The sequence below is a fragment of the Callospermophilus lateralis genome, chromosome 7 (genome assembly GCF_048772815.1).
Source record: "Callospermophilus lateralis isolate mCalLat2 chromosome 7, mCalLat2.hap1, whole genome shotgun sequence".
NCBI lineage: Eukaryota > Metazoa > Chordata > Mammalia > Rodentia > Sciuridae > Callospermophilus > Callospermophilus lateralis.
This window is the reverse complement of record NC_135311.1, coordinates 70,586,064-70,730,242: the sequence shown is the minus strand read 5'-3', so window position 1 is coordinate 70,730,242 and position 144,179 is coordinate 70,586,064. Positions and strand designations below refer to the sequence as shown.

The 144,179-nt window shown below is 39.1% G+C and overlaps 1 protein-coding gene and 4 pseudogenes across 1 annotated transcript; 4 read left to right on the top strand and 1 right to left on the bottom strand.

Moving 5' to 3' along the window:
* The first annotated feature begins 46,923 nt into the window (after nucleotides 1–46,923).
* On the top strand, nucleotides 46,924–58,007 carry LOC143404424 (COMM domain-containing protein 2 pseudogene; annotated as a pseudogene).
* A 6,669-nt stretch (nucleotides 58,008–64,676) lies between these two features.
* Nucleotides 64,677–67,327, bottom strand: LOC143404423 (PRELI domain containing protein 3B pseudogene; annotated as a pseudogene).
* Nucleotides 67,328–72,051: 4,724 nt separating this feature from the next.
* On the top strand, nucleotides 72,052–102,187 carry LOC143405211 (guanylate-binding protein 7-like). Its single transcript, XM_076863605.1, has 11 exons — nucleotides 72,052–72,146; nucleotides 82,567–82,762; nucleotides 84,135–84,262; nucleotides 86,041–86,150; nucleotides 86,337–86,533; nucleotides 88,173–88,418; nucleotides 90,425–90,705; nucleotides 92,033–92,245; nucleotides 93,866–93,968; nucleotides 94,298–94,491; nucleotides 101,655–102,187. Exons 2-11 carry the CDS (start codon nucleotides 82,573–82,575, stop codon nucleotides 101,880–101,882), a joined length of 1,890 nt encoding a protein of 629 aa, XP_076719720.1. The 5' UTR covers nucleotides 72,052–72,146; nucleotides 82,567–82,572; the 3' UTR covers nucleotides 101,883–102,187.
* A 14,481-nt stretch (nucleotides 102,188–116,668) lies between these two features.
* Nucleotides 116,669–123,436, top strand: LOC143404422 (guanylate-binding protein 5-like; annotated as a pseudogene).
* A 19,779-nt stretch (nucleotides 123,437–143,215) lies between these two features.
* LOC143404421 (COMM domain-containing protein 2 pseudogene) lies at nucleotides 143,216–143,932 on the top strand (annotated as a pseudogene).
* Nucleotides 143,933–144,179: the final 247 nt, after the last annotated feature.

Below are 144,179 nucleotides of genomic sequence, written 5' to 3'. Positions count from 1 at the left end.
CTCTATGGTGGTTTGAGAATAGCATTCATTAGCCCAATGTCTCCCTCTATGGCATTGTGGGCAAATACCCGGTATTCTACTCCTTTGATACCTAGTTTTGTTAAATCCTCCTCCTATGGGGCAATTCCTTTTAAAATATCCTGTTTGTTCACAATTGTAGCATGTTTTTGGCCTGGCATCTAAAACCTGTTGTACGGCAGCTGCCACGACTTGCCCTTGTTTGTTAATGTCTCTACATAATTTAATATATGTGTTAAAATCTTCATGTTTCCATGGTGTAATGACTTCTCTGCACTAACAATTCACTTGCTCATAAGCCAGTTGTTATTAATGGCATTGCTTGTTCTGTATTCCCCAAAACTCTGGTAGCTGTTTGAATAAGCCTATCTACAAATTCAGTGTAAGGTTCATTAGCTCCTTGTATTACCTTAGATAATTGACCTTGTAAACCTCCATGTCCTTGTAAAGTCTTCCATGCCCTAACCGCATCTACAGCAATTTGTATGTATACGCCAGGATCATATGCAGTTTGTTGCTGCTGATCCTCATAAGGTCCGTTTCCTAACAACATATCTAGATTCTCTGAGGATAACCAGCTGCTGCATTTCGCCTAGCCGACAACTTGCAAAATTCCTCATTGGCAACCTTCCATAACAGGTATTGTCCTCCATTTAGCACAGCTTTACACATATTAGCCCAATCTGCTGGCGTCATGTTCAAGTTGGTAATGGATTCGACCAAGCTTACAGTGAAGGGTGCTTGAGGACCATAGGTTGTTACAGCCTCTTTTAGCTGCTTCACTTTTTTGAAATTTAAAGCATGGTGAATTCGCTGCCCTCCTGCCTGCTCAAATACAGGGGATGTTAATACTTGAGATCCTTTCTCAGGATCCCAACTATCAACTGCGGGGGTTGGGGGCCTCCCAGCATATGGAGGTGGTGCTGTTGGTTGAACACTTACGCCCTCTGGTGATAGGAAGGTGTTAGTAGCAGTCTCCTGTAGAGGTGGCTCTGTTGGTTGGACACTTACATCCTCTGGTGATAGAAAGGTGTTAGTAGCAGTCTCCTGTTGTAACTTTTCCCCTGATGGCATTTTCTGCTCTAAACTGTCTTCCTCTGTCTGACTAGCTTGAGAGACCTTCTCTTTTACTTGAATCTTTTCCTCTGTCTGACTAGCTCGAGAGACCTTCTCTTTTACTTGAATCAATATGTCTTCTCCTTCCTCTACCATTGTCTGAAGGCTTTGGACTAAGCAAACAAAATACGAACGTCCACAATGGCAATGTGCCAACTGGCAGAGTCCCTGGGCTTTTCTTTTCTATTCCTTTTAAATCTTCACCATGATGGTTCCAACTCCTCCTTAAAAAGCCATGGGCTACATTTTTGTATTGTATCAACGTATGCCCTGACTGCTCTTGATTTTACTGGGATGCCTCCTTCCTCTAACAATTTACTTAACACTCTTTCGGTTTGTTTTTTACTAATTTCTGTTTTTTTACATATTTCTACTATAATACAACCCAACAAGATGATGCCAAACAAAACCAAGACAGAATGAAATAAAAATGGAACAACACAAAACCATTATAGCCTTTCTATCCTCCTGACATGTGCATCCATCCTTTCTCCCTATCTGTTCCTCAGACGCAAATAGTTTTTCCTCAGATGTGAGCGGTTTTTCTTCCGTCTCACTCATCTCCAGGGACAGGCAACTTAAAACAAAAGTGAAATAAAACAAAAGAAGAATCTTAAAATGGCTACCCATCCTCTTTCCCTGCCCTCAGGGGCAAACAGTTTACCTTATCACTTACCCTCAGTCGTTCCCTGTGCGGCCCACCAAATGCTGCAGTCTGGCTGAGCACAATTCAGGAGCCACTTGTCAAAAGAAACGAACTTTATTTTTAGAACACACACGCCAAACCACACAGCTCTTCAGGAAAACCTTCAGAGCCCAAGTGCCACCACCGGCTTCCCACAAGCCTCTCAACCTCCCCCACTCCTCCTGCTCTTGAGGCCGATTGGCTGGGTCACATGGGCAGAGCCAAAAAAAGTCCCCCAATGAGCAGCTCCATGGTCTGAAAGGGCGGGGAAACAACCCAATGAGCATCACTGCAGAGGAGCCAATCAGTTGGCAGCTAGAAGTTTGCTGGGGCTGCTGTGAGCCAATCATCAGCTGGCAGCTGGAAGTTTGCTGGGGCCCCTTCAGCTGTGGCTTTCAACATGCATTTCTAGGATTACTGTTTGATTTTTTTTTTAAATCCCTATCTCCTGGTATAGTTGATTTTTTGCTTCTTGAATCTGCTTACGTAATTCATTTTCAAAGTATTCTTTCATTGTTTGGACTTGCTGTCTAATGACTTCTTTAAGATTCCATTCCACCTGAGTCAGGTATGCCTTGAGTTCTTTCTCTGTCCATTTTTCTATGCTCTAGGTTCTCCTGTAAATTTAAGTTGTCCTGCATTGTTTGTAATCCTTTTTCCCTTGTTTTTTCATGGTGTTCACGTTACTTTCCAGCTTTGTTTAACTGCTGTGTTTCTGTTTTCTCCTATAAAATTGTTTTGGTTTTGTATACCTCTGTGGTCTCTCCTTTGTGGTGGGAGACTATGTCTAGAGATGTTGGGCTTTATTGTAATTTAAAGCTGATTCATTTGATTCATAAAAGGCTTATGGATTCTGTAGGCATATAGTGATCTGTTGTTTGGTCTTAGGACTTTATGTTTAGGTTGGGTGCTATGATGGTATGAAGGTTAGTATGTCTTGGCTACTTTGGAAGATTGCTCGACTGAAGGGGGATATTAACAGGCGAATGGATCGGGGTATTTGGTAATACCTAGGTACTTAGGAGACCTATAGACAGCCTCGGAACTTTCACCTATTTGCATTTAGAAAATTACATGTAATGAAAGTCATAAAGCTTGGGATGAAAGTTAGGGGGAAGGGGAAGGAAGGAGTCCTTAGAGAGAAAGAGGGAGAGAAAGATAGGTAGAATAAAGGCGAATGAAAAGAACGATAAAAATTGAAAAGGGGGAAAAAAAAGAAATGAAGTCTTAGAGTTCTATTTTCTTCTCTTTCAGTAGGCAGAGCTGTGCCCTCCGAGCTAAGCTTCTGCCCTCTATATGCTGGCAGCAATCCCTGTAAGGCGGCTCCTCTTCCACTACTGGGTGTGTCTCCAATCCTGTTAGTCCAGAGCTGTTTCTCTTCTCCAGCCTCTCCCCCCTTCCTCCTGCCAGCCAGCCAGGCCCCGCTTACACCCTCAGTTTAATTTGTCCGTACCCCTTTGGTGGCCACACCCCTGGGAACTGGCGGCTAAGGCCTTGGGTGTCGCCGCTGGTGGTAGGGGGAGTTGGGGGTCGGGAGTGAAAGAATTCCCCACACAAAGACACTTTGCCGGGAGAATTCCAATTTTATTGCAAAAGGCTGTGTGCTTATATAGATCTAAGGGGAGATGGCAGGGCTTAGATAAATGTCAGGCCACCCGTTTATTGGCAAGGTCTTCCAGATATCAGCTTCGGAGCCCAGGAATTAGTTCTTATTGGGGCAAAGGTTCCCCGCCAGCGAGATTTGAAACTGGTGCCGGCGGGAGAGTTCACACGGGCGGGAACTTTTCGCGCCACTGCAGAAAAGGGGACGGTAGGAAGAGGAGGTTGTTAGGCGCCATGTTGGGGTTTTTCTCTGGGGTGCGACTGCCGTTTATACTTTTCCCAACATTCCTCCCTTTTTGTTTTCTTAGGAATTGGGGCGTCGTTGGTCAGATCCGGCTGCTTCCTGCTGTGTGGGGGCGGCATGGGGCCTAGAAAGGGAAATGGAGGAATGTTCGGGGGGCAGGTCTGGGGATATCAGGGCAGCCAGAGATAAAACCCAGTGGCTATAGACAGCTACTTCGTAGAGATGAAGTCTATGAAAGTTCCCTGAAGCCACAAGTCATCGATGGCATCGAACCAGTCCTGGATGGAGGAGATTGTTGTTATCAGCCACTGGTCCTGTAACAGAGACTCTAGGAAATACTGGAAGTGTTGCCTTGAAATGGTGTCACCAGCACCTGAAGAAGATAAGAGCAAGTAAAAACAGGATGAAGATAAAAATTAAAGCAAAGGTCAATTTTTGGAAGAAGTTCCATGTCAGGGGACTGACAGAGAAGAGGCCAAGGGCCATGAGGAGGCTTAAAAGGACATAAAGACTCAAGAATCCAGGGTGGCAGATTAAGAGGTTCTCTGGACTCATTGTCTCCTGCTGTCTGATGTCCATTGCATTCCATCATGCCTGGTAGTGAGCTTCAGCACTGAGTGAGCTGTTCTCTTGAAGATGTTGGGGGTTCATTGGTCATCAGAGGCTGGTAGTGCCTAAGCAGAAGCTGGTTGAAAGTTTGATTAGAAATTTTCTGCAACTGGGTTTGAAGGAACTTCATTATGCAGGGCAAGAGAGCGCAAAAAAGGAGCATCCCAATAAGGGGCCCCAAGAGAGGTAGCAAGTACGTGGCGAGAGAGGATTGGAAGAACTCCGTTATGGGATTAGAGGAGGTGGGTGTGAACAATTGGGTTGATAATTCCTGCAATTTAACAACACTCTTTTCTATTAGCCCAGACTCATTAACGTAGTAGCAACTTTCCTCTCTGAGGAACAGGCATGTACCCCATTTTTCTGCAGTGAGAAGATCAATCGCCCATCGTTCTGTAAAGCCACTGGGCCAATGAAGTAACCTTCCGCTGCAAGGAGCCCAGAGACTCAGCAGTGGTATTGAGCGCTTCTTGCAGTTTTTGTTGAAGGTCATGGATGCCCATAGAGCATGACCTATAGCTCCACCAGAGAGTCTGAGACTCGCCACTGTGGTTGTTAAAGTGAGGCCTACCAGAACCAGCAGAAAGACTGTCCTACGGGTGCGGGAAGGTAGGGCCAACTGTCAGAATTCGGTGGGAGTATACAAAGATAGCTGAGGAACTACAGTAACCAAGAAACAGGTGCCAGATACATTGATCATTGAGGTACTTAAAGATCCGTTACACTAGAGGAAATGTCCAGGTTGCATAAATGCAGGGCTCGATGGGGTGCTATAGCTCAAGGAACAAATGGGTAAAGGATTTATTGTTGGCAGGTGGAAACAGATGAAAGGAAATGAAGTATTGGTGGAATAACTTTCCCATAGTGGGATACGTGTCACATGTAGGGGTTGTCCTTTCTTAGAGAAATTGTAGGTTTTTGCTAAAATATTTCCTGCCGCTAATGGGACTGCTGCTAGAAGTGGATGACTAAGTGAAGCACAGAGGAAGCACTGAGAAGTAGGCACAGAAAGAGGGGTGGAGTTTAATAATCGAAGAGTTTGGTGTAGCAAATTGAGCCATGTGGGAGGCGGGCCTGAGGGGGTTGAAGGTTCTGAATCCTCTTTGGATGGGCTATGGATAAGATCTCGAAGTTTTGATTCTGATTCCTTGATGTGTTCGACTACCTGGATGGTTGCCTTAGGTGGTGTTATCAGGGAGTGGCCAACAGTCATCCACCCTGTGGGTCTAGCTGAGATTGTTCAAGCATAGACAGCAAATTCAACATAGTCCCAACTTTTGGCCTTGGGGTCAGGTATATCTAAAGTATACCATCCATTGTTATCGGATGAAGAGCCCTTATGCCATTTTAGGTAACTAAAAGTCCATCCTTCAGGGTAGCCAAGTGAGTGGTAAGAATAGCTACTGCATTCATCATGGAGCCTGTATGACCAATAGGGGCATCCATTATATATCTCAGGCCACCAATGGCAATAGTCTTTGGTTTGATCAAAAAGGAAGCAAATGAAAGGCCAGTTCCAGCTACCAGGAATGAAGGTCCTTGGAGGTGACAATTTTAGGGAAATAGAGGTGCAGCTGTGGATGAAGCAAGTAGTTACACCCACTATGCGGACATTCTGCATGCCATGTTCTGAGTATTGTTCCTGAAGAGTGAATTGGTACATGGCAGGAGAGGAGGGTAAAGTCCTGACAGAGCACAGGAAACAAGCAGAGCACAAAAAACAATCAGAGAGAGAAGACTAGGGTGTTGGGAAAGCTCATTGTGCCTTCTTTAAAGGAATTGGGCTGCAGGGAACACCGTGTGAGCCGCAAATTAAAGGGGTGAGATGGGTGTGGAGAGCAGGAGTAAAGGGGAGGTTCAGGAGGTGACTCTTGGAGTTCCTCTGGGGTGGTCCTGTCGTCAGCAGGTGGGGCCTCCTGGTGATATGTCTTCAACCTAGAAATGTGAATCCAGGGAGTGAGATGGTTGTCTGGTATGGCGAGTTTGGTGTGCTGGGGGTACAGAGAATGACAGGATAGGGGCCTTCCCATTTTGGGGCAAGAGGCCCTTTCTCCTCTGGGGTATTATAAATAGACTAAACTCCCAGATGTTAAGAGAGGAGTGTTTGGAGAGGAGACTGGGTCCAGAAGAAGCCAGTCCTGATATTTCCAGAGTTCTGAGTGGAGATGAAACAAGAGAGGCAAAGACAAATCTCCTGTGAGAGATCCTTGTGAAATGACCAACCCAGGTGGTATAAGAGGTCTTCCATACTTTATCTCAAAGGAAGACAGTAAAGATGGTTTCTTATGGAGAGCTCTGATTTGAAGCAAAGCCAAGGGAAGGAGTTTGACCCAGTCTAAGTTTAATTCCATTGTCAATTTGGTAAGGACTTCCTTCAGAGTTCGATTTACCTTTCCACTTTCCCTGAAGCCTGGGGGTGATATGGACAGTGGAAATGCCACTTGAAGGAGAGGGCTTGAGAGACCTTTTGTGTGATCCTAGAAATAAACTCAGGGCCATTATCGGATTGTAAGGAAGTGGGCATACCAAACATGGGGATGATGTCTGTCAGTAAGATTGAAGCTACAGTGGAAGCCTTTTTATTGGAAGTGGGAAATGCCTTAACCCAACCAGAGAAAGTGTCTACAAAGACAAGGAGGTATTTAGTGTGCGCTGTACTGCAGGCATGTTAGTGAAATCTACCTGCCAGTCAGCAGCAGGAATATGTCCCCGGGCTTGGTGGGAGGAAAACGGTTTAGGCCTTAAAAGAGTATGAGGGTTGGTCCGCTGACAGATCTGACAATTAGAGGCTATATTCTGTAGCATGGCTTTGTCAGAGGGGGTGAGGGAGAAGAAGCTCTGTAAAAAGAGGGTCAAAGACTGAGAATTGGAATGGAATAGAGTATGGAGAAACTTGAAAAGATCCTTGTTCTTACTGGAAGAAGTAGGGGCTTCAGATGAGCTGTCTAAAGTGGCCATTATATGTCCCCCAGGGGGGTCATAATTGGAAGTGGTAGCAGCCATCCATGCTGCCTGGTCAGCTTTGGTGTTGCCCTCAGTGATAAGAGAGTCGTCCTTCTGATGGGACCTACAATGGACAACTCCCAAATGGGTGGGTAAGTGGGAGGCCTCTATCAGATTGATTATAAGAGCAGAAATAGTGATTGCATTACCTTTGGTGGTAAGTAGGCCTCGCTCCTTCCATATTGCAGCATGGGATAATGGAATATGGAAGACATATTTTGAGTCAGTATAAAGGGTGAGGGATTTGCCTTGTGCTAGAAGGCAGGCACAAGTGGCCACTACAAGTTTGGCCTGCTCGTTGGTAGTTCCTGAAGGCAGAGCTTTGGCCTCTATAATCTCAGTGGCTGAAACTACATATCCAGAGTAATGAGTGCCGTTTTGGCTAAAGGAGCTGCCGTCAGTGAACCAGATAAGGTCAGGCTTGGTGAGTGGTCCCTCAGAAATGGAAGAATGACAGGGGAGGAAATCATCCAAGGTTTCCAAGCAATTATGAGCTGGTGTGTCAGGTTTGGGGGTCATTGGGAGCAGGGAGGCAGGATTCAGTGCAGGGCAGGGGAGGAACGTAATTATTAGGGTTTTCCAGAAAGGAAGTGAGGAGCGACAGGACTCTGGATGGAGGAAGGGTTTGAAGGCCCTTATAAGCTAAAAGATCCTTCAAATGATGTGGGGAGTGGATAGTTAAAGGGGCCCCAAAAGTCATCTTAGAGGCTTCTTTGTGTAAAATTTGTCCAGCAGCCAGAGCTCTTAAGCAAGGGGCCCACCCACGGATGGTAGGGTATAGTTGCTTGGACAAATATGCCACAGGTACAAATGTAGGCCCATAGTTTTGACCTAAGACCCCAAGTGCTTGCCCCCCTTTTTCATGGACATATAGATGAAATGGTCTTGAAAGGTCGGGAAGGTGAAGGGCAGGTGCCTTTAAGAGGAGTTGCTGAAGCCTGCAGAATTGGTAGCATTGGGAAGAGGCAAGAGATTCACTAGGGGGTCCCTTTGCTAGGTCACACAGGGGTTTGGCTAGAGGAGTGTAATTTTGGATCCAGGCCCTAAAATAACCTGCTAGTCCTAGGAATGATAGTATTTCGGCTTTCGTATGAGGCACTGGAAGATTAGAGAGGAGTTGCCTCCTATCCAGTGTTATTTCCTTTTTCCCAGGTGCCAGGCGAAAACCAAGGTAGGTGACAGTAGACTGGGAAACCTGGGCCTTGTGGGGAGACACCCTATATCCCTTGTCCGATAGGAAATTAAGAAGCTGGGCAGTGTGGGATTGAGAAGAAGGTCATCGACATATTGAAGGAGAGTAGAGTCAGGACAGGTAGAGTGAAAGGATGTGAGGTCTTGGGCAAGAACTTGGCCAAAGAGATGAGGACTATCCCTGAATCCCTGTGGGAGGACGGTCCAGGTAAGATGACGAGAATGGCGGGTGCGAGGATCAGTCCATGTAAAAGCAAAGATGTCCTGAGATTCTGAGGACAAGGGAATAGAAAAGAAGGCATCTTTTAAATCTAGGACTGAGAAGTGGGTAGTAGTGTCAGGGATCTGAGAGAGGAGGGTGTAGGGGTTGGGCACTAGCGGGTGGATGGGGACCACAGAGGAGCTGACGAGGCGAAGGTCTTGAACCAGCCTGTAGGACCCTTTAGGTTTCTTAACTGCCAGAATGGGGGTGTTGAAAGGAGAGTGTGTAGGCCTAAGATACCCTTTTCGTATTAAATTCTGGATGTTGGATTCTAATCCGAGGAGGGCTGTGATTGTGAGTGGATATTGTGGTTGACTAATATATCTTGAAGGGTCCTATAAGACAATATGAATAGGACTGCCTTTAGCCATAGAGGGTGTAGTTGTGTCCCAAACCTCAGGGTTAACTGGTTTAGATAGTTGTGGAAGAATGCGTAAAGGAGGTGTATCTGCCCCTAGAAACATCATGAGGAAATGAGAGGTGGGAGAGATGTGGGGTGACATGTGAATGGTGACTTTCAATAGTGAGAGTATGTCCCTTCCCAGAAGGGGAATGGGGCAATGGCTCATAATTAGAAAGGAGTGTGTGAAGGACAAAAGGGATCCCTGCATATAACATGATAAGGGGGGGGGGTTCAAGGGAAAATCTGTTTACCTCCTACCCCAACAATAGGAGTTTTTAAGGGTGTGGTAGGACCCCAATATTCCCTCAAGACCAAAAAAGTGGTACCAGTATCCAAGAGGAAGGTAATGAAGTGTCCATCCACCAGGAAGGTGACCCTAGGCTCTTGCTTCTTGATGGTAATAGTCGGAAGGGAAGGCCCAGGGCGCCGTCAATCCTCCTCTGCCAAGCCCAGGAGAGGCTGGGGTTGCGGGGTGGCTGACCAACCCTCCCTCCGGGTTGTTGGGCAGTCTGCCCCCCAGTGCCCCCTTTGATGGCATTTTGGGCAGGGTGTGGAGGGTGTCCTCGGCGAAGGACAAGCCCTGGCCAAATGTCCCTCCTTACCACATTTGAAGCAAGCTCCAGGGGGTGTCTTATTAGGATGGTGTGGTGATGACCTTCTCTGAATGACCTGGGCCAACATTTGGAATTTGGCGTTTTCAGCCCTCTGCCTACAGCATTCGCTTTTGTCCTCTCTACCATGAAAAACCTTGAAAGTGGCCACGAGGATTTCAGTCTGAGGAGTAGCAGGGCCCTGTTCAAGCTTCTTAAGCTTGACTTTAATGTCAGGGTAGCTTTGGGCCAGGAAATATGTCATTAAGAGATGACGGCCATCAGGGGTTTCTGGGTCGAGGTTTGTGTACTGTTGGAGGGCCTTGGTTAGTCTATCCAGGAATTATTAAGGTGTTTCTTCCTTCTTTTGAATGACCTCCTGCACCTTTTGAAAATTAACGGCCTTGCGGGTGGCCTTGTTCAGGCCCGCCAAGAGGCAGGATGCAAAAAGTTCATGAGAGTGTAAGCCTCCAGGGGTGTTGTAATCCGATAGAGGATCCTGCTCTGGGACATCATGAGGGCCCGTGGGGTGGTTGGGATTGGTCCTATGATTTTCATCAGCATGGGCTTGGGGTAACTCCCAAACCCGTCGCCTTTCCTCGGGGAGAAGTATATTGGCCAAGATGTCATGATGAGTGAGGCTATATGCTTGCAGGACCCATTGAAACTCCCGAATGTAAGTGGTAGGGTCGGTGGTGAATGAGCCTGACTTCCTCTCTAGCTGAGTAATGTCTGACATGGAGAAGGGCATGTGGACTCTGATGACACCTTCAGGACCAGCTACCTCATGAAGGGGTGCGATTGTCATGGGGGTGGGAATAAGTTCCTTAGACCTGGTAACAGGAGGACTGAAAGAGGCAGTCAGCAGCGGACAGGAAGAAGAGGGAGGGGAAGGGGATGTCTCTGCGGAGGAGGAGATGGAGTGGGCAGAAGAGGGCAGAGGGGAGGGGGATGAAACGGAAGGCTGAGGATCCGTGGAATAAGGCAGAGGAAGAGGAGGGTATAGCGGGAGAGAAGAGGCGGATGGGGCTGGAGGATAAAGTGGGGGTTCATCTGCTGGGTCGAATGAGGAAGAATCTGCCAAGTCAGGAGTAGAAGTAGGGGAAGGGAGGGGTTTGCAAGCAAGGAGGACTTGAGAGGGAGAACAGGAGGAGCAGAGAGCAGGGTGCTGTGCGAGAAGGCTAAAACCTTCAACGCAGGGAATTTCCCTCCACTTTTTCAGGCGCCGGCAATAGTTAAAAAGGTCCCGGAGGATGTTTGGATCTAAGGAGCCTTCTGGAGGCCAATGATTGCCATTATCCAGTGGATATGTAGGCCAATCTTGGGTACAGAATTTGATCAGAAGTTTCGGCTTGATGTCTGGTGTGAGGGAGAGTGTGGCCAGATTTTTTATTAGACATTTGAGAAGTGAGGCTTCAGGTACAGATGAAGAGGCACCCATAGTCACAGGGAGAGATGGAAGAGAGAGAGAGAGAGAGAGAGAGAATAAGAGTAAGCAAGAGAGACAAAGGGAAAACCTGGGCTGGAATGGCTTCCTGGAAGCTCAGGGTGAACGGGGGTCAAGTGGGCATCCCCAAAATGACCGGCCGCCATGAGGGCACTACCTGGTCGTCACCAGTGAAGTGCGATCTGTGAGACCCAATAGGGTCGGAGCCACGGGCAACCTGACGTCAGGAAAGTTTTTGACTGCAGCGAAAAGAGTCAGCAATGAAAGAAGAAACAGAGCTCCAGCTCCAGCAGAACGTAGCTCCGAGCCGGAAGTTCAGCTTCGAGCAGAAAAGCAGCTCAGGCGGGACACAGCAGCTCCGGCAGGATGTAGCTCCCGCAGGACACAGCAGCTTTGGCGGGACGCAGCTCCTGTGGAGGAGAAAAAAACCCAGAGATCCTCTCGTGTAAACCCAGAATCCTCATGCCCCAAAAGGAAGCGGATCGCCAGAGGGTCCACTGCGACTGTTGAAGGTCTTAGTGGGGTGGGTTTCCTCCTCCCTACCAGGCGTCAGGAGTGTGCCAGATGATCACGATTACAGTCCCTGCATAAGCCCGAAGGGAGTTGGTGAGCTGGGAAGGGGAAACTTATCTAGACCAGATCAGTGGTGAGTGCAGGGAGCCAGCGTCTGAAAGAGCGGACCAGGGCGGAGTGTCTCAGCGGAGCCGGGGACGGAGCTCTTGTTAGAAAGAGCTCACTCGTATCTGAGTTAGGGCACCAAAAATGAAAGAATTCCTCACACAAAGACACTTCGCTGGGAGAATTCCAATTTTATTGCAAAAGGCTGTGTGCTTATATAGATCTAAGGGGAGATGGCAGGGCTTAGATAAATGGCAGGCCACCTGTTTATTGGCAAGTTCTTCCAGATATCAGCTTCAGAGCCCAGGAATTAGTTCTTATTGGGGCTAAGGTTCCCCGCCAGTGAGATTTGAAATTGGCGCCAGTGGGAGAGTTCACATGGGCGGGAACTTTTCGCGCCACTGCAGAAAAGGGGAAGGTAGGAAGAGGAGGTTGTTAGGCGCCATGTTGGGGTTTTTCTCTGGGGTGCAGCTGCCGTTTATACTTTTCCCAACAGGGAGTCCCCTCTGCTTCCCTCGGTCCCTACAGTCACGCCCAGGGAGCTCTGGGGCAAGATTTTTGAGGTTTCCCAGCTGTATGTATCTGGTGGGGGTGGGAGTCACACACCTGCTAAAGCCATTCCACTGGGAAGGGATCCTGTCTGTGAACTCTGGTGACGTCAGCTCTCTGCTATGGCGGGCCCCAGATTCCTTGCCAGAGTGTCTGATGGGAGGGGTGGGTCTGGCCTGTCTCTGGTCTGTCCCAGTCTCAGTTTCAGTCCTGGTCCGCTGTTTCATGAAGGCTTGGTTAGCAACTTCTTCATAGGTCTCTACGCCACACAGGGTATCCCACAGTGCTGAAATGCCTCCTGTCGCTGCTGGTCACTAGGCAGCGGTGGCTCGGACCTCCTCGCAGAGTGGCCGAGATTCACCCGTCCAGGGCAAGCTGTCACCTCAAATAATCCCAAATTCCCCAGCTAGGTCTCACTTCAGCGAAATTTTGCTGCGAGTTTCTCAGCAGGTGGAATCCGAACGTTCTGATGTGTCTCTCTGTCTGCATGGCTGAGGAGGTACTGAAAGCGCTGCCTCCCTGCCGGCCGCCATGTTGAGTCTTCTCCAGAATGTTTTTTTTAAAGGTATTTTTCCTTGCAAAAGTTACCCACCATAAAATCTAGGAGATAGGCTCCAAATGTGTTTTTCTTCTATATTAAAAAGAGTAATAACTAGACTCTTCCACCAAAATATATCTAATAAATAATAGCTTTAAAATATGATAAATACTAATAAAATAACAATGCTACAAATTTTAATTTAAAGACTAAAATAACAAGTTTTATATTCTTCATTTCTACAATTGTATCTTTTAAAAACTCATGAACAAAATAAAAAAAGAAAAATAAGAGCAAAAGACAGAAGGAGAGAGAGGGAGAGAGAGACAAAGAGAAAGAGAGAAAGACATTTGATCGATTTGCTGAGAGAGAATTTTTTTCCTCTGGAGTTTGACTTTTTAATCATTGGTCTCATTGTCTCAGGAAGTCCAGGCCACTGAATAGGTCAGCAGGTTCAATTCTACTAATGGTTAATTTCTTTTCAAGATTATAGGAATACCTGGGTTTTTTTTTTTTTTGTGTGTGTTGTTCTATATAGAGTTATGACAGAACTTACAGTTTTATATATTGTTTGCCTCTATTTTATGAAATCAGCTTCTGGCAACAAAAGTAGAGAGTATTTTTTTTTCTAGCTGTTCTTGCACCTAGATGGATTCTGGTGATTAAGTTTATACAGGAGATTTCATCAGAATTACTTTTATGTTACTTTGTAGGTCTTGTTCATAGAACTCTGAGACATTATTCAAGCCTTAGTTGCTCTTTTCCCGTCCTACTTATTCAGGATACCAGATGTAGCAGTTGTCAATCTTTGATCTTGCAGATGAATGCAGTGCCTTAGTGTGAGAGTAACAACAGGAAGGCAGGAATCTGAATCTCTGAATGACCATGTGAAGTAATGCTTTCACTCATGTCTAAGGATTGGGGTTAACGTATCTTTCAAGTTGTATCAACAGACCACCAAACGATTTGCATCTCCAGTGCCATCAATTTATTCTATCTCCCTCCCATCAGAGAGAAGGAACTCCAACACAGCTAAGTACGTCTTAGCCTTGAAAGTCTCTTCCTGAGTGTGCAACAAACCCATGACTGGGTCCCCAGTGATTTTTCTACTTCATCCTCAGTGAGCCTGTTTCACTGGCTATGTTGGATGGAGGCTTGTTTCCCAGGATTAGCCCCTACTACTCTGTATTTTCTGCTCTAAAATATATTTTCTTCAAGATCTTTTTCTAAACTCTGAGTAATTTTTCAAGATCCATTTGAAGAATAAAAAATGAAAGCTCTACTTAAAGAATGGAAATGTCACTTCTGTGAAGCCACCTATTATATTTACAAGTAAAACTAAGTGTTGCTTGGGTAGGAACCACATACACTGTATTTTTATCATCATTTTGATATCCATTGCTTTTTGCTATATTTTATTAGATTTTCCCCATCAATATACAAACTGATTGAAATAATAACCTTGTTTTTTTTCCATCTTTAAACATCCAATAGCAGTGAGCTCCACATTTGTATTATCTGTATGAGTAATTGTACTCCTAAATGTTGCAGGCAAAAGAAGTATGGTTCAATTAAAACAAAACAAAACAAAGATTATTTATGAAAACTGATAAAACTCATTTCACAAAATAATAGTATATTTTAACTGTGAAATTAGGAGGTGCTAGTAATAAGCTCATATAAACATAAAATTTTAAATATGTGATTGGTAGCACTTCAGGACACATCAAGGAAAAATGAGAAGATTCAAAATTATCATTTTGAAGTTTATCTTCTGATATTGTATTCAAAGTAACAATGTTGGATAATTGTTATTTTAGATGAAATTATAAAAATGGAACTGTGACTTCTAGCTATCAGTACTTAGTTTTTGTCATGTTATTGTCAAAAAATAAATTCTACACAAATATACTGCTGAAAATGAGAGGGACACTCTTGATGTCTTTTTGAAGAGCTCAGAGCATTCTAGGTAGAGAAATTAGCCAATGAAACATCCACATCTGTTTTAAGAACACAGTGTCTATTTATTTGCACCTAGAACCATGAAGGCAGCATGTATAGGCAAAGAGTAATCTGATTATATAATTTTGTCCTATGGTTTAACACACCAGACTTCCTCCCTTAAGCTAATACATTTTCAGTTGTTTAAATTATTACTCATACTAAAATTTAAATGTGAGAGGAAGTTACTTAATCCAAGATAAATACAACAAACAGATGATATTTGTGGCATTTGTCAGCTTTAGAAAATTGCTTATGGTTATGACTCTTTGCTAATTTTCAATAAATAGACCCCATTTTTCTTTCTTTTTTCTTTTTCTTTTTTTGTTGGAGATTGACCCCAGAGTCTAACACTGCAGCCCTCTACCACTGAACTCTCTTCTCCTATAGACATCACTAATCACTTTTATTTTGTGTTTTTGTCTTTTACTTAAAGCAAAGATCCAAAATATATACATTCTAGGTCTTCAAGACTTAGATCCAATCTAGTGATACATTGGAAGACTATGTTTCAAAGGAACAGTAATTATATCTGGAATGTGAAGTTGGAGGACATATATCCATCTATCTATGCACACACACTACACATATATAATTTTATTGCTAATGAAGAAATGCTGATACTCATGAGAATACTTAAAAAAACTGAGTGAGAGGGAGAGCAAGTGATGAGGGAGTAAAAATTTAAAACAAACAAAAAATTATTTTCCCTCCCAGAAAAGTACAGCTGAGAGAGAGAGGGTATTAAAATACTCAGTCTCGGGTCACTGTTTTGACTTTCCTGCCTGTTGTTCTACATCTATTGTGGGGCCAATGACACCTAAGCCACCTGGGGAGGAGGGATATGCCTTGGTTTTTGAAGCCAAAGTTCTTGTGTGGAGAAACAGGGCACAGTCTGCCTGGCCTCAGCCACTCACTGAGTTTCCAGCCAGGGGCGAAAATGTATAAAACAGTCAAATTCTTGAAAAGATCTTGTGTTTTGGATTGCAATTCTCTTTGTCTCAAATCAGCCATCCCTTAACTAGCTGGCTATAAATCAGATTTGTTTTCCAGTTTTTGAAAATCCTGGTTTTAGAAATAGCCAGACACAGAACTTGTGGGAAACAGGGTGCCTGAACACTTGCCCCCAGACTTTGTTGCCCTGGCCAAGTAAATCTTCTCCTAAGCTGGCCTTCCATTCATTAACAATATTGAAACCCCAAGTACACATTCAACACTTGGGGTGCAGAGCCCATATTGGAGGGTGGGTGAAGGCAGCTGAAGGACAGTGCAGGTGGCAGGAGGTTGCAGCCTATGTTACACTGAGCTGCACTAGGTTGTGATTCTTGGTTTTGTAAAGAGGTAACTGCATAGCGAAAGCACACGCCCTGCGTTTCCTTCCTGTGCTGCAGCTTCTCTGACATCCACCTTGGACTACCCCAAAGAATTTCTGCATAAACGATTCAGCAGTGCTTCACATCCTCATCTGCAGAAAGATGGGTTTTTTAAAACCAGGGACTGAAATCCAGCAGCCTAGCCTTATTTAATTAATTTATTAAATTAACTTATGAATTTGAATCTTCTCTCTTTTTCTTTTGTTTAGTTTGGTAAGGGCTTATGAATCTTGTTTATCTTTTCAAAGAATGAACTCTTAGTTTCATTGATCCTTTTATATTTTTTAAAAACTTTCAATTTCATTTATTGTAGCTCTGATCTTATGTTTTTCTTCCCCTTTACAGATTTTGGAATTGGTGTGTTCTTTTTCAAAGGCCTTAAGGTGCATCATTAAATTGTTTATTTCAGATTTTCTTACGTGGGCACTCATAGCTACAAACTTTTCTCTTAGAATTGCCGTCATATTGTTCCAGAGGTTCTGGTATGTTGTATCAGTATTCTCATTTGCTTCTGAGAACTTTCTAATTTCTCCCTTATTTCTTCTATCACACATTCATCATTCAAAAGTGTATCATTCAAGCCAGTTGCAGTGGTATACGCCTGTAATCCCAGTGGCTCAGAAGGCTAAGGCAGGAGGATTGCAAGTTAAAAGCCAGTCTCAGCAATTTAAGAAGGCTCTAAGCAGTTCAGTGAGACCCTATTTCAACATAAAATATTAAAAGGGCTGGGGATGTGACTCAGTGATAAGCATCATTGAGTTCAATACCAAACCCAGTCTCCCCCAACAACAATAAAAACAACAACAATAACAAAAACTAAGTGTATTATAAATAAAATACAAAAAAGGGCTAGGATGTGGCTCAGTGGTTGAGTGACCCTGAGTTTAATCCCTGGTACCCTTACTCCAAAAAAAATTTTTTTTAAATAAAAGCAATGGGTGATCTGTGCGTTTCCTCTCAAGAGGGCTATTCAGGAAACTTTGCTTCTCATTCTCTGGTTCCTTGTGCCATGTCTGTTGGTGGCACAGCTTTTCTAGAGAGCAGGATTGATGGTTACTATGAAACCCACAGACTTCTCATGAGTTGTTCCATGGGGCCAGTTGCACTCATCTCTGTCTTCAGGTTTCCAAAATGCTGGTGCAGTCCCATGAACATCTTCTTGGTTTTATTTTATCTGTTTTTAAACAAAAAGTGAGGATCTATTGAATTGTCACCTAAAGTAATTAGCAAATAACATTTTTCCCCTTAGTTCACAGTGTCACAGCAAACCATCTAAAAGGTATTCATGAGCAGAGTAATGTTAATATTAATAAACCTAATGATGATTTAAAAGCAAATTAAAAATTTAATCTTTCATTAATTCATGACATAGTTATAGAAAGCCTAGTTATTATGACTTCAATAAAAGGTCTCTTAGAATTTATCACATTTTATTTGGAAAGAAACTGAAGAGAAAAAGTTTCTAAATCTAAATTGCAGTTCAAATCTTCCAATTCCTCCTCCTTTTCTGGAGACAGAGTGAGGCTTAAAGACTTCCTTTCTCTCTTTTCTGCTTTCTTGTTATGGACTTCCCATCTCCTCCTGGCTGATGATTTATTTGAGTTTCTTAGGATGGAGGAGGAATAATCCAGGGGGTGGAAAACAACCTTCAAGAGCTGCACCTTGACTAGACAGCACATGGACAGGTACCCGGGTGAAGAGCTGCAAGTGCTGGGTCCAGGGCCTCCCGCAGCCTCAGGCACAAATGTTTGCCAAATTAAGCTCTGAAATAGGTCAGGATTTTTTAAGGGAGTTGGGAGTAGAGGAAAAACATCTCTGGTTTGTGAGGTCACATGAGGAGAAGATGGTTGCCTGGGCCGCTGCTCTGTCAGGTCACTGGCTCTGGAATAGAGCTCAGTATAGAAAAGGTCAGAGCCCAGTCAGAGGTTGCCCTGCCTCTCACCTCCCTGTAACTGTGCTTTGGCAGCCTGCACCTTCTGATGGACTCAGCGCCAGTATCTGCAGCTGCTCAGTCTGCCAGAAGAGCTGTGTGAAGACAGGCATGTCAGGAGGTGTCAGGAGTAGTAGGGATGAGAGCCTGGGCCTGGCTCCAGCACAGGAGTGAGTCTGAGCTGCACCAGGTTGTAGAGGATGCACACAGCATCCTCCTCACCCTCTCTCCTATACAATAAAAGGTGTGAAGGTCGTTACACCTCTCAGCACTGGGCTGGGGACACATGGGTGACTCGGTACCCGGTTTCAATTCTGGCTGATAGCGTGACTATAACAGTGCATGTCTGGAATGTTAGAGGGGCATTTATGATCATTAGAAATAATCAAGTCCAGACCAAGGCAAAAGGTCTAAGAGAATGTTCGATAATTTATAGCTAAATGACTTTGGGACCTCAAGATAGAATATCCAGGTGGTTCTTAAAGGACTCATAAATACTTAATTTAAAGGGGAAATATTAACATGGAGGTTTATGATCAGAGCATTGAAATTACATTGATCATCTCTACTCTGGCTCTAAAAATAAAAATGGAATAATAATCCAGCTACCTAAGCAAGAAGGCTGCAAGCCATGTCTTGCATGGTAAAGCAACATCTGCCATTGGCACAGCTCAGGGACCTTGATCCAGGAGACCTTCCTGGAAACGCCCCCAAGGACTCTCAATGGGCCCAGATTCTAGCCCCAACTCTGCCTGTCAGGGGTGAGTGTGTGCATCGTTTTTTTTTTTTTTTTTAATTTCTCAATTTTATTTTTTATTTATTTATTTATTTTTTAATATTTTTTTATTGGTTGTTCAAAACATTACAAAGCTCATGGCATATCATCTTCCATACATTTGATTCAAATGGGTTATCAGCTCCCATTTTTCCCCAAATACAAGTTGCAGAATCACATCGGTTACACATCCACATTTTTACATAATACCATATTAATGACTGTGTGCATTGTTTGCTGTTAGATTTTGTTTCTTTGAAGCAGAGAGGACACACATATCAGAGTGAGAGACGTTGATGTAGGCAGCTTCTCAGGAAGAGATCTGCCCATGAGCTGGAATGGGACCTTACAAAGTTCTGGTTGTCCTGGGGCTGACATGGAGAATGCAAAATAAGAAGTGATCTGAGGGTCTTTGGCACGGGTTTACAGGACAGAGGGGTGGACCACGATGAGAAACGGAGAAGTGTGAGGCCTTCCTAGGGAAGCAGAGTGCCCAGGCCTCTCCTTAGATACCTGTAGCTCCTGAGAGGGTCGAGGAATACCAAGCTGGTTCAGACACCTCCTAGAATGGAAATGACAGAAAAACTCACAATTTCTGCCCTACCTACCCTAGGATCTGTTGGAAAAATGCAGTAAGATCTTCTAGAAATAGATGAATTCTAGATAGGGCAGAGAGGTGAGAGGGAAAGGGAAGGGGCAAGGGATTAGCAAGGATGGTGGAATGTGATGGACATCATTATCCAAAGTACATGTATGAAGACATGAATTGGTGTCAACATGCTTTATATACAACCAGAGATATGAAAAATTATGCTGTATACGTATAATAAGAATTGTAATGCAATCCGCTGTCATTTATTTTTTTAAAAAGTCAAAATAAATTTTAAAAAAAATGAGAAGCTAAAAAAGAGATTAATAAAAATAAAATAAAAAAATAATAATTATAAGAATTTCTCTGAAAAAAAAAAAAGACTATCCTGGAGAATAAAAAGTGCAGTCCAAATGCAAGCCCCACAAAACATACATGAACGTTGATTAATTATGTCCTGAATGGACAAAGCCAACAAATGGGTGGTGGTGCAGAGGAGAGAAAAATCACTTCCCAGCAACTAAAAAGAATGAATCACTGCCTCTCCTAAGACATTCACTGGCCATATTGGGTGGATTGGTACATTAGTTAAGAATACAGCCTGGGGCTCTCACTTGACTTCACACTCAGCTTTCTTACTCTCTGTGCCTCAGGTTCCTCATCTACAAAATAAGGCGATTGTGATATTTCCTATTGAAGATTTTCTGTCATGATCTGAGGATGTAAAATGCTCCATAAAAGAAACACTGAAAGGAAAAACAGGGCTAGAAAAAGAACCTAGAGGTGGAGTTATTGTTTTAGACATGACTTCCAAGGTCAGGAGACTGAACAATGCCTCAGGAAAAGATCTACACAGGGAGCTCAAGAATTGAGCCCCAAGGCAAACTGACTTAGGAGGTTAGGAAAATAGCAAAGAAGTTGCCTTTTACCTAAGATTGCACAGCCAATTGGGTTGGAAAGAAGCAGGACAAGAGTCCTTGCCATTGTGCTGAGCATACTCCTTTGCAAAATGCTTGAGCCTCAGTGGGTGTGGGGCGCCATCAGCCTTCCCCCTCTTCACGTGCAGGAAGGCGGCCTTGCCCAGCTTCAGGCGCTGCCATGCAGACAGTGCCTCCATCCTCTTCTGGGTCTCTATGGCCCTGCACTTCTCCTCCAGTGGCATGTGCAGCTGCACCAGCTCAGATGCCAGGAGGCTGGCAGGATCCAAGCTGTGCCTTTGTGGGCTCTGCTCTTTGTTCTTCCACAGCGTCAGAGGGTCTGGGCAGCTTTCCGATGCATCTGGTGTGGTCTTCTGGGAGCTGCTGGTACTGGACTTGGTTTCACAGCTGTTGCGCCTCTGGAGCTTCCTCTCAGCAAAACTGAGAGGAAGCTTCACAGCTGACAGCCCTTGATCCACAACTGCCCTCATCTGCCGCTGGCCCTGGTTCCACCCCCATGAGCGCTGCCCAGTGGCTGGTCTCTGGGGGACTTGGCAGTGCATGGCGGGGAAGGGCTTCTGTGGCCAGGGTGGTCTTGGAGGTGGCTTGACAGGGCATCCAAGGGCAATGCGTGGGGGATGGAGGCAGCGAGCTCTGGCCCTCTCTTGCCATGCATTTGGCGGGAGTCTGAGTCCTGGACACTGGAGGAAGCACAGAGATGAGTGTGGGATGGAGGTGGTCGCTCTGGCGCTGCACTGGGCTGGGGACTGCAGAGATGGCTGCTGACCAATTGCCATCCAGGGTCAGAGCAGCCACAGCGTCATGAGGTGGTCCCAGAGGGGTGGCAGCTGCGGGGGGGCGGGGCCTGAATCAGAGTGCTTCACAGCTGACAGCCTGTGATCCACAACAGCCCTCATCTGCTGCTGGCCCTGGTTCTACCCCCATGAGCGCTGTGCAGTGGCTGGTATCTGGGGGACTTGGCAGTGCATGGCGGGGAGGGGCTTCTGTGGCAAGGGTGGTCTTGGAGGTGGCTTGATAGGGCAACCGAGGGCAATGCGTGGGGGATGGAGGCAGCGAGCTCTGGCCCTCTCTTGCCAAGCATTTGGCTTGAGTCTGAGTCCTGGACACTGGAGGAAGCACGGGGATGAGTGTGGGATGGAGGTGGTCGCTCTGGCGCTGCACTGGGCTGGGGACTGCAGAGATGGCTGCTGACCAATTGCCATCCAGGGTCAGAGCAGCCACAGCATCACGCAGTGGTCCGGAGGGGTGGGAGCTGCAGGCGGGGCGGGGCCTGAATCAGAGTGCTTCACAGCTGACAGCCTGTGATCCACAACCGCCCTCATCTGCTGCTGGCCCTGGTTCCACCCCCATGAGCGCTGCACAGTGCCTGGTCTCTGGGGGACTTGGCAGTGCATGGCGGGGAGGGGCTTCTGTGGCCAGGGTGGTCTTGGAGGTGGCTTGATAGGGCAACCAAGGGCAATGCGTGGGGGATGGAGGCAGCGAGCTCTGGCCCTCTCTTGCCAAGCATTTGGCGGGAGTCTGAGTCCTGGACACTGGAGGAAGCATGGGGATGAGTGTGGGATGGAGGTGGTCGCTCTGGCATCGCGCAGTGGTCCGGGAGGTGTGGCAGCTGTGGGCGGGGCGGGGCCTGAATCAGAGTGCTTCACAGCTGACAGCCTGTGATCCACAACCGCCATGTGGGATGGAGGTGGTCGCTCTGGCGCTTCACTGGGCAGGGGACTGCAGAGATGGCTGCTGACCAATTGCCATCCAGGGTCAGAGCAGCCACAGCATCGCGCAGTGGTCCTGGAGGTGTGACAGCTGCCGGCGGGGCGGGGCCTGAATCAGAGTGCTTCACAGCTGACAGCCTGTGATCCACAACCGCCCTCATCTGCTGCTGGCCCTGGTTCCACTCCCATGAGCGCTGCACAGTGCCTGGTCTCTGGGGGACTTGGCAGTGCATGGCGGGGAGGGGCTTCTGTGGCCAGGGTGGTCTTGGAGGTGGCTTGATAGGGCAACCAAGGGCAATGCGTGGGGGATGGAGGCAGCGAGCTCTGGCCCTCTCTTGCCAAGCATTTGGCGGGAGTCTGAGTCCTGGACACTGGAGGAAGCATGGGGATGAGTGTGGGATGGAGGTGGTCGCTCTGGCATCGCGCAGTGGTCCGGGAGGTGTGGCAGCTGTGGGCGGGGCGGGGCCTGAATCAGAGTGCTTCACAGCTGACAGCCTGTGATCCACAACCGCCATGTGGGATGGAGGTGGTCGCTCTGGCGCTTCACTGGGCAGGGGACTGCAGAGATGGCTGCTGACCAATTGCCATCCAGGGTCAGAGCAGCCACAGCATCGCGCAGTGGTCCTGGAGGTGTGACAGCTGCCGGCGGGGCGGGGCCTGAATCAGAGTGCTTCACAGCTGACAGCCTGTGATCCACAACCGCCCTCATCTGCTGCTGGCCCTGGTTCCACTCCCATGAGCGCTGCACAGTGCCTGGTCTCTGGGGGACTTGGCAGTGCATGGCGGGGAGGGGCTTCTGTGGCCAGGGTGGTCTTGGAGGTGGCTTGATAGGGCAACCAAGGGCAATGCTTGGGGGATGGAGGCAGCGAGCTATGGCCCTCTCTTGCCAAGCATTTGGCGGGAGTCTGAGTCCTGGACACTGGATGAAGCATGGGGATGAGTGTGGGATGGAGGTGGTCGCTCTGGCATCGCGCAGTGGTCCGGGAGGTGTGGCAGCTGTGGGCGGGGCGGGGCCTGAATCAGAGTGCTTCACAGCTGACAGCCTGTGATCCACAACCGCCATGTGGGATGGAGGTGGTCGCTCTGGCGCTTCACTGGGCAGGGGACTGCAGAGATGGCTGCTGACCAATTGCCATCCAGGGTCAGAGCAGCCACAGCATCCCACAGTGGTCCAAGAGGTGTGACAGCTGCCGGCGGGGCGGGGCCTGAATCAGAGTGCTTCACAGCTGACAGCCTGTGATCCACAACTGCTGTGTGGGATGGAGGTGGTCGCTCTGGCGCTGCACTGGGCAGGGGACTGCAGAGATGGCTGCTGACCAATTGCCATCCAGGGTCAGAGCAGCCACAGCATCCCACAGTGGTCTGGGAGGTGTGGCAGCTGCGGGTGGGGCGGGGCCTGAATCAGAGTGCTTCACAGCTGACAGCCTGTGATCCACAACCGCCTTGTGGGATGGAGGTGGTCGCTCTGGCGCTGCACTGGGCTGGGGACTGCAGAGATGGCTGCTGACCAATTGCCTTTCAGGGTCAGAGCGGCCACAGTGGCATGCGGTGGTCCTGGAGGGGAGGCAGCTGCAGGCGGGGCGGGGTCTTCCGCGAGGATGGAACATTGAGATGGGCGCCCACGAGAGGTAGACGTCAGGAGTGGGCACTATGGGAACCAGAACACTGTGGTCCTTGGTGATCAGTTAGCAGTTGGAGCAGGATAACGACGCTGAGGCAGCTGAGGACCACAGCGATACTCAGCATACTCACGGGTTAACTTGACTTTTCCTTCTTGCTTTTCCGGTCCTCACAATAGTCTTTCCCTCTGGGATCTTTTTGTAAGTGTGGGTACATTTCCTGAAATTTCATTCTGATGAGTACCTAGGTAAAGAAACTAACAAGTGCTGTTCCCTTTTTACTTTTTCTTTACACACTTCACCTCATCTAGGCCTTTGTTGATGACTACTTTGAGCAGGGAAGGGGGCCTGAATCAGAGTGCTTCACAGCTGACAGCCTGTGATCATCAACCGCCCTCATCTGCTGCTGGCCCTGGTTCCACCACCATGAGCGCTGCACAGTGCCTCGTCTCTAGGGGACTTGGCAGTGCATGGCGGGGAGGGGCTTCTGTGGCCAGGGTTTTCTTGGAGTTGTCTTGATAGGGCAACCAAGGGCAATGCGTGGGGGATGGAGGCAGCGAGCTCTGGCCCTCTCTTGCCAAGCATTTGGCGGGAGTCTGAGTCCTGGACACTGGAGGAAGCACGGGGATGAGTGTGGGATGGAGGTGGTCGCTCTGGCGCTGCACTGGGCTGGGGACTGCAGAGATGGCTGCTGACCAATTGCCATCCAGGGTCAGAGCAGCCACAGCATAGCGCGGTGGTCCCGGAGGTGTGGCAGCTGCGGACGGGGCGGGGCCTGAATCAGAGTGCTTCACAGCTGACAGCCTGTGATCCACAACCGCTGTGTGGGATGGAGGTGGTTGCTCTGGCGCTGCACTGGGCAGGGGACTGCAGAGATGGCTGCTGACCAATTGCCATCCAGAGTCAGAGCAGCCACAGCGTCCTGCAGTGGTCAGGGTGGTGCGGCAGCTGCGGGTGGGGCGGGGCCTGAATCAGAGTGCTTCACAGCTGACAGCCTGTGATCCACAACAGCCCTCATCTGCTGCTGGCCCTGGTTCCACTCCCATGAGCGCTGCACAGTGCCTGGTCTCTGGGGGACTTGGCAGTGCATGGCGGGGAGGGGCTTCTGTGGCCAGGGTGGTCTTGGAGGTGGCTTGATAGGGCAACCTAGGGCAATGCGTGGGGGATGGAGGCAGCGAGCTATGGCCCTCTCTTGCCATGCATTTGGCGGGAGTCTGAGTCCTGGACACTGGAGGAAGCACGGGGATGAGTGTGGGATGGAGGTGGTCGCTCTGGCGCTGCACTGGGCTGGGGACTGCAGAGATGGCTGCTGACCAATTGCCATCCAGGGTCAGAGCAGCCACAGCATCGCGCGGTGGTCCAGGATGTGTGGCAGCTGCAGGCAGGGCAGGACCTGAATCAGAGTGCTTCACAGCTGACAGCCAGTGGTCCACAACTGCCCTCATCTGCTGCTGGCCCTGGTTCCACCCCCATGAGCGCTGCACAGTGCCTGGTCTCTGGGGGACTTAGCAGTGCATGGCGGGGAGGGGCTTCTGTGGCCAGGGTTTTCTTGGAGGTGGCTTGATAGGGCAACCAAGGGCAATGCGTGCGGGATGGAGGCAGCGAGCTCTGGCCCTCTCTTGCCAAGCATTTGGCGGGAGTCTGAGTCCTGGACACTGGAGGAAGCATGGGGATGAGTGTGGGATGGAGGTGGTCGCTCTGGCATCGCGCGGTGGTCTGGGAGGTGAGGCAGCTGTGGGCGGGGCGGGGCCTGAATCAGAGTGCTTCACAGCTGACAGCCTGTGATCCACAACCGCCATGTGGGATGGAGGTGGTCGCTCTGGCGCTTCACTGGGCTGGGGACTGCAGAAATGGCTGCTGACCAATTGCCATCCAGGGTCAGAGCAGCCACAGCGTAGCACGGTGGTCCGGGAGGTGTGACAGCTGCGGGCGGGGCGGGGCCTGAATCAGAGTGCTTCACAGCTGACAGCCTGTGATCCACAACAGCCCTCATCTGCTGCTGGCCCTGGTTCCACTCCCATGAGCGCTGCACAGTGCCTGGTCTCTGGGGGACTTGGCAGTGCATGGCGGGGAGGGGCTTCTGTGGCCAGGGTGGTCTTGGAGGTGGCTTGATAGGGCAACCAAGGGCAATGCGTGGGGGATGGAGGCAGCGAGCTCTGGCCCTCTCTTGCCAAGCATTTGGCGGGAGTCTGAGTCCTGGACACTGGAGGAAGCACGGGGATGAGTGTGGGATGGAGGTGGTCGCTCTGGCGTCGCGCGGTGGTCCGGGAGGTGCGGCAGCTGTGGGCGGGGCAGGGCCTGAATCAGAGTGCTTCACAGCTGACAGCCTGTGATCCACAATGGCCATGTGGGATGGAGGTGGTCGCTCTGGCGCTGCACTGGCCTGGGGACTGCAGAGATGGCTGCTGACCAATTGCCTTTCAGGGTCAGAGCGGCCACAGTGGCACGCGGTGGTCCTGGAGGGTAGGCAGCTGCAGGCGGGGCGGGGTCTTCCGCGAGGATGGAACATTGAGATGGGCGCCCACGAGAGGTAGACGTCAGGAGTGGGCACTATGGGAACCGGAACACTGTGGTCCTTGGTGATCAGTTAGCAGTTGGAGCAGGATAACGACGCTGAGGCAGCTGAGGACCACAGCGATACTCAGCATACTCATGGGTTAACTTCACTTTTCCTTCTTGCTTTTCGGGTCTTCACAATCGTCTTTCCCACTGGGATCTTTTTGTAAGTGTGGGTACATTTCCTGAAATTTCATTCTGATGAGTACCTAGGTAAAGACACTAACAATTGCTGTTCCATTTTTACTTTTTCTTTACACACTTCACCTCATCTAGGCCTTTGTTGATGACTACTTTGAGCAGGGAAGGGGGCCTAAAGGTGCAGGGACACCCTCTTTGCCTTTCTTTCTGACTGTGTCTCTATCCTATCTCTCTTCTGTCCTTCCCTTATTACTGTCCCTTCTGTTTCCATTCACCTTTTTTCAACCATGACCTCAGCACAGAAAGTTAGGGTCTAAATTGGAATTGATAAGCTGGGAGATCCCAACTGCTACAAGGAGGGTATGTCCCTGTGAGTATGTGTCCAGGATTCCCCAAGACCCTGTCGGTGATAAAAATCTGGTGTTCCAGAGGTGGCCCCCCTTCTGAGGAAACCAGTGGACCAGGACTGTCCTTTTCTTTGAGTCAGACAGGTGCTGGTTTATTTCACTTTTTCACTACTGTCCCTGTCTTACAGACCAAGGAGAGGGTTCCACACTGAGTCCTTTGGATCTTTGACATCCACTGAGTTCTTTGGATCTTTTGGGGGAAGGGAGGAGTGTTAGGTGTTTTGTGAATATTCCAAGGCCATTTCTAAACAGCAGGCAGCTTTTTGTTCTAAATCAGTTTTGTTCTTTTCCTCTTTGGGTTCACTTCACCTCCTTATTGAGTTTGGGTGTAGGGGTCTCCCTCTTCATGGAAAAGAATTCAAAATTAGATGTGGAGGTGAGTATTTAGGATGAGTAAATAAATCACAGCACATTATACATATATACATGTGTGTCTTTGAAATTTAGATCCTTTTCCCTGCAGTGAGTTCTTTAATCAGTTTGCCAGAAATGCCTACATAGAAATGCTAACCTATTGTAAGACTTGTGAAAGTGAGGAATAGTGACACTTAAGCCTCATTAGGTTGACAATACCTATAGATCTGGTCTCATGCAGACTGAATTTGAAGAAAGCCCAATGGGCCCAGGTAGAAAAGTTTCAGCCCCCAAGTTGGCAGGATATTGAAGTTTGGCTGAGTTGAAGAATCACTATATTCAGTGAATGTAGGGTAACACCAGACCACTCCACCTCCCCAAAATAGAACAACCTCTCAATTATCATCCCCTTCACCTCCCAGCTGTAAAAGCCCTTGACCTAGGAATGTGGGCATTTACAACTGCTCTTTGTCCCAGGGAGTTAGTAGTACCATTGAACAAAGATGATTCCCAGAAGGGATTCTGGAAGGATTTTGATTCCTATGTATTTTAATTTATTCAGCTTCTGAAAATTAATCAGAATCTCACTTTATGCTAGACAGACTCCCTGTAGAACCTTTCCATTTAATGAGTGGCAGAATACAATAACCAAAAACTAGAGCCAAAGGAATGATTATTTTCAATGGAGGGAATGAAGTGGTATTTTTGTGTGAGCTTGAAAGTAAAGAGTAATTTTAATAAGCACAGAAGGGGGGGGTCTTCCTGCACAGAATTGCTCGTCATCTCTAATGTCTACCAGGATCTCACTGCTTTGACAGTGCAGCCATTTGCTCAGAGACACTGAGAAATCTGAAAGAGAGCTCTGTAGGTTGCCAGTATGTGCAGGTTCTCAAATCAAGCCAGAACCACTTGATCTGAGACAACAAGTCACAGACAATAGCTCTGCTTTGAAGATTTGAAGAGTAGTTGGTTTGCTGTTTCTTTTAAATTTCCCATTCATTTTCATCATGGTGATGAGACGCACACACAAAAATAATTCATATGTGTAAAGAATACAGGGGATTGATAAAGGTTGGGAGCATATTAATTGTCTTTATGATTACATGATAAGGAATTGAGCCACCTTGTTCATAGAGCAGATTTTCGGCAATAATGCCTCCCTTGATAAGAGTTTTATTTTTCTTGAAGAAAGTTTCAGGGTGTATTGCTGAGAAAGTTTTCAAATGTCACAGTCTTCCTTTTTATTTTATTTGTTGTGGTGTTACATATTGAACCAGGGCTTCAGGCACACTAGGCAAGCACTCTACCACTGAACTACACTCTAGCCCCATAGTCTTCCTTTGAAAGGAAGAGGTCAGAGCTAATTAACATGTTTATAGAAGTGTTAGGGAAGGGCAAGTTCAGTTTCAACTTCAGGGTGTATGCAGACAGAACCTTCCATAATTTTACTTATAATATATATTTTCTAATATTCATTGAGTACCACCATGATGTCACATTTGTGCTTAGCATGTTAGAATGAATGGCTGGCTTCCACAGGACATTCAGGGGACTTTAGGATTGGTTGAGCCTTGCTGGAGAGAAATGGGAAGGAGAGTGATGGAGCTTATGGGGATGATCTTGAGATAGCCCAGAGTAGATCTGAAGGTAGACTAAAAAAAACAAAAACAAGTTTTCATAATGGGAAATTTCAAGCAGGCGTCAAAGTAGGCCAAACAGTATACTCTGTGAATACAACCTCAGTTTCAAAAATTATCAACACCTGAACAGTCATTTATCTCTACTACCATTATATTTAATAATCCTTAAAAGCAATTATACACAATACATCAACATGGCTGTGTTCCCAAAACATCCTTTATTTATAAAAATAGACAGCTGCCCTTCATAACCCTGAATTCAAAGACGGATAGTGTTAGGTTGTATGTTTAGGTGTGTGGTTTCTGTTCATTTTAGAGTTGACTGAAATAAGGTTTGATGTTCATCCCTCGCATTATGGATATCTGTTATTTCAGCACCATTTATTGAAAGACCACGGAATTACTTTGGCATCTCTGACAGAAATCGGTTGACTGGGATCCAAGGTGGCAGAGTAGAGGAGCTCCTGCTTCAAGCTGCTCTGTGCCTGAATCAGAGAAAGCTATCAGGTGGCTTCTCCTGCTCGGGGTCTTGCCTTGAGGGAACACAACATCTCAGTTCATGTGACAGGACCCCATCCAGCGGATTTTCACAGAATCCACCAGAGCTGCGAACACCAAGCAGAACTCAGAGCCTCTGTGTTCAGGTGAGACTCCAGGCTTCAGTCCCAAAGCCCACAGTTTGAGCACAGGCGCGACTCTCAAGTGGGGGAGCAGAGACACCAACTAAGCACCTCGGTGGAGTGGCAGAACTCCAGGGGATGCTCTGCTCCCACGCAGGTCCCCAGACCACGTTCTAGGCACAGCACTAGGACATCCCAGCTCCCCCGACCTCACCAGACACCCCGACTGGGAAAAGGACTGACTTGACCTTTCTCACCATCTTTGGGGGGTGTGGTTACCAGCTGGATCTGTGACTGAACAGGTACCTGGGTTCCAAATCCACTCCCCCAGCTGTAATAACTCGGTATAGAAACTATCAGCACAAAATCAGCTCTCAGTTGAACAGGAGTGCAGTGCCACCAGGACACTGCCCACTTGGTGCAATCCTAAGTTGGAGGGTGTGAGGTCCCCCAGATGAGACCTGATAAGCAAGAGAGGTGAGGGGACTAAAACCTAGGAGCAACTCAGAGAGACCAAGATTAGGGAAGCCCAGACAAGAGAGGGAGAGCTTTAGTCTTCTCACACTGGTTACCTACACCACACTGAGGGCAGAGAACCAAGCTTGGAATAGACAACTCTACCTACTAAAAGAGAAGAAAAGGGAACTCTGAGAGTATTTTGTTGTTTGTTTGTTTGTTTTTTTTTTTGTTTTCTTCTCTTCCATATTATCCTCTTTCTTTCTCCTCTACCCCTCCTCCTCTGGTCCTCACAACCCCAACATATAACCAAGAACTTTGCATGAAATAGAACTGAGTCACCAGAATAATATAATATAAAGGAATTGCATAAGCCACCCCTCTTTTTCTTACTTCTCTCTCTCTCTTTTCTCTTTTTTACTTCCTTTTTATTTTTCTTCCTCCCTCTCTTTCTCTTTCAACCTCCTAATTTTTACTATTTTTACTTCTTGTAATTTTCTAAACACATATACGTGTTTGTTTTTATGCATTCTACTGTCCTCCCACATACTTGTCTCCCCTAAATTACCTCCTGTCTATTCCCCTGCTACTAACTCTCTTGATTAGAGTTCTCCTCCAAATTTCCTAAGTTTTATTAATCCATTGCCCTCACATCTTTTGCCCTTAACATAAAGTCAGATACCTGACCTCTAGTTCTCTGTCCACCACCAGAAGAAAGTGTACATCTTCTATGAAACTACTGATTATATTTTAAATTGTAATTGAATCTAGAATTACTAGACATTGAGACTAACTATGAATGTCTTAATAGCAGTAATTTACACATAGGTGATGTATTGTTTATTTTGGGAATGTCAACATTGTCTCTCCCCACAAAGAAGGGATCTTGGAATATACAAGAGCACTACAAATCTATAGGGTAAAAAGAATAACATACCAGTCCCACAGAGCAGGAACGAAAATACCAGCAACATGAAAAGACAAGGGAAGAAAATACCACAAACAATTGAAGACAATGCATCATTAGAAGAATAATTAGAAACAGCAGAAAAAGTGACAGAGAAAGATTTCAGGATTTACATTATTCAGATGTTTTGGAATCTCAAAAAAGACATTAGACAGCAAATACAGATAGTGAAAGATCACTTTGACAATGAGCTACATAAACAAATCAAAGAAACAAAAGATGACCTCTACAGGGAGGTTGAGGACTGAGGAGATATATACTTGAAATGAAAGAAATATGAACCAAATTAAAAACACAAATGAAATTAATTTATAAGGCAAAGCCCCAACTTTATAGTCTTTAACTAAACTGTAAGTACCAAAAATTTAAGTTGCTACCTATTGATGACAGAAATTTTTGAACGTTAAGATTTTAATAGGGCTGAGCATGGTGGTCCACAATTGTAATCTCAGTGACTCTGAAGGCTGAGGTAGAAGGATTGCAAGTTCAAGATCAGCCTCAGCAATTTAGTGAGACCCTGTCTCTGAAAGAGGAATTGGGGAGGTAGCTCAATGGTAAAACACTCCTCAGTTTAATCCCCAGTACCCCCCCCCCAAAATTAATGGACATGCAAATAAAATAAAATCCATTTCAAGGAAAAATATCTGGCTAATAACTTGACTCCTGATAGGATCAGCTAATTACCAAATAGCTAAGATAATGCTCTCTTGTTTTTGCAAGTAGAATACTGGAAGCTGTATCACATCAACATGGAGATGCACTTGGATGATTGTGTAACCTTGAGAAAGTCTCTTACTCTTGTTGGTAGTTTCCTATCTTAGAAACAGGTTTTTATCTGTGATTTTCGTACTACTACTTCAGCAATGGAATTCTTTTTTTTCAAGTAAAAAATCTTAGAACCCTTATATACATATGCATGCACACATTCTAGCCCACTATATTTCATATTTTCTTTTTTTCATTAATATAAATTTCCTTATATAAATTTTATGTACAATAATTACTAAACATTAGGTTAACCAATGAAAACACATAGTAATGCATTGGTAATACATATATTAAAATTTGGTAACAAATTTGTAAAAAAAAAAAACAAAACAAAAAAACAAAAAAACACAAATGAGAGCATCACCAGCAGAGAATACAACTTAGAAGATAGGACATCACGAAGACAAAGTATATGAGCTACATAAACAAATCCAAGAAACAAAAGATGACCTCTACAGGGAGATTGAGGACTGAGGATATATATATATATATATATATATATATATATATATATATATATATATATATATAACAGAATTACTTGAAATGAAAGAAATATGAACCAAATTAAAAACACAAATGAGAGCATCACCAGCAGAAATACAACTTAGAAGATAGGACATCACGAAGACAAAGTATATTATCTTGAAAAGAATGTAGACAGCACAGCAAAAATGATAAGAAACCATGAGCAGAAAACCCAAGAAATATGGCATAGCATAAAAAGTCCAAATTTAAGAGTCATTGGGATAGAGGAAGGCACAGAGTTCAAAACCAAAGGAATGTGCAAGCTATTCAATGAAATAATATCAGAAATACTTCCGGACATGAAGGATGAAATGGAAATCCAAATCCAAGAAGCCTGCAGGACACTGAATGTGCAAAATCACAACAGACCCATACCAAGACACATTATAATGAAAATTCTCAATATACAGAAATAGGAGAGAATTTTAAGAGCCACAAGAGAAGTGAATCAGATTACACATAGAAGTAAACCAATTAGGTTAACAGCAGATTTTTCAACATATTCCCTGAGAACTAGAAGATCCTGGAACAACATATTTCAAACTGGAAAGATAATGGGTTCCAACCAAAAATCTTGTATCAGGGAGAGAAATGAATTACAGTAGATGGGGTTCGGAAGAGAAGATGGGAGCTAAACTGTGGAGCCAACCTAGATGTCCTTCAGTGGATGAATGGACAAAAAAATGTGGCATTTATACACAATGTAATACTACTCAGCATGATAAAAGAACAAAATCATGGCATTTGCAGGTAAATGGATGGTGTTGGAGAAGATAATGCTAAATGAAGTCAGCCAATTCCTAAAAAACAATGCCAAATATTTTCTCTGCTATAAGTGGGGTGACTTATAGTTGAGTTGGGAGGAACAGCATGGGAGGATGAGATTAATTCTAGGGAGGGGTGGGAGGGAAAGAGAGGAGGAAGGGGATTAGCAAGGATGGTGGAATGTGTTGGACATCATTTTACAAAGTACATATATGAAGATTTGAAATGGGTGTCAACATACCTTATATACAAACAGAGATGAAAAATTGTGGCATATATGTGTATTAAGAATTGTAATGCAAAAAATAGAACATATATACTGGCATAAACTGAAGTGAACATACTTTATATCCAGAGATAAAAGAAATTGTGCTCTGTATGTGTAATAAGAATTGAAATGCAATCCAGTGTTGTCATGTATTTAAAAAAATTAAATGAATTTTAAAAAAAGAAATAGCTTCACTAAATACAAGAGAGTCTACTTTGGATTCTATTTTATTCTGTTGATTTGCATGTCTCTTCCTAGGCCAAAAGCACACTGGCTTGAATCCTGTAGCTCTACAGTGAGTTGTAAAGTCAAGCAGTCTAGATTCTCTAAAATTTCTTTGGCTCTCCAATATCTTTAACATTTTCATATAAACTTTAGAATCAACTTGTTAATTTCTGTATAAAAACATGCAGGGTTCTTCCAAAATCCTATGTACTCAGCAATAAAAGAGAATAAAATCATGGCATTTTCAGATAAATGCATGGTGTGGGAGAAGATAATGCTCTGTGAATCTAAGCAAGCCCAAAGAAACAAATGCCAAATGTTCTCTCTGATATAAGGAGGCTGACTCATAGTGGGGTAGGGAGGGGGAACAAGGGAGGACTCTGAAACAGAGGGATGCGAGGGGAAGGGAGAGAACATGGGGTTAGAAATGATGGTGGAATGAGAAGGTCATCATTATGCCAAATACATGTATGAAGACACGAATTGGTATGAATATACTTTGTATATGACCAGAGATGTGAACTATTGTGCTCTACATGTGTAATATGAATTGTAATACATTCCACTGTCATAAGTAAATAAAAAAGAAAAAAAAATGTGTGTTTTATAAGAGATCAATAAATGAGATGCTTTTTTATGTTAGAAATTCAAAATAATAGCTTTTTGTAATATATAAGTAATCTCAAAGTCTAAAAATTATTCCATGTACAATATCATGTGGTATATGTTTTTGTCATTTTACCCTTCTTACATACTAACATTTCTGTTGTAAGGACCCAGCTCCCTTGGAAGATTTCAGCAATCATTAATGGCAAAAGCAGCTGCCACCCATAAGTTCAAAAAATGGAGATATCCAGCAAGATGTAGATACTGTGAACACATTGTCATATTTCAAGGTCTTAAATGCCAAGAGGTAAGATCTTTTTGGAATCACAATTTTTTCTTTTGCTATATACTTTTTTGTTATGATTTTACTTATTTAGAGATGTGTGTGTCCACACACAAACACACATTTAAATATATATAAATTTGTTGTTTGTACTCCTGGGAACTAAATTTAGGGTCTTGCACATGCCATATTTTTAGAGAGAGAAAAGAGAAAGAGAGAGGAAGAGAGACACACACACACACACACACACAGAGAGAGAGAGAGAGAGAGAGAGAGAGAGAGAGAGAGGAGAGAGAGAGAAAGAGAGATTTTTAATATTTATTTTTCAGTTTTCGGTGGACACAATATCTTTTTTTAAATTTTATTTTTATGTAGTGCTGAGGATCCAACCCAGCACCCTGCGCACACCAGGGGAGCGCATTACCGCTTGAGCCACATCCCCAGCCCATACACTCTTTCTTAAAATTGTGCTTTGAAATGGGCTCTTGCAAGATTGGTCTGGCCTTTAACTTGTGAAATTCCTGTTTCAACCCCTCAAGTAGCTGGAATCATGGGCACATGCCATCACACCTAGCTTGCCAGTACATGTTTAATAAAGTCCCACAGTTTATTTTTGTAGTTTTCTTATTTGTTTTCCTGTTAAATGTAATTCACAAACCACAAATAGTATTTTTTCACTTATTTTTGTCGTTATTAGTCGGCCTGTATTTTGCTTAGTTGTGAATAATTTTAAGGTGAGTCAATCAGTTTTCAAATATCATTTTCTTATAGTGTCTTCTTATCTGCCATAAAAAATGCATGGCAAACTTAACCATCGTTTGCGGACATCGTAAACTTCGGGGGAAAATACACCTATTTGGAGCAGAATTGTCCTGTGTTGCCAAAAAGGAGCCAGATGGCATTCCTTTCATAATCAAAATGTGTACTTCAGAAATCGAAAGGACTGCCTTGAGTTTACAAGTATGTTGTTTACTCTTAAAACTCTAAAAACATAAATGCCTTTGTGATTTGATTTAATGAAAAAGAGATTTTAAGAAAATCAGCACTCTCCATTTGTAATAACTAAATTTATTCACATTTATTTGGAAAATGTTAATTTATTTGACTTCAACTTGTATTTTTTAAATACTAATAAAAATTGAAGTAGATACATCAACTCTGTCTAGATGTCTGCATTTAGCCCTTTGTACTAAAGTGAAATATTGCATTCTGTTTTTCTTTTCTCTTCAAGGGCATCTATAGAGTCAGTGGCAACAAGGCAAAAATCGCAATCCTGTGTCGAGCTCTGGAAAGTGGAAGGCATTTAGTAGATCTGTCCGAATTTTCTTCACACGATATATGTGAAGTGTTAAAATTTTACCTACAAAAGGTTAAAGTTTTATTCTAAACCTACCATCAAATGCAAAGAGCAAAAATATTTTATATTGAATATTTTTCATTGGTATAGACTATGTCATCACCCCCCTCATTATTCTAAGATTTTATAATGATGTACTTTGATGTGGATATATTTCCATCCAGTATTCTGGCCACTCCATGAGCTCCGTCAGTTGTGAGCACTTTAGTTCTTGGAACTTTTCTTGATTTTTATTGCCATTCTCCCACCCTTGTACTTGAAGCTCTTCTTTGGAGATGTGTGTGTGTACCATACACAAACACACATATAAATATTTATAAATTTGTTATTTGTACTCGTGGGGATTAAAAATTCAGGGTCTTGCACTTGCTTGGCAAGCATACTTGTTCTCCAGTTCCCTTACCTTTTCTTTATTGTTCTTTTTTTCTTCAAAAACTTTCTAAGACATTTCCTTGTCTTTTTCTTCTTGAATAAGTAAATTACTCCATTTGTGAGATCATGTTTTAATATTCAAGAAGTCTGATTTTCTATTCTTTTGATCACATTTTTTAAATGATTATATGATGCTCTTTTATTGTGGATGTTCATAGATTTTTCTCATTAAGGGTTCTTTTCTCTATTTGGCCTCTAACCTCTGTAGAAATACAATCTGACCCTCATATATAACATTAAATTTTCTATAGCAACATAAAAATTAAAAATAAAAAAGTGATTTTTAACATTTCATTTAACATTTTGAATATCTAGTTTTTCAAATTATGAGGTATTTTGTTTATTTATGTATTTGTATTGCAGCTCTTTTTCTTTGAAATCTGGTATCTATTTTTCATTTAGAACACATCTCAATTTAGATCAGTTGCATTTCCAGTACTCTTTCACCATATCTGACTAGTTGCCAGCATATTGACAGCATCATTTTAGAACTTCATTTTGTTCTTTTTCCATCCATTTTGATTTTTGTCTTTCATGGTGGCTAGTTACATGAGTTTGGACTTGAAATCACTTTGGAAGCACTTGAACACATCAAGGCTTTTTAAAAACTTTGAACTTTACTATAAAGTGGTCTAGGTGGACTGTTTGGTATATGCCTAACTACATGTCTCTAGTTCCCTGTTCTGGCACTGGTGTGATCCTCCTGGGAAGGCATTTTTTCTAATTGTAGATGAACACAATACTTTTAATTAATTTATTTATTTTTATGTGGTGCTGAGGATCCAACCTAGTGCCTCACACATGCCAGATGAGTGCCCTACCATGAGGCACAACCCCAGTCCCCCAGGAAAGGGTTTTTTCCTTGCCTAGAGATGCAGTACCAATACTGTGGAAGCCAGGGTTACTAAGACTGTAGGATCTGTGCTTTCAGTGTGCATATAGCCAACATATCCCCGTTTGAAAACAGTTACCTCTGTGGTCCTTATGTTTGGCATTGCCTCGATTCAGAGAGCCTCTGTATCCCATTGCCCAGAGAAAAATTTTCCAGTTTTAGAAAGGAGATTGCCCTAGTACATGGAGTGGAGACAGGATTCTATAGAGAGCTAAGCTTTCTCCGCTGGCCCACCTGCAACCTAAGCCAAGATCAGAGGACCTGGTAGTGATTGTCCACATCCCTTTAGGATTCTGAAAATCATGTTGAGTGACAAAGAGTCAGTTCTCTTGGAAATGCTGCATCAGGACTTATTCATCTGCTCTTCTACTTGTGAATTGTTGCTTTTTGTTTTCTCTATTTTCCTAGTCCTTATGAGCCTACTGTATTTTAGTGGAATTGCAGGAGGGAAAGAAATTAAGTATAAATTGCTGGGTCTACAATGTTAGCCCAGGAAAGCATTGATAACCCTTTAATCACATTCTACAGATTCCTCAACTGAGAAATGGAGGTTGATACCTTTGAATGACTGGAAGTCTCATAATGTGTCATCCTTAACCTTGTTTAGTCAGTCAGGGAAAGGAGATGAATTGGGTCCAATACAATAAACTTGCATTCTGTTGAGGAATTTTATATGTCTAAGACTTTCATTTGGCAAAGTGTGCTCAATTCTTGCAATAGTGTTAGAGAGTAGCCTTTATCTGACTCATTGACCTAAAGCTCCAAGAGGTGATGTGACTTGCTTCAGATCCCAGAGTGGTTGAAGATAGAAACTGATCACAGGGCAACACCTTAACTTCCCACAGATATTATAGGACATCAGGTAGCCAACGATTCACTGAATTTTTTATTGTAGGTCAGTAGAAACATTAAAATTCATTTTGGCAGTGGATATTTGTTGTAAGAACTTCTTTTGACCTATTCATGGCAAATCAGCCTGTTTGAAAGTTTCATGAGATGTTGACAGTCTGTTTTTGTAGGTCATATTATCTTGTGCTGATCTTCATTCTTGCCTAAGTAAAATCTGTGCCCTTTAGCACTTTGATATTTTTACCCCTTACTCATAAAATCCATGGGTTTCTGATTCATTTTATAGATTCTGTTCACTATTCTATGTTTGTTCCAATAAAACAGCTGAAGATTATATATTTGGGGGGCAGATGTGAATAGAAGAGTTTTAAAATCCCATAATGAAGCTTAAAGCTTAAACTTCATTTAAAGTTTAGAATTTCACTCATTATCCATTAATTTGTTATTAACATAAATATAATTTATAGTCAAGATTTTGATTTGCTTTCTAAGTCACTTCTCTACCAAACATATATATTATATTTAATGGGCAGGGATGAAGCTCAGTACTAGAGTGCTTGCATAGCATGCTTGAGGTCCTAGGTTCAATCCCCAATACTGAAAATGATATCAATAAATACAGATTGACTTTAGAAAATTTTGTTAATCTAAAGGGGACATGCTAAATTATTTGAGTAATTCTCACTTATAGTTGACTTTAACAAATAAAACAGGCAGAAGATTTTTTCAAAATATTTATTTTTTGGTTGTAGCGGGATGCAATACCTTTATTTTATGTAGTGCTGAGGATCAAACCCAGGCCCCTGCATGTGCTAGGCAAACACTCTACCTCTGAGCCACAACCTCAGCCCAAAGGTATTTTTAATATAATTTTGTTTCTTTAGCTACCAGAGCCATTGGTTTTATTCCAATGGTACCAGGAATTTATGCAGCTTGCAAATGTCATCCAACAAATTAACCAAGAACAGGACACCAAAAGGGACAACTCTGAAGACAATACATCTCCAAATATGTGTACAGATATCAACCAAATTTTTCTCAAAACCAAGGACCTTGTAAGAAAATTGCCACCGTTCAATTTTAACACTCTACATTACCTTATCATCCATCTTAAGAGGTAAGAATTTTTATACCATCTTAGCCATTTTTAATTCAACAGGGCAATAGTATTCAGTACATTTACATTGTTATGATTTTCAAAATGATTTTTAGGATGTTTTTATTATGTGTTGGGAGAGGGAGACATTGAATACATGTTCATGCAGCAAACATGGTTCCCTCAGATGCTTCCTGTGTGCCAGGCTCTGGCTGGGGAAACTAGGGTGGAAATATAGGGTTTCTGCTATTTGTGGGTTTATCCTCTTGGGGTACAGGTCTGTATATAACCACAGCTCACCATCATTCTTTTTCTAGTATCTTGTAGGCATGCAGAGGAAGTTTTGTGGGTAGGAATAGAGCAGAAGAGGCAAAAGGCCTTGTGTCTGATTTTAAGAACTGAGTGGTGATTTGGTATTGAATGTGCAGAAGAGCATATGAGGCAGAGAGAAATGACATGGAGACACAAGAAAGCATTTTGCATTTAGAAAATTTGATTTCATTAGGCTACAATATAGCAAGCAGTAGCAGGAACTGTGCTAGCCTTCCTAGAGACTTGATAAAAAATCTTACCTACCTGGCAGATTAGTTGACCAAGGTGTTTCTATGCCCACTTAAGACCTTGGAATCAGGAATTTCACATATTCAGATTTGCCTGCTAGACCTTTCTGACAGTAATTAAGATCTCCTTTTAAAATTTCTTTTTAAATTTATTTTTTGTGGCTGGAATTGTGGCTCAGCAGTAGAGATTGTGCAAGGCCCTGGGTTGGAACCTCAGTCCCACATACAAATAAATAAATAAAATAAAAATTTAAAAAAATTTATTAGTTCAAATCAGTTATACATGACAGCAGAATGCTTTTCAATCCATTGTACACAAATGGAGCACAAATTTTCATTTCTCTGTACATGATGTAGAGTCATACCACATGTGCCGTCATACATGTACTTAGGGTAATGATGTTTGTCTCATTCCACCATCTTTCCTACCCCATACCCCTCCTCTTCCTTCCCTCTCCTGAGCCCAATCAATGTTCCTCCATCCCCAGGAACCCAATTATGTATCAACATTTATTTATCAGAGAGAATTTTGGCCTTTGATTTTGGGGGATTGGCTTACTTCATGATATTCACCAACTCCATCCATTTACCTATAAATGCCATTATTTTATTCCCTTGTAATGCTGAGTAATAGTCCATTGTGTATATATACCACAGTTTTTTTTAACTATTCATATCTTGAAGGGCTTCAAATTATTCCATGAAATAGAAAATGAGGAAACCCTTCCAAACTCATTCTGTGAAGCTAGTATCATCCTGATACCCAAACCAGCCAGAGACACATCAAGGAAAGAAAATTTCAGACCCATATCTACACGATGAACATAGATGCAAAAATTCTTAATAAAATTCTGGCAAATCACATACAAAAACATATGAAAAAAAAAAAAAAAACAATGCACCATGATCAAGTTGTGTATTCCAGGGATGCAAGGTTGGTTCAACATACAGAAATCAATAAATGTAATTCATCACATCAATAAACCTAAAGAGAAGAAACCTATGATTATATCAATTGATGCAGAGAAAGCATTTGACAAAATACAGTACCTTTTCATGTTCAAACTATTAGAAAAACTAGGGGTAGTAGGAATATACCTCAACATAGTAAAAGCTCTCTATTTTAAACCTAAGGCTAACATCATTCTAAATGAACAAAAATTGGAAGCATTCCATCTAAAAATTGTTCAACATAATCCTTGCCACTCTAGCCAGAGCAATTAGGTGAAAGAAATTCAAGGGAATACAAATAGGAAAAGAAGAACTTAAATTACCATTTTTGCCAACGACATATTTTATACTTGGAGGATCCAAAAAACTCCACCAGAAAACTTCTAAAATAATAAATGAATTTGGCAAAGTAGCAGGATATAAAATTAATACCCATAAATCAAATGCATTTCTATACATCAGTGGTGAATCCTCTGAAAGACAAATAGCAAAGCTACTTTACCCATAGATGAATCTAGTATCATCCTGATAGCTAAACCAGGCAGAGACAGATTTCTTTGGATAGTCATAGAAATATCAACCTGAGAGTGTTTGAAGTAAAACCAGAACATTGATAGTGGCAATAGAACAGAGAGGTGTTCAGGAGAGAGAACCATCCAGGCTAGAAAACTAGCTGTGGGCAGCTGGGAGTGTGGCTAGTGATAGAACACTTGCCTAGCACATGTGAGACACTGGGTTTGATACTCAGCACTGCATAAAAATAAATAAATAAAATAAAGGTATTGTGTCCATCTCTAGGTAAAAATTATTTTTTTAAAAAAGAAAACTAACTGGGCAGTGAGAGAGAAATTGACAGTGCTGTTTCAGTTTCCAGTTCTTATACTGGAACGGGGAGTATATCCCACATACAATGATGGAGCAATTTTTAGAGGTGTTTTTCTTCCTTCTGCTACTGAGTTCAGTAGTTCCTTCTACTTACATGCATTTTATCCTAATATAGTACTCTGAAACTCAGTTTGGTGTGTGGTAAGTATCATAATGAAACAAAGGATTCTTTCCCTGGACCCACCAAACTTGACCCTTGACAAACGTTTTGTAGTCTTCTATAGCCCGAGTTTTCTCCAACCTTCTCAAGTCATAGTAAAATAACATTAAAGACATCTATTAGGCAAATCTCATACACTTTATGTGTTCTTCTTTTCAGGGTTGCAGACCATTCGGAAGAAAACCTGATGAACTCAAAAAACTTGGGGGTGGTATTTGGACCCTGTGTCATGAGGCCCAGGCCTTCAACCACTCCTGGTACCATCTCCTCCTCTCTTGTTGCATATACCAATCAGGCCCTGTTGGTAGAATTCCTCATTACCAATGCAGAGATGATCTTTGATGGATCCCTAGAGCCACAAAGTGTTTCATCTAGTACTGACGTTGTTGCACCTCGGGTGGATAAAAGCCCTCCTTGCAAACCCGTAATATCAACAGAACATTCCACAAAGTCACAATATTTTTCTATGAAGCAAGTGAGTTTTGACCATTACAGAATTGCATTAAATTTGTGATGTTTATGTTAACAAGTTAATAGTCTTTGAACTGTTTGTTTTGAGATGTGTTTTGCTTTTAGTTTAAAACTTTTCTTGTTTCAATAGGATATTCACACTGCAGATATTGAAATTAAAAATTATGAATTGGCTACATCATTTGAGGAATCAGAACGCAAGCAAAATGCATTGGAAAAATGGGATGCATGTCTCATTGGTGAGTGGTCATGTAACATATATCCTTGCATATTTCAAACCTTGCCAAGAAGTCGTGATTAAAAACCAAGGTGAGGGCTGGGCTTGTAGCTCAGTGGTAAAACGCTTGCCTCGGCATGTGTGTGGCCATGAGTTGGATCCTCAGTACCATATAAAACAAATAAATAAAGATAAAAATATTGTGTCCATCTACAATACTCATCCTTTAAAAAAAACAAGGGGTATTAAGTTGAGGTAAGTTCCAACTTCAAGGTTTTATTAGTTAACTTTTCTAGCCATTGAGAAAGTTTAGTGAATGTCATTTAAATGAATATCATGCTTTGTTTCTCTCTTGTAAAAAGATATCTTGAAATTCATAAATTATTTTTGTTCTCTCTCTGAGATTTGTTTTCACCTTCACTTCTTTGTCATCAATTAAAGTCAAAACAGAAAAAAGCTGGACTCCTGAAACTCAAAAAAAAAAAAAAAAAAATAGACTCCTAAAGTTTTTTGATGTCCCTTTACCTGTGGCCTAACTTTAGCACATTAAGCACACATGTCTTCCATTTTCTTGGCTCCAGTCTTTTTGTTCACTGTTTTTAATCATTTTATTTCAGTGTATCATTTCTGGTAAGGGGGTTGAAAACCTTCCATTCCTTACTGCTCTAGTAGAGCTTAATCTGAATTTTTCAATATATAGTCATAAATGTTAAATTTGATATATAAAATTAATGAAATATCAATAAGTGTAGCCTGAGAAAGTCTGAAAACAAAGAGTCCATTTCCTCTCTGCAAAGAAAAACACTGGACTCACTGATTCCATTTATCTGATTTGATCTTATCAGCACTTCTGTGCTATGAACCTTGGCCTCATTTAAGCCATAGTTAACAGTCTCAGGAAGGGAAATAATGCCAAGGGTCATGTCCTTAAATTATTGTTGATTCAGGATTTGAACCTCATCCTGTCTCATTCCTAAATGTAACCTTGTTTTGCTGTCCAATGACATTGGATTTCCAGATAGGTATAGTAATAACAATAAATAATTTTAAAATATTTGAAATTTTCATTACATACCAGGTAATTCTGAACCTTTTATTTAGAAGATCATTAACAACACATGCCAACATATCTCCACATAGGAGTTTGTCTTGACAGAAGAAGGCAGGTAGGGCTAGTGCATTAGGCTTGCCCAGGGCAGAACTGGAGCAGGAGCTGAGACAGCACCCAGGCAGCTAGAAGTGGTGCTAGAAGTTCTGCAGGACTGTAAATTTGTTTTGGTGGTTGCCATCCAACCACAATGGCTCAGCTCCCTTCTATCAATGTGGAGAAGGGCCCAGGACAGCAAATCACAGGAGCACTGCCTGAGAACCAGGGAAGAGAGGCCAGCAGCCTCAGGTGAGGAAGGAGGTCAGATGAGATGATGACCTGCGATCATCATCAAGTGATGCTGCTGTGCACCTGTCTTCAAACCACTGCCCAAGGATGTGGGAGAAGGACCAGGTGGCAGGGATGAGGACTGTGGGCTATGAACAGGGCTGTTGGAAAGCCATCAGACCAGTGGCAAGGCACACAATTGTCTGATGTTTCTCAGCAGGGAGAAGAGGATCATGGCCAGAGGGCTGCACCTTTCTAGTAACAGGAGCTTCTAAGGCACATGCAGCAAAGACAGAGTGGGAGATGCTAGGGTTGTAGGTGAGAAAACAGGGACCTTGGGACCAGACTAGAGGAGAAAGAGAAGAAGGTAAGTTTGGAGTCTCCAGAACCAGTAGCACAATGGCAATTCTGACAGCTCTTCAACCTTCCTTTGTGCAGAGGATGTTGCCATGTATTAGTGGATCAGCTGGGAGAGCATCCAAGTTCTCTCTGGTGTGTTGCCCTCAGTATGGACAGAATGTAGCTGGAGAGCAGATTAAGTGACAGGCAAAGTCCTTGGGATTCAGGACATGGAGTTTGTTGGTGTACAGAATAGTGTTACTGTTCTAGAGTTACCATTGTCTGCCTGTTGAAATCAGGAAAGTCTTAACACAGAAAATATTCATTCATGGGTAGTATATTAAAACAAGTAACTACAGGAAGTGTTTTTTTTTATTTTATGTGCTTTGTGACTATTTATACTATTAAGATAAATTTTAAAAAGTAATGCTTTAATTAAAAATGTGCCTTTAATATTGTATGGATTTTTAATTCCTCTGCATAGATGACTGAGAAAATAGTGTTGGAAAAATATGTAAGTCTCTGTTGTTTGAGAGAATGCCCATTCATAATAACCACACTTCCTTATTAACCAAGCTTCATGAAGTTAAAAAAAAATCTCTTCTTTTTCAGATCACAAAGAACTTGAATCATCATCACAAAAGATGGACAATATATGTAAAACCATGAAACCACTTAGTCTGAAATCTGATGTGACAACAAATGATATACAGAGGCCTATGCCAAGCACCAAGATCAGATGTTGCTGTTTGCCTGTAGATAGATTCCATCTTGCAAGCTCTCCTAATGAGAAAAACAGGAGAAATGTGGGAAATGTCAATTCAGACAAGTTTTGCCAGAATCTTACCTTTGAAGGACTTAATATAAAAGATACCTCTACTACTGTTGGCTCCCAAATTAATGGTTTTGATCAGCAGATTTCAGAAAAAACTCAGGAACAACAATGTGAACTAAAGAACTTAATTGGCATGAGTGCAGTGATTGTTCCAAGTGTACTCCAGGAAAAAGTGACAATGAGCATCAATGATAGTGGTGACCATTCCAATGGTGCCACACAGCCCAACACGCCAGCCAGTTCAGCAAGAGAGGCACCAGTGAGACTGTCTTCTCATTCTCACCGTCTTGCTCCTGCAAGAGCACCCAGAATACTGCAGCCCCATCTCGGGACAACATTTTACAAACCACCTATCCTGACCAGCAAAGTCAGGGGGACTGAGGAGAGACCAGCTTCACCTTCAGCAGCAGTGCCTCCTAGCACAGCTCTTACTCCCCTGAGTCATGTGGAGACATCTGTTCCAGAGGCAGACAGCACATCAGCTTATGCTTTGAAACCAGCTGCTGAGCCTAAAGAGAACTGTGAGGAGGTTGGCCTGCCTGACATGAATCCAATGTGCCAGGGACTCAGGCTAAAACAAATGGAAGAGGTACAAGACCTTGAATTTGAAATGCCACAGTTTGTGTAGGTTGTCAAAATTCAGTTTTTCTTTTTCTTGTTTCGTTTTATTATTGTGTTTATTTTATGAAAGAATGTTGTAACAGAACCACTTTTGTATAGGATTTTCAAAGTTTATATTTTGCCTTTTGGCCTTGTATTGTGTTTGCTAGTCATATAGAATGATAGTGTTTTAGTCATATAGAATGATAGTGCCTCACTGGTATTGTCTTTAAATTCTGTGTTTTTGAAGTTTTGCATAAAATAAGTATTATAATTTAAAATTTAAAATAATTTTCTCTATAAAATGATTCATGTAAATGCATCTTTAATGTATAATATTGTTCTCAACAAAGAGGGGCAGTAGGGAAAAATGAGCTTTATTTTGGAGCAAACCTGGTGCTGACTCATAAAATGCTTCTGAATGCAAGTGCCTGAAAAATCTTGATTGGGTATGAATATATTTTTTTCCCACATAATGTTCTAGTGCATCTTTGACCACTTGTGTTGTTCACTTAACTTTTTAAATATTTACATAGTGGCCTAAAAGCTTGTGAATCTGTGTTTACTAGAATTCTACTTGTCAATTTTTACATATGGTAATTAATACAATTGTAGAAAGAAAATGCACTTCAATACTAAAAAGTTTGAGACATTGGCAGAGACAACACAGACGAACAGAGTTGAGGCATCTTGAGTTTAAGAGACCTGTAACCTCACTGCTGTCAGCTTCAGCCTATTGCTGGATTGCCTGCGACTTCTGGCTGTCTGCTGACGAGAGCAAGTGGCCAACAGCTAGGGCAAGATAAAGCTCTCTCTGGTGGCTGTGGTTCTGCTGCTGCTCTGCGCAGCATGGCTGAGCAGGATGACAAGAAAAGGACATGGGTACCATGGTCGTCATCGACCTGGGGACCACTTACTCCTGCTTCAGGGCGTTCAAGAATGGCCAGTGGAGATCATCTCCAATGATCAGGGAAAGTGCATCAGGCCTTATTATGTGGCCTTCACCCCTGAAGAAGAACATCTGATCCTCGATACAGTCAAGAATCAGCTCAGAACACTGTGGTACCCACCAAGAAGTCTCAGATCTTTTCTACAGCTTCTGATAATCAACCTACTGTTGCAATCAAGGTCTATGAAGGTAAAGGACCCCTGAAAAAAGACAACCACCTTCTGGGTACATTTGATCTAACTGGAATTCCTCCTGTGGGGTCCCCCAGATTGAAGTCACTTTTGAGATAGATGTGAATGTTATTTTTGGGGGCGACAGCTGAAGACAAAGGTAAAGAGAACAAAAATAAGATTACAATTACCAATGACCAAAATTGCCTGACACCTGAAGAAATTGAAAAGATGGTTAATGATGTTGAGAAGTTTGCTGAGGAAGACAAAAGATGCAAGGAGTGCCTTGATGAATTGGAAATGACTTGGAAAGCTATGCCTACTCTCTAAAGTATCAGATTGGAGATAAAGAAAAGTTGGGAGGCAAACTTTCCTCTGAAAATAAGGAGACCATGGAAAAAGCTGTAGAGGAAAAGATTGAATGGCTGGAAAGCCACCAAGAAGCTGACATTGAAGACTTCAAAACTAAAAAGGAACTAGAAGAAATTGTTCAGCCAATTATCAGCAAATTCTATGGAAGTGTAGGCCCTCCCCCAACTGGTGAAGAGGCTACAGCAGAAAGAGACGAGTTGAAGACACTGATCTGCTAGTGCTGTAATATTGTAAATACTGGTCTCAGAACTTTCCTTAGGAGAAAACCAAGAGAACTTAAGTCTCAAATGTAATTGGAATCTTCACCTCAGAGTGGAGTTGAAAATGCTATAGCCCAAGTGGCTGTTTACTGCTTTCCATTAGCAGTTGCTCACATGTTTTGGGGAAGAGAGAGAGGAGGAATTGGCTATCTTAAAAAACTGGATATAAAAATGTGGGTCAGGATGTGTGTTCACCTCAGAAATGTTCTATTTAACGATTGGGTCATGCACATCTGGTGTAGGAACTTTTTTCTACCATAAGTGACACCAATAAATGTTATTTAAAAATAAAATACTAAAAGTTTGGAACTGTCATAAAATAAAAATTTGTACAGATAAAGCTAAGGGATAAATCACTATCAGAAGCATTAAAACCATCTAAAGCCAAATAACTAAACTATATAATTTAAATTATAATATATTTATATATTATATATTATGTATTATTTATTATATACTACATATCATAGATTTACATATATCTATTTGATATAAGTTGTTTATATATAATTATAATATAATCCATGTTTTATATATCATATTAATATTAATTATACTAATATAATAATTGTATTATTATCTTATTAATAATAGAAATTATATTATTATATAATTACATTACAATGATATGTAATATAATATAAATTAATATAAATCTAAATATATTATATGATATATAATAAATATGTTATATATAATAAAATAATATTTATACATTTAACTTATATATTTTTTTATTATATGTGTATATAATATATATGTATTTCATATTATATAAAATTTATATTAAATACATATGAATCATAAACATTTTGATATGTAATATATAATTTATATAATATATATACTTATATATTTATATATTAATATATATAATTTACATATAAATATATAAGTACGTTATGTAAATATATTATATAAATTATATATAATATATTATGAATATATAATATATTTATATATTAATATACATAAAATTTATATATATTATATATTTTTATTATATGTATATATGATAAAATAAATGTATTATATATAATATAAATTAGAATGTTATATAAATATATTGTATTTAATTTATATTATATATGTATTATATAATATGCAATATATTTATATAATATTATAATTTAAATTATATAGATAAATTATGTCTTATTTGACTTTAGATGATTTTAATACTTTTGATAGTTTTTAACCCCTTAACTTTATCTGTATAAATTTTTATTTTATGACATTTTTAACCCTTTTTGTATTTTTTACAATGGTCTTAAAAAATGCATGCTTCAGATATTTTTAATTTCAATGCATTTTCTCCTGACATTATGAGGGTTTGGTTAAAACCATTCCTTTGGATGTATGCCTGCAATCCCAGTAGCTTGGGAGGCTGAGACAGGTGGGATCTCAAGTAGAAAGTCAGCCTTAACAATGGCAAAACTCTTAGCAATCCTGTCTTTAAATAAAGTTCATAAAAAGAGTGGGGATGCGGCTCAATGATTGAGTGTCCCTTAGTTCAATTTCCAGTTACCCCCCCCCAATCCTTTTGTATGAAATGTTTTGACTTATAAATCACTTTACATACTTTTTCTACCTGGACTATCAACTAGTGAAAACGTATATGTCATTAGAATTGAGCAATAATTTATTTAAGTTCATTTTGAGTGTATAGTAAGTCACATTGTTTGCAATTTCAGAGATGTAGATGACTGAATGTGTTTCACTTATAAAATACCCAGTTTTTATAAACTAGTCCATTCCTGTTATTTTCTGGGTTTCATCATCTTGCCTAAAATATGATGTAAAAGGGACAAAAATAAAAGAGCATTCTTGGTATGTGTGAACTATATTGTGAGTCAATGTTTTTGTATGATCATATTATACTTGATAAAAATTATATGTACAGGTTTATACACACATTATTATATGTAAATTATTTCAAGTACAATAAGTTATTGTGGCTTCTCTGAAATTTTTGCCTCTTGGAGTATGGTACTTTAAGATTATTAACTATTGACTCAGTGGTCAACACATGGGCTCACCACTTAACTATAATATGAAATGTGTTTTAGGGCATGTAATCTTATAGTTCTCCATAACATTAAGGACTAAGGAGAAATGAACAAATGGACTTTTTAATGCTAAAGCCAGTTTTTAGCCTTCTTTATACAAAGTACAAGAATCATATTGGTTTGAAAACTTAAAAATAAAATCAGAGTTAACATTTATTGAGCTTTGTGTATTTAGACTTTACCAAGTTGAAATTTCACAGCAACCTCTAATGGGTAAGTAAGCATTTTATAATTCCTGTGTTACAGATGAGGAAACTGAGGCTTAGCTAAGTGACATGCTTTTAGTTTTCAGAGATGCAGCAAGCAGAATTGAATCTCAAATACAGGCTTGTGAAATTTTGATTAATGCTTCTTTTTTTGGGTACCAGAGAGCCACATCCACAACCCTATTTTGTTTTTTATTTAGAGTAGGGTCTCACTGAATTTCTTAGCACCTTGCTTTTGCTTTTGCTGAGGCTGGCTTTGAACTTGCAATTCTCCTGCCTCAGCCTCCCAGTGGGATTACAGGCATGAGCCACTGTGCCTGGCTGGTTAGTACTCTTAATGAATGTGATTACTAAATAATAGCAGGAAACACTGAACAATAGAAAATGCATCTTTCGATGTTTTTATTGTAAAATACACTTACAATTTGCCATTTAGACCATTTTGAAGTGTACAGTTAAGTAACACTAAGTATATTCACATTGTCCAAGGTGGAGTGTATTGCTGCGTCATCAGTTGACAGAAAGCAGAAGGGAGGAAAGGGATGTGAATGATGTGTGAAGCCTCTTACATAAGGGCATTCATTCTATTAAAAAATATAGAGCTCCATGACCTAATCACACGTTTTGACTTATAAATCACATTACATACTTTTTCTACCTGTACTATCAACCAGTGAAAACGTATATGTCATTAGAATTGAGAAATAATTTTTTTAAGTTGATTTTGAGAGCATAGTAAGTCTCATTTTCCCTTTTGCTGCTGTCACAATAGTGATTGTCACAACATATACATTTGGGAAGAACATATTCAGACCATAGCAACCATGTATAATACACTGTAAAGAGAAATCCTTCTGGGGAAAGAATGTTGGTTTAAATCATGTGGAAAGTCCTTTCTAACTCTGAACCTAAGACTGTAGGGTAAATAGACCTTGATTCTAGTGGGCTGTTTCCAAATATGTGTCCATACATGGCAGTGCCCTGTGCTGATGCAGCTTGCATCCTGAGGTTTCAGCTACCAGCCAGGGATCACTGCACTGTGGCCCTGGTTCCCATCTCCATCTTGCTACTAACATGAACTGATGTCACTATTGGATTGTAGGATTTAAGGACTGTTGTGTAGTTTAAAGCTTTAGGTTGTTGATATTTAATTACAATAATTAAACATTTAATGACAATTTACTATACACCATCACCATGCTAGATAACAGAGACAAGACAATCTTTAAAAACACTTTCTGGGCTGGAATAAAGCTCAGTTAAGTGCTTGCCTAACATGTGCAAGGCTCTGCGTTCAATTTCCAGTACTAAAAACAAACAAAAAACCTTTTTGTATTTGTGGAACTTACAACTAAATACTATCAGGAATTGGCAGCTAACTCTCAGTGGATTCTATTTTCACATTTGAAAAAGTCAGATTTGTTTAAGTACCATGTTTTCAAGAAAAAAAAAATAGCAGAATGTCCTGTAAATAAAGTCTGAGAATAGGACTAAACTTTTAAATTGAAGCTAAAATATGTAACTTGTACTATTTCAAAAACATTATTTCCCATTTGTAAAATTCTTATCTTCCCCTTGGAACTGCAGAGTGAACCCTGGGGAGCTTAACCGCTGAGTCACATTCAGAGATCTTATTTTTTGAGACAGGATCTCACTAATTTATTGAGACTGGCTTTGAGCTTATGATCCTCCTGCCTCACACTCCCAAGCCACTGGGATTAAAGGCATGGATGGACCTCCCATTACTAAAATTGTAATTATTATATTTGTGCACCCAGCTTTCTTTCAGGAGACTTCAATTGAAAATTCTCCTGAAGGCTGGGATGTGTTTAAGTGGTAAAGCACTTTCCTTGCATGCTGAGGCCCTGGGATTGAGCTCCAGTGCTAGAGAGAAGGAAGGAAGGAAGGAAGGAAGGAAGGAAGGAAGGAAGGAAAAAAGGAAGGAAGAAATGGGGGAAGGAGAGAAAGGAGAAAAAGGGAAAAGTGAGGGAGAGAGGGAGGAAAAAGGAATGGAAGGAAGGAAGGAACAAAGAAAGGAAGGCAGGCAAGGAAAAAGATCAGGAAAAGAAAATTATAATGAACACCAATTAAAAGGTCTTCTGCTAATCTACATATTAGTCATTCAATACAGGAACCAAAGCCCTTGTATGACTATTTGAATTAATTAAAATTCTACAAAATCAAATTTCACTATCTCAGTCCCACCACTTATTTCAAGAACTCAGTAACCACATGGGCTCATGGGCTGGTGGCTATTATACCTGACAGTGCAGTGCAGATACTGTACACTTCTGTCATGGCAGAAAGGTCTATTGGACAACACTGATAAAGAGGAAGCATCACATCAAGATACTGGTATTGTGGATGTGTTAAAGAATATTCAATAAAATTAAACACCATACATTTAAAAAAAAAAAAAACACTTAGCAAATTGTGACCTACAAGAGGAAATCCTGAAACTAAAAAAAAAAAAAGGACCTTCTTAACAAACCAGTCAAATTGGCAGCATCTCATGATGTTGGCAAAATAACATCATTTGGAAAATAGCCTCTTTGTTGTGTATATACAAAAAAGCATCGTAATGAGTTTAAAAGTCCCAAATCTTGTATACAAATCTGGGTTGATTATCAATTGAATGTTACAAATAGAAAACCAACCAGGAAAACTAGTTCATCTAATGCATAATAGCACAGCACTAAAATAACAGACTGGAAATTCTTCCATGAAACAAAGCCACTGTGTTAACATAGTGAAAGTTCTTTCTTGACTAACTGCTCAACAGGGGTCAAACTAGACTTTTGAAATTCATAAGGAATTTTCTAACTTTTTTTGACGTTGTCTGCCTTTAGTGAATATACATATGTGAATATGCTTTTTTAAACTATATTTCACTCAATTTTTTCTAGTATAATTTTGTTGTAAGAGTTCATAAACACTGATTTAAAAAACTACTTCTTGCTACTGCAGTTCTAGATACTAGTAGAGCTAAATTCCAATTGATACATTAAAATAGGGTCCTATATGATATCTTTGATCTTAAATCTGGTATCAGTAATCATAAAGTCTAAAAACCCCTGCACTGAAGTTTAGTAATTCCTATTTATTACATGCTAGGCATTATACAAAGTGCTTAATTCCATTTATTTTATTTACTTCTGTAATAACTGTGTGTTAGGAAGTAGGTAGTATTAATCCTATAGCCTAACAGGCTGATCTTAGTTTAATAATGTGCTCCAAATTGTGCTCCCAATGAGTCCTTCAGTCAGAATTTGAACCCAGCTAGCTTCCATTAATTTTACTATCCCAAGATCTAGAACTCCTAATGAGGAATATTAAGAAAAGATAAGTTAAAATTTTTAATTTTGACTACTTATTACATACCAAGTAATTCTAAGCCTCTTCCTTAGTAGATCATTAAGACCACATGCCAACATATCTCCACATAGGAATCAGTCTTCACAGAGGAAGGCAGGTAGGGCTAGTGCAATGGACTTGGGAAGAACTGGAGCAGGAGCTGAGCCAGCACCCAGGCAGCTGGCTGCAGAGCCTGCACTCTTCATGGTGCTAGAAGTTCTGCAGGACTGTAAATATGTTCTGGTGTTTACCATCCAACCACAATGGCTCAGCTCCTTTCTATCAATGTGGAGAAGGGCCCAGGACAGCAAATCACATGAGCAGTGCCTGGGAACCAGAAAAGAGAGGCCAGCAGCCTCAGGTGAAGAAGGAGGTCAGATGAGATGATGACCTGCAAATGATCCTGGTGTGCACCTGTCTGCAAACCACTGCCCAAGGATGTGGGAGAAGGAGCAGGTGGCAGGGATGAGGACCATGGGCTATGAACAGGGCCATTGGAAAGCCATCAGACCACTGGCAAGGCACACAGTTCCACTATCTAAGGATATATAGTACACAATAAGAAATGTTGATCTTAACCAGGTGATGGTGAAGTGTACTGAGAATTTATTAGGTGAGTTACTGTTCTAAGCACTTTTCATCTCAACAAACTCAAAGGAACTCCTAGTTGACCTACCTAAGAGTCGGCCCTTACTCATTCTATGATTGCAAGAAGAGTTTGTGGTGCTATTTAGTCCAGGGCCAGTGCAGATGGTGTGAACAGTTTGGTCACGTGGGAAAATCCTCAGGGAGTTTAAATTAAAGACACAGACACCATTTACCTTTAAACCAGCTCTGGGATGGCTCCTTGAACCCTCAGCCTCAAGCCCCCCAGGGAGGCAGTGAGGTTTAACTGAAGAGGAGAGAGAGAGAGAGAGAGAGAGAGAGAGAGTGAGTGAGAGAGAGAGAGAGAGAGAGAGAGAGAGAGAGAGAACACTAGGGATAGGGCTTTTATTGGGGAACGAAAAATTCTGGGGAAAATTTCATCCATTGAAGGTCAAGCGGGGGGTGGGGCAATGTGGCAATGTCAGGTGCGATGATTGGGTCTTTGATGCAGTGGTGAGACATGCCTCCACACCACACGGAAAAGCTCTCAAACCCAAGAAGGGTGGAGAGAGCTCTGCCACACTAAAAGTGTCTGAGCACCTCACACCTAGCCAGGGAGTAAACTCAGTTCAAGGATGGACTCCCACAGTGCTGCACTTTGAAGGGAAGGGAAACAAAAATATATAATGACTCCTCTCTAGGGAGCGGAGTGGCTCAGCAGCTCAGCAGCTTGGGGGTCACCCAGTTCCAGGAATGGGGGAGGGTCCAGAAAACTCACCCAGTTCCTGAACTGCAGGGTTCTGGGAGATCACTCCATTGTAGGGTCTAGGATTCCTATCCAGTTCCAGGACTGCAGAATCTTGGGAGGCCTGCCGCCCCCAGCAGCACAGGCATCCAAACTAAAGGTTACTCCAGTGAATTCCCTAGGATACCAAATAAAACACCCAGGACAGCTCCTCTGCCTCAAGCTCTCCAAATGGGAGAGCAAGGAATCTCACGAGGGGCTGGTGAGAGTGAGCATGTCCAAGAGTGGACTTTTACCAGGGAGACCCTCATTCTTTAGAAAATTCCATCCAAATAAGGTCAAGAGGGGCAGGGTTACAAGGACAAGTAAGGTAATTTGACCCCTGGGGTTATAGGAAGGCATGCCTAAGCATGAAGACACATTCTGCTACTTCCAGGATCAGGGCAGCCATGTAGGGCCACTTTGAATGTGGCCAGATCACTGCAAGTGACTGACAGAGCTGCAACCAATCAGGGAAGGAAAATGCAACAGCCCCCCACAGAGGCCTATCCAGTTCTAGGAGTGGAAGGTCTAGGAAGATCACACAGTTCCAGCATTGCAGGGTCCTCGGTCTTACCCAGGGTTGTAGGGTTTTCTGACCTGTAGGGTGAGGATGCAGCTCAGCCAATGCTGTTTTCTGAACCCATGGCACTACGTTCATCTCAGCCCTTGCAAGTCTGGCTGCTCTGCTAGGTCCCAAGAAGTGATGTGGAACTTCAGTCAGATGTAGGTTATGACTGCTGTGGGCACTCAGATGCCTCTTCCAGGAGGCAGCCTACAGTCCCAGTCCAGGCCCTGAGGGGCAGGATGCACCAGGGTCTGGGAGCACTGATGTGTGGCTTCACTGCAGGCTGGCCCCATGGGGTAGGCTATGACAGGGGCTGAGCTCAGGAGTGGCAGGCCACCAAGTGTGGGTGGTTTAGCAGTGCTAAGTCTCAGGGAAGGTGGGGTGCCATGGCTGTTTTTCCCCTGAGCAAGACACAATCCAGCAGTATTTCCAGTCCCCAGGTGTCATGGTCTAATAGCTGTGCTGGCCACAGGAGTGGGGTACACCGTCACCTCCTTCTCTTCTGGGAGCTCAGATGTGTGGACTCCAGGCAGTCCCCTCAGGAGAGCTGAGTGGCATGAGAATACAAGAGTCCTAGTAGTGAGTATGGAAGGTGTCCAAGGTTTGGGTGGGAGCTGCTGGGGTCCTCTTGCTTGATTAGTCCACACAGGGAGAAGGCTCCCTTGTTCTGAGCTGCTCCTGGCTGTTGATGGTGTGTCAGACACTAAGTCTGTCCTATATTCTGTGTGAACATCCCAGGATCCCATGCTCTATCTGGCTTCTGGTGATCCTTAGATGTGCTCTGGGGCTCTCTTCACTTACCCTCACCAAAATGCATTGCTTATTTTGGGAGTTGTCTTTGTGGGAGGAAGGATGGTAGGACTTCTAGTCAGACTTCTTGCTAGCATCTCTGCTCCCTAGAAATGTTTACTTTAAAATCAGAATAATCATACCCGTTATCACCATGTTTAATCAAATTTGTATTGGAGATCCTCATGAGTAAAATATAATGAGAATAAAAGAAAGTAGAAGAATGGAATACTAAAATATAGAAAGCTTAAACTTGCATTATTTTCAAATGATGACGATTTTTTAAATATATTTTTTGTTTTTTAAATTTTAGATGGACCCAATATCTTTATTTTATTTTTTTAATGTGGTGCTGAGGATCGAACCCAGTGCCTCCCGCATGCCAGGTGAGCGCACTACCACTTGAGCCACATCCCCAGTCCAAACTATTTATATTTTGAAAAAAAAAAAGGAATCTCCAGAAAGATTATTGGAAATACCTATAGAAATTGTCAAGCATTTTTTCTTATATTTATTGATTGATTGTATATCCTCTTCTGAGAAGTGTCTGTTCAGGTTCTTAGCCCATTTGTTGGTTGGGTTATTTATTTATTTATTTATTTATTTATTTATTTATTTATTTATTTATTTTTTTGGTGTTTAGCTTTTTGAGTTCTTTATGTACCCTACAGATTAGTGCACTATCTGATATGTGAGGTGTAAAGATTTGCTCCCAGGGAGTAGGCTTTCTGTTCACCTCACAGATTGTTTTTTTTTTTTTGCTGAAAAGAAACTTTTTAGTTTGATTCCATCCCATTTATTGATTCTTGGTTTTAATTCTTATACAGTAAGAGTCTTATTAAGGAAGTTGGGGCCTAATCCCACATGATGAAGATTAAGGCCTATATTTTCTTCTGTTAGATGCAGAGTCTCTCACAACTCTCTTTACAATACTGAGTAAGTGGCAATTATTTTAATTGGGTAGGCTTTTCATAGGGTCAGAATAGATGTCATGAAAAAGAGAGAGCTGTCCATCAGTAGGGGACAGGTCTCTGCTTCATGACTACTTAGTGTTGAGTGGGTTCTATAAGCAGTGTTCTGATACTTCCACATTAAAAAAAAATTTATGTCCAACATACATTCTTCCCAAGGAAAGCTCTATCACACAGATTACTATATTACCCTTCTATACAAGTAGATGTCTTATGATCATATTTTTTCTTATTACTCTGTAGTGGAAGGAAACATTCTCAACTAATCTAGCAAGAATCATTTATCAATAGAATAAAAACACAAGTTTATCAACACATTCTTAAGAATCCCAGAAACAGAACTGTCCATATGGACAACTTGGATTCATGATGGAGATGGCATCATAGAGAAGTAGGAAAAGAGAGTATTACTTAACAAATGGGACTGGAGAACTGACATTCCACAAATAAAATACACACTTGCATTCCTACATCATTCCATATGCATGGTCAACTCTAGATATATTAACCATGCTAATATTTTAAAAGGAAATTTAAAAATGATTAGTGGAAAATATTGTGGATAGCTTTTAAAACTTGGTCTTAAAAATACTTTCTAAGAACGCACGCACACATGAAAACACATGATCAGAAAGGATTGAGCAGAAAGGATTCTTCTCAAGATTGCAACATAAAAGATTAGCAATTTGAGCACATAAAATTAAAAACATCTGGGGCTGGGGAGCTCAGCGGTGGAGTGCTTGCCTACCATGTGCAAGGCGCTGGGTTTGATACTCAGCACCACATAAAAATAAATAAATAAAAAAAATTATTGTGTCCAACTATAACTAAAAAATACTTTTTAAAAAAATTAAAGACATCTGTATGTCCAAAGACGTCTTAAACAGGAAGACCAGGGTGCTGCTGGGTGAAAAAGGGTGCCCAGCGAAGATGCTGCTGGACTTTGTCAGAAGAGCATAAGGAGCACCTGGCCTTCCTGACGAAGTGGTGGTGGAGTTTGGGTGGATCGGGCTGGAGTTCCTGAGGCGAGGGACCATCTCCAAGGTCTATGAGGGTGCCGCCAGGAAGCTCAACGTGAGCAGCAACACTGTCCAGCATGCTGTGGAAGGGTTGACCTACCTGCTCACCGAGAGCTCCAAGCTCATGATTTCTGAAGTGGATTTCCAAGACTCTGTTTTTGTTCTGGGATTCTCTGAAGAACTGAACAAATTATTGCTTCAGCTTTACCTGGACAACAGAAAAGAGATCAGGACTAATCTGGGTGAATTGGCACCCAGCCTTCCCAGTTACCACAGCCTTGAGTGGCGACTACATGTACAGCTTGCAAGCAGAAGTCTCAGGCAACAGATAAAGCCAGCAGTGACTATAAAACTACACCTAAATCAGAATGGAGACCACAACAACAAAGTTCTGCAGACAGCCTCAGCCACCCTACTTCATTTAGTTCAGCAACTGTAACAATCCTTGGACTAGATGAAAACCAAGCACTGTAGGAGAGTAGTTCACAACTTCAAGTAGTACCAAGTGATAAGGTCCTAATGCCTTTGACTCATTCGTGAATGGATGACATTCAGGAATTACTTTTCAGAATTAATTTTTATTAATCAGTGTTGATAAATGCATCTAGATTCCAGAAATTCCTTTTCCTATTCCAGGATATTGAGGTCATGATCAGAAGCTAAAGTCAAGTTCCTTTTCTGGTGCTAAATGTGGTCAGCTTCTTGACAGATTGAAAAGTAATTTTGTATTTTAAATGTGTAAATAGGATTTAATCAACCAGAAATGAATCTATACTGTTCATATCTTCTGTATATATGAGCAATACCCTGTTTTTTGGTACATTTTTGCCTGCTCAACTAGTATTTTCCTCGTTGTTGATCAATTTTGAGAATAAACTTTACAGCTAATTCCTTTCCTATTCAGAGTATTTCTAAATAGTACAATATTTCTGACTTTTAAAAGCATCTCATGATGTTACTAGCTACAGAATAATGTAAAGTGAGTATGAGTTTTTTAAATTATATGCCCATATTGTCATAGGAAGTTCATACATTTATCTTTGAATGTAAAGATAAGTAGTTTTTAACCATATTGCTGAAGTTTGACTTATGGTTCATTGACTTAAGTAGTACTCAATGTTGTGTGATTGTTAGTAATATTTTCGCATGGATTATTTTTTCCCATATACCCAAAGCAACTAAGAGACACACTGTCCTTTACATTTATAAATAATGGATATAAAAATAATGCAATCAATGCTTGATTATCTGGGGAAAAAAAGATGTCTTAAACTAAAAATGTTTAGAAATTTAAGAATATATTTTCAATATAACTGATAGAGTTTCAATATAACTAACACACTTGAAAATTAAAAATATGTAAAGATAACCTACAAATTGGCAAGAAAAATATAATTAATCTAGTTAAAAATGACCAAAATATATGACCAGAAATTTTACAAAGGAATACAAATGACAATCAAACACAGAAAAGGAATGTAACATTATCAATGACAATAAATATAGACCTCATAATGAAATAGCTTCTGAAGGTTTTATTGCCAACAGCTAAGAGACCATGAGAAAGTGCCTGGACACCTCCAAGGAGACTAGACCAAGGGCATCTCACATGTGATTGACACTTGTGGCAACTGATGCTGCTTCTAGGAAGAGAGCTGGGTGTGATCCCTGGGCTGACCTCTCATATGCCCTGTGACCAGCAGCCACATTCCCAGCACATATAACAGGGACAGTCCCACACTGTCCACAGGGAGGCCTGTGCCTAAAGCTCGTAGCAATGAGGTTCAGAGCAGCAAAAACCTAGAGACGTCTCAAAAGTGCATAAGCAGGAGAGTGAGAAAGGCAACCAGGTATATCCACAGGCTGACTCCAGTCAAAACCAGTGAGCACAGTGGGTGAGTTTAAGGACCACCACTCTTTGATGGCTATTTTTATGTGTCCAGCTGGCAAGGTTATGGTCTCCAGTTGTTTGGTTAAGCATCAGTCTAGATGTGGAAAAATACTTCTTAGCTGTGATTGACATTGACTTTGAGTAACATAGGCCACCCTTTATAGTGTGGGTAGGCCTCATCTAATCAGTTGACAGCCTTAAGAGCAAGAACTGAGGTTCCTGAAGCAGAAAGGATTCTTCTCAAGGCTGCAACAAAGAAGACTCACCTGAGTTTCCAACCTGCTAACTTATGGAATTGACTTGAGATTGCAGCATTTACTTTTTCCTAAATTTCCAGCCTGCTGACAAGTGCCATGGATTTCAGATTGTCTGCTCCCATAATATGAAACAACACATCAAAACTAATCTCTCTCCCATTCTCTCTCTCCTTATCTCTTCCAAGACTACACAGCATGCAGATACATTCAACAGAATATTTTTGTTAAATTAAAGGATCACTAAAATGTTATACATTTATATGCATTTGTACACACACACACAAACACATACACATACACATATAATGTTAGGAATACTAACAGTTGCAATAAAACTTCAAAGAAAGTGAGAGAATAAGGACTCCTAAAGGTGAAAGGAGGCAGGGGAAAGCATATACTTCCATGAAAGTTGTTCCACTTGAATTTTTAAGGTAGGTATATGAGAAATAACTAAAAACTTAATAAAAGCAGGCCAGTATGGACAATGTAAGTGTGTTATCAATGTGAGTTATGGGAAATTGAATCTTTGGCATCTGAGATCTTTTGAAACATGATAAAATTAGCAATGGATGTTTCAATGATATGCATGGATTTCTGGTGGCAGTGGATGGAGGTGGAAGAGGAAAACAAAGGCCACATGCTGAGGAGAGGCACTTTCCCTGTGCTCATTTTTTAGTCCTCTGACCAGCAAACAGGACTGTGGAATCTTGGCTGGCCCTGGAGTCACCTGGGAAGTTCTTAGTGCCTGGATCTCACCCCCAGACGTCCACATTTATTGGCCTTAGAATGAGTTTAGGCAAGGACATATCTGAAGGCTCACCAAGGGGTTCTCGGTGCAGGTCTGGGACTCCCTGTGGGACAGGATGCTCTCAGGCTGCAGGTGTCTGAGCTCTGATTTAAAGTTAGTTTCAAGCAAGTGAAGAGCACAAACAGATCTCCTTTGTACAAAGAGTACAGGGCAGAGAGTAGAGGACAGATGAGCAAGACGACAGGCTGGCAGTCGCAAGGCAGTTGGACGCCCTTCTTTTTGGCTTTGGAAAAAGGTGAGGCATTTGGAAGCAAATGTGCTGACTATGGTATGTGGAGACCAAGAGGGGAAGCTGCTCAGTGGTGTCTGGTGGGACCCAGGATTTCAAGCCGGTGATTAGGTAGGTTGTGATAAGTAGTGATGGTGAGCAGACTGGAACCCCTGGCCCTTTGATGTGCCAGCTTTGCAGTGCCTGGGAACTCTTTGCTGCAGAAAAATATTTGTTAATCATTGGATGGCTTGAGAGAAGGTTAAAAGCAATGAGTGATTATGGGCATGGTGACATATTCCTGTAATCCCATCGGCTCAGGAGTTGAGGCAGAAGGATCCTGAGTTCAAAGCCAGCCTCAGCAAAAGTGATATGCTACGCAACTCAGTGAGAGCCTGTGTCTAAATACGTTCAATATCCATGCATTTATATAGTTTCCCAAGGTTTTTCAGTGTAGATTTTAATTTCATTCTACTATGATCAAAAAAAAAGATGCAAGGAATTATATAATTTTTTTGTATTTTATAAGTGTTTCTTTGTAGTATCAAATATGGTGTATTTTTGGAGAAATTTCCTTGAGCTACTGAGAAGAAAATGAATTCAGCTGTTGTTGGATGAAATACTCTATAGATGTCTGTTAAGTCCATTTGTTTTATAATTTTTTCAAATTCAAAGTGTCATTACTGAGCACATGTCTGGATGACCTATTTATTGGTGAGAAAGGTGTGTTGAAATCATTCTATATTTTTGTACTGGAGTCTATGTGAAGCTTCAATTTGAGTAGTGTCTCATTCATGTAATTGGCTGCATCCATATTTGGAGCATAAATATTTATTATTGTTATATCATCTTGTTGGATTGTTCTCTTTACCAGCACAAAGTGACCTTCCTTGCCTTTTCTGATTAACTATGGCTTGAATTCAGCTTTGCCAGATATGAGAGTAGCTACTACTCCTTGTTTTCATATTCCATGTGCATGATATATAAATTTCAACCCTTTCACTTTCAGCTTATGACTGTCTTTGCCAGTAAAGTGGATGTCTTGCAAAAAAACATAGTTGTGTCCTCTTTTTATATCCATTCTGCAAGCCTATGTCTTTTAGTGTGATAGTTAAGATTATTTATAGTCAATGAAATTATAGAGAGTTGTTTATTGACTCCTGCCTCTTTGATTTATTTCTAGTGTTTAATGTGATCCTGTTTCTCATGTACTTGGCTGTTTTTGAAATTATATTTGTTCACTTGTGAGCTCTGGAGTTTGCTTTCTATTTGAGTGGAGTATTTTCTTTCTTTTTTCCAGTTCATTTCCCTGTTTTTTTTTTAATTTTACCATCTTTCTTTTGTTCTATTTTGGATATATGTAACTGCAGAGTATATTTTAACATAGTATACATTCATGAAGTATAACTTATTCTTCACTAGGATTCCATCCTTGTGGTTATACACAATGTGGAATTTCACTGGTCGTATATTCATATATATAACATAGGAAAGCTATGTCCAGTTTATTCTACTGTCTTTCCTCTTCCCAGCCCACTCCCTCGCTTCATTCTTCTTTGTCTAATCCAATGAACTTCTATTCCTGACTCCCCCCCTCACCCCACTACCCCTGTCCCCGCCTTTGTATTATTCAACATCCACATATCAGAGAGAAAATTTAGCCTTTGGTTTTTTGGGGATTGTCTTATTTCACTGAGCATGAGAGTCTCCCGATCCACCCATTTATCTGCAAAAGTCATAAAGTAATTCTTTTTATGGCTGAGTAATATTTCATTGTATATAGATACCATATTTTCTTTATCCAATTATCTACTGAAGGGCATCTAGGTTGGTTCCACAGTTTAGCTAATGTGAATTGAGCTGGTATAAACTTTGATGTGGCTACATCACTGTTGTATGGAATTCTTCTTCTTCTTCTTCTCCTTCTCCTCCTCCTCCTCCTCCTCCTCCTCCTCCTCCTCCTCCTCCTTCTTCTTCTTCGTGCTGGAAATTGAACTCAGGACCTTGTGAATGCTAGACAAGTACTCTACCAACTGAACTATATCCCAGCCCCTATATGCTATTTTTAAGTACTTTGGGTATATACCAAGGAGTGGGATAATTGGGTCAAATGGTGGTTCCATTCCAAGTTTTCTGAGCAATCTCCATACTGCTTCCAGAGTGGTTGCAACAATTTGCAGTCCCACCAGCAATATATGAGTGTACCTTTTCTCCCACATCCCTGACAATATTTATTGTTACTTGTATTCTTGATAATTGCCATTCTGACTGAATTGAAAAGAAATCTCAATCTAGTTTTAATTTGCATTTCTCTAATTGCTAAAATGTTGAACATTTTTTCATATATTTGTTGACCTACTATATTTCTTCTTCTGTGAAGTGTCTGCCAGTTTCTTTGCCCACTTTTTGATTGGGTAATTTTTTTGTGTGTGTGTTAGGTTTTTTGAATTATTTATATATCCTGGAGATTAATGCTCTATCTGAGGGGCAGGGGGCCATTTTGTAGACTCTCTCTTCACATTCTTGATTGTTTCTTTTGCTATGAAGAGGCTTTTTAGTTTGATACCATACCATTTATTGATTCTTGATTTTACATCTTGGGTTTTAGGAGTCTTGTTGAACAAGTTGGTTTCTAAGCTGACATGATGGAGATTTGGGCCTACGTTTTTTTTTTTTTTCTAGTAAGCACAGGGTCTCTGGCCTAATGCCTGGTTCTTAATCCACTTTGAGTTGAGTTTTGTGTAGGGTGAGAGATTGGGGTTTTGTTTTATTCTGCTACATATAAATTTACAGTTTCTAAAGACACCATTAAAAGCCTACCAACAAAGAAAAACCCAGGGTCAGTCAAATTTTCAGCTGAGTCCTACCATCTTCCAAGAACTAATACAAATTCTCCTCAAATTCCAAGAACTAATACAAATTCTCCTCAAATTATTCTATGAAATAGAAAAGGAGGGAACTCTTCCAAACTCATTCTGTAATGTTAGCCTCACCCTTATACCCAAACCAAACTGACACATCAAGGAAAGAAAACTTCAGACTAATATCCTGATGAACATAAATGCAAAAATTCCCAATAAAATTCTGACATATCACATACAAAAACATATTAAAAAGACAGTGCACTATGATTAAGTGGGGTTCATCCCAGGGATGCAAGGTTGCTTCAATATATGGAAATCAATAAATGTAATTAAACACATTAATAGACTTAAAGACAGGAGTCACATGTTTATCTCAATAGATGCAGAAAAAGCACTTGACAAAATACAGCATTCATTCATGTTAAAAAAAGTAGAAAAACTTGGATAGTAGGATATATCTCAATATTGTAAAAGCTATACCTGTTAAAACCAAGGCCATCATTATTCTAAACTGAGAAAAATTGAAAGCATTCCCTCTGAAAACTGGAACAAGACTGAGATGACCTCTTATATCACTTCTTTTTTTTTTCAGGTAATGACTTTATTTTTTTAGTTAACATAACCAGCCCACGGTACAGCATGCTAAATCATAAAGTACAAGTCCAAGGAAGGTATTACCTTTACTAAGTTACAAAACTTTGGCAAATCAACATAGTACTGTATAATACAATAAAATATTATTTATGCTGGAGTCATATATTAGACTTAGTGATGGTTTTTACTCCAAAAACATCATTTAAATACCAAATCAAAACACTGTGGTTTTTAGCAGAGCACGTTATTTTATACAATTTAATGTCTTTTAAAACTACACAAATTCTCATTTTAGAGTCAGTTCCCCCATGCAGCCTGTGCTAGTCTGTATTAGCAAGGTGAGTGTGTGTGTATGAGGAGAGGCTCTGTTTGCTTGGCTCTGGGGTTGGTCCAAAGTCAGGTACAGTTCCAATGCCTGAAAAGTGTTAAAATTCTATTTTAAGGAGACTCAATGTCAATACCCATTTCTCAGGAGTACTTTAAAAAAAATTGTTAAATTTCACATAAATACTAGAACTCTAGAAATTAGTCATTTCAAGCCACAATAACCTGAGATGATCCCTTGGATTTTAAAAGTCCTGTATCTTTTAGTTTTGATCAAAAGTCACATAGCCTTACTCCAGATTATTAGAAAAAAAATTCTACCTAAAATACAGTTGTACTTTTTAAATAACAAATAAATACACTGTCTGCTTGGAGAGACCTGGGGATTTGATATTCTATACTGACTTTATCATTTTTCTACAAATGCTGCCGCTGCCATTGGTGTCCTTATGCTTCCTCTTTCTGAAGCTGTCAACTCTTCAATCTCAGCATTTAATTTGTGTATTACCCATTCCATTGCTTCTCGGCCTTTACTAGCATTAGAAGATATTGTGGTCGCCATCAGTCCTTCCAAGTAACTGCTAAGGCTAACTCCCTGCACAGAGATGATGGCTTCCTGAGTCAAAATAGTCTTTTCTGGGTCTTGAGGATGTGGTTTGTAGATAAGTCTCTCATCCACTGAAACCATATTTGTAAAGGAAATATTAGTCGATTTAAGTTCCATTGTTTTCTCTACAGGATCAACTACAGAATGTTCTTGCACATATGTTTTGGTTCTTGCTGAACCAATAAGAGACTTCACGATGGAAGGCAGTCCCCACTCTGTGCTAAGAAGTCTGTGGCTGTGCAGCTTTCCAGAGGGATCTATATGTCTGTCCAGCACATCAACTCCAACCACACTCGGGTTCATAGGGTTTGGGTATCTGCATTGCAGCTGTTGTAACAGTTTCCCATGGGTGGCTGAAAATAACAATGGGAAGTTCCTGAGAGGCTGGAGATCAAGGTACAGATCTGGTCGCCATGAACGTGTATCAGCTGGCACCTTGACTGAGCAGCTCAGACTATTTGGAGAAGAGGCAGAGCAGAGCTGCTTGCTGCTCCTCCTCCTGGAACATGGAGAGCATTTATTTGAGTATGCCTATCTTCTAGAAGGTAGGTCCCAGAACTTTCATCTAATCTTTAAGAGGTTCGAAGACGTGCTCCGAGGTCCAGATCTTCATGGTGCCAGCGGCCTGAGTCCTGTCCGGGAGACTCTAGGGGACAATGAGGCCACACTACCCAGCCCCACCCACCCCCAGTGGCCGCGCAGCGCGCAGGCGCCGTGGGGCCGGCGGGAGGACGTCCCAATGCAGGGCCCCGTGCCTTATCCCCTTTATATCACTTCTATTCAACAGAGTCCTTGAAATTCTAGGCAAAGTACTTATACAGAAGAAAGAAGTTAAAGGGGTATGATTAGGAAAAGAAAAGCTCAAACTGTCTCTATTAACTGATGACATGATTCTATATTTAGAACCCCTCCACACACCAAAAAAACAATCTCCACCAGAAAATGTCTAGAACTCATAAATGAATCCAGCAAAGTAGTAGGATATAAAATTAACACCCACAAAGCAATTGCATTCCTATACTAATGATGAATCAGTTTAAAAAGAAATTAGAAATGTTATTTCATTCACAATAACCCAAAATCAAACCAAACCAAAAAAAAAAAAAAAAAAAAAAAAAAACCCTTGGGTATCACTCTAACCAAAGAAGTGAAAGATCTGTACAATGAAATCTACAAAAGACCAAAGAAAGAAATTGAAGAAGAATTTAGAAGATGAATTTAGAAGATGTTCTTGGATAGGCAGAATTGATATTATCAAAATGGCATATTATCAACAGTGCTATACAGATTCAATGCAATTCTCTTTAAGGTTCTGATGACATTCATCACAGAAATAGAAAAAGCAGTCATGATATTCATTTGGAAAAATAAGTGGACTATCTCCTTATAAAAGTTCTGTAGTACTGAGTTAGTAGCCATGAATTCTTTTAGCTTCTTCTTATCTTGGAAAGTGTTTATTTTTCTTTAGTTTTTGAAGAATTGCTTTGTTTTATGTAACAGTCTAGGCTGACAGTTATTTTCTTCCAGGACTTAGAACACATCCTTCCAAATCTACCTGTTGAGTTTGCTGAGGAATCAGATGGCTTGATTCTAAAAGTGACCTGATGTTTTTATTTTGAAGTTGAAAAATTCTATTCTTGTTCAGTATATTTTATCATAATGTATTGTGGAAAAGTTATTTTCTTTCTTTGTTTCTTTCTTTCCTTCCTTCCTATCTTCCTTCCTTCCTTCCTTCCTTCCTTCCTTCCTTCCTTCTTTCTTTCTTTCTTTCTTTCCATATCATGGAATTTTACCCAGGGATGCTTAACTTCTGAGTCCATCTCCAGCTCTTTATGTTTATTTTTTAAATTTTGAGACAGGGTCTTGCTAAGTTACATAGGGACTTACTAAGTTGCTGAGGCTGTCTTTGAACTTGTGATCCTCTTTCCTCAGCCTCCCGAGCCACTGGGATTATACGTGTGTGCCACAAGTGAGAGCTTCTTTTTATGATCTTATATATTTGTGGTTCTCAAGTATCTGGCTGTTCATCTCATTTCCAAGATTTGGAACATTTTCTGTTAGTATCTTCCTGAAGAGGTTGACCTTTCTATTCACCTATATCTCACACCCCAATTCAATTCCAAATATTCTTAAATCTGATCTCATAATGTGCTTAAGAGTTCTTTTGAATTATTATCATGGTGACTTATTTTCCTTTCTTTAATACTGTCTGAATGTTCAATGCTGTCCACTTTACCTTCCAGCTTTGAGATGTTGTCTTCAGCATGATCTACTCTCACTCAGTTGTTTTTTGTTTTCTTAGAATTTATTGATCATTTTAATAATTATTCTTTTGAATTCTTTATCGGGTACTTCATCCACTTCAATACCTTTGTAGTCAGTTGCTGGTGAATTGTGACCTTTAGAAGTTATCATTTTACCTTGGTTTTTTTTTTCATGTTTCTTGTATACCTGTATTGTGTTTTATGCATCTTTTGTGATGAATTTCTTCTCTATTATTCTATGTGGACCTTTTTAGGTCACAGACTTTTCCTAATAAAATGTCCAAGAGTGATCTAGTTTGAGACCCTCTCATAGGTATGGTATCTACAACTTTTGTGTTACTTCTTTTCTGTTTTTGTTGTAAGAGTGGATGTCCATTCATACCTGAGGCCTAGTCATTAGTTTGTATTTTTGTTTTTTCTATCCTTTTAAATAAGATATAGCTGAATCTTGAGTGCTTTTAATTTGTGTGTAGAGCAAGATCCAATGATTTTTTTTTTTGGCTGAATTTAATTCAGAAGCAGAGTCTGTACCCTATGAACTTGTAGTGTTCCTTTAGATTCCTAGGACCTTACAGAAAAGGGGAAAACCAACAGTATGAACATCCAAAGCAAATAATAAACATCCAAAGCAAATAATAAACAGCATTAAAATAAATACCCAACATGTATGGTGACTTCTACAACACTAGCTACCACCAGAACAAGAATAATGAAGCCAGCAGTTGTCAACAGTAAAATAAATAAGAAACTGTGAACTAAATCTGGTATTAAAGTGAACAGCAGGCTTCAATTGCAACCACTTGAATGCTGGGGGCAGGAGTTATGTAATACTAATCATTCTGAAAAATGGTGAAAACACACTTCAAAACAAAATTGCACGTGGCTGGATACATTTCCAGGAGAGGATGAAAGCGTTTAATACTACTAGCAATAGCATAAGTCAGATCAACAGGAAAAGTCTGCTCACGAGAATAGGAAACTAGAAAGCATGAGACTTGCACCCCAATACCTACACATTAGTGGAAAATTTCTGCCTGTTATCTCTGAGGGACTGGACACTCATGTGCTTTGTATTCTTCAAGCTTCCCACTTACAGTAGCTACCCAGGAATGACATCACTATCGTTAGTTCTTAGCAAAACTATGAGGTTTACCATAGGAAATACATGCCATAATCATGCAAACCTCACTTCTACCAGAGTTCTTCTCTCAGTCCAGGCTAGTTCTGAAATACAGCTTTTCAATTTTTTATTATTATTATTCCTAGAGCTACGAAGTTGGGTTCCTCCTGACAAACTCATGCATGCATGGAAATCTGTTTCAGTTCTTTCCCTCCTCTTTCCCTTCCTGTCCTCACTTCCCTCTCCCATTCTCTTTTCTCTACTAGGCTTTCTTTTGCTCATCTATTAATTTGTATTTGTGTTATCTTTCTCTTCCCCTTTCCTTTATTTTACTCTGGCTTCCACATATGAGAGAAAAATTAAGACTTTCGAATTTCTGAGCTTGGTAAATTTCACTTAGCATAAAATTCTCCATTCCTATCCATTTACCAGCAAATGCTATTATTTCATTCATTTTCTTTTGGCTGAGTAGAACTCAGTTGCATATATATACCAGTATTCCTTAATATATACCAGTATTCCTTAATATATACCAGTATTCCTTAATCCATTCATCTATCAAGAGGCATCTGGATGAATTCCATAATTTAGCTATCATGAATTGTGCTGCTATAAACAGTGATGTGGCTGTGTTGCTGTAGTATGCAGATAAACCATACACTTTATATGAGGATCAAATTCTCACTGAGAAGGATAGCTACAGTGTAAGAGGGATCTGCATGTTGTCCACAGAGTCACAAGACGACAACATTGTGAACTCTCCTTATTTCCTCCTTCCACTGAGGTCCTAAAAGCATGCCTCTGCTTTCCTCAGGATTTTAAAGTAATGTTTAGTTGCCTTCTAGTTTTCCCACCCCAAAAGCACTGGCAAGGACTGGAGTGTTGCTACATTGAAAGAGAGCATGACTGGCATATGCGTGTTCTGTTTCCAGCATCACAAAAGGGAAAATCAAACAAACAACTCTCTCTCTCTCTCTCTCTCTCTCTTCACTGGCAACAGAAAGCCTGTGGATAACCAGTCGCCAAGAACCTGCTTCTGTCAATCAGAAGAATGCCCTGAATACTGCACATCTGGATGCTCTGTTAAGGGCAAAGAGCACCAAGAGTGCCCTATCACCTCTCCCCAACATACATGACCATCAGTGGAATATGAAACCAGCAATAAGGAAAAGTTGGTATGAAATTGTAGCTATTTCATGATACAATAATGAAGGACTCAGGAGTGAGGTAAATAACAATAAAAGCAAAGTAATTTTTCTCCCCTCAGTTAAGTTAGGGCATGAGTTATCATCTGGTTTGTGTGTGTGTGTGTGTGTGTGTGTGTGTGTTTGTGTGTGTGTGGGTGTGTGTATGAATACTTACATGTGTTTGTATGTATGTATCTATCTCAAATAGTTTTCCAAGCAAAATGATCTCCCCTGCATTTGAAGATTAATAAATAGTTGTTGAATTTTTGAAGGTACAACAGATCTATTTCAAATACCTTCTCAACAATTTTGTAGGAAGAAAAATGCACACCCAATCCTCTATATGGTATTTAGCTATTTCTAAAACCCCTTGTGCATGTTCTCAGACCATATCCACAGCTAAACTCGCTAGTGCCACCTTCTCATGTGTTGGGCTGAGTTTGAACAATCCAGAATAAACCAGTCCTTTGGGAAACTCTCCTGTTGTGGAGTAGAAGTTAGGGCTGGGAAATCATTAAAAATATAAAGCAATGTAGCTGACCTCTGTCCCAGAGAACTGGAAATAATGTGAGGAAACAGGTTAGTTGAGGAGACAGTTGCACGGTTGCTAAGAGCCATAGCCAAGTAGTATGATGCATGGCATTTTTGGTTGACAGGTGAAACCAGCAAGCCATTGAGATGATATGATTATGTTAAGATCTGCATTCTTATGGATATTAGACCCCTGCTAAGGGACTCCTAGAGAGTTCCCATTGGTTGGGGAAGTGCGGTAGGAGGAAATTCCGGAGGAGGGACTTCCTGTTGGGGTCGGGAGAACGCTGCGTGTGTCGGTCGGCAATTTTCCCAGGAGTGTACGGGGCATTGGTGGCAGTTTCAAAAATAAAGTTTGTTCCTGCTTGAGTGGCTCATGATTTTGTGTCCAGCCAGACTGTGGCACACGGTCTCCTTCTGGACTCCTCAGTCTCAGATTACATTCTGTCACAGAAGTATACATCCTTCAGAGGGAGGAACTAAGAACATATAACCAAGCTGCCTAATCCCAGTGAGAGCCCTCTGTGAAGCAAAGCCTCACTCAAGGGGGATTTAGGAAGGTTCTAAGGCAAGTTCTCTGCCTCAAAGTGAGATCAAGAGCTGCCTCCTTTCTGGAGAGAGGAAGTGGGCAGCAGCTCTAAACCCTGGAACATGGCACAACTACACAGGCTTGTAAGTCATGGTCATGAAAGTGAACAGGCACCTGCTTGCTTCTCATAAACAACCATGTCCTTTCAAGCTGATTGGTGTCATTGCTTCTATCATATCCTTTGCAAATTCTTCAAGCCTTTCTCGTTTTTTACAGAGAGCAATGATTCCTGTGCTAAATCATCTGCTATTAAGGTGATCACTTCAGATCAGGCCAATTCATCTGCTCATTGACCACCTCATCCCTGTAGTTTGAATCAGTTGTTAACAGCTATAGCACAGCACTTATTCTGTGCAATGGACTGACTGTTTACGTTGCTCCAAATGCACATGTTGAAACCTGATCCCCAGTGTGATGGTACTAGGAAGGGAGGCCATGGGAAGTGTTCAAAACATGAGTGTGGAGCAATCAAGAATGAGATTTAGTGCCCTCCTGAAGGCACTAATTCTGTACCCAAGACAACAGAGTTTTTTCCTTCCACCATATGAGGATGTAGCTAGGAGCCACCATCTGTGGACCTGAAGGTGAGCCCCATCAGACACTGCATCTGCCAATGAGTTGATCTTGAACTTCCTGGACTCTAGAACTATGAGAAAGAATTACCTATTGCACAAACAAACCAAGACACTCTATGGTATTTTGTTCTAGCCACCAGAAAGGAAGGACTAAGGTCCCTCGAAATAATTTAAAGTATATTTTCACATGGACAAAATAAGAATTTAGGCTTATCTTATTTGCTCACCAGGAAGACAAAACCCAAAAACATCTTTATTGTCTCCCACAACTATACCAAATGAGTCTAGATTCTTTCTATATGGAGGGAATGAATATAATTTATCTTTCCAGAGTACACTTTCCTATGGGATCCGAGACACTCTGTGTGTATAGAAGTTTATTTATGAATATTATTGTTGCAAGCAGTCTCTTCCAATTGGAAGGTTCTAGTTCAGAAATTGTGTCAAATCTTCCTCTCAGTGATTGCTTTCATGATTGTTGAGCAAATGCTTCGAATTCAGTACTTTCAGTTTCCTCTTCCTAGATTTTTGCATAGTTTGCTTTATTATTTAAACGTTTTCTCATTGGGCCACTGGAAGAATTGGAATTCAGTACTTTCAGTTTCCTATTCCTAGTTTTTTTGCATAGTTTGCTTTATTATTTAAATGTTTCCTCATTGGGTCACTGGAAGAAGTCTATAAAGTCCCAGGAAGTCAGCGCAGTAGGTTATAAAGCAAAGTAACAGGTGAAACAGAAGGGAAGGAGCTCATCAGCACTCATCACCTCCTGAAAGTAGCCTTCTTCCCAAAGTATCCTTCTCTAAAGGATCCTTGCTCCAGGTGAGACTGGGACACAGTTTACGAGGTGAATTCCTTCTTTCTGAAATGAGCATCTCCCAAGAGAGGCTGCTCCTGAGCCAGATGTGGGATAGGAGCTCACTTATAATCCTGGGGATATCAGGAGGCACCTGTCCATTAAGTGCCCACTGCTCTTCCTGTGTTGAATCTGGCTCCAGCAAAGGTGGAGCCCACAGAGGGAACTGGGAAGGTTTTAAGATTGTCATTTCTTTCTTGACACTTAAATTATCTAATAAAATTAAAATGAAATCTTGCTTTATTGATTATTTTCATAGCTCTAGGTAGATAAAATTTAACAACTTGGAATTTGCCTAAAGAGGCCATTGTCCCAAATTTGGGAACTTTTAAAATCTTGTGCAGACATTTTTTCTGGGCCAGTCACTGACTGGTTCTCATTTTGTGGTGTAGTGCCTTATGCTATATAATTGATTAGACTATCAGCTTCGTGGTAATCTCGGTGGGGAATTGTAAGAGGAAATGGGTTCTGATCAGAGAAAAATTAATGGCTTTTTTGTGGTGGGGCTGGGGGGAAGACTTGGGAAGCTAGACTGAGGCAGAACTGGCATCATATTGATTAAAATGGAACAAGTCAGAAGTAACCAACATTTTCAAGTTAAAGAATAAAAACTTGGGTGCTTATGCTAAATATTTGTTTGTATCTCAAAGAATTTACTCATTTCATTGGGAACTCTTTGAGTAACAGGGATTGTGATGCTGACAAAAAAATAAGTAAGTTAATTCATTAATAATGGAAAAAAAATTAATTTCTAATATATTTTAGATGTATTAAAATTTATAAATACATTCTAGATGTAATTTTTAATACATTCTCAATGTATTCCCATGAATGGGAATACAGTGGTAAGATGAAGTGACATTTTTTCCAACTAAATCTTTTTGAAAACTCTGATTTCCCCTCTCCTTTTTTGGTACTGGGGATTGAATCTGGGAAGTTTTACCAGTGAGCTACATCCCCAGTCCTTTTTGACTTTTATTTTGAGACAGCGTCTCACTATGCTTAAAGCTCTGACTTATAGAACCGTGGTGTTTCACGTAGTCCAAAAATAAACACATACTGAAAATTAATGAATACACCAACATATGAAGAAGGCCCAAATGAAACAGAAACAGTAATGAGTGAATCTGAGTGTGCTACAAATGAATTGAGCACACCTCAGAAAGTGAAAAAGTGGAAGAAATTGTCTAAGCAACTTTGGAATATAGTGTTCTGACCATGTGCGTAAGTCTAAAGACAAAAAAAGAACTGTCTGCTAAAAAATGCATTCTAGTTAGTAAATGTATGTTTTTTTGTAGAGTTCTGAATCATCAACTTTAAAATTACTTTCCATGTGTGCTAGATTGGAGCAAATAGGTAAATTTATTGTGTATAAAGATAAGCAGCCCTCTCATAGTCAGAAAAATGAGTTGAAAATGAAGAAGGGGAAAGGTTGAATGAATTCAGTTCTCTTTCTCTTGGAGAAGAAATCTAAATAAAAACACATTATCCCCACATGAGCTTAAGAACTTAGGCTTCTTTCACCATTCTGAGACAGGAATTTGGGAATAAAGGGTGAGATACCAAGTCTCAAATGAACTACTGAGATGCAAAAAGTGCCCAGGAAAAATCATAAGTCCTGAACACATGCCCTTGGCTCATGCCATTGAGCCATGCCCTTGTACCATGAGGGCAGAGAAAACTGGCACAAATGTATATAGATCACGCTGGTTTCAGCTCTAATCCAGTCTCTAGAACTGGGCCTCTAAAAATATTAGCACCCCACACCCACTAAAAATATTAGCACTCCCCTCTGGAGAGAGCCTTCACTCTCCCTTGAATGTGCATTCCTTCCTTTACCCCAAAGGCCTCTCTCTTGAGATTGTCCCCATTCTCCCTTGAATATTGATCTACACTGGCAGGGACTGAAATAAATAGATAAATTTTTTTCCCATTTAAAAATGTTTTAAATCCAACAAGATAGTAATTAAAATAATAAATGATAAATTAATAATAGATGTTAAAATATAATAAATACTAGCAAAATAACAATAATAAAAATTTAAAGGCAAAAGAATTAACTAGTCTTATATTTTATTTCTCTAGAATTAAATCTTTTTAAGCTTGTGAAAAAAATATAAAAGTAAAATAAGAGCAGAGCGAGGGGGAAAGAGAGAAAGAGAGTTAGAGAGAGAGAGAGAGAGAGAGAGAGAGAGAGAGAGAGACAGACACTTTGATCCATTTGTTGGGTGCCCATATCTCACTTTACATCACCAATCTTTGCATCTGAGGAAGTTAAGGCCACTTTATTAGGTCAGCAGTTTCAATTCCTTTCAGGATTTTAAAAATATCTTTTTCTGATACTGTTGTGCATACTTGACAGTTATGACAGAATATTCAGCTTTAAATATTGTATGGTTCTATTTTATAAGATGAGCCCAGGCAGAAATTGGATTTTTTCTAGCTGCTCTTGCAACTGAGTTGTCCTGGTGATTATATTTATACATGAGATTTCATCAGAATTACTTTTATGTTACTCTGTAGGTCTTATCTAGAGAACTCTGAGCCATTATTTAAGCAGTATCTCTTTTCTGTTCCTGTTTACTCAGGATACCAGATGTTGGTAGAAGTCAATCTTTGATCTTGCAGATGAATGCAGTGCTTTAGTATGTAGGAAACAAGGGGGAGGCAGGAATCTGAATCTCTGAATGACCATGTGAAGCAAAGCTTCCACTCATGTCTAAGGTGGAAGGGTTAAACATATCTTTCAAGTTGTATCAATAGCTCTTTAAGCAATCTGTGTCACCAATGCCATAACCTTATTCTCTGTTTCTTCCTCCTATCAGAAAGAAGGAACTCCAACACAGCTGAGTACCTAGTAGTCTTGAAAGTCTCTTCCTGTGTGTGCAACAAAGCCCAAGACTGGGGTCCCCAATGATTTTTCTACTTTATCCTCAGTAAGACTGTTCCACTGGCTGCATTGGACCCAGGCTGTTTCCCAGCCTTTAGCTCCTACCATGGTGTATCTCCTGTTCTAAAATATATTTTCTCCAAAATCGTTTTGCAGAACTCCAATTTTTAGATCCAATAGAAATGTCTCTTCTGTGAAGCCAGCTATAATGCTTACAAATAAAACTATTACTTGGGTAGAGACCACACCTTATTTGAATCAACATTTTAACATCCATTGCTTCTTGCTATATTTCACAATTTTTTTTCCTATCAAGACAGACTGGCTGAAGGAAGAAACTTGTTTTGTTCATCATTAAGTATTCAATAGCAATAGGCCCCACATTGCTATTGACTGAATGATTATATGTCATTTAAGTATTGAAGAAAAAAATAGCATTGCTCATTTAAAAATAAAAAAAAACAAGTAAAGATAATTGATGAAAATTGACCAACTAATTTCACAAACAATAGTAAATTTTAACTGGGAAGTTAGGAAGTGCTAGAAATGAGCCATAAAACCACAAGTATTCCAATAAAAACACTATCTATAGCGTTGCATAACATAGTGAAGAAAATGAGGGGTTTTGAAAAATTCACTTTGAAATTTATTCTTGTACTGTATTCAAGCAATAGTTGTGAATAACTGTTATTTTAGCAATTTATTTTGATGATGCTATACAAATGGACATCTAGCTGTTGGTACTTAGTTTCTGTCATGTTATTGTCAAAGATTCCATTCTATTCAAATATGAAAATGGGGTGGATACTCTTGATGACTTTTCTAGCAACATAAAACTTTCTAGGCAAAGAAAAATACCCAATGAAACTAAGTTGACAGCAATTCTAATAACCCAGTGCCTAGTTATATGCATTCAGAAGGCAGCATGTATAGCAAAAGATGTAATGTAATGTAATATATAATCTTATATATTTTGATTACATATGATTTTTTTCCTATAGTTTAACATAGTGGAATGATTTAAATTACTACATTGTTTTCTGAATGATTGCTCATACTGAAACTTAAATACGAGAGGAAGTGCCTTAATTAAAGATCAAAAACAATAAGTAGAGATGATATTTGCAGCATTTGTCAGCATTTTTTTTTCTGTACTGGAGATTGAGCTCAGGAGCACTTAATCACTGAGCCACATTCCCAACCCTTTTTATTTTTTGAGATAGGGTCTCACTAAGTTGCTTAGGACTTGCTTAATTGCTGAGGCTGACTTCAAACTTGTGATCTTTCTGTGTCAGTCTCCCAAGCCACTGGGATTACAGATGTGTACCACCACATCTGGTGCATTTGTTAGCTTTTAATTGTTCATGGTTCTGAATCTATTAATTTTCAATAGATAATCACTTTTGTGTGTTCAATAGATAATCACTTTTTGTGTGTGTGTGCTAAGAATTGAACCCAGAGCCTAACACTCTAGTCCTCTAACAATGAACCAACACCCACAGCCCCAGTAATCACTTTTGAATTAATATTTTGTCATGTTTACTTAAATAAAACACCCCAAATATATGAATTCCAGGTTCCCGTTGTCTAGATTTACTCTAGTGAAAAAATTGGTAGAATAAGCTTGGAAATAATAGGAATGAATTTGGAATGTAAAGTTGGAGACAACATACACATGTATGATTTTAGTCTTAATGAAAAGTACTGATAACACTAGATAATAATAACAAGAAGAGAGAGAGAGAGAGAGAGAGAGAGAGAGAGAGAGAGAGAGAGATGAGCAAGAGATGAGCAAGTAAAAATTTAAAATAAACATCAATCCTTACCCTACTAAAATAGTACCACTGAGGTAGGATGTTGAAATGCTCTAGTCTTTGGTCACTGTGGTGACATTCCTGCCTGCTGTTCTATATCTATTGTGGAGATCAAGGATCCCTAGGCCAACTGGGGAGAAGGGACACACCCAGGGTGTTGAAATCAAAGTCCAGGTGTGCAGCAACAGAGGATGGTTCACTTGGCTTCAGCCATTCACTCCAATTTCCATTTTGGTTAAAAATGCAATGAAAAGCCCCCCAAACAGTTGTATCCTTGAACAAAATCACATACTTTTGATTTTGATTCTCTTCACCCTGACCTTAACTAGAGACCAAAATCCAGCACTCTGGTAGACAGGTGGCTGTGGAGTAGCTTCCTCCTGTCCACTCCCATTCTCTAATGTTTCCTGACTGTACTCTGTTGACCACTGGGAAAACAGTGAGAAAGATGATCTTTAAGAGAAAATACTGATCTGAAGAGATTGTAATTATCTGTCTTTTAATCAACAGTTAAACTAATTATTATTAAGGTTTGGATTATATGTGTCCCCTAAAAGCTCATGTGTGAGATAATACAAGAAAGGTTAGAGGTAAATGATTAGGTTATGAGAGCTCTAACCTAATTGGGGCATTAATACAATTGAATGGATTAACTGAGTGGTATCTGTATGCAGGTAGGGTGTGGCTGAAGAAGTCAGGTCTCTTGGGATGTGCCTGTGGGTTTGTTGCTGGTGAGCAGAGGTTGCTCTTTGCTACCTGGTATCATGACCTGAGCTGCTTTCCTCCTCACACCTTTCTGCTATGATGTTCTGTTCCAGGTGTCTATGGACTGAGACCTTTTGAAAGTGTGAATGTCAAACAAACTTTTCCTCCTCTAAAGTTGTTTTTGTCAGGTCTTTTGGTCACAGTGGTGAAAAAGCTGATGAAAACAATTACTAAATGATTTAAACCTGTGGTTTCTCTCAATGTGTCATCCAAGCAACCAAACAGACACAAAAATTACTTTCACTTTCAAGTTCAGTTTTTCACTCTGTTTTCCTTTGTGAGAATGAAAAATAATCCTCAGTATGTTTTCATCTTCTATAAAATAACATCAGAAAATAGGATGGAGGAAAGAGAACAAGATGAGTGGACAACAATTGGTAGCCTTTTTGGATCACACTGCCCTGAACAGAGATAGAGCAGAAATGCTTATTCAAGGACTTTCTTTTACATATAATTTAGTCTTGAGCTTAAGTTCCTTAATTTCTGACTTAAAGTGGCATATGAGAAATGGGGAGGTGAGGGAGAAGATAGTCTGATGGCCTGGATTGCAGGGTGCAGTTGCTAGATTTAGTTGTTGTTAGTCTAAAAGCTAGTCTCACTGCTAGTTTGGAAGTAACAGTGAGATGGGAGGCTCCTCCCCTAAGATCAGGAACAAAACAAGGATGCTCTCTTTTTTCACTTCTTTCCAACATAGTACTGGAAAGAACTAGCTAGAGAAAATAAGCAAGAAAAAGAAAGAAAAGACATCCAAATTGGAAAGGAAAAATTAAACTTTTCTGTTCCTAAGTAATGAGATGTAGAAAACTCTGGTAATTTCATAAAAATTTCTGCAAAGTGGCAGCCTCTAAAATCAACACTCAAATATTAGATGCACTCCTATATATTAACAATGAATATTCTGCACAAGGAAATTTTAGAAATACAATTTCATTTACAATAGCTTAAAAAATTGAAATAAAAAACAGAACAAAATATTGCTGAAAGAAATAAAAGAAGACATAAGATAATAGGCAACCTAGAGAATGGGAAACAATATTTGTAAATCGTATATCTAATTAAGGATTAATATTCAAACTATACAGTGAACTTCTAAATCCAGCAGTGCAAAACTAACCTGAAGCAAAAATGGCAGTGGATTTGAATTAACATTTCTCCAAAGACAATATATAAATATACAATGAGAACATGAAAAGAGACCCAGGATAACAAATTATTATGAAAACATAAATCAATACTACCATGAGAAACCACCTTATACTCAGTAGGAAGGTTATTCACATAGAATATAAGGATTAGGGATGTAGCTCAATGATAGAGCACTTGCCTATCATGAGTGAGGTCCTGGGTACAATCCCCACCCCCCACCCCTCACCCCGTTAATGAAATAAGTAAGTTAATAATAAAAGTTAATAAAGGGAGACAAACACACATATACACAATAACCAGTGTTGAGAGGAATATGGAGAAACTGAAATGCTTCTGAGCTCTTGGTGGGAATGTGAAAGGATATAACTGCTGTGAATAATGATAATGATGGTTCCTTAGAAAATTAAAAAATGTAATTATCATATAATTTATCAATTCCACTTGTGACTATATTCCCACAAGTATTGAAAGCAGGGTCTCAAAGAGACATTTGTTCACCAATGTTCGGAGCAGAATTATTTGTAATGTGTAAAACACAGAAGCCACTAGTTATTCATAATTATGCATGAATCAATAAGCAAATCGTGGTATATGTATTTGATAGAATATTATTTAGTCTTTTAAATGAAGAATATTCTGACATATATTACAAATATGAATAAGGTCATTGTGCCAAGTGGCTTATTTGCCAGTCACAAAAAGATAGTTGGTGATTCCTTATTTGAACTATTTTGAAACTTCAAGTATTATAAAATCATAGAAACAGAAAATAGAATGTAGTAGCCTAGGGATGGGTAACAGAGATGTGGGATTATATTGTTTAATGGATACAGAGTATTAGTTGTGCAAAATGAAAACCATCTTGTAGATGGATAGTGGTTTTGGTGCAAAAACGGCATAAAGATATTTGAAACCACCGAGCTGTACATTTAACAAGGTTTTATGTTGTTAATTCTACCACAATTGAGAAAATGGAAAAAAGGAAAATTTTAGTTTTCCTCAAGGACCTTCCTGATCAAATAGGACCTCACAAAGATGGTGGTTTGCAAATACAGAGAAAAAAGAGTTTGTCCCTAGTATTTTATCACTATTATCATTGGAAAAGATTGTTTCTTATTTATACTGGTGGAAAAATTAAGTACCTACATCTATTCCCTTTAGGTCAAAGTAGTCAAAACTGAGGTTTTTCTTTTTCTTTTCCATAGATTTATTTTCTTTAGGGATATCAGGATTAATCTAAGGTAATCCAATGTGTATCAATGTGTATGTACCCCATGTGTGGTGACTTTTTTACACACATTGATTCTTTTTTGGGGGTGGGAATGGAGAATCAAATTCAGGGCACTCACTCAACCACTGAGGCACATCCCCTCCCTTTCTTATATTTTATTTAGAGGCAGGGTCTCACGGAATTGCTTAGTGCCTTGGTGTTGCTGAAGTTGGCTTTGAACTCATGATCCTCCTGCCTCAGCCTACCAAGCTACTGGGATTACAGGTGTGTGCCACCATGCCTGACCACACATTGATTCTTAAGTTTGGGAATCTGGGTTTTACAACCACTCTGAGTGATACTCTTATGTCTTACATTTTGAAAAAGACTTTCTGAGCAAGAGTGAAAAACATTATTCTGATAATGTGAAGCTACAATTTGTGGTTCTTTAATAATAGAGGCATGACAGGCCTGGTTTTTATAAATAAATTCTGCTATCAAATTCATATCATTTTGCAGTCCCCTTAATCTGCTCCTTGAAAAAAGGAAAGCAAATCCAGAATTCTAATGTGGCCAAAAGGAGTTCTTATTTTCCATATGCACAGAGCCTAAAGGTTCTAACAAAATAAACATAAACAAAAACAATGTTTTCAGCCTACTAATGTCTCATTCCAATGAAAATTTTTTTTACACTGTATGTCTCTTTAACTTACATTTACAGAATATTTTGAAATACATTATCTGGTAGATCAATCTTCATGGTAGATTTTACAGATTCATCTTTTTTAAAATTAATTAATTAATTAAATTTACAATAGAATGCATTTTGACATATTGTGCACAAATGGAGATTAATTTTATCAAAACCAACAATCTGTTGATTAAATAATGTTACAATAAAGGTTACATCATTCCGTTTAAATCTCAAAACAAACTTGAGGTAGGAAGAATTTTTTTTTTTAACCTGTAACCCTCATAAAATGACGAATGTGTTTTGTTTTCATTCCTTGACACCCAGCTAGCTTAAGCTCTTTGCTCAAGTTATATGGGTAGATGTGTTAGTCAGTTTTCCAGTACTATAACACAAATCTGCGATGATCAGCACACAAGAGAAAAGGTTTCTTTTGGCTCACAGTTTTGGAGTTTCCAGTCAATGTCAATTGGTTTCATTTATTTGGGTCTATGATGACACTAGCATAACACATCATAGCAAGAGTGTGTGGCAGAGCAATACTATCCTCCTTGTGGCCAAGAAGCAGTAGAGAAAAAAGAGGAAGTGGCTGAAATCTGCAGTTATTTTCAAAAGCACTCCCCCAGTGACTTGAAGACCTACCATGAGGCATCACATGTTCAAGGTTCTACCATCTACCCACAGTGCTACCTTGGGGACCAAGCTTTAACACATGGGCCTTTGAGGCACATTCAACATACAAACTGTAGCAGTAGTAAACTGTAGAGCTGAAAAATTTTGAAAGTCATAGATACATGCTGAATATTTAGCATTTAAAATATAAATATATTTGAGTGACTTCAACAGAATGTTCTTACATATTATTACAATAAAAAATTGGTTATATCATAGAAAGCCACTGATATACAAAGCTAAATAAATGCTTGCCAAGAGATTCATGCAATAATAGAACTTTTAATGCTTAATAAGCTCTAATTAAATCTTTGTTTTAAAAAAAATAATTCTGAATTATAGAGAAAGTTTAAGACTACTGAAAGTTCAGATATTCCTTCTCTTAGATTCATTCCTGGTGATATTTTGGACATCATTTATATACTTTTGTTTTACAAATGGAAGCATAGTTTTTCTATTTTCATTCCTATTCCAATTTTTAGTTGACAAATAGCAGAGAACAAGACCTCTCATGTGTGCAGGCCTGTTTCTGGTATGCAGGCCTGACTCTACAGGAATAAGTGGAGTTCATTCCATCACACTAATGGATCAGAGCATCATGCTGTTGGTAAATGAGTGTCAATGGAAAGCCCCTGTATGTTACTGATTAAGGAGCACAGGAAGCAATGTTGTTGAGAAAGATCATTCTGCCAGATGAGTGGTCACAAAGCATGGTGTAGGGAAGTGACATTCCTGGCTTCAAACGTTGGGACTCCCACTATTCACTAGATATGACGAAGCAAACTCCTCAGTCTTTTTGAACTTCATCTTGTACATATGCAAACTGAGTATAAATAGCATTAACTTTCAAAATTCCTGTAAACATCAATGAGCTCAGGTATGTAAAACATATGTGACAGCTTTGTATAGACTGTCAATGCATGATAAACATTGCTTGAATTTTATTTTTATTATGGAAGTAAAACCTTGGACTGGTATCTAACTACTTCATTACTTCAAATTTTTTTATTCATTACTTTTAACTTCAGATTTCTAGTAGAGGAAGCCCTATGCAAATGATATCCTACATTTTGTGCCATAGAAAAATATGGAAATCCTCTGAGCTTCCTCCTGTCATAACATGTTTGATTAAACTTCAGGGGTTGGGGGAACTAATTTGCGATCTTATTTCTACAGTGAGGCCCTTTTATTTTTGTAGATCACCATGACGTCTGGACCAATTATGTTGGTCCCAGTGTGTCTGGTAGAAAACAACAATGAGCAGCTAAGAGTGAACCAGAAAGCCTTGAAGATTCTTCGCAAGATTTCTCAGCCTGTGGTGGTTGTGGCTATTGTAGGGCCTTATCGCACAGGAAAGTCCTACTTGATGAACCGTCTTGCTGGAGAAAACCTTGGTGAGTGAGGTCCCTCGGCAGGGCTGTTTACTTCAATCCAGCTCTATCTCAGTTTGTCACTGCATCTTCAGGATAACAAGGAGGGAGATTCTGAATCTCCTCTCCAACAAATCTAATTCTTTCCAGCAAAATTGCAGCCTTGTCAATGTATCCAATGCTTTTATTTACATCTGTCATTTCAGCTTCCTGTAAAAGGGATATCCTTCATTTCTAGCAGCTTAGGACCTGAGCTCTTACAATGACCTTCACCCATCCATGGTTTTCCTTTTTCTGATATCTTATTCTTATTAACTTGATGCTCTCTCTGAATTATGTATCTCATCATGGCTGCCATATCACTGTTTTTTTTTAAAACTCTATCTCAAGCAAAATTATATTGTCTCAATTTCCTTTTTATACTTTCTTCCCACTTTTCAATCAACTCCTCTCTTTTCTTAAAACCCAACATTCCACTGAATTGCTCTTTCTCTTTCAATATATACCAATGACCCTGTCTTTTCTGATTCAAATTATGTTTCTTTTTATCCATCCCGGACCCTTGCTTAGCATCACTTCTCCTGTTTCACCAGCTTGCTCCTAAAAACTCTTTCCTTTCTTATTATCTCTATACCACACACTCTTGGTTTCTTTCTATCTCTGAGTCTCCATCTCCATCTTTTCAAGGTACTCACAGGGTTTAGCCTCCGAAGGGCAGGTATTTCAGCCTCATTCAGTCCTATTGTATCTCCTGGAGCTTTAACTTATCTATAGTACCTGGAAAATAATAGTTACTTAATAAGTAATTGTTGACTAAATTTCTTTGTTTATTCCTCAGATGATTAAAAGGACTTGATCTAATTACAATACCATCACTAGCTTAACTTCCTTTTGAAGTCAGGGTGGTTGGACAGCTAAGAATCAAAGCATCTTTGTGTGTAGTGTAACTTCTTTCATCCAGTGCACTGGTGGGCCACACCAACAGGAAGGCACATTTTCTTACAATGGGAAGAGGAATTAGAAATTATGAACAAACCAAACTTTAAAATGTGGGAGAAGCTTACAGAGAAAAATATGAGGTGTTTATGTGACACTAAGTTGGATATCCTCAAAGAACAGAGAAGCATCATCTTTTTTTTTCATTGCAATAAGTATTATCATTGTAAAATAAAACATAAATATACTATATGCAACAACATATCCACACCCACTAAAAACAAATATTCACACACACATATACATATGGATATACATGCTTATACTTTATAAATATATGAAACGTACATGTAAATATATAAAATCAGAGAAGTAGTATCTCGTATCACCGGCTCTTATGATCCTACAAGTGCGATTCTGTAGTTCAGGAGGTTCCTGAATATCTGCTCTTCTCTTGCAGGCTTTCCTCTGGGATCCACAGTACAATCTGAAACCAAGGGCATCTGGATGTGGTGTATGCCCCACCCCAAAAAGCCAAACCACAGTCTGGTTCTTTTGGACACTGAGGGCCTGGGAGATGTGCAAAAGGTGAGGCAGAATCTCAGACAGATCTTTTTTATTCTGGTATTTTTTCTTAGCTTTCCATGGTACTTTTTACTTCAACTTCTGTATTTCATTCCTGAAATCCCCAAATGCTACTCTATGGAATGAGACTTACTTCGATCTCTTTGAATTTATACCATATAATGTGATACGTTAGGTAAAATTGTATTCCTGAGAAGTGAATTGAAGAGTTTCATCTATTTTAGTAAGCCTTTATGGAGAAGCTGAGATATAGGGTCTTGGGCAAGTACTGTTGATGAGGTAAAGGTCCTGCTCTCTCAGAACCTTCAACTCTGTTGAGGAGATGGTGTGTATAAGTCAGCTAGAATACCATGTGATCACTGCTTGGGTGTGAGTGAACCAGGTGAATTTCCTAGAAAGCACACTAAGAGACACCAACAGGCAGGAGGTCTTTTAATTCAGGTTTTAGTTTGCCGAATCTTACATTAGAGTGCAATTAAGACACCATGTCTATTTCTGTATCTGTCTCTCCCTCTTTTCCTCCTTCCCTATTTAGAGATTAAATTGGAAACAAGATCTATATTTCTGTAGGGTTCATTTGCTCCCAAGTTTAAGCAGATATTCTGTTCTTACTTATAAAACAACATACCAAAGATACGGTCTTGGTGCCAAAACCTATTGTTGTTTCTCTAAGTCCAACTTGTTCTGATCTCAGTCAATTTACTTCTTAAATAATTAGAATTTGGGAAATGCAGTATATTCATAATATTTTTTTTCCAAATTCCCATATTCTGGATTTGAATTTCAGGATTTTCATTTCCTCAAGCAGGTAATAAAACATATCAGAGTTTTACTACAACTGACTGCTGGCTTCTTCAGTGATTCAGTCAACACAAAAGCAGCTTTGCCTCTTCAAGGCTCTCACCATCTCGCCACAGAGCTAGCTTTGAAGTCACATCTTCTGTATCTTCCCTTGGCTCTGAGACAGTCAGACCTAAGAACTCTATGCTTATTTAATTCTAATGTTGATTTGGCTTCTGCAAGTATTTCTATTTTGCATACCCCTTTGTTAAGTCCACATTTTACAAAAACTTCAGCACTCAGATGTAATTTCCAGTTATATTGTATGTCACATACAGTCATTTCCTACTTTCAGTAACTTTTGTTCTCATTGACACTTTCATTATTTTTATTCAATATAATAACTGTTCTTTTTACTTTAGATTCATTACTAATATGTAAACACTTTAATTATGTTATTATCCTTGTTTGTCGTTGTTTTTAAATTAATGTATTATTAGATAATCATGTAGATTGTAAAAATTGCTGTGCTTAAGTATGTTTTTCACCAAATAAACAAGGTGAGCAACATTTTTTAGTAGCTCACACATATATATGCTTTGTGGATTTGACTTAAGTGCTCAGTGGTGATTAGCACAGCATGTATTATGTGGTCCTCTTATTGTTAAGTGAGACTTGGTCTCTTACTACTAAGCAACTAGTTGCATACTGGACCCTGTTTTTTCAACCTGTATTTTCTTATTTCATCTCATTCAGAAAAAGAAGGATCATTTGAAGAAAGTATTGTTAGAATCCTTCCATAGATGAGGAAACAGGGGTCACAGAAGTTTCATTGCCAAAGCTGAGATTTAATTTTGTTTTCATGTTTTATTTTCTTTGTGTCAACACTGTGCTGTCTGTAATAACAAATGAAAAATAACTGAACAACAACAACAAGAACAAAACCTGAATGAACATTGAAGGAAAAGGTCATTCAGTGCTTGTTTTAACATGTTTTCCAGGGTGACCCTAAGAATGACACGTGGATCTTTGCCCTGGCTGTGCTTCTGAGCAGCATGTTGGTGTACAACAGCATGGGCACCATCAACAATGATGCCTTGGAGAAGATGCAGTATCCGTTCTAGTTTATTGAGAAATTGTGGAGGGAATGGAGACCAAGCTGAATCCTTCCCCCAGTGGCTGAGTTGCCTTTGGTAGGGCAGAGAGGACCCAGGGGAAGGGAGAGCATTCGTAATAATTTTTTAAGGGGAACAAGGAAATTGTGCTTGGCCACTCCTTTTCCTTAGCCAAGTCCTAGTTATGTGACAGAACTCACAGAACTAATCAGGGTGAAGTTTTCCCCGAGACTTGATGGAGTAGAAGATTCCACAGAATTTGTGAGTTTCTTTCCAGACTTTGTTTGGACTATTCGGGATTTCACTCCGGAGCTGAACCTACGTGGTCACCCCATCACGGAAGACGAGTACCTGGAGAATGCCTTGAGGATGATTCCAGGTATATGAGCATGATCTGGGTGGGGCGCTGACTAGTAAGGGCTGATATTTGATGAACATTGTCCATCATCTCTGGGGTTGCCTTGTACCTCACACTAGCTCAGGTCTACAGAAATGACTGGGTTCTGGGTTATTACTCTTTGATAAGTTCTAATGACTAGAGTTAACTCACCCAGTGAGAGTAGGGCATGAATGTGTACAAAGTGATTCCAAACCAATTTTCACTTAAAATAATTTGTACTTTAGCATTTAGCTTATGTCAGGCACTAAACCTTTCCAGATACCTGACATTGCTCTTTCTTATGCTTCTCCTTTTTTTGTGGAAAAACAATGAGAAAAACAATGTACTAGTTAATTGTTAGTCATAGAATTACAAGGCAGAACCTACTTTGTTCAGTTTTATTCATTCTCCTTTCAGACATTGTTTTAGTCAGCTTTTTCACTGCAGTGACTAAAGGTCCTGACCAGAATAACTATAAATGAGGAAAAGTTTATTTAAGGACTCACGGTTTCAGAGGTCTAAGTCTATAGAAGGTCAGCTTCATTCCTCAGGGCTTGCGGTGAAGCAGAACATCATGGCAGAAGAGTGTGGAAGAGGGACGCAGCTTACATGATGATCAGAAAGCAGAGAGAGAGACTCCACTCTCCAGATACAAATATATACCCCAAAGTCACACCCACAATGCCTACTTCCTCCAGCCACACACCACCTGCCTTCAGCCACATAACGCCTGCCTCAACTCCATTAGGTGATTAAGTCACTGATAGATTAAGGCTCTTATAAACCAAACTTTTCTCCTCTGAACCTTATTGCATTGTCTCACTCATGAATTTTTGGGGGACACCTCACATCCAAACCATAACAGACATGTATTAACTTTTCAGGGAGTGGCTAGTTATGTCTTCCATAAAAGCAACTTTACACTCCAAATAGACCTAAACAGTCCCTTCCAAACTTTTTCAATACTTCTGCTGCCTGCCAGAGCCTTCATTTGTGTTTCCCTACCATATCATTCTCTTCATATTAGCACCTATGATGATACTGTTCTCAGTTAATAAATTATTCTAATGTATTGCATTTAGGTGGGTGAGTGTCTGATAAAACCCATAAGTTTATTATGTAGAGACAAATTATATAGCTTCCATTTTGAGAGTTTATATTCTTTAGAGTTTATACCCAAACTACATAATCCTATTTGTTGTGTGAATAACAGTGATTACAGTTTTCCTTAACAATGTGTCATCTGTCTTATTTTAGTTATTGCTCCACTATCTTTATTTGTGGCTCCTCTTCATTCAGTCTTACAGCTGGACTTCCACTATCAGTACTATCAGACCAGAAATTGATATGTAACCATCTACCAATCAAATCACTCCTGAAAATCTTATAAGACAGGTGCTGATTTTGGTTCAGTGGATACCAACCCAAATTTTTTTTTTTCCTGGGCACATGCCTCCCACAATTCATTTACAGAGATGCATCACTGATATGAGTTTGATTTGCACTAAGCCATTGAATGAATATATAAAATTGGATCTTTAAGAAGATTCCAATGAATAATAATTCCAAGTCATGATATGCTTGAGATGCCTTGTCCCTAGTTTGTGCTCAGGGTGACTCTGTTTTTCCTCTTCCTCAGGTGATAATGATAAAGCGAAAAATACTAACACATCAAGGGATTGTATTAGACGTTTCTTTCCCAACCGGAAGTGTTTTGTTTTTGACCGACCAAAATATGAAAAGGAGCTCCTAGCTCATATTGAGGACGTGTTGGAAAATCAACTAAATCCTGAATTCCAGGAACAATCAAAAAATTTCCGTTCTCACATCTTAACCCACGCAAAGATCAAGACTCTCAGGGAAGGAGTCAAAGTCACTGGGAATCGTGAGTTTACTTTTCTTAAATGATACTTCTGTGTGGTCTAATATTTGTTGAATCATAGTACATGCTATTCAGTTTTTTATTTCTTTTTATACAGAAGAGTATAGACTATTTATCAATATTCATATACCACAAGAAAATGTGTAAGTGTTCATGTCACAGGATTTACAAAATCCTATTATTAATTTTATTTTCCAAAACTTCAAACATCACTGGTATGGACAGTTCCTACATATATGAAGGGACCCATCTTGGATGAAATAGAAGTGATAGGGTTAAAAACAGACTGCATTGTCTTTTCACGGGAGGTCCTGTGAAAAGGCAGACTATCTGGCAGTTTAAACCAGTCCAAAATAAATGTTAGCTTATGAGGCCCTGAAAATCTCTTGAATGCTTAATAATTAGAAATAAATGATTTTTGGATTCCCTACCTCCTTAGTCTATCTGTTTATCCTACTTTTCTCTTCAGTTAACAAAAAATAGTTTCTTTTTTTCCTGAACAACCATGATTATTTTATTTTATTTTTATCTTTCAAAAGAGAAAGAAGAATCACAATATTATGATATTTGTAAATGACCACAATTCCTTACTAATGGGATGTGGGCTTGAGGAACCTGCCTAGATCCTACCTCCTTTAGTCCCTTGTCCACACTGATTTTCATGGTTCAATTGCTTTCATCACCGTAACCATTTAAAACTCAGCTTTGTAAAGATCTCAGACCATATCTTTAAAACTTTTTAGAACATTATAGTTAGTATAGTAGTTGGGTTCCTCCCAACAAAATCACACATGCATGGAGTTCAATTTCAGTTCATGTCTGCCCTTCTTCTCTTCCCTCCTCTTTCCCCCCATTCTTCCTTTTCTCCACTGATCTTCCTATCACTCACCTATTTATTTATATTTGATTAATTCTTTCTATTTATATATAAAAGTGAGATTCCTTGTGGTATATTTATGAATGTACTTAACATGATTTAAAAAAAATTCATTCCACATTTCTCTGTTTCCCATCTCTTTCCTCTCCCTCTCAATTTCCTTCTTCTATTCCATGATCTTCTCTATATTTTTATGTATTTAATACTCCCTCTTTTATTTCTTTATTTTTTCCTAGCTTCCCCATATAAAAGAAAACATTTGACTCTTGATTTTATGAGACTGACTTATTTCAGTTAGCATGATGTTTTCCATTTCCATGAATTTACCAACAAATGATATAATTTTATTTATTTTTTGTGGCCAAATACAACTCCATTGTATATATGGAGTTGTATTTAGCCACAATAGGTATATATATATACTATAATTTCTTAACCCATTTATTAATTGAAGGATACCTGGTTTGATTCCATAATTTGGGTGTTGTGGATTTTGCTACTATAAATATTGAGGTGGCTGTATTGCTATAATATGCTGATTTTAGTACTCTTGGATTAACACCAAGAAGTGGGATAGCTGGATCATAATCATCTAAATCAGATTTTAGATGAAGGTTGGTATTCAATATTTTAAACTGTTAAGTCCCAGTGAGTAATAGAATGAAGAAAAGGTGTGAAATTGTATGTGCTGATAGAAAAAGTATGCAAGGCATGTGTTAGTTTATCTTTGTCCTTTGGACTATTATTTAAAAATACCTTAAACTGGGAGTATGAAACAACATACATTTTTTTCTCCAGGTTTTGTAGGCTGGGAACTCCAAGATCAGGGTGCCAACATGGTAGAGTTTTTGAGAACTCTTCCAGGTTGCAGACTGCTGAGTTCTTGCTGTTACCTCACATGGTAGAAGGGGCAATTTAGCTCTCTGGGGTCTCCTGTAACATACTAATTCTGAACTGTTCCCCCATTGTCTCTAATCACTTCACAGAAGGCACCACCTCCTACTTCCATCACCTTCATGGTGAGAATTAATCAGTCCATGGTGTTATGTGTGATTTTAAAAACACAGTCTCAGACTCTTGTATCCTATTGAGTGAGAACTTGACATGCATACCTATTCTCGGCCTTATTCAGGGTTGGGGAGTTTGGTGGAGACCTATGTGAATGCCATCAACAGCGGAATGGTGCCTTGTTTGGAGAATGCAGTGACCACTCTGGCCCAGCGTGATAACTCAGCAGCTGTGCAGAAGGCAGCCCACCACTACAGTGAGCAGATGGCCCAGCGGGTGCAGTTCCCCACAGACACACTCCAGGAGCTGCTGGAGGTGCACACAGCCTGTGAGAGGGAAGCCATCGAAGTCTTCATGGAGCTCTCCTTCAAGGATGACAAGCTGGAGTTCCAGAAGAAGCTGGTGGTAATTAACCTTAGCTTATACCTTTCCTGATCTTGTCCTGGAATAAGGTTGATAGTCTTTTTTTTTTGTGGTGCCAAGGATCAAATCCAGGACCTTAAACATGCTAGGCAATCACTCCACCACTGAGCCACATCCCAAACCCCTAGGCCTAACATTTTTATTCCAGGGTTTGTATCCTTCTTATCTCAGAAATAACCTAGATTTTTGTGGGTAACAAGACTCTGCAGGCTACAAGTGCTCTCTTTATCTAAAAGATGACACTTTGTTTTCTATTGCTGCAAAACAAATGGTCATGTACTCAACAGCCTAAAAGAGCATGCATTCATTAGCTCACAGTAAGGTTAGATCCCAGCATAGGATATGTGGGGGTTCTGCTCAGTGCCTCACAAGCTGAAAACAAGATATAAAATGGGCTTAGTTCTCATCTGGACACCTGGGAACCCTTTTCATCTTCAACATACCAGTGATGCATCCCATCTTTCCTTCCTTTCTAGTCTCTCTGTTTTCCCTTCTGCCACAGCTGGAAAAAACTGTTCTAATGTGCAGATGTGGTTAGGTTCAATAGGGTACTGTTTATTTATTATATTTATCCTGTGTAATGCCACATATTGTAATCATAGGATTACTAACCATCATATTCACAGACCCGGGGGCGAGGCAGGAAGTGGACACAGAGGAGAGAACTCTCAGGTGACAACTTAGTTTGGCTGATCAGATGCACCTTCACAGAAAGTTTTTCTTTCAGACTATTTAGGACAGATCTTAATTTGACAAAATTCTCGTATTTCATATTGAGGAAAATCCAGCTGGATTGTAATTTCCAAATAGAAACAAACAAACAAATGCACCTATTCTTATATCCTCACACACTGAAACTGTCATGGAAAGAACTTGCAAAGCAGTCAAAACTCTGCTCAGAATATACTTAACTTGTTTCTGGTGGGTAGATGTGCCATGCATATATTTTCATCTGTAGCAACCCGCATTCTCTGAGGGGAATTTTACTTCAACCAGAATTAAACATTAAACATTTTATTAGTGATTGTTAGGGTTTCAGTTGCTGTTAATCATACTATTACTAAATAAACTATAAAGTTTATGTCTTCCAACTCCATCATTTCACATATATTGAGACTGACATTGAGGTAAGAGACTTTTCAGAGTCACACAATGAATTGGCCAGACCTGGGACTGAAGCATGTCTCCTGACTCCTTCTATGTTCCAGTCCTCTCTGAGGCGGTCAGACTGCTTTTTCTGAGAGGATACCAGTTGGGCCTTCCTTCTAACAACTTCTTTGTATTTTACTTCCCTACATTTCCCTTCCAGGACACCATAGAGAGAGAGAAAAAAGCTCTCCTGCTGCAGAATGAAGAGGTATCTGTCAACTGCTGCCAGGCTCGGCTCAAGCAGCTTTCAGGGCCCCTGATGCGAAGCATCTCAAGAGGAGCGTTCTCTGTTCCTGGAGGCCATAGACTCTACTTAGAAGCAAAGAAGAAGGTAGAACTTCAGTACAATCTAGGGTCCAGGAAAGGAGTGAAGGTGAGGAGTAAGGGGAGGGGAGAGGGCCAGTATGTGGTCAGAGGGTCTGTGCTGCTCCTTCTAAAACTAAGCTCCCACCATTATTTGTGAAACAAAAGCAGAGAATGGCTATGTGTTGACATTTATATGATTTTATATCCCCTGTTAGTAAGATCCTCTTAAGTAAACCAGAAACAGTTCTTCCCAGAGAGGGTTTAGAACCAGGAATTCAGGTGAAACCAACTATTTCTTTTACTTATCAAAAAAGCGGTTTTAATTTTTTTCTGCTAAAACACAGAAGGTACAATATGAAAGAAATGACTTTGTTCTTGTGAGGCTTAACATATTTCAGTTGGACAAATAACAGTCAATGGTATATGAAGTGATAGGGTTATCATAAGTTAACGGTAACTGGTGTGTACTCATAGTAGCAGAGAATGATGATGGACGTGGTTGTAGGAAATATTGAACATTCTCTTCCTACATCAGGTACAGGTTTTGGTGATTTCCTTACATTACCTATTTAATTCTCAGAATACACAAAGTACATATTACTATCTTCCATATTAATACCCTTAAGAAAGGTAGTGCACAGAAGGCCTAATACGTGACCTAAGATCATAACAGTCTGTCAGTGACAGAGCTCATGGGCAGCCATTTTAAACTCAGAATTTATTTTTAAGGCGGGGGGATGGGGGGGATCCTCCTACTGCACCACTTCAGATTCTTCCAGCTATTCTACAAGGTTCCCTTTTTTTTCATATCCTCAGAAACATCTCTTGTCCTTTGACTAATTGATAATAGGCATCCTCACAGATGTGCTAAGATCTCATTGTGGTTTTCATTTGTGTTTCACTGGTATTAGTGATGTTGAGCACTTTTACAAATATCTGATTGACATTTGAATTTCTTCTTTGAAAAATGTTTATTCAGGTCCTTTGTCCATTTTGTAATCAGGTTATTTATTTTTTTTACTGTTGAGTTATGATTTTCTAATATGCTTTGTATATTACCTCTTATCAGATATATGGCTTACAAATATTGTGTACCTTAATGTTACTAAGATAGTAGGCCTTGTGCATTCTCATGACAATGGAAAATGTAACTGTGTGATGTGATCAATATGAAAACTGGCTTGATTGTAGGAACCATTCAACAACGCAGTCATATATCAAACATCATGTTATATAACTTCAAAGTATACAATTTTTATTTGTTAATCTCAACAAAGCTGAAAAGAAACTCAGAAGGCAGCCTAGAAACGCTTTCTAGTATCGGAGGTGGAAGACACAAGTCAAACAAACTGTAGATATGATGCTAGTTAAGGAAGGCTAGAACAGATCCAGAAAAAGGATGTGCACATACCACAAACAATGGAGAGGGTACGTGTTTGTAGAACTGCTCTTACATATGACTGGGGTGGCTGGTGGGCAGCACTCAAGGAAGAGGAGTCTGCTGTAGAGAGTTTTCATGTCTCACCAGAGCATGGACTTTTGTTGTGTCCTTAGAAAGTTAGGAATCCCTATGGGATCCTAACTAAGAATGATGCAAAATAAAGTCAGTCTATTGAATAATAACTTCCTTATCAGAAGACTAGATCTTTGATGCCTAAAATGTTTTTGTTCCTTCTTGGTTCCCCAGGCAAAGGAGGTCCTTCAGAGCTTCCTGCAGTCACAATTTGCCATAGAAAAATCCATCCTGCAGTCAGATAAAGCCCTCACTGCTCAAAAGAAGGCCATAGCAGGTACAGGGGAGGTCACAGCTCTCAGAGAGTAGGGAGGTTCCTGCATAGACTGACTGACTGGACAGGAAAACCTTCCTGAAACCAGAAAATTCTTCCTGCTGTGGAACACATGCTCTGCTAAATCTGAGGAGCAACAGGGGAGGCCAGCAAATCAGTTTTTCATCACATTTGGAAACATACTGTGGCTATCATGGCTAAAGGGAGGATTCAGATATCCCTCTTGCCTTTTCTGAAATAAGTTTGGCTTGTGAAGCTAGGATAGTAGAGCTCAGACCTAACTTTTTTTTGCTTGTTTGTTTGTTTTCCTCCCTAAAACGTTTGTGGAACAGTTGAACAGCTCAAGAGGGAGGCAGCTGAGAAGGAACAGGAGCTGCTAAGACAGCAACAGCAAGAGCAACAGGAAATGTTGGAAGCACAAAAGGGAAGCTTAAAAGAACACATTGCTCAGCTGGAGAAGAAGTTGGACAGGAAAATGGAGAACCTTCTGAGAAGGTTGGAAAGTAATCTGGACCATAAGCTAAAGGTGAGCCTGGACAGGGCCTGGTAGTGCCTGACAGACAGTGCCCTGGTTCCTCAGGAAGGGAAGTACCAACATGTTAAGCATGGACATGATTTCAAAGGGAAACTCAAAAGGTGCATGTTTCACTAACTCCTCATGTATACCTGCATCCTCCTGAAGTCTATAAACCTCTGAGACTCCAGCACCTTGTATATTGATAGAATTCAGAGTATACAGTGTTTCCCAGGGTGATGGATTAAGGTTTGTTGAGATTATAGGGTGGTCTTACTGTGTCCCAGTTGAATAGTGTTTTAGTCCATTGGTCTTTTTAGGACTCTTGGCACAACCATCAAAGAGATCAAAATTAGATCCATCTGAACTGCATGTATCACCTTTGACCTTATATAAAATGGAGGATCTTTGAAAGCTCTGAATTTGCTCCATTTATTTCCATAGCCTGATTCTTTCTACAACAAAAATAAATTAAAGTCTTTGTCCCGACCAGAAGCTTGATAACTAGTGTTCTCTACTAGGTATTTCCTATTATTTGTTAGAAGATGCTACTTCAGTGGAACTGATAATTCATTAGATCTCAATCTGTGTGCTAAGAGGAATTATTTTTTGGGGGGATTTTAAATTCATGAACAATGGCATATATTAATTGTACAAGTTAATGGAATTTACCATGATATTTCCATACATGCATATACTGTGCATTGATCAGGTCCATAGATCCTTCTTCTACCCTTTTCCTCTCTCCCTTCCTCTCTCCCAGCCCCAATCCTGGTCCCTAATATTCCCTCTTCTACTTTCTAGTCACTTTTGTTGTTGTTGTTATTGTTTCCACATATGAGATATTTGCCCAGGAGTGGGATAGCTGGATCACATGGTAAATTCTAAGTTTACTTTAGGGAAACCTCCAAACCATTTTCCATAGTAGCTGTACTAATTCACATTCCTGCCAACCACATGTAAGTGCTCCTATTTCTCCAAATCCGGAACTTGCCATTATTATTAATATTAATAATAATTATTATTTATTTTGACAATTGGCATTCTAATCAGAAGGAGATATAGTCTGAGAGTAGTTTTGATTTGAATTTCCCTGATAACTAAAGATATTAGTACTTTGTAACATATTTATTTGCCATTTGTATTTCTCCTGTTGAGAATTATCTGTTTAGGATATTTGCCCATTTCTAATTGTATTACTTAGGTTTTTTATTGTTGTTGTTAAGATTTTTAAAGTTATTAATCCTATGTCAGAAGAATAGGTGTCAAAGATTTTCATGTAAGGTGCCTCTTTAGTGTTCTTACTTTGCTGTGCAGAAATTTTTTAATTTGTTGTAATCTCATTTGTTAATTCTTGCTTTTGTTTCCTTTGTTTTTGTGATCCTATCTAAAACACCATTGCCTGTGCCAATATCTTAAAGTGCTTCTGCTGTTTTCGTCTTGTAGTTCCTGAATTTCAGGTTTTATACTTTAGTCTTTGATCCATTTGGGGTTCTTTAGTGTACAGGGTGAGAGATAGGGGTCATTTTCAGTCTCCTACGTGTGGATATTCAGTTTCCCAGTGCCATTTGTTGAAGAGTCTGTCCTTCCTCCGTTGTCTCAGTTTTGGGTACCCTCATTGAGAATCAGTGAGGGGAAGGTGTGTGGATTCATTTCTGGTCCTCTGTTCTATTAACTGGTCTACAAGTTTGTTTACATGCCAATATGGTGTGGTCTTTGTTGCTATGGCTCTGTAGTACCTCTTGAAATCAGGTATTGTGATGCCTCCAGCTTTGCTCTTTTTGCCCAATATTGCTTTGCCTATTCAGGGTCTTTGTGCTATCATATAAATTTAAATTTTTTTATCTGAAGAATGTCATTCATATTTTGATGACCACTGAATCTGTAGATCACTTTGCTTGTCAAAGCATATTAAGTCCTATTACACAAATGCTAAGGTTGCATCACCAGAATGAAGATAAAGCTACAAACACTTCTCTGATTTGGTCAATGGAGGTGATATGGCTAAATTAGTGAAAATAGCTAGTAACCTTTTGGCTGCTATAGAAGGAAGAAATTTTTATAATCCTCAAGTTAATAATACAGTTTGTTTATAGTTTGAGTCAGCAAGGCAGGATAGTATTGATGGTGTGAAGCTATAGGCAATGATTAAGGCTGTGGTTCCTGTAGAATTTCATGATGTTTGAATAAGAATAACTACAATTGTTATTAATACTATATGATTTATAGGTTATTAAGTAATTAATGACTTTTGATCTGATGTAAGAAATAAATTTTGTTATAATTAGACCTCATAAAGATGATATAAAAAATGGATAGGCTAGATGATCTGTTAGTGGATTTAGAACTGTAGTGATTCATATTATACCATAATCTCCTAGTATCCACAATACACCCAAAAGGACCACAGATCTGGTTATTGGAGTCTCTGTTATGCTTTTGATAGTCATAGGTGGAGGCCAGAGTGTGTTTTTATGTAAAAGCTTTTATACACATTAATCACAAAATGTTATTAGATCAGTTGTGTGGATGTGGTTTAGCTTTGCAAATTTAGTCAGCTTTTTGCTGCTATGACTAAAGAGCCTGACCAAAACAATTGTAGAGAAGGAAAGGCTTATTTGAGGGCTCACAGTTTCAGAGGTCTTAGTCCAAAGAAGGCCAATTCCATCCCTCAGGGCTTGAGGTGAGGCAAAATATCAGGGCAGAAGAGTGTGGCAGAGGGAAACATCTCATATGCTGATCAGGAAGCAGAGAGAGGTTTCCACTTTCCAGATACAAATATGTACCCCAAAGCCACACCCCAATTCCCACCTCCTCCAGCCACACCCTACCACTTCAGTTACTACTCAGTTAATCCCTATCAGGGGATTAAGACTCTTACAACCCAGTAATTTCTCCTCTGAACCTTCTTGCATTGTCTCACCTGTGAGCTTTTTGGGGACACCTCACATTCAAATCATAACACTTTGTGATGGTCAGCTAAAAACTTTAGTGATTCTACTGTATTTTGAGTGTAGATTAATGCTATAGGAAGTTGTGGAGAGCAACAGATATGTACAATAGAAAATAAAGTCTTGCATTTAATTGTTCTGTTTGATTTCTTCACTGGATAATATGATTAAAGTTGGGATTAATGTTGCTTTGAAGAGCATACAAAATATAGTGGCTGTGAATGTTACAATTGAAAATATTTCTAAGGAGATTAATATTGCAACATAAAGTTTTTGTAGAATTGATTATTTAGTTGATATTGACATGCTAGAATTATTAGGGATAGAATTCAGGTTGCTACTATTAATAGGGTGAGTGATAATGAGTAAGAAAAATAATTTGGTGAAAAAATTAAATTCTGCAGAATTAATTGAGAAGAAATAAACTCCTGGATATTTTTTGGGGGGTGAGTAGTGTGGATTGAATTCAGGGGCATTCAACCACTAAGCCACATCCCCAGCTCTTTTTTGTATTTTATTTAGAGACAGTGTCTCATTGAGTGGCTTAGCACCTCACCATTGCTGATATATATTTATCCAAAAATTAATAAATAAAACAAATGGGGTGGGGGAATGAGAAGAGAAGGTAGACAAACAACTATGAGATACCAAAGATAGAGAAAAGTATGACCAAAGTACAAGAAGAACCATAGCTCAAATACCTCCAATGAACATGACTATAGATTTAATTTAATTTCCTGGGAGGGGGGTTGTCAATATGCACTGGATACTACTCCTCTATTTTCTTTCAGTATTTTCTTTGCTATTTTGAATGGGATTGTTTTCCTGATTTCTTTCTCATCAAATTCATTATTGATGTATAGAAGAGTTACTGATTTTGCATATTGATTTTGTATCTTACTACCTTCCTGAATTAGTTTATTGGTTACAAAAGTTTTTTTGGTAGAGTCTTTAGGTTTTTGTATGTATAGAATCATATTATTGGTACATAGAGATGCCTTTTTCCTTTCCTGTTTGTACCTTTTATTTCTTCCTCTTGTCTAATTGCAATGGCTAAATTTTCTAGCACTGTATTGAGTGAGAGCACTGAGAGGGTATACCCTTGTCTTGTTCCTGATCTTAGAGGAAATACTTTCAGTTTTCTTCCATTCAGTATGATGTTGGCAATGGATTTGTTACATACGACCTTTATTATGTTGAGGTATGATCCTTCTATATCTCATTTATTCAGAGATGTTATCATGTAGGTGTATTGAATTTTATCAAAGACACTTTCTGCATCTGTTGAGATGATCATGTAATTTTAAAATTTTATTTATGTGATGCATTACATGTATTGATTAGATATGTTGAACCATTCTTGAATCCCTGAAATGAAAGTCAACTTAATCATCATGTATGAACATTTTATTGTGTTGTTGAATTCAGTTTGCAAGTATTTTATTGAAGATTTTGCATGTGTGTTTATCGGGGATAATGATGTATATTTTCTTCTCTTCTTGGTGTGTCCTTGTAGGGTTTGGTAGCAGTGTAATGGTGTTCTCAAAGGATGAGTCTGGAAGGCTCCCTCTTTTCACTACAGTGGAATAATTTTGTGAATCATTGTTGTTAGGTCTTTAAAAGTTTGGTAAAATTCAACAGTGAAACCATGCAGTCTTGAGTTGTTATTTTTGGAGAAGTCTTCTAAACTGAATCGGTTTTGTTACTTGTTATTTCTCTATTTAGGTTTTTGTATCTTCTTGTTTTTTGTTTGTTTGTTTTGTTTTGTTTTCACCAGAGATTGAACCCTCGGGCACTTAGCCACTGAGCCACATCCTCAGCCCTTGTTTTTATTTTAAAATTTGAGACAGGCTCTAACTTGCTTAGAACCTTGCTAAGTTGTTGAGGCTGAACTTGAACTTGGAATTCTCCTGCCTCAGCCTCCCAAGCCACTGAAATTATAGGCATGTGCCACATACCCACCTTTGGTTCAATTGTGGCAGATTGCATGTGACCAGAAAGTTCTTCTTTTCTTCTAGATTTTCCCAATTTATTATCTTATATCTATAGGTCTCACAAGAGTGAAGCTATTCTGGTAATTCAGCCAGGAGTTGTGTGGACATAGTGTATGCATTTCTATGTTTTCTATTACAGTGGGATTGATTATTTCTATCAAGTGATGGGGGTTTATATTGGCTCTGTTTTTTTTTTAATATGATTCTGATACAGATGCTCCAGTCATGGTACAGGGCAGGAAGCTCTTGTCCTCTGATTAAATACTGGTGCATGTCTAGGTGGTTCATGGGGAGAAGTGGGGGCCAGAATCACAGTTCTCCTCTAGTGGCATTCACATCTAGTCTTATCAACAATGCATGTTCTGACAAGTTGCAGGTGCAGCCAATGCAGAAATAATGCATAAGAATGATGTCAGCAAAAGTTCTGTAACTCTTCTCTTCACTATTGTGGAGTGTCTTCCCAGGAGTGGGAACTCAGAGCCTCCCTACCCGTACCCACTTGAAGTGTCTGTCAGGTTTCAAGTCTGTCAAAGCTGGAGCTGGATACAATTCCTCTCAACTGGCCTGAGAATGCAGCTCATCAACCAGGCAGCCATGCAATTTGTGTAAGGCCCTGAGCTTAATCCAAAAATAAAGTAAAATAATAAAAATCACAAAAATAAAGACAAGGAGAACAACAAGGAGAAAAGAGAAAATATTACTTAAATAAAAAATTAAATTTTAATAAAAAATAAAACTAACAAGTTAAAAATAAAACTAACAAGAAAAGTTAAATAAAAGATAAAAATAAATAATACCAAATGAAAAAAAAAAAACAAAAGAAAAGTTTGTGTTTTTTTTTTTTTGAAAAGAAGAAAACAAATCCTTCCACTTGAGATGCTTGGAAAAGTAAGAAAGGTGTGTTATTGCAGCCTATTTTAAGTCAGCTTCTCTGCTAATCTTAGAGTGTGCTTCCCAGGGGTGGGTTTTTTTCATTCCTCCCCACCATTCTTTCACTTGTGGTAGCCACCAAGGAGCCACAGGCAGTGAGACCCATGAAGCTAACTGAAAATCCTTTTAGCTAGATGCAGGCCAGAGCTAGATGCTGTGTAAGATGGGTTTTGCCAGGCCTAGATTCCCTTTGGCATGTCTCAGGCTGTGTGTCTTGAGGTAGGGCATATTTCCGAGCAAAGTATCTCAGGCAGGTAATTGGGAATGAAGGTGTCAGGGGCAGACTGGACACTAGAACAATACAGTTTTGTGATGGGAAGGGAACAGTGGGATCCACATAATCTGCCGTCGTAATCCTGGCATCTTCAGGCCTGGTAGCCATGAGAGACCACTTGCAACTACTCAGTCCCTTTTTTCAGAGGACAGGTTCCCTGGTCAGAGGATTGTAGAGGGTGACAGCCTCTGCTCCCCTTAGCTTCACAGCCTGCATTCCCACAGAATGGGACTCTTAGTGAGTTTGTGTCAGAGCCAGTCCCCTGAGCCAAGGCCCTCTCAAAAAACAGTCACCCACTGAAGCAATGCAGTGGAAAGTCCATGCAGTCCTAGAGATGGGAATATGCCCCTCCTGAGCAGGGAAAACTCAATGGGACCCTTCTCAAGTTGACTCTTGGCTTCAGCACCCTGAGGGTTTGTTGGGAGATGGAACAAACCTAAAGTGTAGACCTCAGGTCTCTTACTTATTTAAATTGTATGTCTGCAACATATTGACCTGTGCACCAGTGGAGCTGGCTGGGACTCTTTCCCCTTTATTCCCATTGAGAGAAGATCCCAATACCTGACCTCAGTGATGGGCAGTAGGTACTGGGGCATTCTGTTTCTCTTGCTATGCTGTTATCCCAAGATTCTGTGTTTTCACCAGGTCCCCATCTCTCTGCTGCTGAACTCTAGCGCTCTCCCAGGGCCACTCACCTCCACATGCAGTTCCACAACTATTGCTTTTTTTCTAGTCCACAGAGGAGAAGGCAAGCACTGGGTGCATCTATTCTGACATCATATGGCTCAGGACAGTCTCTGGGCTTGAACAAAACATCTCTCCAACATAGCCCGGTGGTGCTGAGGAAATCTCACAAATGTATGAACCATGGATTGTCCCATTATCCAAGTCCAAATGTCTAGAGACATCAAAAACATTCTAAGGTGGTAGAGAAATGAACACATGATTAACTGCTGAAGTTGTTCAACACAAAACTCTGTCTGTTAGCAATGGGATTTTCAAAAGTGGATTTCTTCTCTTTCACAGGTCCAAGAAAAACTTCTGACTGAAGGATTTCAAAAGGAAGCTGAGAAGCTAAGAAAAGAGATAGATCGAGTACGAGATGAACTAGATGACATCAACACCAAAAAATCCTCAATTGTCTCACAGATCCTTGATTTTGTTTCCTCTGTGATAAGGGTAGGAACTTCTGCTGAAACACTCTTGGATATAGTGAGGAATATATGTGATCTATTACTAAGGCACTTCTCCTAAGAAAATGATAAAATGAAATTTTAAATTTTAATTACACAACACTGTTGTTCAATATTTAAGTAAACAATATAAAGAAATGGGAAACAAATAAGGAGATAATGAAATTGTTAGTAGAAAAGTTTTGAGTAAAGCAAAGACAAATGCCAAGATGAAGAAAACATTTGCAGTTTGATTTTAGACATGATGATATTATAACTAAAGATGAGCTCTTGTGAGAAGAGACCAACAACTACATTTCTAAATCAGCAGAGATATGATAAAAATTTTTACTTTACTGATAATACAATTTGTGCAAAATGAAATTAGGAAGTTTGTGTTTCACTTCATTTATGGGTAAGAAAGGGTAATTTTTCCAGGACCCTGAGCTAACAAGGGTTTGGTGTAATCAGTGGCCTACATTAAAAATTAGAATACAGATATCTTATATACTTATTTACCCAAGATGAAATGGGCATTGTTAATGATATGCTGTAATGACAAAAGACTGAAAAACAAAACTTTGAAGTCCCTCAGTCACTGATGTTTTGATTTTAAATGTCTCCCAAAAGCTCATGTTTGAAATCATGATACCCAAACCAGTACAGTTTGAAGGTGGAGTTTTAGGCAATGATGAGAGAATTAATCCATTTGATGGGTTAATAATTTAAATGAACTCCTATTAACCGTAGGTAGGTTGTGCATGCCTGGAGGAAATAGGTCATTGAGGTTGTGTCCTTAGGGATTATATCTTATCCCTGGCTCCTTGAGTGTCCTCTGTCATTCTCTCTCTTTGTTTCCTGGCTACCATGAGCTGAGCAGCTTTCCTCTGCTATTTCCTTTCCATCATTTCCATCTCAGGCCTAGAGTAATAGAGTTGACTGACCACAGACCGGACCTCTAAAACTCTGACCAAAATAAACTTTCTCTCTCTCTCTAAGTTGTTCTTGTTAGATGTAGCCATAGTGCCATAGAGCTGACTGACACAATCAGGTATTGATAACGTAAACCTTGGGACATACTTTCAGAAGAATACTCTGCATTTTCACTGATATGAAAGGCAAAGCTTTATTGGTATTGATATGAGATCTTCTCCAAGATATATAATAAGTGAAAAACAAGATGCTGAAAGTGTATATACATATTATCACTGAATTAAGAATATAGTGTATGTGCACACATGTTATTGTCTACCTCTGGAAAAACACAAAAGAAACTAGTATCCATGGTCACAATAGATTGGGACTTAGATAGCTGAAGTAAGAAATAAGAAAACAACCAACTTTATATTGTATATTCTTCCACAACTTTAACACTTTAGGTGAATTTGTCACCTATTCAAACAAATAAATACAAATTAAAAGGCTCCCAGGACAGGATGAAAGCTTTTAATACTACTAGAAATAGTATAAGTAGGCCCAACAGGAATAATTTACTCACAAGAACAGGGAACTAGAAAGCCCAAGACCTGCATCTTGATTTTGTTTTCATTATGGCCTTTCAATTGTCCTTAAAAGTTTATTCACCAGTATATGTTCAGATACAACTCCCCTAAGATATTAAACTGGAATGGCCTTTAAATTTCCTCCCAGATTTATAAAGATGGTGAATTAAAAGGGAAAAATTTCTTCAGGTTAACTCAGTATTTCAGGAATTCTTTTCAGCTGTGTAATGCTTAAGACTTCCAGCCAGAATGAATTGTGTGTTAGTCTACAATTTTGCTAAATACCAGGTATTGGCTGATTAATCACATTCGTTTTAATCATTAATCACATATCCAATAGGGCACCAACTGATGAGGTCCTCACCCTGTTCCTCAGTCTCTAGTGCTCTCAAAATGAAGGACACAATTGTAGGAAGTAGTGCTGAAAAAACTCATTGAAGCAAAGGGACCTGTACCCTAGTGTGAAACTGCTGCCTATTTCTCTGATGAACTGGACACCCCATGAGCCCTGAGTTCTTAAAATTTCTCACTCGTAGTAACTACCCAAGAATGGCATAAAAGTAGGATGTTTAAAATAGTAAACAAAGTATTCATGCAAACCTCATTCCTGTCATAGTCCTTCTATCATGCTGAAATAAAACCACACATTTTATATGAGGATCAAATTCTGACAGAGGAATCTGCTTAGTGTCCACAGAGCCACAAGACTGCAACATTGCAAATACTCTTTATTTGTTCCTTCCCTCTAATGTCTTAAGAACACATCTGTGCTTTCTTTAGGATCTTAAAGTAATGGTCAGTCACCTTTCAGTTTCCCCAATAAAAACCACTGATAACAGAAGTTCTATCACTGAACCAGTCCCCAGGAACCTGCTGCTGTCAGTGAAGGGAATACGCTGAATAGTGCACACTGGGATAGTCTGGTGAGGGCAATGAGGGGGTAGGCTAGAGTTCTGGTGTTCCATCACGTCTTCTCAATACACATGACCAGCAAAGGAAAGTGTAACCTCAATAAGGAAATGTTGGCATGAAATTATATCTATTTATATATCATGAAGAAGTCAAAAGGGAGGTGATAAAACAATGAAAGCAGAGAAAAGTGATTCTCTGCCCAGTGTAAATTTAGTCATAAGTCATCACCTGTTGGGTTAATATTTATATACACCACGAATAAGTTTCCAGGGAAAAGATCTCTCACATTCTTGAAAATCAACACATATTTGTTGAAATTTTGAATGTATAATGGATTTATCTCAAGGACCTTCTCGACAACTTTTTTAGGAAGACCAGTGCACAGCCACTCCTCCTCCACATGGTATTTGGGCCACTTCTAAAACTCCTTGTTCCTGTTCTCAGATAGTGTCCACAGCCTGCCTTGCTAGGGCCACCTTCTCACCTATTGGTGCCAAGTCTGAACAACCCAGATTAAATCCGTGTCTTCAGGAAACTCCTCTTGTGGACTAGAAGTTAGGGCTGGGAACTTGGAAATACAAAGAAATGGAGAAGACCTGTGTCCTAGAGAACTGGAAATAACACAAAGAAGCAGGAAAGCTGAGGAGAGAGTTGCAGGGTCTCCTTCTGGCCTCCTCAGTCTCAGATTACATTCTGTCACACAAGCATATATTCCTCAGAGGGAGGAAGTAAGAGCATGTAACCAAGCTGCCAGCATCCCAGTGAGAGGCCTCTGGGAAGCAAAGTCTCACTAGGAAGGGGTCACAGGGAGGTACTCAGGGAGGTTTTCCAGCTTGGAATAAAAACCAGAAATAAGATCTCCTGTAGTGAGGGAAGCAGGCAGCATTTCCAGTCCCAGAAACATGGCCTGACTTTTGTGGGTTTCTAGGACTGCCATAGCTTACTATGTCATATTCATGAAGGAGAACAGGAGCCTATTTACTTCTCTTAAACAATCACATCCTTTAAGAACAAATCAACACCAAAAGCAGTAGAACACAGGAAATAATTAAAATCAGAGCTGAAATCAATGAAATCAAAACAAAAGAAACAATTTTAAAAAATTGACAAAACAAAAAGTTGGTTCTTTGAAAAAATAAATGAAATAGATAAACCCATGGCCATGCTAACAAAGAGAAGGAGAAAGAAAACTCAAATTACTAACATACAAGATGAAGAAGGAAATATCAAAATGGACGTGTCTAAAATACAGAAGACAATTAGAAGGTATCTTGAAAATTTATATTACAAAAAAATAGAAAATATCGAAGATGTCAACAAATTTCTAGGGACATGACTTACCCAAACTGAATGAGGAGGTCATACATGATTTAAACAGATCAATTTCAAGCAATAAATAGAAAACACCATTAACAGCCTACCAACCAAGAAAAGCCCAGGACCAGATGGATTCTCAGCAGAGTTCTACAAGACATTCAAAGAAGATTTAACACCAATACTCCTCTAAATATTCTATGAAATAGAAAAGGATGGAACCCTTCTAAACTCATTCTATGAGGCTAATATCACCCTGATACCCAAACCAGACAAAGACACATAAAGGAAAAAATCTTCAGACCAACATCCCTGATGAACATAGATGAAAAATTCTCAATAAAATTCTGGGAAATTGCATACAGAAACATATTAAAAAGATAGTGCACTACAATAAGTGGGCTTTATCCCAGGAATGCAAGATTGGTTCAACATATGGAAATCAATAAAAATAATTCATCAAATTAGTAGAGTTAAAAACAAGAATCATATGGTCATCTCAATAGGTGCAGAAAAAAAACATTTGACAAAATACAGCACACCTTCATGTTCAAAACTTGAAAAAATAGGGATAGTAGGAACATATCTCAACATTGTAAAAGCTATCTGTGCTAAACCCAATGCCAGCATCATTCTAAATGGAGAAATATTGAAAGCATTCCCTCTGAACAAAAATCAACTCAAAGTGGATCAAAGACTTAGCCACTAGAACAGAGACCCTGCACCTAACAGAAGAAAAAGTAGGCCCAAATCGTCACCATGTCAGCCTAGGATCTGACTTCCTTAACAGATTCCTAAAGCACAAGAAGTAAAATCAAGAACCAATTAATGGGATGGCTTCAAATTAAAAATCTTCTCATCAAAGGAAATAATCAATAATGTGAGGATACAGTCTACAGATTGTGAGAAAATCTTTAACACATATACTTCCAATAAAACATTAATCTCTAGGATATAAAAAGAACTCAAAAAACTTAACACCAAAACACACACACACACACACACACACACACACACACACACACAAATAACCCAATCAACAAAATCGCTAAGGAACTGAAAAGACACTTCACAATAGAAGAAATACAATCAATCAACAAACATATGAACAGATTATGCTAAGCAAAGCTAGCCAATCCTTAAAAAACAAATGCCAAATGTCTTCTTTGATATAAAGAGAGCAACTAAGAACATAACAGGAAGGATTAGCATGAGAAAAAGACTAACATTAAACAAAGACGAGAGGGGGGAGAGAAAGGGAGAGAGAAGGGAAAGCATATGGAAAAAGTAGGAGACCTTCAATGTTACACAATATTATAAGAGGTTGTGAGGGGAAAGGAGGAGGGAAAAAGGGAGAGAATTAAACAACAGCAGAGGAGGTAGAGAGGGAAGATGGGAGGGGAGGGGAGGGGAGGGGGGATAATAGGGGATAGGAATGGTAGCAGAACACAACAGTCACTAATATGCCATTATGTAAAAATGTGAGTGTGTAACCAATGTGATTCTGCAATTTGTATTTGGGGAAAAAATGGGAATTCATAAATCGAGTCAAATGTATGAAAGATGATATATCATGAGCTCTGTAATGTTTTGAACAATCAATAAAAAAACCCAAACATATGAAAAAGTGTTCAACTTGTCTAGCAATTAGAGAAATGCAAATCAAAATTACACTAAAATTTCATCTCATTCCTGTCAGAATAGCCATCATCAAGAATACAGGCAACACTAAATGTTGGTGAGGATGTGGGGAAAAAGCACACTCATACATTGCTGGTGGGACTGCAAATTGGTGCAACCACTATGGAAAGCAGTATAAAGATTCTCAGAAAACTTGGAATGGAACCACCCTTTGGCCCAACTATACCACTCCTTGGTTTATACACAAAGGCCTTAAAATCAGCATACTACAGTAATGTAGCCATATCAATGTTTATAGCAGCTCAATTAATATATAGATAGCTAAACTATGGAACCAACCTAGGTGTCTTTCAATAGATGAATGGATAAAGAAAATGTGATGTGATATATATATATTATATTTTTTTCCAATGGAATTTTATTCAGCTTTAAAGAAGAATGAAATTATTGCATTTATCAGTTAATGCATGGAGTTGAAGAATATCATGCTAGGTAAAATAAGCCAATTCCAAAAAAAACAAAGGCTGAATGTTTTGTCTAATATGTAGATGCTAATTCACAATAAGGTCGGGGGCACTAGTGTTAGATTAGATATAGAAAAGTGAAAGGAGGGGAGAGTAGGAGATGTGGGGATAGGAAAGATTGTAAAATGTCACAGACATTATTACTGTATGTATATATGTGACTGCATGACCAATATGATTCTACAACATGTACACACAGAAAAATGAGAAATTATATCTCATCTATGTATGCTATATTGAAATGCATAAATACATTCTACTGTCATGTATAACTAATTAAAACTAAAAAAAAGAAATCAATATTATAGCAAGATTATTGTCAGACATAAAACTGCAATGGAGAACTAGGTTTGCTCAGCTGTATCTACAATAGCATAGGCACCAAGGAAATGTGTAACCTTTTAGCTAATGGATAGCTATAACCTCTTCAAAAATAATCACACATTCTAAATAGATCTAGGGTGACTTTCAGTTTATAGTTTTTCAATGTATCTGATATCTGCTGGATTGTCCATTTTTCATTCCCCAGCACATATTTCTCTTTATTCTAACAGATTTATTTATGTGGATGCTATTTAAGTTTACAAATCATCTTAATATGTTGAATTTAGGTGGGTGAATACCTGGAAAAAAAAACATGAGTTTATTAAGTAGAAGGAAATTCTTTAAATAGTTTTTGGTCTTTGGAATTCATAGCAAAAAAATATACACAATTTTATCAAAAGTTTTCTTTAATGAATAAAGTATCATCCGATCCTTGTTAATTGTTGTTCTTATTATCCTTTTTTGTTGCTCCTCTTCATGCAGTGCTATATCAGCAGGCATAAACCAGAGATTGATATATGACCATTAACTAATTAAGTCATTTAGTAAACATCTGTTCTAGCAGTGTGTAACTGTGACCAAAAGACCTTCAATGTAGAGGGGGGGGAAAGTAGCTCTGAGCCTGAGATGAGGCAGAACATCATGGTGGAAGGACTCGGTGAAGGAAAACAGGATATGGCAAAGAGGAAGGAAAGAGAGAGAGAGAGAGAGAGAGAGAGAGAGAGAGAGAGAGAGAACGAACAAAATTCAAACCCCAAGTACATACCCCAGTGACCTACAACCTCCATCCATACCCTACATGCCTACAGTTACCACTTAGTTATCATACCATTGGTTTGGATTAATCCATTGATTAGGTTATACCTCTCATAATCTAATCATGTCACCTCTGAACATTCTCATGTTGTCTCACACGTGAGCTTTTGTGGGACACCTCATTCTAAACCATAACATCACTTAATAATTCATGAGCGATTCTTGTTTCTATGGATATCAGCTATAAATTTCTTTGCCTTGGAAAATGCTTCCTACTATTTTATTTCCAGAGATACATCATTGCTATGAGTTTGATTTGCACTGAGGCATTGAATGAATTTGTAAAAATAGATCTGTAAGAACAAATAACTCCAAAGAACAAGAATCACCAGTCAAAATTCTATAGCTGCCTTATCCCAAGACTGTGCTCACTGCAACTCCATTTTCTCTCTTTCTCAGGTGAAAGTCCCAAAGCTAAAAATTCCAACATATCTATGGAGAATACCAGGCATATATTTTTTTTCTTTTTTTTTAAGAGAGAGAGAGAGAGAGAGAGAGAGAGAGAGAGAGAGAGAGAGAGAGAGAATTTTAATATTTATTTATTTTTTTTAGTATCGGCGGACACAACATCTTTGTTTGTATGTGGTGCTGAGGATTGAACCTGGGCTGCACGCATGCCAGGCGAGCGCACTACCACTTGAGCCACATCCCCAGCCCCAGGCATATATTTTCAAATTGGATGTTTTATCTTTGACCAGACAAAATATGAAAAGGAGTTCCTATCCCATACTGAGGACATGTTGGAAAAGTAACTAAAATTCCTTAATTCTAGGAACAATAAAAAAATATTTCTGTTCTTAGATCTTCACCAACCCAAGGACCAAGACCCTCAGGGAAGGAGTCAAGGTCACTGGGAATGGTGAGTCTCCACTTCTCATCCTAACCAGTGGGTGGACAGAGACATTAGGGGGCACACAGGTGGCTCTGAGGTGTTCCACCTGCTGGGTGCTGTGCTCCCAATTGCCAGCATCTCTGTTTGGTCCAGAGGTGTCTGTGAGGCCAAATTCTTGCCAAAGCTTAATAAGTGCATAAGTTTAATGCCTTATTTACATAATTAAGAGGACCCATCCAACCATGTGGTTGACACATCTGTTGGGGAGAGGAAGCACTTTACATAAGGGTAGATTTGGTGGTCAGCTATTGTTAACGGTAGGAGTAGGGTAGCTAAGAAAGAGCAATTGTGGTTAAAGCTGTCAGAGGCAGTGACAGGATGTTCTACAGGTCTGACGTTTCCTTCTGACAAATCATGATATTCTCCTCCCTCTTCTCCTTCTCTGAGGCCCTTATGCTGTCTATCTATGGGTGTTCCTGCCTCATGGAGGCAGAGGCACTGCTGTGGGGTTGCCTCTTCCACCTTTCTCCTTCTGTCCTCAGACACCAATTTTGTGATTGTGCCCTGACAGGAATTGAAAAAATAAAAAAGATGTTTCTTAAGGTGCAATTTCCATCTTAAAAAATATTTATTACCTGTTGATTAAAAATAATAGGCTGATTAATTTAAAAAGAATAGAAGAAAGTGGGTGGTGGCTACAATAAAATGAGCAAATGTTGAAAGAAAGTGATTGTTCCTTGTATTAACAACATTCAATACTACATACATTTGATAAAGCTGGTTGTATATGGAATAATTAACTTTCATCTTTCTGATCAACTCTCAAGTATCACTACTAAATGGTCAAAGTTTATTTATCCTGAACTGTTTCTAAATAAATGATCCAAACAATTGAACAAAAAACCGCTACATAAATTACTTTTGAGTTCAGTTTTTTGCTCCATTTTCTTTGTGAGAATGAAACAATATGCCCTCAGTTTGTTTTAAATTTCTTCCCTGAAGTAGCAACAGAAAAGTGGAAAGAGGAAATGGAGCAGACTGGCAGCTTTATCTTGACCACACTGACCTGCACAGGAGCCGGGCAGGAAATGCTCACTTACACTTAATCCCTAGTTTCTGAGCAGAAAACCCTTAGTTTCTGATTCATTGAATCTGAGGGATGGGGAGGCAAGGGAGAAAGTAGGCTGATAGCCTGATCTGCAGAGTTCAGCTGCTGGCTTTAGTTGTTATTACTTTAAAGCTATCATCATTGTAACTGTGGCTTTTAACTCTGTATTTTATTGTCCACATTATTTAAGAGACAGTGTTGTTTCAAAAAATGATTAGTTCATGTTTTTAGGCACATAAGTTATGAAGGTATAATTTTGTGATATCAATAACTAAAAGGGGTGAGGAAGAACCTCTTGAAGATAAAATCTTTTGTATATTATTAAAATGAAGCTGGTATAAGTTTCTATTAGAGTTTTATGGATTTAAGATATTAAATATAAGCTGAGGGTGGCAGCACATGCCTATAATCCCAGCGGTTCAGGAGGCTGAGGCAGGAGGATCATGAGTTCAAAGCCAGCCTTGACAAAATTGAAGAGCTAAGTAACTCAGGTGAAACCTTGTCTCTAAATAAAATACAAAATAGGGTTAGGGATGTGGCATGGTGGTTGTATGCCCCTGAGTTCCATCCTTGGTACCAAGAAAAAAAAAGATATTAAACATAATCCCTATGGTAAATATTACATGTGAATACTGGTCCTACTATTAGGATTAGTATAGTCACCCTAATATCAACAAAATTCACTTTGAATCAAAAGAAGTAGAAGAGATACAAGAATAATACATACCAATAAATATTCTAATACAGAAAAAAGATATAAAATTATAAACATTTGTATCACTAATAATGGGTGTTCTCAGGTGTTGAAGTCAAAATGGACAAAACTAAAGTGAACATAGGCAGTTCTACAGTAACTGGAGAATTCAGTACCAAGGGATAAATAGACATATTCTCCATGGACTCGATCATGAATTTCTGATCCACTGACAACATCCTATGTTTCTGCTGGAGTATAAGAATGGTTCTTAGGGTAAAGTTAGGCAGCATTTCTCCGAAAGGTCTTAGTAATGTTCCAATACATCTAAATCTACAGCTGTCATCCAATAGATCGCTTGTAAACTTACTATTGAATCATACTGCAAACAATGAGTGAGATTTTTTTTTATTGGCAGACTTAACCAACCATGATTTATGTGAGCAGATAGTACATGATAGGAGGAAGGAAGAGTATGCTTGGTTCTCAAGGATTTATTGGGAGTCTGTTGTTATTTCTGTGGTTGGTTTAAATGTATTGGAAACAAGCACAGACTAACTGAAACAGAAACAGATTTTTTAGGATCCCTTGTAAGTACAAAGGAAGAACTGATGGCTAAGTATGAATAATCTAGAATGGGTAGAAGAGGGGAAGATCTTGAATATCAATTTTGATCATAAAATCCATGGCAATAATGAGGGCTATAGGTTAGACTTTCCTGTTGTGGGTACCTAAAAAAAAAATTATGAGAAGCCATCCATTTGAAGAAGTCTTGAAGAAAGGAGTGGATTTTCTGTGAGATATGAGGGGATCTTGGAAAATAGGAAATGGTTTTCACAGATGCTGTGGGTGCCCCACCCAGCTTCCCTTACCACTTACCCTTTCAGCACATTCCACTGGTGTCTTACAACAAATATTTCAGATCCCAGCAATGCCAGGGAGTCAAGCTGCCAGGATCATGCTGCAGATATTGAAGGAAGCAGGAGGAAAAAGCTCCCATCCTAAGGGCCAGATTCCCAGGCAGATTTTACCTGGTTTCCTGGAGTTAGCTAATGGGACTAACCTCGTGGTTCACACAAAAGGAACCACTGGCTCTTGCCCCATTCCTTGGCTTTATTCCCTTCCAGTTTTTATTCCTTATCTCCTACTCTGCTTTGTAGCATTACCTTCCAAGCAAATCCCTCAGTCTCAAATCCTTGACTCTGGAAGGAAACCTCAGGCAACACAGCCCAAGAACCCCTGTGTTTATTCTAAATTACAGATAAAACCAATGGTCCTATATGACTGTTGTCAGAATAAAAAGAGATCTAATTATGAAAAAGAAGTAATGATGCTGATGGCAATTATGACACAGCACAAACCAGAAGGACTCCAGGAAGTGCTCTGGTTTGAACCTTAAGGTCTGTTTATCAGTAGCTCTGTGGTTTTGAACGGGTTACTGAACTTCTGAGGGCTCTAGCTGTTTTAAAATGGAGGGAATTTTTACTGGGAGAGTTGACATAGGGTACTCCATCTAAACTAGTGAGCCCTGTGCATGGAGTATAGCAAATGTTTAGAAAATAACTTCCTTCTCTGCATTCATTGTGTACTAATGCCAGGACCTTTGTCTTTTCCTATCAATTGAAGTCTCAGTTTCAATTGAACCTACCATAAAAGCAATAAACTAACTACTACATGGGTGCACTTCACATTTCAGTTTACCAGACCTACCAAAGTATGTTCTTCCCAGTTGGAGATAAATATCATCTTATCTCAAGCTACTTCAAATAACACACCCTTGGAAAACTCACAAAAGAGCTCAAATTTCTCCTTCAGTTACACTATCTATCCAAACCTTCCACCAGAGGATGCTCAGAATATCCCTTTTGCTACTACTTAGTCACTAAATGTGTTCTGTGGTTTCAGTTATCTGTAGAGAAGTTTGGTAAACCCCTTCTGACTTTTGGCATGCTTACATTTTATATTCAAGTTATCTTCAGGGAGGTGGGAGCTGGGAAAGAATGGAAATCCCCAGGATTGGGGGAAGAGCTCATCAGAATTCATCACAGCTAAACTAAAGTTCAGCTGTTGGGACTAATCTTACCAAGTGCTCCTGGAAGCAGCTTTTCTACTGGCTCCAAAAGATCTTTGCTCCAGATTTTACAGGTAAGGTAAGGACATGGACAAGGGTGGGAAGAGATTTGCAAGGTTCTGGTAGATCTTAAAACATTTTATCCAGTATAGCGTGGCATTCTGCCTGACATGCTACATAATGGATCTAGTAAAGACTAAATTGTGGTGTAGCCACATAGACAGCAGAATTCATTAAGTGTCTGCTAAGTTTGTTTCCTGCTGAATCAGACACAATAGCAGTGGGGAGTAACTGAGGGTTCAAAATGTCTTAGTACTGTTTTTCTTCTTCTGCCACCTTATGTCCTATCATATAATTGTCACTAAGTGACATTTGTCTTTACTAACACCTGGTTTTGCTGTTTAAACTGTAGCCTGAATATTTTAAGAGGTTTTCATTATTTTCATGAGGGAGCAATAAATGAAAACGTCAACCAACATAAATATTTGCTGGCATTGTTAAGGACAAAAAATGAAAAAAGAAAATAAAAAGAAAAAATTGAAACCCAGAGTGAACAATGAAGCAGTTTCTTGAAAAGAGCAATATATTTTTATCATATTGGCTTGCCCCCTAAACCCCAATGCCATCCATTCCTGCAATCTCCTTAGTCCCTTTTGTGTTGGTTCCTATTTTTTCTACTCCAGTGTCTCTGCTGTTAGGATCACTTAATTCAACAGCTCCATATTGCTGTCCTCTGGGATGCATTCTTTCCAACTGTGGTAGAGGCCCGTGACTTTTATAAATGTACAAGATGCGAGAGTGGATCAAAACACATAGAAAACAAATGCACATTTGGGCTTATGGTGGATTAGATTTAATTTCCAAACTCAATATTGGTCTAGCAATTTTGTCACTCCTTGGAACTCCTTCCTCCTCTCAACTTCTTTCCATAGCACATGCTAATGAGTCTCATGTTTGTTTGATTTCCACATATCTCTTTGATCAGTGCCTTTTCCTTTCCCTCTAAACTTTGAACAAAACTACACAAAATAAATCAAAAGCAAACATAATAAAAACAGCAACAATAAAACATAAAACCCAAGCTAGACTAACATGGATTTAAAAAAGAATTGTTTTCTTCCAGAAAAATCTATCAACAACATTTCTTAGCATGTTCTTTTATTTCTTGGCATTTTTCTTCTTTGAATTTTTTCTCTCTCTCCTGCAAACCTCTTTTTTAAAAATAATAGCTGTACTGATATAAATACAGAGTCATTTACTTCCACTTTAGGAAATATTACTTCCACTTTAGGCTTAAAGAATTGAGTGAAATGCCAATGTGATAGCCAGTTACAGGGCTGAGAGATTGAAAATTAAATTTAACTCACTACAAATCCAAATGTGCATTTGTTTTCTATGTGCTTTTTAAAAATATTTTTTAGTTGTCAATGGACCTTTATTTTTTACTTATTTATGTGTGGTGCTGAGAATCAAACCCAGTGCCTCACACATGCTAGGCAAGTGCTCTACCACTGAGCCACACCCTAAGCCCTGATTTCTATGTGTTTTGGTCCACTCTTACATTGTTTTCATTTATAAAATTCTTGGGCTCTACTAGAGTGGGAGAGAATGCATCCCAGAGGCACACGCAGACTGAGATGTAAATTGCAGAGCAGCAGTTATGAGTGTGGCTTGAACACTATAAATACTCAAAGATGTGCTAGAGATTTGGTCTTCTAAAAGCACTAAAGATGTTATGCAGAGAACACCTGGGAACAATATATAAAGCACTATTATTAATACACATGCTAATGCTATTCACAAGAAAGTCCAAAACCTTAAAGCTGTTAGCTCCCACATTAGTAAATTCACTCGAAAGCATGAGAGTTTGTAAGCTCAGAATATCTGTATACAGATTTAGTTATATAACTTCTGTTTTTATAGCTAATTAGTGTAGATTATAATTGGGAGTTGCCACATTTTTCTAATCTAAATATTATTCTCGCATCTGCTACATGTAAATCAGGCAGCCAGAATTCTACTAATCTAAGGTGCCAATATTGCAATAGCAGTACATTAAAATGGAAAGACACCTGGCATCTGAGCTTCTAAATTCATCATAAAATTGCCCCTTTCTGCAGTACAAGCATTCCCTGACTTCCATGCCCTGGAGCTGTGCCATGTGTGAAGGCAATTTGTGACTTCCTACTATTGTTTCCAAGCAGCAGTTTCTGTTTTGTCTTTCATCTAGAGGATTGACAGGGCTTTGGCTATGAGAAAGGGAGAGAATGGATCTTTATGGTTGTCAACAACAACAACAAAGAAGTTCACAGCTTATATAGTCTGCTACAACAAGAGTCCAGAAGTATTCATTTAAGATGTCCATGAAAATAAAGTCAAACAGATAGTGAATTTTTAGTTTTGTAAAATGGCAGAAAACTCAAGAAGAATTTTAACAGCATGACAAGTCAGAAAAGCAAGAATTTGCTTAAAAATATTTTACCAGAGACTCCTCAGATTACAGGAGCTAAAGAACAGAAGTAGAAATTGGTTAAAATTAATAAAAGAAGTTTTGTCTTCCACTCATATAGCCAGTCATAAAATCATCATGCTTTGAACATTTGTTTCAATAAAGGGATTCATTAACTAAGTTAAAAGCACTTCAAAAGTACAGCTTTAAGAAATAAGCACCTGCAATTTATTTTTAATGCTAGATAATGGCTTAGAATTAATGCAATTCACTTTGGACCTGGACTTAATAAGAGAAATACAAAAATTTATATTTGGCAAATAATCAAGCTAGGGACATTAAAAAAAGGAATATAAGTAAACCAAAATCCAGGGGAAGGAGTTAGATACAAAGAGCCAGTAGGTAAGATTCAGGAAATAAATTTTTCTATGTCCACCAAATATTTAAGAATAAGCAAGGTAACTGATAGCAGGCCTAGGACTGACTGACTTTACCATGGTGCTCTTGATTATCTTTTTTTATATTTTTTTATATTTTGTTTTTTAATGTCTTCAGAAAGAGGCCATGCTGGGGAACAGTTATGTTTTCAGGTTCCGTAAGCAAAATGGCTTTCTCTGCTTAAAGACTAGAAATTGCTGCTCATCCCACCTCTTCCCTTGAAGACTAAGTAATATCCCAGACATGGCCTCAGAGACCTACATGCCCGGCCCTGTGTGCCTCATCGAGGACATGGAGGGGCAGCTAGTGGTCAAGCAGGAAGCCCTGCAGATCCTGTCGGCCATCACGCAGCCCATGGTGGTGGTGGCCATCATGGGCGTCTGCAGCACAGGCAAATCCTACCTGATGAACCAGCTGGCTGGGAAGAAAAAGGGTGAGTGCCACCAACAGAGCTCTGCTGAGCCTTCTGTCCACCACACTATGGGCGTCCAGCATGGGGATGGAGGGGGAAAAGATAGTGCCAAGGAGGGACAGTGAAAACCAGTGTTTGGGCCACATATGGGTCTTTTAATTGGAGAGATAAAAGGCAGGTTTCTGTCCCTGACATACAACTTTTTAAAAATGTCGATCTTAATGTCTTTCAGGGAGAAACACAATATATTCCCATCATAAAGAATGAGATCAATGAAATAATTTCCATATTTATTTATATATGACAGCGGAATGCATTACAATTCTTATTACACATACAGAGCACAATTTTTCATAGCTCTGGTTGTAGACAATGTACATTCACACCAATTCCTGTCTTCATACGTGTACTTTGGATAATAAGATGGTCCATATGCATAATTATAAACTTTAAAAAATTCACTTGCATATTATTATAAAAACCATAAAAATTTTCCACTTACAGAATTTGACTTTATTTCCCCATTTCTCTATTGTAATGAAGATCGTATTTTCTGCTGTTTCCTTATTATGCTTTCCTTAAACCCTAACTCAATCATCAAGAAAATACAAAAATACACAAATCCCCTTCTCTGTGACAACCCCTGCACTCCCCTCTGCAGGCTTCTCTGTGGGCTCCACGGTGCAGTCTCACACCAAGGGAATCTGGATGTGGTGTCTGCCTCATCCTGAGAAGCCAGGCCACACCTTAGTTCTGCTGGACACCGAAGGCCTGTGTGATGTAGAGAAGGTAAGGACAGAAGATTCTTTTATGATTAAACTCCTTATCACTGAACATGCTTTGTACAAGGAGTTTTTCATTTTGTTTTTATAAATTTGTACTTTTACTTGACTGGACTATATTGCCCCTCATTTTTTTGTTTCTATTTTCAATAGTGTTTGGAAGTCTGAAGTGAGAAAATATATTTATAATGCAGAATGAGTATTAGAACTACATTGATGTTTTTGCTTAGTAGTTCCCAGGTATATAAAAATGGTGCAAATAAACTCACTTTACAAGCTTATATGGTTAGTAGTGGGCACAGGATGAGATGAACTTCTGTTCAAATCAGGGCTCTGGCACTTTTCGCTTTCTGACCTTGACAAGAAGAGTGAGTCTCCCTAAATTTTTAATATTCTTTTTGGTCTTATCCAACTCATCATAGGAGAAGTAGACACATGGATCTTTTTTACTGCATAGGTCTTTTCTAGTTATATTCTAATAAGTATTTAGGAACAAGTTCACAGAAGAAAATGAATTAGATTTGTACAACTTGACCATTCCATAAAGATACCTATCATAACTAATTACAAGCTACTCAAGCAAAGTCACTAAACTCAGACTTGAGAAGAGATGTACATAGTTGACTCTCATGAGCTGGTTTTTGCAACTAACCAAACTTTCTCTTGAACGTCCACTGTTTGCTTTTTATGTTTTGATTTTGATTTTTACATTTGATTTACCTACCAAGATGCAAAGATAGTAATCAAAAATTTCAGCTTCAGTTTCCTTACAAAATGGAGATATTAATAATGAGTTCATCCCACAGCATTAAAATTAGAAAAGATCAGTAATGTGAACTCCCTTGTGGATAATAATTATTTAATAAAATAGATATATGTATTGTTCACATAGGCTGATTTTGTTTTAGTACCAGGAAAACCTTGATTTTAACTATTCTGGTTACCCCATTGACTATTAATTTTGCATTTTTCTATCAGTGACTATAAGTGGGACTCTGGAGTTAGAAATTTATGCTTTAGGGTAAAATTATCAATGAGAAAACTATGGAAGTTCATGTGTTTGATCACTTGTGTTTTCCCTGCTTAACACTTGTATATCAGAATCTTATTTTCAATGATAGTTCATTTGGAAATGCCATTTGACATGACATCTTCAACAAGTCCAAGATCAAGACACTTCCAGGAGGCATCAAGGTCAATGGACCTTGTGAGTATCTCTTTAAGGATTTCCCTTCTATTCAACATAATGTGTAACATGTAACAAGGTCCTTGGGTCAACATTGCATAAACAATTACCACTGTGCAAATCATATGCACCATGTTTACAAAAGCTATAATGAATCCAAAAAGTATTTCTAATATTTGTTTTAGTAATGCCTATAAGGTTACATGAAATAGGAACATGATGAAGTTAGATATTTTATCTTTCAGTCTTCCCCTGTTCATTTAGATTACTCCCGGTAGATTGACAGCATTTGTTCAACAAATAAATTCAATGCATGTGGTGTGTCACAATTTTGGTAGATATAGTGACACATACCTGTTCCCTGTGAAAATGGAACTTGGTTGCTACAAGTATTGAACTAAGGTCCAGTATTGAACTAGACCCTCTAAAGATATCCAATCAGACTTCTTGCTCTACCTTTACCTAACAACTTCAGGTTTCATAACTTTGTAAATGATTGTTGTATTATTGAGGGAAGTAGAACAAATGACAAAGAAGGAAAACCAGGAAGTTCCAACACAGAATAAGGGACAATTGATCTAAATTGTATAATTTGCTTCTTTTCAGAGAATGGTATGATAACTTAAATACTTTTTAAAAAATGAGAGAAGAGGAAATTTTGAAGAAAATGGAAACCCAAGGCAGAGGGAAATAAAAGGAGGATTAAAGAGGCAAAAAAAATCCAATCACATGAATGTGCATGATTTTATAAGATCATCTGCTTATTTCTCTATGGAGAAGGATTAAAATCATACAATCATATATCTTGGGGCTGCGGTTGTGGCTCAGCGGTAGAGAGCTTGCCTAGCATGTGTGTCGCCCTAGGTTCGATTCTCAGCACCACATACAAATAAGTAAAAAAAAAAAAAATTATCAACAACTAATAAAAATATTTTTTTTAAAATCATACGATCATATATCATATATCTAGACATTTTCCCTTTTTTCTTCTTTAGCCCCTATTTCTTTTCCCAAAGAAGGAAAAACCTGTCTTCTTAATCTCACGATTTCCTAAAGAAAGTTATCTACTGGTCAGAAAGTTGTTGAATGAATGTTATCAGAATTAATTGACATTAATTAGTCAATTAGTCAATTGTTTCATTTACTTTTAAAGCAAATAACACCAGTATCTCTTCCTCTGGGCAGGTTTAGAGAACCTGGTGCTGACCTATGTCAACGCTATCAACAGTGGAGATCTGCCCTGCATGGAGAACCCATTCCTGACCCTGGCCCAGAGAGAGAATGCAGCTGCAATAAAAAGGGTACTTGCCCACTATGACCAGCTGATGGGCCAGAAAGTGCAGCTGCCCACAGAGACCCTCCAGGAGCTGCTGGACCTGCACAGAGCCAGTGAGAGAGAGGCCATAGAAATCTTCAAAAAGAACTGTTTCAAGGATGAGGACCAAAGTTTCCAGAAGGAATTACAGGTAATTGTGTGTGTTTTATTCTAATTCATGTGCTTTATGGTGAACAGAAGGAAAAATATTATTGTGAATAACACAATAAGACTTTTTTAAGAAAAAAATTCCTATTAGACTAGAAAACAATGATATTTGCCTATGTGTACATATTGTCACTTTTCATTTGTAAACAAAATGTAAATACCTGGGCCCTTTAGAGTCTGAAGTTTTCCTCTATGCACACAGCTCAACTTTACCTTGTTACACCCAAGAGCTAAATTTGAATTGATTTTATTCCTTTAAAACATTGTATTTATAGGGGATAATATTGGCCAAAATATGTTATATTCTTTGCATGTTTAAATACATAAAAACAAATCCCATCATTATATACAACTACAATGCAGCAATAAAAATGTGAAAAGAAAAAAATAATTGTATTTACAAAGTCATGTTTTATCTTTTTATTAAGCAGAGAGAATTATCATTTGGATCTGCTAAAGTATGAGCTATCTACGATTAATAGAGCAATTTGACATCATTCCAGCTAATTATTCACTTCTACTTCTTAAAGGTAGAAAAATACTGAAACCAGAAATGCTAAAAAAAGTAGGCTGCATTTAAAATGAGGATTTGAGTTTAGAGGTCTGTGGACATAAGATCACATCTAAAGCAGAAATGCAAGAGAGGGGTTTCAGGAAATTTCACACCCAAAAGTAAATGCCATATTTTATAGACTATCATTCTTGTAACTATTTCAGGTTTGCTGGGAAGGGTATAGTCTTGCTTATATTCATTGAAGTTTCTTAAATAAATAATCTCTTTAAAAATAAATTTCAGAAAGACTGAGGTGTTGCTAATATCTCCATGGGTTCTTTCCCTTTGAAGACCCTACTAGATGCGAAGCAGAATGACATTTGTAAGCAGTGAGAAAGCCTCTTCGGATTGTTGCTCAGCTTTACTTCAGGATATTTTTGGTCCTCTGGAAGAAGCAGTGAAACAGGGGCTTTATTCTAAGCCAGGAGGCCATAATCTCTACCTTCAGAAGACAAAGGAGCTAATGACAAAGTATCATCAATAGCCCAGGAAAGGAATACAGGTATTTCCCAGGATTCTATCTATTAATTATGTGAAATGCTGAGGTGCCTGTTTAAAAAAGCCATTGAGGACAGGACATGCACACAGGAACAGAGGTGCAGTTTATGTCTCTGCCTCAGAGTTACTCTGTAACTGAATGAGCATGCCTGGGAATTATGTACCTGGTGTTGGTATTTTAGCACAGGATGTGGGTGTGCTAATGATAGCTGCGGAATTAACCTGAACCATCACCATAATCACCAGAAGTCTATTGCAAACATGAGTACTGACTGCAACAAAGGGACCATTTTTGGCTCTACAGAACAGAATTCCAATTATTATTACTTATTTAAGAAAAACTATAATTGGTTTATATATCTAAAATCAGAAGTTTTTAATATGAATACTTTCCAGAGTTCAAACAGTGTCCTCAGTGGTCCTCCTTTCTTTTTCCTTTCCAACCTCTGCTTCATTATTCCGCTTCATTTTCCTGATTATTGGCTTCATTTTCAACTAGACTTGCCCCACATGACTACCAGGAAGATACAACTGATACAATTCCTCTTAGTGCCTCAATCCTCTGGGAACAGAATATGTGTTTCCCAGCCTCCTTACCAGTATTTAAAACACTCAAGTTGCAGTATTTTTCCTTCTGTGAATGAGTTCTTTTCATCAAGTGGCCTTGAGTGCTCTGATTGGCCCAGCCAGGTTCTTTTTTTTCTTTTCTTTTCTTTTTTTTTTCTTTTTTTTTTTTTAGAGAGAGAGAGAGAGAGAGAGAGAGAGAGAAGTTTAATATTTATTTTTTTTTTAGTTATTGGCGGACACAACATCTTTGTTTGTATGTGGTGCTGAGGATCGAACCCGGGCCACACGCATGCCAGGCAAGCGCGCTACCGCTTGAGCCACATCCCCAGCCCCCCAGCCAGGTTCTGAACCCCACCTATGGAGAGGCTTGATGCACCTCTCCATCAGGTGCAGGCAGAGCGCCTTCTAAGAGGAAAAGATGATTGATAGAACAAGAAATATAATTGTATCACATCGCTAAACACAATTTCTAGATCTTACTGTGTGTTTTTGGGGTTCCTAGGCTGAGGAAGCTCTACAAATGTATTTAAAGTCCAAAGAGTCTGTGCGTAACGCTGTTCTACAGACAGACCATGCTCTCACAGCCAAGGAAAAGGAGATGGAAGGTGAGAAGAGAACAGAAGTAATGCAAGAAAGACAAGAAATGTTCAGAAATTTGAAATTCATGTGTCCTGGCCTAGCTGAGATCATTCACCTAGAGCAAGACAAAGAGGCTTCTTGTCCCCACAGGTGGTATCTAAGTATGGCAGGATTAGTTGCAGTATGGTTATCTGGAAGGAAAAACAATGGCAGGAATTTTCTGTGTGGGTTGGAACAATAAGGATTGAGAACTGAGAACCGGAGGCCCAAAGGAGGGACAGAGCTGTCCTAGAAGGTTTATCCTTTTCCTTGTTCTCCTCAGAGGCACGTGTGAAAGCAGGGCTGAAGCAGAAAGTGTGGAGGTGATTCGTAGGCAGATGCAACAAATGATGGAGGAGAAGGAGAGACTCCATCAGCAGCAAATAAGTCAAATGGAAATAGAAATAGCAAACATTTTGGCACAGCAACACAGGAATGTGGCACGTCAGCTCCAGGTATTGAATCAGTTGTTTCAGCCTAGGGTTGTGTTTCTGTCCTTTCTCTATAAGAATGAGAGCATGAAACAGTGAGGGGAGATGAAGAGTACTAGGGTGGTTCAGGGCAGGAACTGTGGAATCAGACTGCTGGATGTGCATCCAAGCTCCACTGTTACCAAATACATGGTGTAAGCAAGTTATCTATGTCGTCTGTGCCTGTTTTCCTGTTGCATAGAATAGAAATGGGGGTTAGACATATTTGTGAGGTTATTGTGATAAGCAAGTGCTTTAATATTTGGATTTAGAATGGTGAGTGGAATAGAATAAGAATATAAATTATTAAATCTATAGCAATGCATTTCCGTCCCACATTGATTAGCCTTTTCTGTTAATTTGTTAATGGCTCTGGAAAATCCTTTGCCCTGATTATACCTGTTACATCAATTTCATCTTGCATTTTGTCTTTGCTGTTGTCCTTGCCTCGGTCATCTCTGGTTCTTATGGCCTTGAACTTGCAGTGCTTGTTTCACCAAGTCCTGTAGTTTATCATCACTCAATAAGCAGGAGTTCTCCTCTCCCAAGCACTGTACAAAGCCCTCTGTATGCATTCTCTCATCTATTTACTGTGAAGCAGAACTGTGGTGTCCCCAGTTTTATATGAGGTTAGCGATGCCCCAAGGGGATAACTAAATGTGAGTATCTCACACCCTTGTGAAGCTTTGAAGCTGCCTTTCCCATTAGTGGTATCCTCAGTGTTGATGCTCCCTAGATTCTTTGGCAAATTCCTGTGGGAACACCTCATAAGATAGACAACATCCCAACATTTTCTCTGGCTTACCATGGAACCTGTGGGTACCAGTTTTTCAGTAACTACCCCAGGGTATTTTGGGGATTGTAGCTCTTTTCTGAAAGGCATTATGGGCAAACTCTGGTGTTTGATCCCCTCATTCTTTTCTTGTACTTCTCCCTCCAAAGTTTGGTGACCTGGACCATTTCCCTCATCTAAGGCTCAGACACCTTGCCTGACTGCACATCACCTAGATATTCTGTTTTTGTGTCAGTTTTTTCTCTTACAAACACCGTTAATTTTTCCTAAAAATGGAAAAGAGGATTCGGAAAGAGGATTGAAGTCAAGTTGTGACTAAGATTAATCAAGGAAACTGGGTAGCATAGGTGAAAGGGGAGCCTTGGGATGGAATTCTACAGACCCCAACATTTCAGGGACTGGATGTTTCTGGAACTAGAGAAAGAGGAATGTGACTAACTATAGAAGTAGAATGGACCTACCTAAATGGAAAAGAAAAACATGGAAATGCCTATTGTTTCTGTGCATTAAAGGTAGTAAGGACAAGTCAGTGGTGTAGCAATCAGAATGAAGCTGACCTTGCTTTTTGCTGTTTTATTGTTTTTATTTATTACTTCTCAGGCAAGTGGTGACATGATCCCTCAAGCTCAAATTACCAGGTTTCATGATCAGATCCAGCATCTCCACCGTGCTAGTGATTCATGTATCATTCTCTAACATACTGAAAACATTAGAGCTTCCTCTTCCTATTTCTTTTCACTGAAGATGAGAAACTAGAAAATGTGGGACAATGAACATTTAAACAATCCCAAAGCCTTTTGCCTAATCTTTCAGTTTATCTCTAGGTATGACAAGTTACCTAGGTGTTGTTAAACACAGTCAAATGGACATCTCTAGAGGATGAAAGGAAATACTACTGTAAAATTGTGTCATGTGCTTTAGGGCTAAAGAGAAAGCCTTTTCCTTCGCATTCATCCTCACCTGAGTTAGTTCATACTCAGAGAATTATATAATAGAAAACATTGGTCTTAATATTTGTGTATTATTTGAAATCCTTTAGACCTCATAAATAATAGGCATAAGTAATGTGTAATGTGCCAAAATTCTGATGATGCTCATTTAGTTTTATACTTTCTATATGTGAAAGTTAAATCATCATAACCTTTGCAGTCTTTTGTGAGAGCCTGTTGATTATTTAAAAATATTGATTAAATGAATGTATCTGTTAGTATGTAGTTTTAACTATAAAATATTTTTAAGCCATAAATCTATTATGGTTTTAACTCTTTTTAAAAATGTTTCACAGTATTTAAAATTCTATGGGGAAATCTTCTAAATTTTCATCAGGAGATTAGGAATTTCTTTAAAAACTAGAATTAAAATATACTTTGCTATGCCTTTCTATTTGTTTTGTTTAACTCCAATAAAAGTTTTAAAAATTGTCGGAATACTCCACAAAGTTACATTTCTTTATCCCTTATTACCACTTAATTATATAAAGAATTTCCAGTGGGGAGATATTAGAAGTGCATCATTTATTTTTTAGTTGCTCAAAATGTGTTTTACTTATATACAGAAGAAAAACACATTAGTGTTAATATCTGTACTTTTTCTTCTGTTCTTTGAGAATTTTATTTCTCTAAACTTCTTGTATCAGCAAAAGTCTGTTCAGCTATATTTCTGGACTTGACCTCAACTCCACAAGGTACCAGCACACTGGCTGAGCATTTATTTAGCAATACTCTATAGATACCTTTGTGAGCTATGCAGACCACAAAACAGAAAACAACATATATTTTACACCTGAGGAAATGGCATAGTCGGAAAGAACAACTTTCTATATCATTACTATTTATCTTCAACACACTTTTAAACCTGGGTCATGGCATAATTAATCTACTTATCCAAAGTTCCTACCATTTATATTGTTAGTCTAGACCACACTACAAATAATCTGACATCTAGCTCACTAACTCTTCTCTAGTATCTCCCCACCAAATAAGGGGTCTTCCCCTTACAAAATTCTAGAGGTGCAAGTTGCTTCCACCAGTGGTCCACAAACTTTCCTTCCCACCAGCTTCCTTGGCTCCCATGTGTCCCCACATACTCTGTCATCTAGAACAGAACTGTGTTATTGGATACAAAATGACAAGAAAAGGCACTGAAAGATGAACAGGGACAGTTTTTTAGAACTACTAAGAACTAGACTATGTTTTCTGACCCCACTGATCTTATTATTATGAAATTAAATGACTAAATTATTTAGGTATAATGAGAAGTGAGGAAATAGATTCTCTCCTGGAGTCTCCATATGAATCACAAACCTGCTAATGCCTGAGATTAGCCTCGCAGACTTCTGATTTCCAGAATTGTAGAGTATAAGCTTATATTTTTTAAAATATTATTTTAGTTGTAGATGGATATGATACCTTTATTTATTTATTTTTATGTGGTACTAAGGATCTAACCCAGTGCATCACCCATGCGAGGTGAGGGCCCGACCATTAAGCCACAACCCCGGCCCTTGCTCTTATTGTTTCTTTCTTTCTTTTTGTTGTAACATATTTATTTTTATTTTTTGTAGTTTTAGATGGATACAGTACTTTTATTTTATTTATGTATATTAATGTGATGCTAAGGATCGAACTCAAGGTCTCACAAGTGCTAGGCAAGTGCTCTACCACTGAGCTACAACACCAGCCCTTTCTAGCATATTTTAAGAGATAATTTTACTGAGCATCCTTAGTAAATGTTTATTTCAAACATTTCTCAAGTTCTATGTTGTCATATAATAGAAGCTTCTATACCACATGTGTCATTTTCTCTGAGCATTTTAATTTATTATTACTGAAATGTTTTTTAGAAACTCAGATCTTACTCTTATTGTTTTGAGTCACTTAGTTGGTGGTCATTTGTTACAACAGCAATAGTAAACATGTACAACTTCTTTATTCCTTAGCATGGTAAGTAGTTAGTAATAGCAGCTAATATTTTTTCAGGATTCACCATGTGCCAGTTGTGGTCCTTGTAATAACACATCTATTGCTCACAAAATCTTATGAACATGAAGTATTGCTTTATTGTAATTATCATTACTTAAAACATTTTTATGTTTATTAGTGGGACTATTATTAAAGTTATTAAATTTAAGGCACTGAAGATAATTAAGTCATCTCAAGGCAATACCACAGGAGCCTTTTGAGTCTGGACCCCACATTAATAACCATTTTGGTATTGTCTTTCTTGTCCTGCTTAATAAAACAATAGTAAGTAATATGTTAAAATTTAGAGAGAATTACTGAAAGAATGAAAACCAAAAGCACAGTGTGAAAACAACATAAAAGTACTCAACACAAAAAAGAAGATACATTGTTAAAAATAAAGGTTAAAAATGTGGTAATGACTCTTGAATGTATAGATCACCAATGGAACAGAATAGAAAGTCCAAAATAAACTCTATAGAAAGCATGGAGAGTAAAGGTGGACTTTTAAATAGAAAGAGACAACTGCATGGCAAACTTAGAAAGAGACCAAATCAGAACCAGATCTCACATTCTACACTGAAACAACAACAACAAAAAAGTTTAAAGTGTAACCATATAAACTGTATTTAAGAAAACCAAGGTTGTATTCTTTATGAACCTATAGAAGAGGGCCTTTCTATGAGTCAAAAGTATCTTGAACCTTCTCTTGATCCTATATCTTAATCAGTTATAACACAATGCCTTCATCCTTTTCAAAGCAAGATTCTGATGAACTATATTCCCTTCTCTGTTTTTCAAAATTATGAAATATGACACATTTAGAGGAGTACATTAAATATAAAGCATATAAATTATAAAAAATCACACCCCAGAAACATAAATTGAGCATTGCTAAAACCCCAAAGGAGTGTATTTCAATCTCTGACTACCCTACTAGAGACAACCAGTATCACAACTTTTGAATTCCTCATGGATTATATCATATACAAATGATGTCTGAAATAACATAACTTAGTTTGACCTTCTTTCTAGATAAATCAGATTTTATTGCATGTCTTCTTTTGTACTTTGCTTTATTTGCAAAAAGATATCAATAAGATTCTTCTATTTCATTGTGTGGTTGAAAATGTATATATTGTATATAATAAAATCACTTTGTTTATTATACTATTGATAAATATATAAATTCTCAGGTTTATCTTTTCTGAAATATTATTCAGTTGATTTTGAAATATGTATGTGTGTGTGTGTGTATGTGTGTGTGTGTGTGTATACATGCACAATTCCCTTGTGTAACACCCCTAGGAATGGACTTCCTAGGTTAGAGGAAGTGAATCTTGTCCTTCTACATCAGGTTTGCCATGACTTCAGAGTCTTTGTTGCATAGTATGATGGTTTCCACACCAAAATTGCTCACATTTTGAAGTACAGGGGCTGTACTGTATATGGTAATGTGTTGTATCTTATTGAGACATTAATTTGCATTTCTCTCAAATGAATTAGGTGCAACACTTCTTCATGTTTTTCCACTAGTTCTTTTTCATGTTTTGTGATGTCTTTTTCTATCATAGTCTGTCTTTTTCTTGATTTTTAGGCGTTCCTTAAATACAAAGGATATGAGTTTCCTGTGTGTTATATGATTTGTCAATGTCATTTCTCATTCTGTGATTAGCTTTAACACCTTTTATGGAATTTTTGTGAAAAGAATTTTTGACTGTAGTCAACAACATTTTACTTTATGGTAGGAGGGATATATGTGTGATTGCCTGTGTGTATCTTCACATCTATCGGCATGGTGCTCCTTATCTATTTATTTTTCTAAATGTGTGTCATTTGACCTTTCATATGTATCTGTATAAATTTCTGCAAAAACTTAAGATCTATGTAGTGTGAATTATGGGTTCAAAGTATTTTTCTGAAAAAGGATGATCTATTTTCCCAAAACAATTTAAACAGAAGATAGTCTTTGTCTCCAAACTCATGAAAGAATTGTAAGTTTGATAACAATATATGACTGTTTATTTTGCAACTCTCCCAATTCTTTGGGCCTGTTGACCCACTCAAGCACAAATATAATTATGTATTACAAACTAAAGAATTATAAGAATTATGTCTTATTTCTACTGTGCTCAGTCTTTCTACAATGTTCATCAAAAATTTCTTGGCTGTACTTAAACATTTGCATTTATATATAAATTTTTGGATCATTCTGTACCTCCCTGAAAAAAAAATCATATTTTTTTCTTGGATTACATTGAATCCATTAATATTTGTTTTCATTGTTTTTATAATTTGTAAAACTCTGTATTTACAATTAATAGACAAGTAAAACAAAGGCTAGTAGAATAGAGGAAGAGAGGGGAGGGGAAGTGTGAGGGGAGATGGAGATCATGAACTGAAAGGGATTTTCATTCATGTTTGAGTTTATCAGGATGAACCCAGAAACTATGTGTAACCATTAAGCTCTAATAAAAAATAAAATAAACTCTGTATTTACATTTATTTACAAACATTTTCACTAGGTAAAGAATTTGGAATTGCCATTTTCTATTCAATATCTTAGAGATGATTTTCTATTTTATCTCACTTGTAGAGTTTCCATAAATAACTGCTCCTATTTTTATTTTTAATTCCTCATATGTAACATTTTCTCTAGTTGCCTCCAAAATGCTTACTTTATATTAGATTTTATTATGTTGTCTATGATGTGCATGAGTGTGTTTTCCTTGCAGTTATTCTGCTCCGGTTCTCTGAACTTGTGGACCTGTGGTTTGTTGTCTTTGAGTAGTTTCAGAAAGCTCTCAGCCATGTTCTCTTCCCTTTCCATTTTGTCTTTTGGAATCTCAATCATATTTACAGTAAACTCTTTGACATTGCTTTTGGGGATGCCCCAAGCTACTGGGAACTCAGCTGTCATTGATTGTACTCCTGAATCTCTTTGTGCTGCTGTTTAGTTAATTTCTATTGACCTTTTTCAAGGGCTCTGATTCTTCTCTCTGTTATGTTCATGTGTAGTATTTTGTTGAGCCCACTGAAGAATTCTTCATCACTAATATTGTGATTTGTGGTTTACAGAGTTTCCACCTGTCTGTTAACAATTTCCACTTTCCTGCTGCAAATCCACATCTGTTCATGTATATTGATCACCTTTCTGCTAGAATCCTTAAACATCATACATATATAATTCATCATAATATATAATTCTATATATGTTGCTTGCTTTAGCTCTTTAAAATCAATAGTTTTAACTTCATTTTCCCATGTGTCTCACAATTTTTTAAATCGTTCATTGCTGAAGAAATAGTTGAGAATTGTATGATAATATTTGTAATGGAAATAGAAATACCTCTTTTGTATTAAGATGTTTGGGGCAAGCATGGGTTCAGTGTCATCATACTTCAGTTGGATTTGAGTTTGGTTTTTATGGATAGCTACCTTGAAAGTACCACAAGCCTGAACTTTCATCAGTGACATTCTGCAAGGACACTGATCTTTATGTAAGGTCTAGTGTGCTAGAAAGTATGTCTCAATATTGCTGTGACATTTCAGTTTTAGCAGACTCTGCATAGCTATCTCACATGGATATCAAAAAAGTGATACTATTCCTGTCTGAGCATATTCTCCAGACACCAAATTGAGTACATGTAAAAACAACAACAAACAAACAAAGAAAACTACAAATTAAAGCAAAACTGTTTCTAAAGAAGATACTACATTTATTTCGGGGGTTCAACTAATGGGACAGAGAAGAACTTTATTTCAGTTAAATAAAGTCTCATTAAACTATCAGTTTAGGAAACTATTTCAACAAGCTTTCCTTAATCAATATTTTAACTTTTATGAGACTTATTGAATATCATTTTAAGAGATGTTCTTTCTTGCAACAGCTTGAAATCATGGAGCGAGAAGAATGATGCCAAATTTGCTTTTTTCTTCCGTTATCAAATAATGATCATAAATCTTCCTTAAGGTCAGAAAGAACAAATAAACCTGAGTATCTTCTTTTCTAGAGTCATGTTTTCATACCTGCATGAACAAAATGAAAACAAACAAAATATATAAGAGAGAGAGAAAGAGAGACAGACAAAAAGACACTGACATTTTAGATCCCATTAATAGAGAGAGGACTGTTGCTATTTAGGCTTGCAACAATGTGCATGTCTACTAGGTATGTCCCTCTCTGTCTCAGTAACTATAAGGCCACTGTACTTAGCCCAGCTTTGATTCATCTCCAGAAATTGCCAAGTTTAATTTCAGGATTAAAAAATTCTCTATCAGATAAGGATGCAAATATCTCAGAGTTATACTAAACGTTTGCCTTTAAATATTCTGTGACTATATTTTACATGAGGAGTTCATGGCAACCTAGATAGAGGTTATATTTTTTTCTAACTACACTGCAAGCTGGTATGGCCAAAGAGAGTAAATATAGATTATTTGTACATCTGTGTCACAGAATTTGAGTCTGCACTCCACAAATTCCTCTTTCCCCTCTTTCTGTCTGAATCTTGCAGATGAGTAAAATGGCTTCTTGGGAACAGAATCAAGGGATGTCAGGAGCCAGCCTCCCTGGATGGTCCTGTGGTGCAGGGCTTACCCTCAAGCCAAAGGGGAAGGGACATAACATATTTTCCAAGCTGTAGCAACAGCCTCTTGATGAGCTCTCTCTTTCTCCATTATCTCCTCTTTATGCTTTCTTTGCTCCTGCTATCAGAGTGACAGTAGTGAAAAATAAAGGCTGAAGCATGCCTCTGAAAGACAGTCCATAGTCCAGGTGGCCACTGATCTTTCAGCCTCATCTTCAGTAAGCCCACCACCTGCAGTGACACAGGTTAACCTGAACCATTTACTTTTTGTCATTATATACTCTCTCTCATTCCATTTCTTTGCTCTAAAATAAATGTTCTACAATATCTTATATATTATATCTTATATAATATATTATAATATAATCCATGTTTTATATATCATATTAATATTAATTATACTAATATAATAATTGTATTATTATCTTATTAATAATAGAAATTATATTATTATATAATTACATTACAATGATATGCAATATAATATAAATTAATATAAATCTAAATATATTATATGATATATAATAAATATGTTATATATAATAAAATAATATTTATACATTTAATTTATATATTATTTTATTATATGTGTATATAATATATATGTATTTCATATATTATATATAATTTATATTAAATTCATATGAATCATAAACATTTTGATATGTAATATATAATTTATATAATATATATACTTATATATTTATATATTAATATATACAATTTATATATAAATATATAAGTACATTATGTAAATATATTATATAAATTATATATAATATATTATGAATATATAATATATTTATATATTAATATACATAAAATTTATATATATTATATATTTTTATTATATGTATATATGATAAAATAAATGTATTATATATAATATAATATAAATTAGAATGTTATATAAATATATTGTATTTAATTTATATTATATATGTATTATATAATATGCAATATATTTATATAATATTATAATTTAAATTATATAGTTAAATTATGTCTTATTTGACTTTAGATGATTTTAATACATTTGATAGTTTTTAACCCCTTAACTTTTTCTGTGTAAATTTTTATTTTATGACATTTTTAACCTTTTTTATATTTTTTATAATGGTCTTAAAAAAGGCGTGCTTCAGATATTTTTAATTTCAATGCATTTTCTCTTGACATTATGAGGGTTTGGTTAAAACCATTCCTTTGGATGTATGCCTGTAATCCCAGTAACTTGGGAGGCTGAGACAGGTGGGATCTCAAGTAGAAAGTCAGCCTTAGCAATGGCAAAACTCTTAGCAACGCTGTCTTTAAATAAAATTCATAATAAGACTGGGGATGCGGCTCAATGGTTGAGTGTCCCTTAGTTCAATTTCCAGTACCCCCAAAAAATATCCTTTTGTATGAAATGTTTTGACTTATAAATCACTTTACATACTTTTTCTACCTGGAATATCAACCAGTGAAAACGTATATGTCATTAGAATTGAGCAATAATTTATTTAAGTTCATTTTGAGAGTATAGTAAGTCACATTGTTTGCAATTTGAGAGATGTAGATGACTGAATGTGTTTCACTTATAAAATACCCAGTTTTTATAAAATAGTCCATTCCTGTTATTTTCTGGGTTTCATCATCTTGCCTAAAATATGATGTAAAAGGGACAAAAATAAAATAGCATTCTTGGTATGTGTGAACTATATTGTGAGTCAATGTTGTTGTATGATCATATATACTTGATAAAAATTATATGTACAGATTTATACACACATTATTATATGTAAATTATTTCAAGTACAATAAGTTATTGTGGCTTCTCTGAAATTTTTGCCTCTTGGAGTATGATACTTTAAGATTATTAACTATTGACTCAGTGGTCAACACATGGGCTCACCACTTGACTATAATATGAAATGGGTTTTAGGGCATGTTGTCTTATAGTTCTTCATAACATTAAGGACTAAGGAGAAATGAACAAAAGGCCTTTTTAATGCTAAAGCCATTTTTTAGCCTTCTTTATACAAAGTACAAGAATCATATTGGTTTGAAAACTTAAAAATAAAATCAGAGCTAACATTTATTGAGCTTTGTGTATTTAGACTTTACCAAGTTGAAATTTCACAGCAACCTCTAATGGGTAAGTAAGCATTTTATAATTCCTGTGTTACAGATGAGGAAACTGAGGCTTAGCTAAGTGACATGCTTTTAGTTTTCAGAGATGCAGCAAGCAGAATTGAATCTCAAATACAGGGTTGTGAAATTTTGATTAGTGCTTCTTTTTTGGGGTACCAGAGAGCCACATCCACAACCCTATTTTGTTTTTTATTTAGAGTAGGGTCTCACTGAATTTCTTAGCACCTTGCTTTTGCTTTTGCTGAGGCTGGCTTTGAACTTGCAATTCTCCTGCCTCAGCCTCCCAGTGGGATTACAGGCATGAGCCACTGTGCCTGGCTGGTAAGTGCTCTTAATGAATGTGATTACTAAATAATAGCAGGAAACACTGAACAGAATAGAAAATGCATCTTTCGATGTTTTTATTGTAAAATACACTTACAATTTGCCATTTAGACCATTTTGAAGTGTACAGTTAAGTAACACTATGTATATTCACATTGTCCAAGGTGGCGTGTATTGCTGCATCATCAGTTGACAGAAAGCAGAAGGGGGGAAAGGGATGTGAATGATGTGTGAAGCCTCTTATATAAGGGCATTCATTCTGTTAAAAAATATAGAGCTCCATGACCTAATCACACGTTTTGACTTATAAATCACATTACATACTTTTTCTACCTGTACTATCAACCAGTGAAAACGTATATGTCATTAGAATTGAGACATAATTTATTTAAGTTGATTTTGAGAGCATAGTAAGTCTCATTTTCCCTTTTGCTGCTGTCACAATAGTGATTGTCACAACATATACATTTGGGAAGAACATATTCAGACCATAGCAACCATGTTTAATACACTGTAAAGACAAATCCTTCTGGGGAAAGAATGTTGGTTTAAATCATGTGGAAAGTCCTTTCTAACTCTGAACCTAAGACTGTAGGGTAAATAGACCTTGATTCTAGTGGGCTGTTTCCAAATATGTGTCCATACATGGCAGTGCCCTGTGCTGATGCAGTTTGCATCCTGAGGTTTCAGCTACCAGCCAGGGATCACTGCACTGTGGCCCTGGTTCCCATCTCCATCTTGCTACTAACATGAACTGATGTCACTATTGGATTGTAGGATTTAAGGACTGTTGTGTAGTTTAAAGCTTTAGGTTGTTGATATTTAATGACAATAATTAAACAAACATTGAATGACAATTTACTATACACCATCACCATGCTAGATAACAGAGACAAGACAATCTTTAAAAACACTTTCTGGGCTGGAATAAAGCTCAGTTAAGTGCTTGCCTAACATGTGCAAGGCTCTGCATTCAATTTCCAGTACTAACAACAACAAAAAACCTTTCTGTATTTGTGGAACTTACAACTAAATACTATCAGGAATTGGCAGCTAACTCTCAGTGGACTCTATTTTCACATTTGAAAAAGTCAGATTTGTTTAAGTACCATGTTTTCAAGAAAAAAATAGCAGAATGTCCTGTAAATAAAGTCTGAGAATAGGACTAAACTTTTAAATTGAAGCTAAAATTATGTAACTTGTACTATTTCTAAAAGATTATTTCCCATTTGTAAAATTCTTATCTTCCCCTTGGAACTGGAGATTGAACCCTGGGGAGCTTAACCGCTGAGTCACAATCAGAGATCTTATTTTTTTGAGACAGGATCTCACCAATTTATTGAGACTGGCTTTGAGCTTATGATCCTCCTGCCTCACACTCCCAAGCCACTGGGATTAAAGGCATGGACCTCCCATTTCTAAAATTGTAATAATTATATTTGTGCACCCAGCTTTCTTTCAGGAGACTTTAATTGAAAACTCTCCTGAAGGCTGGGATGTGTTTCAGTGGTAAAGCACTTTTCTTGCATGCTGAGGCCCTGGGATTGAGCCCCAGTGCTAGAGAGAAGGAAGAAAAGAAGGAAGGAAGGAAGGAAGGGAGGAAGGAAGGAAGGAAGGAAGGAAGGAAGGAAAAAAGGAAGGAATGAATGGGGGAAGGAGAGAAAGGGAGAAAGAGAAAGGGAAAAGTGAGGGAGGGAGGGAGGAAAAAGGAATGGAAGGAAGGAAGGAACAAAGAATGAAGGCAGGCAAGAAAAAAGATCAGGAAAAGAAAATTATAATGAACACCAATTAAAAGGTCTTCTGCTAACCTACATATTAGTCATTCAATAGAGGAACCAAAGCCCTTGTATGACTATTTAAATTAATTAAATTCTACAAAATCAAATTTCAGTATCTCAGTCCCACTACTTATTTCAAGAACTCAGTAACCACATGGGCTCATGGGCTGGTGGCTATTATACCTGACAGTGCAGTGCAGATACTGTACATTTCTGTCATGGCAGAAAGGTCTATTGGACAACACTGATAAAGAGGAAGCATCACATCAAGATACTGGTATTGTGGATGTGTTAAAGAATATTCAATAAAATTAAACACCATACATGTTAAAAAAAAACACTTAGCAAATTGTGACCTACAAGAGGAAATCCTGAAACTAAAAAAAAAAAAAAAAAAGGACCTTCTTAACAAACCAGTCAAATTGGCAGCATCTCATTCATGATGTTGGCAAAATAACATCATTTGGAAAATAGCCTCTTTGCTGTGTATATACAAAAAAGCATCATAATGAGTTTAAAAGTCCCAAATCTTGTATACAAATCTGGGTTGATTATCAATTGAATGTTACAAATAGAAAACCAACCAGGAAAACAGGTTCATCTAATGCATAATAGCACAGCACTAAAATAACAGACTGAAAATTCTTCCATGAAACAAAACCACTGAGGGGTGTGTTAACACAGTGAAAGTTCTTTCTTGACTAACTGCTCAACAGGAGTGAAACTAGACTTTTGAAATTAATAAGGAATTTTCTAACTTTTTTTGACTGTTGTCTGCCTTTAGTGAATATACATATGTAAATATGCTTTTTTTTTAACTATATTTCACTCAATTTTTTCTACTATAATTTTGTTGTAAGAGTTCATACACACTGATTTAAAAAACTACTTCTTGCTACTGCAGCTCTAGATACTAGTAGAGCTTTATTCCAATTGATACATGAAAATAGGGTCCTATATGATATCTTTGACCTTCAATCTGGTATCAGTAATCATAAAGTCTAAAAACCCCTGCACTGAAGTTTAGTAATTCCTATTTATTACATGCTAGGCATTATACAAAGTGCTTAATTCCATTTATTTTATTTACTTCTGTAACAACTGTGTGTTAGGAAGTAGGTAGTATTAATCCTGTAGCCTAACAGGCTGATCTTAGTTTAATAATGTGCTCCAAATTGTGCTCCCAATGAGTCCTTCAGTCAGAATTTGAACCCAGCTAGCTTCCATTAATTTTATTATCCCAAGATCAAGAGCTCCTAATGAAAAATATTAAGAAAAGATAAGTTAAAATTTTTAATTTTGACTGCTTATTACATACCAAGTAATTCTAAGCCTCTTCCTTAGTAGATCATTAAGACCACATGCCAACATATCTCCACATAGGAGTCAGTCTTCACAGAGGAAGGCAGGTAGGGCTAGTGCAATGGACTTGTCCAGGGAACAACTGGAGCAGGAGCTGAGCCAGCACCCAGGCACCTGGCTGCAGAGCCTGCACTCTTCATGGTGCTAGAAGTTCTGCAGGACTGTAAATATGTTCTGGTGTTTACCATCCAACCACAATTGCTCAGCTCCCTTCTATCAATGTGGAGAAGGGCCCAGGACAGCAAATCACATGAGCAGTGCCTGGGAACCAGGGAAGAGAGGCCAGCAGCCTCAGGTGAAGAAGGAGGTCAGATGAGATGATGACCTGCAAATGATCCTGGTGTGCACCTGTCTGCAAACCACTGGCCAAGGATGTGGGAGAAGGAGCAGGTGGCAGGGATGAGGACCATGGGCTATGAACAGGGCCATTGGAAAGCCATCAGACCACTGGCAAGGCACACAGTTCCACTATCTAAGGATATATAGTACACAATAAGAAATGTTGATCTTAACCAGGTGATGGTGAAGTGTACTGAGAATTTATTAGGTGAGTTACTATTCTAAGCACTTTTCATCTCAACAAACTCAAAGGAACTCCTAGTTGATCTACATAAGAGTCGGCCCTTTCTCATTCTATGATTGCAAGAAGAGTTTCTGGTGCTATTTAGTCCAGGGCCAGTGCAGATGGTGTGAACAGTTTGGTCACGTGGGAAAATCCTCAGGGAGTTTAAATTAAAGACACAGACACCATTTTACCTTTAAACCAGCTCTGGGATGGCTTCTTGAACCCTCAGCCTCAAGCCCCCCAGGGAGGCAGTGAGGTTTAACTGAAGAGGAGAGACAGAGTGAGAGAGAGAGAGAGAGAGAGAGAGAGAGAGAGAGAGAGAGAGAGAACACTAAGGATAGGGCTTTTATTGGGGAACAAAAAATTCTGGGGAAAATTTTATCCAATGAAGGTCAAGCGGGGGGCAATGTGGCAAGGTCAGGTGTGATGATTGGGTCTTTGAGGCAGTGGTGAGACATGCCTCCACATCACACGGAAAAGCTCTCAAACCCAAAAAGGGTGGGGAGAGCTCTGCCACATTAAAAGTGTCTGAGCACCTCACACCTAGCCAGGGAGTAAACTCAGTCAGTTCAAGGATGGACTCCCACAGTGCTGCACTTTGAAGGGAAGGGAAACAAAAATATATAATGACTCCTCTCTAGGGAGCAGAGTGGCTCAGCAACTCAGCAGCTTGGGGGTCACCCAGTTCCAGGAATGGGGGTGGGTCCAGAAAACTCACCCAGTTCCAGAACTGCAGGGTTCTGGGAGATCACTCCATTGTAGGGTCTAGGATTCCTATCCAGTTCCAGGACTGCAGAATCTTGGCAGGCCTGCCACCCCCAGCAGCACAGGCATCCAAACTAAAGGTTACTCCAGTGAATTCCCTAGGATACCAAATAAAACACCCAGGACAGCTCCTCTGCCTCAAGCTCTCCAAATGGGAGAGCAAGGAATCTCACGAGGGGCTGGTGAGAGTGAGCATGTCCAAGAGTGGACTTTTACCAGGGAGACCCTCATTCTTTAGAAAATTTCATCCAAATAAGGTCAAGAGGGGCAGGGTTACAAGGACAAGTAAGGTAATTTGACCCCTGGGTTATAGGAAGGCATGCCTAAGCATGAAGACACATTCTGCTACTTCCAGGATCAGGGCAGCCATGTAGGGCCACTTTGAATGTGGCCAGATCACTGCAAGTGACTGACAGAGCTGCAACCAATCAGGGAAGGAAAATGCAACAGCCCCCCACAGAGGCCTATCCAGTTCTAGGAGTGGAAGGTCTAGGAAGATCACACAGTTCCAGCATTGCAGGGTCCTCGGTCTTACCCAGGGTTGTAGGGTTTTCTGACCTGTAGGTGAGGATGCAGCTCAGCCAATGCTGTTTTCTGAACCCACGACACTACATTCATCTCAGTCCTTGCAAGTCTGGCTGCTCTGCTAGGTCCCAAGAAGTGATGTGAAACTTCAGTCAGACGTAGGTTATGACTGCTGTGGGCACTCAGATGCCTCTTCCAGGAGGCAGCCTACAGTCCCAGTCCAGGCCCTGAGGGGCAGGATGCACCAGGGTCTGGGAGCACTGATGTGTGGCTTCACTGCAGGCTGGCCCCATGGGGTAGGCTATGACAGGGGCTGAGCTCAGGAGTGGCAGGCCACCAAGTGTGGGTGGTTTAGCAGTGCTAAGTCTCAGGGAAGGTGGGGTGCCATGGCTGTTTGTCACCTGAGCAAGACACAATCCAGCAGTATTTCCAGTCCCCAGGTGTCATGATCTAATAGCTGTGCTGGCCACAGGAGTGGGGTACACCGTCACCACCTTCTCTTCTGGGAGCTCAGATGTGTGGACTCCAGGCAGTCCCCTCAGGAGAGCTGAGTGGCATGAGAATACAAGAGTCATAGTAGTGAGTATGGAAGGTGTCCAAGGTTTGGGTGGGAGCTTCTGGGGTCCTCTTGCTTGATTAGTCCACACAGGGAGGAAGCTCCCTTGTTCTGAGCTGCTCCTGGCTGTTGATGGCGTGTCAGAAACTAAGTGTGTCCTATACTCTGTGTGAACATCCCAGGATCCCATGTTCTATCTGGCTTCTGGTGATCCTTAGATGTGCTCTGGGGCTCTCTTCACTTACCCTCACCAAAATGCATTGCTTATTTTGGGAGTTGTCTTTATGGGAGGAAGGATGGTAGGACTTCTAGTCAGACTTCTTGCTAGCATCTCTCCTCCCTAGAAATGTTTATTTAAAATCAGAATAATCATACCCGGTATCACCATGTTTAATCAAATTTGTATTGGAGATCCTCATGAGTAAAATATAATGAGAATAAAAGAAAGTAGAAGAATGGAATACTAAAATATAGAAAGCTTAAACTTGCATTATTTTCAAATGATGACGATTTTTTTAATATATTGTTTATTTTTTAAATAGAAATTGTCAAGGTTCCTGAATAAAAGCTTGAGATATAAAAGCAAAATTAAAGTTTTATATTCCAGTGGCAAATGATTAGAAATCGTGATTGAACAGGATATACTATTTACAATAGTATCAGAGACTGAAATTGCCTAAATAATCAAATAATAGACTTAAGACTTCTGTAGACAAATTATAAAATTTTATTAGGGGATATGCAAAAGAACATAAATACATAAAGGCATATACTACATTTGTCAACATAAGACTTTGTCTAGGTCATTTTTAAAAGTATTTTTAAGGTGTCCAGGTGCAGTGGCACACACATGTAATGACAGCAGCTCAGGAGGCAGAGACAGGAGGATCATGAGTTCAAAGCTAGCCTCAGCAAAAACAGGCACTAAGCAATTCAGTGAGACCGTGTCTCTGAAATAAAATACAAAATAGGGCTGGGGATGTGTGGCTCCATGGTAGAGTGCCCCTAAATTCAATCCCCAGTACATCCTCCCTGCCAAAAAAAAAGTATTTTGAAGGCTAAAACACCATGAAATCTAAAGAGGAACCTGGAGTGGTTCTGGCCTATCAATTAACTATTAAGCTATTATTATTATAAATTAAGCTATTGTCATTATAAAGTTGTTCTGATTAAAATAGTAAAATGCTGGTGCAGATGTAGAAATTACATTAAGTGCAAAACTTTACTTTGATGTAACAGCAACCTCCTATCAATTAGACATTCCATTTTGCATGAAAACACAGAGGCTCACAAAACAACACAGCATTCTAGAATCACAGTCTTTGAAGAATTTAAAAATGTTCAGTAAAATGAAAGGAAATTCATTGCAAAATTACACACTAGGGTAGTGAGCAAGAAGAATGCAGAGTGGAAGCAATATAAAATGTAAATATTTGAATGTTCTATTCCTCATGACATACCCACTCCCATGCACACATTAGGCTTTCTTGGTAACAGTGTAAGAGGTTAGTTGTGAGGACCAGACTGAAGGGAAGCAAGGCTTCTCAGCAGAGGGAGTTTTCTGAGAGCCATGCACTCTTGCTCTTTTGGGAGATGCAGGGGCAACACTATTGGTCAAAGCCACAATTCTCTCTTTTTTAATTTTTAATTTGTTTTAATTAGTTATACATGACAGTAGAATGCACTTTTATACTTTGATATATCATACGTAGATGGGATACAATTTCTCTTTTTCTGAGTGTACATATTGTAGATTCACATTGGTCATACAGTCACATATATATAAAGTAATAATGTCTGTTTCATTCTACTATCTTTCTTATCCCCATATCCCCTGCCTTCCCCTCCTTTCACTTCCCTCTACCTAAGGTAATGCTATATTTTTTTTGTAGAATTACAATTCTTAATACACATATATACCACAATTTTTGTATTTCTTTTTGTATATAAAGTATGTTGACACCCAATTCAAGTCTTCATACATCACATTTCACCATCCTTGCTAATCCCCTGCCCCCTCCCTTTCTCTCCCACCCCTTTACCCTGTTTCCCCCATGCTCTCCCTCCCAACCCCACCATGAGTCAACCTTATTTTATCAGAGGAAACATTCAGTATTTGTTTCTGGGGGATTGACTAACTTCACTTAGTATTATCTTCTCCAGTGCCATCCATTTACATGCAAATGCCATGGTTTGTTCTTTTTTAATACTGAGTAAAATTCCATTGTGTATATATGCCATGTTTTTTTATCCATTCATCCACTGAAGGACATCTAGGTTGACTCACATCTATTTCATTCTACTATATTTCTTATCCCCACATCCCTGCATTTCCCTCCTTTAGCTATTGTGAATTGTGCTGCTATAAACATTAATGTAGTTGTGTCCCTGTAGTATGCTGTTTTTAAGTCCTTTGGATATAGTCCGAGGACAGGAATAGCTGGGTCAAATGGTGGTTCCATACCTCCATACTGTTTTCTATATTGGCTGCATCAATTTCCAGTCCCACCAGCAAGGTATGAGTGTACCTTTCCCCCCACATCCTCACAAACACTTATTGTTGTTTGTCTTCATAATAGCTGCCATTCTGACTGGAGTGAGATGATAACTTAGAGTGGTTTTGATTTGCATTTCTCTGATTGCTAGAGATGATGAGCATTTTTCTTATATTTATTGATTGATTGTATATCCTCTTCTGAGAAGTGTCTGTTCAGGTCCTTAGCCCATTTGTTGATTGGGTTATTTGTTTTTTTGGTGTTTAGCTTTTTGAGTTCTTTATGTACCCTAGAGATTTGTGCACTATCTGATATGTGAGGTGTAAAGATTTGCTCCCAGGATGTAGGCTCTCTGTTCACCTCACAGATTGTTTCTTTTACTGAAAAGAAACTTTTTAGTTTGATTCCATCCCTTTTACTGATTCTTGGTTTTAATTCCTGTACAGTAAGAGTCTTATTAAGGAAATTGGGGCCTAATCCCACATAATAAGATTAAGGCCTATTTTTTCTTCTATTAGACACAGAGTCTCTCACAACTCTCTCTACAATACTGAGTAAGTGGCAATTATTTTACATGGAAGACTTTTCATATGGTAAGAATAGATGTCATGAAAGAAAGAGAGCTGTCCATTGGTAGGGGACAGGTCTCTGCTTCGTGGCTACTTAGTGTTGAGTGGGTTCTATAAGCAGTGTTCTGATACTCCTACATTAAAAAAAATTATGTCCAAAATATATTCTTCCCAAGGAAAGCTATATCACACAGATTACTATTATTACCCTTCTATACAAGTGGATGTCTTATGATTATATTTTTTCTTTTTACTCTGTAGTGGAAGGAAACATTCTCAACCGATGTAGCAAGAATCATGTATCAATACAATAAAAACACAAGTTTATCAACACATTCTTAAGAATCCCAGAAACAGAACTGTCCACATGGACAACTTGGATTCATGATGGAGATGGCATCATAGAGAAGTAGGAAAAAAGAGAATTACTTAACAAAAGGGACTGGAGAACTGACATTCCACAAATAAAATACACACTTGCATTCCTACATCATTCCATATGTATTGTCAACTCTAGATATATTAACCATGTTAATATTTTAAAAGGAAATTTTAAAATGATTAGTGGAAAATATTGTGGGTAGCTTTTAAAACTTGATCTTATAAAATATTTCCTAAGATTGCACACATAAAAACATATGATCACATGAGAAAAGATTAATAATTTGAGCACATAAAATTAAAAACATCTGGGGCTGGGGCTGGGGCTGGAGCTCAGCGGTGGAGTGCTTGCCTACCATGTGCAAGGTGCTGGGTTTGATTCTCAGTACCATATAAAAATAAATAAATAAAATAAAAGTATCGTGTCCAACTATAACTAAAAATATTTTTTTAAAAAATTAAAGACATCTGTATGTCCAAAGATGTCTTAAACAGGAAGACCAGGGTGCTGCTGGGTGGAAAATGGTGCCCAGCGAAGATGCTGCTGGACTTGTCGGAAGAGCATAAGGAGCACCTGGCCTTCCTGCCAAAGTGGTGGTGGAGTTTGGGTGGATCAGGGTGGAGTTCCTGAGGCAAGGGACCATCCCCAAGGTCTATGAGGGTGCCGCCAGGAAGCTCAACATGAGCAGTAACACTGTCCAGCATGGTGTGGAAGGGTTGACCTACCTGCTCACTGAGAGCTCCAAGCTCATGATTTCTGAAGTGGGTTTCCAAGACTCTGTTTTTGTTCTGGGATTCTCTGAAGAACTGAACAAATTATTGCTTCAGCTTTACCTGGACAACAGAAAAGAGATCAGGACTATTCTGGGTGAATTGGCACCCAGCCTTCCCAGTTATCACAGCCTTGAGTGGCGACTAGATGTACAGCCTGCAAGCAGAAGTCTCAGGCAACAGATAAAGCCAGCAGTGACTATAAAACTACACCTCAATCAGAATGGAGACCACAACAACAAAGTTCTGCAGACAGCCTCAGCCACCCTACTTCATCTAGTTCAGCAACTGTAACAATCCTTGGACGAGATGAAAACCAACCACTGTAGGAGAGTAGTTCACAACTTCAAGTGGTACCAAGTGTTAAGGTCCTAATGCCTTTGACTCATTTGTGAATGGATGACATTCAGGAATTACTTTTCAGAATTAACTTTTATTAATTGGTGTTGATAAATGCATCTAGATTCCATGAAATTCCTTTTCCTATTCCAGGATATTGAGGTCATGATCAGAAGCTAAAGTCAAGTTCCTTTTCTGATGCTAAATGTGGTCAGCTTCTTGACAGATTGAAATGTAATTTTGTATTTTAAATGTGTAAATAGGATTGAATCAACTAGAAATA

Excerpts from the sequence above, each read along its gene's own strand:
- LOC143405211 (XM_076863605.1), top strand. The coding sequence starts at position 82,573 with ATGACGTCTGGACCAATTATGTTGGTCCCAGTGTGTCTGGTAGAAAAC. Across the intron at positions 86,534-88,172 it reads TGCCTTGAGGATGATTCCAG|GTGATAATGATAAAGCGAAA; the intron begins GTATATGAGCAT and ends CCTCTTCCTCAG. Across the intron at positions 92,246-93,865 it reads GGTCCAGGAAAGGAGTGAAG|GCAAAGGAGGTCCTTCAGAG; the intron begins GTGAGGAGTAAG and ends TTGGTTCCCCAG.